At 34.8% G+C, this 144,179-nt stretch overlaps 7 protein-coding genes, 2 long non-coding RNA genes and 1 pseudogene across 12 annotated transcripts in view; 6 read left to right on the forward strand and 4 right to left on the reverse strand.

The window, feature by feature from the left end:
• Positions 1-3,578: 3,578 nt before the first annotated feature.
• On the reverse strand, positions 3,579-14,706 carry LOC142615700 (transcription factor TGA2.2-like). 4 transcript variants are annotated; one of them, XM_075788458.1, is made up of 12 exons: positions 14,526-14,706; positions 13,752-13,933; positions 11,865-11,968; positions 10,870-10,946; positions 10,562-10,759; positions 10,088-10,162; positions 9,943-10,002; positions 8,368-8,445; positions 8,070-8,121; positions 6,658-6,929; positions 4,440-4,688; positions 3,579-4,017 (listed from the first exon to the last, which is right to left on the reverse strand). In XM_075788458.1, exons 2-12 carry the CDS (start codon positions 13,790-13,792, stop codon positions 3,871-3,873), a joined length of 1,353 nt encoding a protein of 450 aa, XP_075644573.1. In that variant the 5' UTR covers positions 13,793-13,933; positions 14,526-14,706; the 3' UTR covers positions 3,579-3,870. The 4 variants fall into 4 exon arrangements, with proteins under 4 accessions (XP_075644573.1, XP_075644574.1, XP_075644576.1 ...); XM_075788459.1 differs by lacking the exon at positions 14,526-14,706 and adding an exon at positions 14,281-14,502; XM_075788461.1 differs by lacking the exon at positions 14,526-14,706 and adding an exon at positions 13,438-13,512 and having other exon boundaries at positions 13,752-13,892.
• Positions 14,707-34,395: 19,689 nt separating this feature from the next.
• LOC142617506 (uncharacterized) lies at positions 34,396-40,230 on the forward strand. Its single transcript, XR_012840983.1, has 3 exons — positions 34,396-34,628; positions 34,749-34,851; positions 36,240-40,230. It is a non-coding gene; the product is annotated as an uncharacterized LOC142617506 (long non-coding RNA).
• A 9,994-nt stretch (positions 40,231-50,224) lies between these two features.
• Positions 50,225-55,121, reverse strand: LOC142614865 (protein SCO1 homolog 1, mitochondrial). The gene is made up of 7 exons (XM_075787509.1): positions 54,907-55,121; positions 54,349-54,522; positions 54,138-54,228; positions 52,223-52,435; positions 51,053-51,139; positions 50,823-50,955; positions 50,225-50,603 (listed from the first exon to the last, which is right to left on the reverse strand). Exons 1-7 carry the CDS (start codon positions 55,027-55,029, stop codon positions 50,492-50,494), a joined length of 933 nt encoding a protein of 310 aa, XP_075643624.1. The 5' UTR covers positions 55,030-55,121; the 3' UTR covers positions 50,225-50,491.
• A 4,192-nt stretch (positions 55,122-59,313) lies between these two features.
• Positions 59,314-60,223, reverse strand: LOC142616808 (F-box protein At2g15640-like; annotated as a pseudogene).
• A 5,392-nt stretch (positions 60,224-65,615) lies between these two features.
• On the forward strand, positions 65,616-84,676 carry LOC142615103 (E3 ubiquitin-protein ligase KEG). Its single transcript, XM_075787798.1, has 16 exons — positions 65,616-66,647; positions 69,454-69,816; positions 69,909-70,139; positions 70,378-70,500; positions 70,598-70,934; positions 71,032-71,189; positions 73,289-73,446; positions 75,242-75,363; positions 75,595-75,729; positions 76,050-76,174; positions 76,388-76,492; positions 76,589-76,822; positions 81,606-81,939; positions 82,054-82,242; positions 82,351-82,656; positions 83,009-84,676. Exons 1-16 carry the CDS (start codon positions 65,881-65,883, stop codon positions 84,245-84,247), a joined length of 4,926 nt encoding a protein of 1,641 aa, XP_075643913.1. The 5' UTR covers positions 65,616-65,880; the 3' UTR covers positions 84,248-84,676.
• A 5,087-nt stretch (positions 84,677-89,763) lies between these two features.
• On the forward strand, positions 89,764-95,762 carry LOC142614559 (nudix hydrolase 16, mitochondrial). The gene is made up of 4 exons (XM_075787095.1): positions 89,764-90,253; positions 92,600-92,714; positions 94,447-94,530; positions 95,070-95,762. Exons 1-4 carry the CDS (start codon positions 90,183-90,185, stop codon positions 95,325-95,327), a joined length of 528 nt encoding a protein of 175 aa, XP_075643210.1. The 5' UTR covers positions 89,764-90,182; the 3' UTR covers positions 95,328-95,762.
• Positions 95,763-110,297: 14,535 nt separating this feature from the next.
• Positions 110,298-113,166, forward strand: LOC142614505 (uncharacterized). The gene is made up of 4 exons (XR_012840465.1): positions 110,298-110,622; positions 111,541-111,850; positions 111,958-112,341; positions 113,037-113,166. It is a non-coding gene; the product is annotated as an uncharacterized LOC142614505 (long non-coding RNA).
• Positions 113,167-117,584: 4,418 nt separating this feature from the next.
• On the reverse strand, positions 117,585-118,793 carry LOC142616810 (F-box protein At5g07610-like). Its single transcript, XM_075789585.1, has one exon. The coding sequence runs from the start codon at positions 118,791-118,793 to the stop codon at positions 117,585-117,587; it is 1,209 nt and encodes a 402-aa protein (XP_075645700.1).
• An 11,636-nt stretch (positions 118,794-130,429) lies between these two features.
• On the forward strand, positions 130,430-134,078 carry LOC142616811 (laccase-14-like). The gene is made up of 5 exons (XM_075789586.1): positions 130,430-130,433; positions 130,811-130,936; positions 131,610-132,201; positions 133,076-133,428; positions 133,759-134,078. The coding sequence occupies exons 1-5, from the start codon at positions 130,430-130,432 to the stop codon at positions 133,998-134,000; spliced, it is 1,317 nt and encodes a 438-aa protein (XP_075645701.1). The 3' UTR covers positions 134,001-134,078.
• An 8,795-nt stretch (positions 134,079-142,873) lies between these two features.
• LOC142618020 (laccase-14-like) overlaps positions 142,874-144,179 on the forward strand; it is a 10,459-nt gene continuing 9,153 nt past the window's right edge. Inside the window, exons 1-2 of the mRNA XM_075790994.1 lie at positions 142,874-143,053; positions 143,594-143,745. Of these exons, the coding sequence (XP_075647109.1) occupies positions 142,952-143,053; positions 143,594-143,745 (254 nt within the window). The 5' untranslated portion in view covers positions 142,874-142,951. The remainder of the gene's footprint in view (positions 143,054-143,593; positions 143,746-144,179) is intronic.

Genomic DNA, 144,179 nt, shown 5'->3' on the forward strand with positions numbered 1-144,179 from the left:
ATCTGACAATACAACTGAAACAAAGGGTGGTGGAACATCCTCCATCCACACGACAAAATTTGAAATACTTAAAGCGTAACGAGCTAAACTATGAGCAACCATATGACCATCCCTCTTAACATGAGAATAGTGTAAATTTGAAAACAAGGTTGCATTGAATCTAACATCATCAATTAGTAAACCAACCGTGAAATTTTAATGTTGTATAATAGACAAACTGATGTGGGTATTTTGTAAAAATAGGTGTGTAAAATAGAAAAAATAGGTTTTAAATGTGCAAAATGGAAAAAAAAATTTCCACAGAGATGTGAATGCTCTTAGTTGACAAACCATGTCTAGTTTAAACAGTTAACCCCATTGGGGAATTTCATCGAACACCAAGCATGCACACACAAATCTGACTTTATTCCACCAGACCTTTCAAACCCACACGAAGATGTAGCTATTTGTGCTACATGGGACCCGCACGTGTCACCATCGTTAAACCTCTGGTTCTCCGGCCAGTTGGATAGCCTGGAAAGCAAATTGCAGGTGGGTTTGGCACGTGTGAGGATAGTGTGTGTGTGTGTGTGTGTGTGTGTGTGTGTGTGTAAGATAGGCTGAGCTAGAGATGAGGAAGCTCGCCATGGTTTCTAAGTTCCAACCTTTCTGGTTGTGACTGAGAGCGAACTATACTGGCTTACGTGCAAACTCATAGCAAAGACAGTCAAAGAGAACAAAGTTAATTGGTCTAATAATTTCAATACAACTTTTATCGCAACTTTTTTAATTTTTATACAACTTTTGTCACTATTTTTTTTTTTTTTTTTGACAGACAAGGATGTTCAGATATTTTCGAGTATCAAACTATTCTTTTGAGTATATACAATGGTCTTGTCCTACACACACCGAGTTATTACATGAAGAAATCCCATGAGGTGACTCCAATATGGAAAATGGTGCTCTCTCCTCTCACATTCAAGGTAAAATCCGCTCATTAAATTCATGATGGGTCCATCATAAATATGAGATAAGAGAGCACCATTTCACTATTTTTCAGGGGTACTTAGAAATTTTCCGTGATAATATTCTTATTCTGAAGGCCTTAATTGATGTTCCTCTACACCAATATATTCATAAAATGGGTCCTTCATTTCAAAACAAGTGGACAGAATCCTCTTAACAAAAACCAAGGGAGCTTAATCAACTTTGAGGCTTGTTTTCTCACATTTGTTTCGCAGGCTTTTCGATATTAACCCTAGATGCTAATGAGCTGCTTTTCTAGCTCTTACCCTCATATCTTTCATCAACAAAACCGGCTCCTTCTATAACTCAACAGAAGCTAAGTATTTAGCTTGTTGATTGCTTTGTTTTGCCGTGCAAATTGACGGGTATAGCCACATGAAAAACAAGGTGGATACTGGATAGGCAATTAGATCAGTGTGGAAGGTTTCATTACCTTACAAGAATAGCTACTGACACACCAAATTTACATGCGACACCAAATTTCCATGCGAATTGAAGTATTTCTGAACGTGTTCTAATTCCAAGAAGCTTGGCTCTAAACAAATGTAATTCAGCTACATCAATCATGTTCTTCCTCGCTTGGAAAAGCAATTTCAGATCTAAGTGTACGTTTAGGTTAGGATTAAAAATTAAAATGATTTCCCTATTTAGTTTATTTTTGATACTATTCATAAACCCACTACCCTTTTTGGCATTATTCATAGACCCCATTGTACTATTTCAACTAATTTTTACCTTTATCTACAGTACTTTCAGTAAATAATTTTTCAGTTTCAACAAAATAAGCGGTGTCCAAACACACCTTTAGTGTCCAAACACACCCTTAAATCAAGCACTTTTGAATTCCAGCAAAGGTGTTTTTTCAAAGTTATGAACATGTCATCCAGTGCGGACCTTTTTGAGTTTTTTTTTTCCATTGAACATCTCCACAACAGTATGTTATAACCGTACACATCATCATATGTTTGACGCATTGTTTCCCATATCATACTCTAGAACTGCATATAAAATACATTGTAATATAACCCATACATCCACACCAAAAAGAGGGCAAAATAAAACCATAGTTTGAAAGGAGATCTTTTATGGGATAAGACTTGGAAAAACGGGAGAGAATGACATATTTCATGCTCAAACAGTAACTAAAAAAGTTGAGGAAAAGAAAAAGGCAACTAAATTAGAGGAATGACAAATAGTTCCTCGTACTGCATAAGGTGCTATTGATTACTAGAAGTCTATAACAATAATTAGTAGCTTCAACAAGAAACTGTGCTAGCCAAGAGACTGCATGTCTGGTGATTTCATCAAGGAGAAGAATGTTGTTTCGCTTAAGTTCATAGTGAACAATTGGAATTTGGCAACTATGATACTACACTAGCAACACCAATGATGATATTCGATCTCTGAAGAGGATTCATGCTATCTATTCTAGGAATTAGATGCAAACAGTCAACCACTCAGCTAGTTCATATCAACCATAAAATCATAGACTAAAGCCTTGAACTCATTACCTTGATAACCATCTCCCAAACTTCTTGCTAGTATTTTTACAAGATTTCAGTGACCAGTGTTTATCAAATTCTCATACTCTGGATTGAAACTCTAGATTTCAGCGTCCAGTGTTTATCAAATTCTCATACTCTGGATTGAAACTCTTGGAAGCCGAAGCTCCACGGCATGGAAGGTTGAGCACCTTGTTGGCCATTTGCAACAATATTTCTTTATTAAGATTTCCTTTACACAAAAACCTAAAGCTACCCACGCCAATTAAATTAGTAAAAGAGAACCCATCAGTGGCTTTTAACATACTTTGATAAGATAAATTCAAGAGCCCATTTCCTAAATCACTTGAAACAGGTTATTTTCCCTTCTTTCTTAACCAACAAAAAAATAGAAATGATAGTACACAAGTTACTACAAGAAGCCAAAAGTTTAAAGGTCTTAAACTTCAAGTTAGAGGTGAACCTCCTTTTCTTGAATTTTCTGTTTCTGCATTTTTGAAGCTGAAACTCAGACATACCCCTGCAGTGCTCATTGTTTTCCATCACCAAAAAAGCACTTGTGATCCTGAAAAGATACTAGTAGTATGACACAACTGCACTACAGGGAGTAATGGTACCTTGCATGAAGATCCCTAGCATGGATTCTGTATGATACAACTGCCAGGACTTGCTTGAATTTCACCAAATATAATAAATCTTGTGGCACAAAAATTTTCATAACTGCTGAGACGACATGTTGTAATTAGTGCATAATAAAGTGGTGTAAGTGATCGATCCATAAAAAAGTGACGTTCTAATCACAACTTACCATCTTAACAAGTTCAGAATATATATATATAAGAAAAATGGCATGTCCCTCACATTGCTCTTTTAGAAATACTTAAGGAAAAAGAGGTAATGTGCAGATAAGTCTAGAACAACTGGCAAGGAAAACAAGAGCAATGAAATGTGGAATTTATAGAAATGAATCTTGACACACTAAATTGAGTTTGATGGGAAAACTCCTTTAATATAACCAGTCAAATGGATCCTGCTCCATATTTCGTACTCATTTTAAAAATTCAAGTCACATGGCATAAATAATGACATTATTATTGATAACAATCAAAATACATGTAGCTCCTTGACAATACTATTTCTAGATCATACAATAATTTAAATATGATGGACATTGCAACACTAACACCAATGATACACAGGAATTTTGTGACTACAACACAAGAAAATTTAGAAAAGAAAAAATTGTAATGATGACCAAGTATCGCTGGTACTGGATTAGAGAGTCAATATTGCAGTGAGATTTCTTTTTCTTTTTTTTCCAGCTAACATAGTTTTACCGATCAGCTTTGGAGCACAAAGGTTTTCACTCTCTGGGGCGAGCTAGCCAAAGGGAACTAAGAGCACGAAGCCTGGAGAAGTAGTCATGTATCGCAAGGAGGGCACGAGCTGACTGTCGTGTTGTCAGTATACGGTGCATTTGTTGCAGCGTTTGTTGCCGGAGATTATCAGCCTGGTTATATTAACCAACACAAAAGAAAAGAAAAAATAATAATAGATAAGGATAATGTAGAAAAGAAATGACATTGGGAAAAATTCCTACAACATTATTTCTTCCTTTTTTTTTCTGTTTTTTGATAATTTGGTACTAGCCTTATAACAATGACAATGAATCCCAAATTTTACCAAATATATTAGAGAAGTCACCAAACTTTCATATGAATAAACCATAAATTATTATTTACAAAACTCAAAAAACTTCTAACTGTTCCAATTTTTAACATTTCCAAATTTGGTGGTGAAGAATTTTACAACAAATTTAATTTTTTTCTGGTCCGTGAAAGCCAAATTGTAATATAAAAGGCATCTTACAAGATTAGATCTCAAGTTATGCAGTAGTTAAGAAGGGGCAGAAGCAAAAAGAAGAGAAAATACCTGGCGTATAAACCCCTCAAGGGTCCCTAGCTTACCCATAGCCATGGCCATTTGACCCATGTAGTTCGCCACATTCCCAGATGAACCTGAGGAACCGAGAGTGCCACTAGACAGTGTCTCAGCCAGGGACTGTTGCAACGCTTCCATCCCTTGAGACAATGCATCTTCCGCTTGTTGGGAGGACTGTTGCAAATTATTAATGCCCACTAGTTGCTGCTCTGTCAAAGGCTCCAATTGATTTACAAGAAGCTGCAACCAAAATCATTCATTTCGCTTGTATTAGGTGGAAGAACTAAGAAATGGTTTGGGATGTCAGACACAACAATAAGCCACATGAATTAAGCTATTGAGAAATACTGTTAAGAATAGACTAACAAAAATACAATCATCCATATACAAGTACAAATATAATTATCAACTTCTTGATGATATGAACTTACTGATAAACTATAGATTGTTGATTGTCAATTTATGGAAAAACGAACCAACGAGTATATGAGAATATAGAAAAGCTTAGAAAAGAATCAGTGAACATAGATGAAGCAACCAAGCACAGCACTAGTAATGAAATGCAATGCATCTTTGCACCCAAATATGTAGGAGTTGGAATCAAACCATTAATTGAAATAATTACTTGATCTCTCTAGAGTTTTGGTTAAAGATTGGTGCTTATGGAAATTCTAATACAAACTTCACATCAGAATCTAAGATCATGCAAAACAAATGAACAGGTAACTATGCAAACTCTAAAAAGTCCACATTGACTCAGAAGAGGATACCCTATTCATGGACTAGTACGTTATATTAGATTAAGAACAACAATATCAAAAAAGACAGGTGAAAAAAAATAAAAAATAAAAGAGACATTTTGGGTTTGAATCTGAAAAATAGCATAACTACCAACAAAAACAATTGAGTTGTTTGGAATAACTCCAGTTAGTGAGGGGGCCCATGAAAAAACACAAAATGTAAAAGCTAATTAGGATTTAGTAAAACATATGTTAAAATCAGCAAAACATCCTGTCATAGTTTCAAAATACAACTGCTTATCAGAACCAAGCATCTGGTTCACAGTTTAGCCATTTAACCAATGAAAGAAAAAATACAGAAAGATCAAAACTACTTACTAATAAAAATAAATATAAAAAAAAACAAACCATAATTTATAAATAGCAGGAATAGTTTATTGATCACTGTACTGCAAATATAATTCATAGCAAAACCTGCATAGAGTGCTAATTGTTGATGCCAATACCTTAAATGACTAATCTGGCCAGGGTTTCACAACCATCATACCTTCTGCTTAGCAAAAAAGAAAGAAAAAGTCTCTTATGGAGAGTACACCAAAGATGAATACAGTCCAGATCTTAAGTTTAAGCTATCAGGACTAGCCAACAGTCCTAATAGCACTGCTTTTATGGGCCTAACAATGCTTAAGAGCTTAAAGTATAGGGTTTAAAAACCTGGCTTAAATAATGGACCATACCAAAAAGACCAAAAAGCTCAAGCCATTACGAGAGTTTTCACGCCTGCAAATGACTCTAGCATCATTTTTTCTTTTATTTAGTAAAAGGCACAACACTAACACTATGTTTGGTTGGGTAAAAAGGGAGAGGAAATGTAATTTTCCATTGTTTGGTTGGAGTGAAAAAGGGAGAGGGAATAAAATGGGGCAGATTGAGCTTTTCACCCTAGCCCACCATTTATTTTCCTTCCAAATTGGGGAGAAAAGAGGAGAGAAAATGGTCATGAGAAGGAAGTAAAAAATTACCCATACTTTACCACCCTTCTACTTTAATAATAAGTACATAATAGTAATTTATTCTTTATCCTCCAACTTTTTGTCCTCTCTACCAAATATACATTGTACAAAACACAAATATATTGTATTTTTCCACTTTTCTATCCTCCCAATTTTCCATTCTCTCAACCAACCAAAGCCTTAATGAGGCAGTAATCTGTCAGCAATCCTATGCCAAACCCCAAGAAATGCATAAGTATAATTACATGTACTGCATAAAACTGGCACAACTTGGTTCTACATCTAATAGAATCACTTGTTGAAGTTAGAGGACTAGAAATGAAAATATTTTAAGGCCATTCATTTTTCAGTGTGACATAACTGTTATGCTTATTTAACGACTTCACCCAATTCCACTAAATCTTCAACAACTACCCCTAACCCATGGAGACCATCAAAACATCAAAATTAACTCACCTTCAAGAGCTCAGATGAGCGGAAACCACCAAGCCACAAGAAACACCTCTCAGCTGGTGTTTTCCACATACCAGACAACAAATGGAAAACATCAGCCTTGGCTGCGACACCCTTCAACCTAAAAAGGTCATCATAATGAGCCAAGATATTATCAACAATAATACGTAGCTCTGCATCACTTGCATGAGAATTGACTGCTGATCTCAGTTCATTAACTTGTCGATTTTGCTCTTCCAGCCACCGTGCATATTCTACATCAAATGCCATGGCCCCTGCAAAAGGACACAGTTAACAAGATAATCTACCTCTTGTGATGAAATTTAATTAAGAGAAAGAGGATCAAATTGGAAGACAGTTAACTACATCATAGTCTCTGCCTGCCCACATGCACAGACATATTTGCATTTACAATGCATTTTTGACACTGCAAAGGTGGCAATAATAAAATTTTCCAAAGAAAGCTTTGCATTAATGATCAGCTAAGAATGAATTTTATTTAACTAATATATTTTACTGAATTCAGTGGGAATTTATGAAAATGTATTAAACACACACACACACACATACATATATATATCTCATGAGTCCAATTCACCTCCCCTCCCCCACCAACTCCCTCCTCCATGCTAATGACCTAAACTATTTCCAATGCCATCAAAATCAACCTTACACTCAATTAAATTGTGGTAACGCAACAAGCACCATCACCACAACTACATTGAACACCACTGCTACCTCTGCATATCCAGCAATTGCCTAAAGTACAAGTACACCTCCACTTCATTGCACATATGCATCAAATGTGGCACACTAAATGCTAACAACTAAAAAAATCCTGCATGTGTGAGAGCTTGGACACATGAGAGAGAGAGAGAGTGTGTGTTCATAAATGAAGCACATTAACACTAAACAGAGTATAATGGACAATGTAGAGATATAAAATAGATACAAACTTCTCTTGATTAAGAAAATGGATAGATTTTACAAACTCCAATGAAAAAAGCTTTGCAATCATCCCACACATTTTGGAATATAGTTCAATTTTATCATTACCATTTGAAGCATTGGTGGATTCACATAATACATGTCTTAAATTACCGATTCACCCAAAAACTTAAGCTATTAAAAAATGGTAAATTTAATCACTTAACCGTAATCCTAAGAACATGATTTAACAACAGTTGTCCAATGTACATATAAGACACAAGTCATTTGCGTATGCCATCCCAAATTTTTTTTTTTTTTTTATACAAGACAGCTACGACCCTGAATATGTTATTCCAATAAACTTGTCATAATAATCCAATACTGATCCCTCAATCATCATGAAGCAGTCTCTTTAGTTCCAGAAAAATAAAATAAAATTGAAACACACTGAAGTAGGAGCAATAATTAACTTGAAGGAAGGATACCATTTCCGCTCATTGAATGGGCTTGGTCTCCTGAGCTTGATATAAAGATTCCCTACAGGAGACAAAATGAAGAAGTAAGTTTTTTTTTTTTTTGTGGGGGGGGGGGGGGAAGGTTGCGGGAAGATGAACTTAAGACCTACCAGAACTCCAACCTACCCTTTCTCAACTAAGCCAAAGGCCAAAGGCTAAAGATTTTTGAAAATAAATATGCAAGCTATGCACACCTAACAAGGACATCAATTACCAAAAATGAAGCAGAACTAGGCAATCTAATTATGAAGAATTAACCAAAACTAACCTGCTGTCTTGCTCGTTGAAGCTCCTGCTCTAATTGGGTCAGCTTCAAACGACTACTCTCCAGCTGTTGGACATATGCCTACACCAGAATCAATTCAAGTAAATAAAGAGAATTATTGAAACTAGGGATGCTTGCAACTATAAATGCTCCATGGCCAAAAGATAACTAAGGAGCGTGCTTTTTTTGGAAACAGGGGTTACAATTATTAAAAACCTGCAAGGATGTGACACATAAGTACTACTTCCAAATTTCATGTAACGGTATATTACTTGGCAAAATCCATCCAAGGTACTTAAAAAGATTGATTACCAATAATATCTATTTTCACAGCATTTCTTTTAAATTAATGGGCCAATTAGTGATGATCTAGCAGCTGAGATTAAAACAAACTAAAAAAAAATGATTGGTGAACAGGGCTGCAGCCAAGACAAACATAGTCCTTAATAAAATCCAGGAAACAGCAACAGCATCTAACCCTGAAGAAGGCCAAGGAAACAGGCAGAAAAAGGCTTAAGCCCCAGATGATAGGAAACTAACTGCAGCAGGCCCCAGGAGCTCAGTCTAGAGAGGGCCATAAATTGAGACCCCAAAAGGCATCTGTGCCAAGTTTGTCACATAAGTATAAAAACCAAGTGGCGTCCCCACCAAAGCAAGGAACATATTCCCTTCAGATAAGGAACCCTTGAGACAAAATGTACCAAAGAAAAGAGATCTTTTCTCATTGGGACAATAGTGGAAAAGGCCTAACAAGAAATAAACAATCTGTGCACCTATAAAGCTAGGGCCACGTTCATTAGAGGGGAGTATTCTGTAAATTGAGTTTTGTTCAGTGTAAATACTTTCTTGGAAAAAAAGAAGGTCTGTCTCATTTCCTGAGGATTTTTGTTACAATTAATAGGAAACCTAGAAACATCAAGTTGAAAGAAGAGTAGGGAACCCATTCTCTCTAGCAACTAGCATATCCCATGCTAGAGTAGGGAAACTTCAAATTGGCTTCCCCATAAGCACCTCACCACTACTATATTTATTGTCTCTTCCCTTTGCAAGTGTGTTTGTGTGTGTGTGTGTGTGTGTGTGTGTGAGAGAGAGAGAGAGAGAGATGTAACATTTTATCATCCATAACAGAAAATATAAACTATAAATAGAGCCTTAACAGCAAAGCTTTCCCCAGAAGACAACGAGCTCGCATTTGGTTGGGCTAGGGTTAGGTCAAGCTTGGTACATTTAGTTCAGATTACACTAAGCTCAGCTTATGAATGCTATCATTCTAGTAGACTAGTACCAAATAAAAGAAAGGAGTTCGAATTCCTATTAAATTTAAATCCCACTAAAAAAATGATGAACAGTTTGATTCTTATATGAAGAAGAAAATTCACAAAGCTGTAAATAAACTTGGTCTTGATAATTCTTAAACTAATGAAATTGCATGCTGGCAATTAAATGCCAAAAAATAAAAACAGTAACTGTGTTTTATAGTTGTTTTCACAACTAACACAAAAAAATAAGAAAAAAAAAAGGAATATTTTGAAAGAACAATAATTGGATAAACCAATGCAGCAAGATATAAGCCCATACTTTTTTCCTCAATCGGCTTTTTCTTGCAGCCTCCCGATTTTGAGCAAGCCTGCGGAGAGTCTGTAAAGTGCAATCAAGCAAAAGATCATGAATTCCCTCTTGAAAGTGCATATATAATTCATGTAAATAGTTTAATACATACAACCTTTTGATCTGATTTATCCTTTGATCTGTCACTGGAATCGGAAGCCACATTAGCAATAGATTGACTTCTATCAAACTGCACAATTGAGAGCCTAAATGTCAGAATGCCAGCTATGATGATTAACATCCTCGAAATTTTCAAATGAGTAGGGGATAAAAAAACTTATATTCAAGAAAAAAGAGCACAAATCTAAATTGGGAACCTTAGACTTGTGCTACATAATTCTAGATATTTGGTATTATCTAATTATGAGTCCAGATATGCAGAATGGAGAAAATAACATGTTAAATATATGCTAATGGATTCGAAGCCCATTGGCATGTCCGGCTCTCTCCATTAGGGGTGAGCCTGGGTGCAAAACAAGGGATTTCATCCCCTACTTAGCAAAAATTTTTATAAAAAAAAAAAATTAAAATTTATATAATTAAAAGGTAGGAAATAATATTTCAAGAGTGGAGGTAAACAAAGCATTACCCTCTGATTCTTATCATCTGTCTCCACATCTGTAGAGATATCAGTCCTTGGACTAGCATCAGCCATGGCAGACTCTTCCCAGTTCTCAATATTACCACTTGATACAGAAACCAGATTTGATGGATGACCCTTTTCTAACGGCAACCTCTGACGCTCCACTCGGAAGGTAGATGGATTTATATCAAGTGAAGTTGGTGACTGTTTTGCCAAAAGAAAAACATATAAATAGAAGAAAATAAAAGATGTAAGGCTAGTATAGTACACCTACAACTTAAAATAAGAAAGTTTAGTACTTTAGAGGAATTCACCTTATCAGAAGTGTAAAGATGAAGGGGATCAGAAGAAACTGCTTGACCACTAACTTTTGTAGAACTAAACACAGTATCTGCATCAAGTCATACAGATTTCCTTCTCAAAAAAAGTGAGGGAGAGAAGAAAAGAGATAGATTTCAATAGATTTATTCTTAACTGCAGTACAAGAAAGTTATGGGTGTTACTGGAATATTATTAAAGGTCATACTCATATTAACCCAACCCTATATTAGGTGCTACCAGTATTATCCTGGAGTCTCTTGTTCTAAACTAAAGGTAATAAATTTAATTGATTGGACTTAGTTCCATCATTCCATCCTGCATATCAAAGCCACTGATTGATGTGGTCTCTTTAGATATGATATCTCCAGTTGCATTTGACCATTTTTTTTATTTAAGTTATTCTCCATAAAGTACATATTTTGCATTGAATCAAGGACTGCTGCAGTTTATGTCGAAATCTTTCTTTCTTGATTTCTATATGTTAAACAGAGTTTGAGTGTCCATGTGACAATAAATGTTTCTTTCTAGTCTTTCATTTAAAATTCCATTCAAGAAAAAGCAACAATCATCATTATACACAGCTTTTCCTATGTTTCTCTTGCATAACAAAAGTTATTAGTACTGTGCATGTACTCTGATGACTTGAATTGCTTAAATAGACAGAATCTCCATGTATTTGATTATTACTCATAAGTCATGATTTTCTTACATCATATATCAATCTGAAAGAGATACACAGTTTTTATTAACCCTTTTTTTTTTTGCAAATTACATGCTATACTTTTACTTTGACATACTTTTCTCCATTATATGTAAAAAGATTGTTCAGAGCCAAAAAGGAAGTTCTGTGATAAGTCAAAAAGTAAAGTTCCACTAAGATCACCAGATGCGGAATAGTTCTTATGCTCCTACAGAATGAAAATACATAACAACTTAAGACTGTTTGCTCTTGAATTAATCAATGTGAGTTCCATTACTGAATACTTACTTTCACTCACGTTAACCGCATCCTCTAAGCGAAATCCAACTGCTTGATCAAACACCCCGAAATCAGAAATGCGAAAAGAATGGGTTGTATTTCCCTCTGTGCAACTGAAAACAGTACTCCCATCAATTTATAGCCACCCAAAATGTTACACCCAAGAACAATAAACTAATGTCATATTGGATGCTTTTTTTTTGGGGGGGGGGGGGGGGGGACTGTTCTCTTAGATGAGTGTAGTCCCCTCATCCCACACACACAAAGGGAGGACTCCCTTGGAGGTTGCTCAAAGATGTAGGCTAGAGGTTTTGAACGTAGGACCTCATGGGTCTCATAAGGCCTTCAGAACCACTAGGCCAACCCCATACTATACTCAACAAAAGAACTATATTGTAACAAATTGGATATATCCTTTTGATTTGAACTTCAAAAAAGAAAATATTGTGGAAGAAAAGCAATGATTTTTTTTTAGTAAAATATATAAGAAAAGCACAAATTGGTCAGTTAAAAGCTTTGATTAAAGCCGTAGAATGTTACACAAATATTTGTTTTTTATATTGCATAGAAGCGATTGCTCACACCAGAAATAACACATGCAAGTTTATTTGACGGGTCATGAAATATAATCATAATCATTGCCATTAGATGAGGTTCCAGTCATGCCATGCTAGGGTCAACCCAAGGGAAGTGTAAGAGTAAACTTCCAGCCCTAGCCACCTAAACCCTTTATACATAGATCACCCTGTCTTATGTAATGAACACCAGGACCAATATATGATCAAATTACCCCCAAAGTGATGGCAAAAACAGATTAAAATCTGGAAGCAGCCTAAAAAACTTATTGTGAACAGGAAATAGAACAAATTGGAATATAAAAGAATGCTCTATTGAAGATCTAAAATGAAGCTTTTTCAAGCAATATGGAAGAATAACAGATTCAGGATAGGGACATAGGAAACTTTCTGCAAAATGTTTAATCAGTATTAGAAATGCATTGAAATTATTTATCAATAGTTTTGCCACTAAAAACATCCTCTATAGATTTTTTTTTTATATCTGATTCAATTACTTATCAAATAAAAAATGTATTAACCAGAAAGAATGAGAATAATAGGAAACACATTTCTCATGAACATTATAAACATTTACTATGGCATTTTTTTTGTGATAAATTTGCTTCTATTCATTTTGTACTAGCTAAAATCTCAGGAACATTTTCAGGTGTTAACTTTTTTCTTTTTTTTTTGATAAGCATCTTCAGGTGTTAACTAATGCCACACATAGAAACCAAGATTGATTTCCAACCGCTGACTAAAACTATTAATATTTTTTTTACTGGAGCTACCTGGATTCTACAAACTAGTAGAAACTAAAATCATATTTACTTATATAAAAAAAAAAAAATCATATTTTTGTAAATATAAACACATTAAAAGAAATCACCAAGGGGTGCATTTGAAAGCCAAGTACACAATAAGTAAACTGAGGAGAAACACTTTGGATAAAGAAAATGGAAAACAATAGAATTTATAAAAACCGCTTGAAAGAAAAGTATTTCATCTATGCTACAAAGCATTACATCTGCCCCTTCATTTTTCAGCTTGGAAATAGATATGTCCGCAACAGCAATTCTGGTTGAATCCTTTTTCATACCCTAACCAACCCTTCAAAAAATGTATATATTCAGCGAACATGTAACACACATCATTGGCCAAAAACCGAACATAAGAGTTTCCAAACAGTATATAACTTCTAATTACATCATTTATATTTAAAGATGTATACATAAGCTTTCTAATTCACAAACACACACATCCAGTTTGACTTCTGAAAGGACTATGAAATGAAGTACTGCGTAAAAAACGAAAAAGAGAAGATACTCATAAGACATACACTGCATTGGAAACAGCTAACTGAGAATCGAAGCTCGGCATCACGCTTGCTCCCGTCTCATCTTCTGCACCAGCCCTAACTGTTCTAATTCTCACACATCACCATCTTCATCAGCTCTTAGTCCACCCCTTTCAGACAAAGAAGAAAACCCCAAAACCCTTACCCTAAAGCAACCTGCAAAACTGAAAATACAAAGAACAACTTTCAAAACCACCAAAATTCAATCCAGGAGTTAAAAACCAACACAAAGAACACAGCAAACCAACAACTACGGAAACACTCTAAGATCACTTGCATAGGTCAGTGATCACCAAACCAACAGCTCAACACAGAAGATACCCATTTGGGGCATCAAGAACACCCAAGTTCAAAGCAAACCCAACAATACCCAGAAACCAAACTTAACAAAATTTAAAACAGAAAAAATCCCAAATTTACAGTAGCAATTGGAAGTCAAATGCACATAATTGAAGTCACAAAAACACAAACTTTGGCACAAACCCAACGGTACCCAGAAGCCCAAACTCACCAAAATCCACGACTAAAAGAAGCTCTTTTCAAGTCAAACTTCCCTATGCTGACTTGTCATAGACTAATCTCACTCCAACCCAACAACCCCAGATGCCCAATTAGCTTAAAAAATAAAACTAAAAAGATACCCTTTAATTCTAAAGCTTGAGAAAATCAAAATTACCAACTCTAAGTTACACAGTAAATTTAGTATGGAAAATGATTTTGTGTCAGTATTACTAGAAAGTTTGAGCTCAAACCCACCTGGGATTTCAATGGATAGAGCTGAATAATGGAGATGATGATGATGATGGTGATGATGGTTATGATGGTAGGACTGTGTATTAACTGTGAGAGAGAGAGAGAGAGAGAGAGAGAGGTACGTTTGGATAATTCCAATCTCTAGACGTCTTCTTCTGTGGAAATCTTCCACTTTCCAATGACCAATGATTTTTTTATGTTCTTTTTTAATAATCTATAGTGCTTTGACATGAATTGTTTTTTTCTGTTTTATATATATATATATATATATATATATATATATATATATATATATATATTTTTTTTTTTTTTTTTTTTTTTTTTTTTTTGGGGGGGGTTTTCTTCGCTGTTAATAGTGTCAGAGATACTGACACAGTAACAATACAGCCAATCTCGCAGCTTACAGCTGACTGTTAGTGTGGAGTTCTGTTCCTCTGGAGTTAGTGTACAAACAGTTGATGATGCTGTTCTCTCAACGTTTGCCACGTCAGCATGTGATCATCAATCACGTGTGGGCCTTGGATGGCTGTCCTCTCCTCCTCATGGAGGATTTCAATGGTCATGGCCCATGGGATGAAATTGAAAAGACTTTACCCTTATTCGGTATGTTTGGATAGAAACATTTAGGATTTAATTATTCTTTAGAGTTCAATATGTTACCTCAAGTTAACTTTTTGTGAATTAATGGGTTTGCTTTTAAAAAGGTTGGGTTCGGTTCGGATTAATAAACATTTTTCCCTATGCATTCCAACTCATCCCACAATATATAATTGACTCAAAAAAAAAAACCCACAATATATAATAATTTGAAAATATGTCTTTCTTAGATTTAGAGGCTTAGTTTTATTAATTTGATTTTTTAAATTCTGGTTTGATGACTTAAAATCTCATACCCAATTTGTATGAATTGTAATCTATTTGTAAATAATGAGTTTTAGATAATGGAATAAAGATCCAATTTTTATTACCTCTAACAAATGATTCCTACCTAATGGCCCAACTAAATGAACTAATAATGACAAGATGTTCTTGTCCCATGTGGGTACATATATGATATTTTATGTGATAGAAGTAGATGGTTACTAGTTAAATGATTAAATTTTTATTATATCACAATAGCTTCAATTTTTGAAGCAATCGATAATTTAGCATTCTGTATATGTCCTAATATCATCTACAAAACATTTCCTCTCTCTCTCTCTCTCTCTCTCTCTCTCTCTCTCATATGCTTACTTTAATTAGTGCTAGCAAAAACTCATTAAGAATGGAAAAATCACTCTACTTACCCTATCTTGACATGCCTTACTCTTGCTCTAAACAGGGGACAAATGTGTCCATAATCTTATCCCACTTCGCCATACCCCCATTGTCAACCTTATACCCAACTCAATTCATGCATGTAGGGTTATTTTGCCTTTTAGGTTGACATGAGTTGAATTTAGTAGGACTAGGGGTTTCTCAACTTGATGAAGTTGAGTTATTATTATTATAATTTTTAATTAGGAAAAAAATAAGCTAAGATTGAAAAATATATCAAACTCAACCAAACTTATGCTTGCCCTAATTACCCAGTTTAATAAACAAAAAGATTTGTGTCAAACTCATATAATTAAAATCAATAATGTCTTTCTATAACTAGTCCAATCATCTTGCATGCTAACCTTTATAAATTCGGGATGGCAATGGAGTGACGCAAGGTAGGGCTAAAGGATGCAGTCTTCACCCATCTCAGCTCCACCCTGCTAAACTTTACTTCATGTTAATCTACCACACCTCGCCTCGCACCTATAACAATTTTTTTTTTTTAAAAACATGTTTTATTAATATAAATATACTTAAAATTACAACTAAATTTATTACATCAAATCAAGTTAATTTTTAATAAGGACTGAATAATATTATTCAAAGTGTTTAATAAGATAACATAACATCGCAATAAAACAAAAACAAAAATCTTAATATTCATACATTTAAATACTTAGTAATAAAAAACAAGTTTCTAATATTAATAGAGCAGGGCAAGGTAGAGCTAAAAAACCTAAACCCATTCCTATGGTGCGGGGAAAAAAATCTTATCTCATCCCCGCTCTGCTGCCTTTACAAAGCGGAGTGGGATGAGACTAGTTAAAGTGGGGCAGGGAAAAATTGTCATCCATATTCTAAATTAATACTTCAATAAAATATATATATATATATATATATATGGTATAAAATAATTACATATTTTATATGGCATGAAAGAAACATAAATGAAAAAAGGTAAATTCTGTATATAAGGTGTAGGGACAAAAGACCCAAGATACGTTTTTTTGGGCCATGGGCTTAGCCGATAACGTTTGATTATCCGAGGACGGTTTAATGGTAATAGCGATATCAAATTTACAGCCTCTAAAGCAAATGTAACAGGTAAGGTGGATGTGAATAATCCAAGGAAGACTACCTTCTCAGCTGAGTACAACAAAGATCAAGTGGTACGTCACGGTAGTTAGAATGATATTTCAAAAGGTCTTGGAGATGAAGATGTGTGGAAAGAAGGGGCACAGAGAGCAAGGGAGGTAGAGAAAAAGATCTTAGAGAAAGCTGCTACCACTGCACCCGCATTGAATGCTCTATGATCTAGGGACTTCCAAAAGTGGCAGATGGGACAAGGAGGAAGGTGGGGCAATCTGGATGGGGAAAAAAGGGACTATAAGAGAGGAAGAGGCCTTGTAAGAAGAGTGAGAGAGGGATATTTGTAAAGAATCTTTAAAGTGAGAAGAAACATGAACATTCGGTTCTCGGCTTGAGTCCGGGAATAGATTTCATCTTATAAACTTGTTCATTTATACGGTTTTGTGGGGTTAGGTCATTGCCATAACCGTTCAAACTTACTAAAATCAAAATTTACAGCCCACACTTTATAAATTTCATTGTATCGGGCTCTTTGGGCCTATGTCCTCCTTTTTGTTGGGCCTGGGCACCAAAACGTGACCTTACATAAGCCGTTTACAGATTTGAAAGACAAATTTTGGAGTTAAAAAACTACTATTTATGCAATAATTTTTCTTTAGATTTAGTAACATAGTTTGATATTATCTTATGTATAATCTCATAAGATGTCGTCAAAGTCGACTAATTTAGAATATTAATTAAGTATTTATTATATTTACTATATTGTTATTAAAATGTGTATTATACTTTCAATAAATACACACACACACACATATATATAGATTTTTTTTTGAGAAAAATATATAAAAATTATTTATCTAACTATATATCATAATTAAAAATACCCTTATTAATGAAAGTTAATTTTATTTAGAAATAGGGTCATAAATGTCAAATAATAAATTTCATTTTGAATTCAAAAAGAAAACTCTTAGAGCATTCGCATTAGTGGATGCAAATTTTTTTTGTAAATTTGCACATCTAAAACCTACTTTTTTTTATTTATTTTATACTCTCGTTTTTACAAAATACTCACATCAGTTTGTTTATCATACACATTTATTCAAATAAAATATTCATCCACGCCCACCATCAACAATCAATCCACACCCACCATCAACCCACCCAGCCACAATCATCAACCCACCATCATCAACCGACCATCATCAAGCACCATTTTCTTTACTCTTTCACTTGCTACCCCACACTAAAATAAAAGAAGACCCAGTTAATTTGCATCCAAAGTCTCATAAAATAAGAAAAGCATCACACAGCTCAAAAGAACAAGATTCAGATTCACCATTTCCCTTAATTTGCTTTTGCTTACCTTTTTTCTAAAAGCTTTCTCATAGCCAAATGTACACTATAGAAAACAGTCATAGAAAAAGTGAGAGAGACAAAGATTATAGTAAAAGACAAAAAGGAAATAAAAAAACTTTAGTCAAGGCAGTGGCGATTTGATCGGCGAGAGATCAAATCGGTGATGATTTACTAGTGAAGATTTGATCAGGCAATCGGCGAGAGATCTGGACGGTGGCAATTTGATCGGCAAGAGATCAGGGCGGTGATGATTTACTGGTGATGGTTTGATGGTCCTTCATGGTTTGATGATTTAATGAAATGAGAAAAAGGAAGAGTGAGGTGAAAGCAACCAGAGACAATGAGAGAGAAAAAATTACTAAAATATTAAATGCAAGTGCTACAGTAACCATGCATATATACATGGTTATTGTAGCACTTGTGCATTTATATACAATTTTACACTCATAGATGTGAGTGTTTTTTTTTTGGTCAAAGTGTGTCAAATGAAGGGATTTTTGTATTTTGCATCCACTAATGTGGATGCTCTTACAATTTAAGATTTTTTTCCCCTTCAAATTCAAAAAAGAAATTACAGTTACTGCTTAATTGCTTATCTCTAAAGTTTATCCTTTTTATTTATTTGAAAAATAAAAATGTATATATTTCTAAATTATAATAGATGCAAATTTTTAGCCTTTACCACAAAAAAAAAAAAAAGAGCCTTTGAGCAGTGCAAAGTGCGTACTTAGAGGCTAATATTGTTAAAATTTGATAATTATAATAAATGAGAAAGGTTTTGAATATTGAGGTGCCAACCAATTGACCTATAATACTATTTGCTACTTTTACATACCTTAGGTATAATCTTATAAGACGTTGTAAAAACTGAATACAAATCTTCTATACCACTTGTTGTGTACCACTTTATATTCTATCAATCATTATGTGCCATGTTTTGATTTTACTTTCCTTATAAAATAATTAAAGTTTAAAATGGAAAGTAATCATATATATGGTAAGTAGTAATTGGCAAAACATAGAGTGATATACAAAAAGTGGCACAGAGGATTTGCATTCGTCAAAGCCAACCTAATTAAGGATATTAATTAAGGAATTTGTTTTGTAATATTTTATCAAATTTGAAAGTAATTTATTAAGTAATTTATCTTGTAAGGATATTAATTAAGTAATTTATTATATTAACAATTTCATTCTTATTTTGTATCATAATTTCAATATAAAGAGTTTACTTGACTATATATTATAATTAAAAATTGTTTAAATTAAGATTTGATATGAGTGTGTGTTACACGTATATTTTTCTTCAACATATAATATATGAATGATGTTAAAAGTTAACAATGATTTAGCAACATACTTTTATATTATCTTAGGGATAATCTTGTAAGAAAATTTAAAAGCCAACTAATCTAGGATATCAATTAAGTTTTTTTTTTTTTTTTGAGAAGAAGTAATTTTGATATTAACTATAGCATTCTTAATAAATCAAATAAATAAATAAAAATATAAATATAACTAAAGATATCAAAATTTTATGTTTAATGTAAATACTAAATAGTAAGTTCATGAAATTTAAAATATTGATTTTGATAATTATATGTCACATTAGGTAGCCATCAGAGTTAGAAATTTGGAGAGAAAGATGGAACTAGTGGCTATGTATTGTTCCTTTCTAGATAGAGAGACACAAAGAAGAAATTACACGAATTTTGTCCTATTTTTTGAATATTGAGGTTTTTATTTTCTACCAATAGAAATAATTAAAACTAAAATCCTACACGTGTGTGTTACATTTTTCAACCCCATGTGTTATAAACTGTAGGCTATATTAAAAAGTGTACAATGGGCTTTGAATAATAGTTGACACAATGGGCTACTGTGAACCTGTCTTCTTGGAGTTGAGACCCATACAGTGTGCCATTCAGCCCAAATGCCATTGAGTTGGTTTGCTTAACCGACTGGTCATTGGACGCGGCATGAATGCATGATAGAGTTAACTTCCTCACTACAAACACAATAATTTTGAATATTTTTTTTCACAATAATTGAGTTGGTAAATTCTTACTAATTCTTATCTTAGCTCACAAGTCACAACTGATATCTTTTTTATTTATTAATAATGACTTGTCACCTCAGTAATTGTCCAATTTTGTTGTGTATATACTTATTCGAAGTTATTCGATTAAGTTATATAAAATTAATCAATATTCCAACTTTTATCTGTCAAATATATAGCTACAAGAAATACTTACAGACAAAATTTAGCTACAAAATTGATTGTAGCAGCTACAATCTTACTTAATATTTTTTTATTGGAGGTAAATTTTAACAAATCCACCATCGAATTACGTTTTCTTCTTATATCTTCCATTGAAAAATTGATAGAAAATTAAAGATCAATAGCTATGTCATTAATAAATTGTTTGAATTGCAAGTTTTTGTAGTTTAAAATTATGTATAAAATATAAATTTATAGATCATATAGTAAATAATATCCAATTGACACAAAATTTGGCATGCATATTAAGAGCATAAAGAATATGCAATTCAACAGTTAGATTTTCAAAATATATAGTAGTGTTTATTTAATTGAATAAAGTTGTAACCTTAAGTTACAACTAATTTTGTAATTAAACTTTTTCTAGTACTTAATTAATTAAGGGGTTCAATCAACTTTTAGCTCGGCTATGTTATGCTTATGCTTCTTCGAGAGGTGGAATCGAATAGTATCTAAATTCAAAGTAAAAAATATACCTTCTTCTTTCCACACAAGATATACCACGTAAAATAATTTACAACGGAGACCAAGGGAAAAAGTGAGTTTCAGGTAGTGGACTTTGGTGTTTTTTTAATATGTAAAGCGGCAGATCTGGTAGTGGACTTGGAGAGCCACGAATAAAAAGAGGGTGAATTCCTAGTCTATCTGTCGGGCAAATGCTAAAATAGGTGTTTGCCATTAAAAAAAAAAAAAAAAAAAAAAGCTATTTAGAGAACACTAGCAAAGTTTATGTTTGCAAAGTTTATTTGTTAATACTAAAAAGCTATTTATCTATCTGGTAATTAAAATTTTTAAGCGCTTTAAACAGTTACATAACTGTCTGGTAACTAAACTAAAAGAGAGAGAGAGAGAGAGAGAGAGAGAGACTCGGCTAAGCATGGAGTAACGAAAGAGTATAATTTAATCGTGCGTTTGGAAAGGCTAGAGGAGAAAAGAAGAGAAAATAAATAAGAAGAAAGATAGTGATTCATCCGTTTGGTTACATGCAAGAAAAGAAAATGGTAAAAACTATTTCTCTTGGGCCCAAAGTTTTGCAACTCGCCCAATTTGGATGTATTTGAAGGGAGACAATGGTTTTTAAATATAAATGGAGCCGACATAAATATCATATTGTGACCTGAAATTACATATTTGCCCATAACTTTTTATTATCTTTCACATTTAAAAAAAAAAAACATTTTTCTTTTCATTTCCTATCCTAGTGCAAACCAAACAAATGAAATAGGAATGCATTCTTCTATTTTCTTTCCCCCTTCTCTCTCTATTTCCAAGCATAAATGAGAGATTTGCATCCTTTTCATCACCAACTATTCATAAATTTTTTTAAAAAAAATGGAAACTCTCTCCCCCTCGTGCAAAAGATACCTGGCCTGCCACAAGTTTTGCTCTTCGTGTGAGTCTTTCTCCTCCTATCGGCAAGCTTTTTATGGCCCTTTTTGTAGCATCTATCTCTAAGGTGGGTCTCATGTTGGCTTTGAGGGTTGTATCTCTCCTCAAGATTGGATTTCAATCAATCATAGACTGATTTAAATCTAAGCCACTTTGCTCCAAAAATAGTTTGGATCTCATGGCCATAGTTTTCAAATCCAGACCGTTTAACGAACCGAAAAAGAGAGAGGTTCAAGATTTTTAAAGTTGGACTGAGATTCAACCAAGGTCTAACCATGATGATGTCATAATTAATTTAATAATAAAAAATACAAATAAATGTATTAAAATGGCAAACATTAACAAAATTTTACTAGAAACTTGTATACAAAAATTAAACAAATTTCAATTGAATTTTCACCATTTTTATAAGATTAATAGAAAATAATAAAGCATAAACAAGTGTAAAAAAAATTGGTCTTTAATAATCTTTGAAAAAAAAGAAAAAAGATCTAAAATAAAATCATTTTCAACATAAATTAATAAATTGTATAGTCACATTTAAAAAGTATAGTTCTTGAACCTCTAATAAAATTATCAAATAATAATAGATTGAGAGGGGATAATAAAATAAATTAAAAAACTATAATCTAAATTGAACATAAATAAAATATTAAATCCAAAGAAGTCACAGCAAAGGCATAGCTTAGTGGTATTAACGTCAGTTAGTTCAATCCCTTGCATCTACTTCTTTGAATATTTTTATGTTTAAAATAGCTTAACATTTATAGAACCATAACTCACTCTTAAATAATCGGATTTCTATTCGATTCAGGGTTGTGTGAGTCAGACCGTTTGATCCGATGCGGGTTTGATAACCTTGCTCATGGCAAATCCGATTTAGGGTTGCCCGAGTTGGACTGTCCAGTCCGATTTGGGTCTGACAACCTTGCTTATGGCCAGAGCTCTAATATCGAATGGTTTCTTCTTTTGGCTTATGAGTACTGGTGTTTTCATGGCAAGGTTGGGTTTTTTTATTCTAAATCTAAAGTTTTCTTTTTGTGGCTTTGATGGTTTCTATGTGAGTTTTTAGAGAGAATTGCATTTAGAGCCAAAAGTTTATCAAAATCTAGTTCAAATTTTGTTATTATAAGTAATGAATTTAGAGCCAAAAGTAAGAGATTCAAAATCTTCAAATTTATAGTGACAATTATAAAATTGGGATTCAAATAATAGCATAATGGTGATAGCATTATTTAGAGCATCCATAGCAATGGAGCTAAAAATTTAGCTATTTGGTACCACAAAAAGTTACTTTATTTATTTTATCTACTCACATGCTGCAACAGTAAATCTATTTTAGTTTTTAACACAATAAAAATAATATAAACATCATAATAAAATAATATATCTACTACAATAAAATAATATATCCATTGCAATAAACAACAATCACAACCACCCGCAAACACTACCGTTGCCACTATTGCCGCCGCCACCACCACCACATGATAGAATAATATATTCTCTACAATAAATAACAATCACAGCCACTGCCACCACCATTGTCACTACCACCACCACAACCGCCACCATCAAAAAAATTATTTTTTTCTCACCAATATTAGATAGTAATAACCTACCACTTAAAATTTATTGCAAAAATATTGTGGTAACAATTCTTAATTTTAATTTCTTATTATTCTTTATTTTATTTTTCCCATTATCTTATTTGGTTTCATCCAAGTACACGTTTCTTTTTTTTCTTTTTCTTTTTTCTTTTATCCTCTTTGTTTTTCTCCTCCACACACATATACTCCTCTTATCTCCTCCACATGCATATACTTTCTTATCTTCACTCTATCTTCACTTGCATTTTTGTTTTTCTACTTCAACTTTGTCTTTCTTTCTCTTTCACTCTATCTTCATCGTTGCCCCCACAACAGCCACATCGGAAAACACTGTAAACAAAATACCCTCAAAAATTTCATCAACAAAGAAAGAAAATGCGAGATAGCAGAGAGATGGTGGAGCTCAGAGGTTCAGCCTTTGAGGTGGAGATCTAGAGAGAGAGAAAACGCAAGATAGAGTGGTCAACGTTGGGCAAGGGCTTGGTCGACGGCAACAGGCAGAAACGAAGAGGGTGAGGACTGAGTAGAGAGGAGCAACAGGCTGAAATGGAAAAGAGGAGAGAAGAAAAAAAAAAGAAAAATATAATATTAAAATATTCTGATCAGTGTGAACGCAACATAAATTTTTTTTTTTTTTAAACTTTTGAGCTACAATGCATAGCTATCTTTAGCGGTGCACTGTAGCTGATAAGCTAAATTTTTTAGCTTTAGCTCCATTGCTGCAACCATCTTTTTTGTGTTTTGGTGTAGCTAAGCTATACTGCTGCAAATGCTCTTATGGTATCTACCAGTGTTCATGGTTCAAACCTTACTTCTTTGATTCCCCCTCTCCTACTATCTATCTAAAAAAATCATTTAATTTATTTGAGCCCTAAATTTGGAATTTCCAAAACTAACCAAGGATTTATCCATTTCAAATCAAAATTGTGGTTATCTCGTCTATAATTCTGTGTCTCATTTACATACTAGAGACTAGATTTTTTTTTTTTTTTTTTTTTTCGAGTGAACTAGAAGCTTGAATTTAAGGAAAACAAACTTGGAAGATCAAAATCCCCAAATTAAGTTCAATATAACCCAAATTTTACAAATTTATTAATCCAATAAAAACAAAATAAATTGAGTGAAAATAACTTCAATTTAATTTATAAAGGATCATGTCCAAGAATTAGCAAGTAAAAATTAGATTAAACAATAAAACTCAAAAATTAGTGGGTTGATAGTTGATACGGCAATTTGGTCAATTCTTGAAATTTTCCAATGGTTTTAGGTGGAGGTAGAGGTTGAAAACAACCTACAAAAGGTTTCCAAATTCAATAGTTGCCTAATAGGGCTTATGATGTTCAAACAATTAAAATCAAAGATTGAGTTAAGGACTTAGGGCACTTGAAGCTTGGAATTTCACCTATTTCGGCTTTTTCTACCCTCGTTGTTGACTTCTTGTACCACCAATATTGATTGTCTTGTCCCTCTTCTTTTTTGGTATTTAGTAAAAATGTTTTTTTTATTCGTTTTTGCTGAATTAGTAAAACTGGTATTGATAATTTGATGTCATGATGACATGATATGTAGGTTAGTTCATAAATATCATTAAATTTGTTTCAGCCCATAAAGGCTTTAAAAGCCACATTTCCACACCAATAATTTTAAAGACCCAAAAATCTCATAACTGCCGAACTGACAAATTATTAATAGTTATTAAAAGATAATATCAGTATTAGGTTAAAAGAAATTAAGAAAACCAGCAAAAACTTGGTTTTTTTATTTTTTTTTAAGAATATCAAATATTTAAACACACGCACAAAAAAAGTGAAAAAGTTCTTAAAAACTAACAGCAGTGTATATTCACAAAATTGTTAATTGTGAAAAATTTTAAAAAAAAATTATGTATTTAGTATTACTCATTCCACATTCGAATTGAAGCTTTTAGAGGAAAGAAAAAAACTTTCACTAATTTTTTTTTTACCAAAAGAACGTGATTTTCATTAAGAATCTAGGCTCATCTTCTATCCATATTTCTTCATAGTTTACATTATTTGCATATCTAGCTAAATTAATGAGTTGTCGACTAAGACTCTAAAAGATCTATGGTTTAATCTTCACCTACATAAAAAATTAATATTGATATATTGATCTAATGATAAAAAAAAAAAAGAAAAAAGAAAAGGGAAATTGATGAGCCACACTATTGCCCTCTGTCCTTAAATGGGAAATCGACACAAACCTAAGTTATCTTATGACTCTTTTTGCATCATTCAACAAAAGACCAAAGCTTGCGTCCTCATATTCATCTCCTTGTACTCCTTACGTAATTATTATGCTGTCTCCTTCCAAAATCTAAAGCCAATTTTACTACTAGGATTCTGGGAAAGCTGCCATTGATTCCACCTCTTTCAACTAGTTTTTGTCAAGCACTACTTAACATTTTACATGGGAAAACTTCTCAAGTTTACAAGATTCTTTTTGAGCTTCCTAACACAACTCTGTGTTGTTTGTCGACTTTTCAATGGGAAAATTTACATTGCATTCAATGTCTATCTTACAGTTGTAATTTTACTTAATGGTTTTGTTTTCCGATTCACACTTCTTCTTTTTTTGGCTTGATTGTATATTCATTTTCCATTGTCCTTATCTCAATACACGTATTAGATTTGATCAAGAGTACATATAACTTCAATTGAACACTAATTCCCTAAATAAAATCCAATTATAATAATCTTTTATAACTTACAGACTTAAAAAAAAAAAAAAAAAAAACTCTAAATTAGCTAAAACTCTTTCTTATACTTAAAATATATATATATATATATATATATATCAACAAACTTATAAGAGTAATTCTAACACCATCACAATTATCACAATTTTTTTTCACAACTATCTTAAGTGGCAGGTTATAACAGATTACTTCACATGAACTTACTATTTTTTCCTCTACCGTTCATAGTTTGTCACATCAAAACTATGACAAAGTTGTATCACTAGATTTTTTTTTAACTTGTAATATTACTTAATTTACTTAAGTTAACTTTTGAATTTTCTCCCCCAAAAAAAAAAAAGTTACCGGTTTTTCGTATTATACTCCTGCTAATGGGCAGCATTATGACATTTATGAATCTATCATTTTAGAAGTTACTAATGTCTTTTGAGTTTACTTTCATGCCATCTTTCCTATCATCACACCATAAACAAACAACAATTTCCTTTATTATTTATTTTTCCTTTTAAACTCCCATCCTTTCTTTCTTTCTAGAACCTATGTTTTGTTATTATTATCTTCGGGTGAATGAACCTTGGTTTTGTTAATCAAATCAACATCTTGAATATGACCTCATGAATCATGAATTCATGACTCCCCTAGGGCTCTAGATTGAGCCCGCCATACCTATATTTATTGAAAGAATCACATCTATATTATCCGTTTGACCAAATTGGTAAATAAAAAATACCCAAATACTTTGAGTACTACGTGTATGATTCTGGTTCTATGTACCCAAGCCAATACAGTCATAGGAGGCTGCGCACGTGTCTCTATCCATTTAGTTTAACTTGTTACAAAAGAACAACCATAGGTGTCACCAAAATTCCATAAGATTACGGGTCTGGTCAGCATCTGCAATGGAATCTTCTAATTGCTTTCACTTTCCTATTGGCTTCCTTTTGCTTAATCAAATACCCATTTCTTCAAATCTCATCTCCTTCCACGAAACCCCCATTTTGACTAAAAAAACCACCTTGCCGTACCATTATATAAACCCCATATACCCAGTAACTTTGATAATAATAATAATAATAAACTCTCAACCAGTTACAATATACAGAATCACACAACACTTTGTAGCTATGGATGTACTTGGTGTCAATCAAGCGAAGAGCAAAAGGCAAGCAAAGAGAAGCAAAAAGGGCATCAAAGTTGTGTACATAGCAAGCCCCATGAAGGTTGAGACTAGTGCCTCAAAGTTCAGGGACCTTGTTCAGGAGCTTACTGGTCAAGACTCAGACACAGCAAGGTATATGGAGGTTAATGGTGGTGATCATCATCAAGATTCATTTAACTTTTCTGACCAACAATTTGGGGTTGATATTAATGGTGGGATATCTAATAAGTTGCCTCTATCAAATTCCCGTGGTGAGTTTATGCCGTACTCAGAGTCTATTTTCAAGTCATTTAATGAACACCTTCAGTTTGATGCGTATGGAAGCTTGAGTCCAATGTAAAAATGTTGTATAAGCTTTATTTTTAGTTTTAAGGTTTGAGTTTACACTTGTGTTTGTATAAATCATATTACTTTCAATGCTAAAATTTAAGATTTAGCTCAGCCTGGTGTTTGGTGATTTGCTCTTCTCTTTGGTAGTAGATTAATTGAGATTGTGTTTTGAAAATTTGAAGCAGTTCATATAACTGGCCAAGCTTGATCAATTAATTGAAAGAGATCAATATTTCGGAAAAAAAAAATCCAAACAAAAAAGAAACAAAAAAAAAAAAAAATCTACCAAGGAAGTTTTTTCTTTGTTTGTTTTTTGGTTTTGGGAGAAGAGATGGGGTTGTTCTTAAGTGGTTTCAAAACGAGGCATAACAGTTCAACAAATGATTTTCACTTTATTATAAGTGGTCTCGAAAAAGAGGTATTTAACTATTTATAATATTCAAGAATTTTCTGGTATATATTGAATGTTACAAACTTCCAATTAATAATCAATTACTAGAATCTTTTTTTCTTTTTTTTTTTGATAGTCAACATGTGCGATATTTCATTAATTAGGTCAAACTGCCCAAACATCTTACATCGATTGCAATTTGAGATTCAATAACTGATGGGGTATCCTCCACCTAGATTACACAATCAGTTACAAGTTTAGCATTCCCTGCCATCAGATGTGCTGCTTGGTTACAAGGCCTTCTAACATGCTTCGATCTCCACGCAAAGAAGACTGGCCTACATCTTTTAGCTCATTCAATTATCATCTGAATTGAACTTGGGGGAGAGTTGTGATCTGAGAGGGCCATCATCACTGTCTGAGCGTCTCCCTCTATGATAATGTGCTTAAGTCCGAGGTCTTTTGCCAGCATGATTCCTTCTTCCACCGCCTTCGCTTCCACTTCCAGCCGCAGGGCGCCCAAAGGCAGTTCCATCTTTTTGCTCATTGCCCCCATCAATTGGCCCTTGTTTTTCCTAATCATAACACCGACACCACAGCTACTGAGTTCCTTGAATGCTGCTTCGTCCACATTAACCTTGTACCATCCCTAAGATAACATACACACACAAATCCTATTCCATCATAGTGTGTGTAGACAGTGTAGGGTACACTACCAATTTTAATATTTTTTTGATGCAAAGCTTTGAATTGTATTCAAACAACCGAAATTGAAGTACAACAAAGATGACAACATGATAAAACTATCAATTACAATCATCCCGAATCAACCCAGCAAAACAGAAAGAAAAACTCCCAGCCACACCTGGGAATCTTTCCTCACTCTAGCAAGTTGAGCAAGCTCATGGACAGCTCTGTTGTACTCCCTTTTCCCTAGTTTGATCTTCCAGCTTGACCAATTTAAATATTTAATGCATGAAAAAGTTTATTGAAAATATTTACATAAGATATATATTAGTACATTATTAATGAAGAAGTCAATTTGGAAAATATATATTAAAAAAAAAATCAAACTTTTAAATTAGAATTTGTTTAAGAATGCCAAACTTTTAAAAAATCAAACTTTTAAATTATCGGAATTTTTTTAAAATTTTATATTACAACAGAGATGACAACTTGATAAAACTATCAATTACAATTATCCCGAATCAACCCAGCAAAACAGAAGGAAAAACTCTCACCCACACCTAGGAATCTTTCCTCACTCTAGCAAGTTGAGCAAGCTTGTGGGCAGCTCTATTGTACTCCCTTTTCACGAGTTTGATCTTCTAGCTTGACCAATTTAAATATTTAATGTATGGAAAAGTTTATTGAAAATATTTACATAAGATATATATTAGTACATTATTAATGAAGAAGTCAATTTGGAAAATATATTATAAAAAAAAAACCAAACTTTTAAATTAGAATTTGTTTAAGAATGCCAAACATACTATTATCGGAATTTTTTTTAATGTTATATTACCTAATTGAAATAGAATAGTGAGTTTTAGTCGGTGTAAATTAAGATACTAATTTTATCTTCAAGTGAGTTCTAATTAGTAACGAATAAGGGATTTAGATGCAAATCTCACCAACACTAGAACCTCCAACTAAAGGGTGGATCTATGCCCAATATGTTAACCACTAGGCTGTGTGCTTGAAGTTGGGAATGAATGGAGAACTATCTATTATACGTATTATAAATGTTGGGTCTTCAAACTGAATAATGCACGTCAGCACAAACACATGTCCATTTCTCCAAATATACTGTAATGACACATTACTCTTTTCTTAAAACTAAAAAACTCATAAAGAGTTAAAAATTACTATTCATTTACTTCTAAATTCTTTCTTTTCTTTTCTTAAAAATATCATTTCATTTTCTTCTAAATCCCTTATAAAAATCAAAATTTAACCCCTTTAATTCTCTGTTAACATATAATACATGTACTATGAAATCAAAATTTTACATATAATTCTAATATAATGAATTTTAAAAATTGATGCAATTTCTCTCAGTATACTACAATGACAAATGTCATCTAATTAAATAGTAATTAGCACATGTGATACACGAAAAACGTTATTGTAAATTTTAAAATTATACATTTAATATCACATAAAATTATATTCAATATTACATACGAAGTCACATGGATTGTATTGGTATCACATATTTCCAAAGGTAAATGAAAGAATTACATTGTCTAAAAATACCAAATTAATATTTAGATAGCAACTTTACAGACAAATGATGCTGAAATAGTTTTCTATCTCTTCATTTGGTTCAAGCTCCTAAAACGACATATGATGAGATATAAAACTAACATGCCAAATAAAACTAAAAAGCATTATAAAATACTTGCAATCTGTAGCAACTGTACAGAATCTCACTACATTATAAGTGGCTACTAAATTTAAGTTTGTAAACTTTTGTATAGCTCCTAATATTTAAGTGTTAAAACCCTTAAAACCCTTTTGTAGGAACTTCCAATCATACTATGTATTTCTTTGAAGTGATTAAAACCCTCCATGGCCTTTGTACAATTGTACCACCATATTTATATGGCTAATTTGTATAAATAAATAAAAACCCAATTGTTATGGAATTTTCTAATATGAAGTTCCAAATATACACTTGAAAAATCCCATCTATAAAATTATAAGACAATGCCTATCAATTAAGAAAGTACTATGCTATATGGCCTGTTTGGCAAGAGATTTCTAGTAATATTGTTTAAGTTTTGTGAAAATACGTGTAGGTAAAAAAATTTGTGAAAATACGTGTTATGGTTTTTAAACAACAGTTTTCCCAAGTAAAACTAAAAACCAAGTATTTAGTCAAACAAGTAGGGGACAAGGCCACTTCAACTTTCCCAAGTAAATAAGTGGAGCATGCTCTAATATTCCAAGATTATCAGGCCAAAGAAAAAAAGCTTAGACTATATAATATATAGTGATATGCAAAAGCTAAGTTGAATATGAAAATAACTATACACCACAAGACTCTTCATATAGAATCCTCTTCATAATTTTTTAAGAAAACAAATGAATCGATCATTCAAAAAAAGAAAACTATGCATCAAATAATTCAAGTATAAAATTCAAAGAAAAAGGCATAGGAACTACAAGATTTTGGTTCCAGAATAAACAAATAAACCAAACAATTGAAAAATAAAATTGAAAAGAAAAAACTTCTTAATAGATATTTGGAACAAATTTTACCTGGATTTGTAAATGCATGATTAGTATGAATTTCGGAATAATTTCGAAGGCAAACTTATAGCTGCAAAATTGCCAAGTTGGAAACATTCATCTGAAAGATCAATATTCACATTAATTAGGCAAACACAATATAATTATTATGCTTAACATTAAGGGGGGAAAAAGGACTAGAGTCAACAATCTTGGTGTCTTTGCATGCATTGATGGGAGAAATTGCCCATGAACTTGAAGAGGAAGTGTATCCATCAACAAAGATGGGGAGGATGTGTAGTTGATAAATTAAAAAACTAACATTCATTTGGTAGAGTAGTTGGGAGGGAGGATTTGTATTCTTGCATATAGGGATAATGATTTATTTAAGTCTTTAATACTATAACTTAAGAAGAGAATCAAAAGGCTAGAGTAATCTCAAACGTCAACCATTTAAGTTGTTCCTTTCTTTTTCTTCTTATTTTTAGATATATATATATATATATATATATATATATATATATATATATATATCCATTAAAGTTATGGGTTATTTTTCTAGATCCAATAAAATTTAGAATTTTCATGATACATATATATATATATATATATATATATATATATTTTAAATAAAATGAATAAGAAATTCTATTTGCGTTTGTATTTCATGCAATACTTTAGTAGGTTATTTAGTGATTGATTGTCAAGAATTCATTTAATTGTTTGTATTTAATAAAATTTAAATTCTACAATGATTAAATTTTGCCTAAGATACTTTGGACAAACTTTATCATTATGATCTAAGATAGGAAATTTTATTCTAGCATAATTTAAATGGCCAAAAGGTGAGGAACACCTCTAAAAGTTGCTCAAAGATTTCATGATGATCTGAGACTCACCCTCAACGACTGCATTGGCGACACAAACCTCCAAGTAGAATGTAAGGGCTCTTCTAGCAGCTAGAGCTTCAAACTCTTCCACAAAATGGGGTAGAGGAAAAGTTTGAGACATAGTTGCCGTGACTAATCCATGATTATTCCTTCATGTAGTGTGTTTTGTCCGGTTCTATATCTTGTTGAGGTTTTAGCCATAAATTAAAAGAATTTTATGATTTTGATAGTTATACCTCATTTTTGTTAATTTCCATCAATAGTTACGAGGATAAATAAATATAATTAAACTTAAATTAAAATCTAACAGTGTGATTAGATTAATTTTGGAGCTATGTTTTTTTTTTTTTTTAGAATACTAAATATTTTTAATACACACAAAGGGAGAGGGGAGAAGATTTTAAAGAAACCTACAGTAGTATATATCCAAAAAGACCTTTTTTGGAGCTATGTTTAAGATCATGAAATTCTCTTTAATTCGACCAACGGAAAAAATCAAGCTTGAAATTGAATGAAATATCACTTAATTAAGGAAAAATACCAAATTTGCATTTAATTGTGAAAAAACAGTACATAATTTTCTATAGAATGTATGTTAAATTTTAGCATCATTTTCAAGAAAAATTGGTACTATTTTTTTTTTTTATAAATAGAAAAATTGGTACTAAATATAGCATTTGATTCTCTTTTATTAAGAATGTCATTATGGTTTGAATATCAAATTGATTAAAGAATTTAACTGCTTTTCGTAAATTGGGTACCTGTTTTTATTTAGGTCCACTTATACCTGGTCATATTTGGCCCTACATGTAGTTTATGTAGAGATCAAGCTTCCTTACCTGCACTTAGTCATATTTGACCCTACATGTAGTTTATGTAGAGATCAAGCTTCCTTACCTGCACTTAGTCATATTTGACCCTACATGTAGTTATTAGAGATCAAGGGCCCAATTAATTTTGTTTATGTGCAGGTTCTAATTTGTTAGACAGGTGAACTAAATCCTGTCCCAATTACTAAATAAACTTGATCTCTAAGTCCCATAGCAATTAAAGCATGTCCCAACTGCTAGAAAAATCCCATATCCTCATACATGTGGTGTGATCTCTAATTGTTGTGTGGATCCCCCACAACAATTAGCACCCCCTTGGGAGGCACAAACCCAAAGGATTCTTCCGGTGTCCCACGGCTGCGTCGGCTGGTCTCAACTCTCAACCTTTACCGAAAAACCGCAGCCAAACCAACACAGAACATCCTCCTCTCCCTAGATTCTACCCGAAACCCATTACAGCAGTTATAACCAGCCCCAACAAAGTTACAAAAACAGTGCAAAGAACACAAAAAGCTCCCACATTTCCTTCATAAATCAGAAGCCACAACCATATCACCCCTCAAAAGCACCAAAACATCAACCATTCTACCCTCCCAAAACAGAACCAAAACCATCTATATCATCCTTCTTCTTCTTCTTCTTCTTTTTTTATTTTATTTTATTTTTACAAGAACAAGACAACCCTCAAAACAAAGCCAAAAATCCCAGAAAATCCTACTGTTTAGCTTCATAATCAAAACCAAAAACCACATAAAAATCCCTCCTTTCTCCATTTACCCAAGACTCCAACACACAACAGCAGTCACAACATAAGCATCAAACAAGACAAAGAAAGGAGAAGCTAGAGAGAAGCAGAGCAGAGACAATACCAGCAGAAAACAAAGAAGATTCGTAACAAGCCTCTTCCTTTTTAATTAGGCGGAAATCATATTTTAATCCCTATATTTTTAGGTTATTCTCGTTTTAGTCCCTATATTTTATTTTTATTGTTTTTAGTTTCTATCTTGAAAAATGCTTCCCGTTTTGGTCATTGCCGTTATATCGAAAACGGAGAAACCTGATATGGCAAACGGCAGGAATAAATAATACTAAATTAATGTCCACGTGACTTAAATAATAATAAAAAATGTTTTTGGGCAATTAAAAATGTCACGTCAGTATTTAAATTAAAAAATTAATTTATTAATTTTAACTAAATAAAAAATATTAAAAATTAAAAATCATATAAATTAACATTTAAGTGTGTTCTGAAGAAGAACACAAACCAAAAAAAAAAAAAAAAAACCCAAACTCAAAATTCTGATTTCTGAACAAATCAAATTTCAGTCCAAGCACAGCCTAGTTAACTATAAAAGCTAGTTCACGCCCATAACATATAATAGTATAATTTTATATTATATTATATTTAAGGCAAAGCCCTTCCTCGAGTTTTCTGATTCTCATTCTTGCTTTGCCTCCCTGGTTTTTCTGGTCTACAATGGCTGCGTCTCAAGCAAGCCTGCTCCTCCAAAAGCAGCTCAGAGGTCCTTCTCTCTGACCCTTTTTTCAATCACTTGGTGTTTTCTCTAATGTGGGTTTTGTTTAGATTGATGTTTTTTTTTGACAGATTGATTAAAGTTTTTATTTTTATTTTTTATTTATAGATCTCTGTAAAAACCTGGTTGACGACTTCTCAGCTGGTCTGGTTGACGAGGACAACGTGTTCGAGTGGAGCGTATCGATTATTGGCCCCCCTGATACTCTCTAGTCAGTGATCCAGTTCTTCTTCTCTAAAGTTTGAAAATTTATAATTTTTTTAGCCTTTTCTTTTAACGATGTTTGTTATCAGAGCTTTGACTGAAATTAGAGAATTTAAGTTTGTTTTGTTCAGAATTTTGAGTTTGGGTTTTTTTTTTCTTTTTTTTTTTTTTAAATTTCTGAGTTTGTGTTCTTGTTCAAGACACTTAGATCTATGATTTTTAGTTTTTAATTCTGTTTTTAATATTTTTTATTTAGTTAAAATTAATAAATTAATTTTTTTTAATTTAGATGCTGCCGTAGTATTTTTAAATGCCAAATTTTTTTTTTTAAATTATTTAGGCCACGTGGACATTAATTTAGTATTATTTATTCATGCCGTTTGCCACGTCATTTTTCTTCGTTTTTTATGTAACGGCAGGGACTAAAACGGGAAGCTTTTTTCAAGGTAATAACTAAAGCGGTAAAAATAAAATGTAGGAACTAAAATAGGAATAGCCTAAAAATATAGGGACTAAAATATGATTTCCGCCTTTTAATTATTATGCATTTCTTTTGCCCTTTTGGATTTTGAAGACTTAGGGTGCGTTTGTTTCGACAGTAAAGCAATTCCGGAAAATGTTTTCAGCATTTGCGGGTGTTTGGCAACACCGAAAATTTTGGTCAAACGGAAAAGAGGAACCATTGACCGTAAAATACACCCTCCCCACCCGGAAAATATTTTCCATGTCTATTTTACCTTCAAATTGAGTTTTCCGTTGGAAAACAGAGAAAGAGAAGGAGAGGGAGAGAGCAACAACCCACACCAGAAAAGAGAGAGAGAGAGAGAGCTAGAGGGAGATCGCCAGTGAAGCCAAGATCACGCCGTCCTCAACCCAAAGGCCCGCCGTCGAGCTCTCGCAGGGCGAGATCGAGGCGCGATCTCGCGCCGTCAAGCTCGCACCGGGCGAGATCGACGCGCGATCTCGCACCGTCGAGCTCGCGCAGGGCGAAATCGAGGCGCGATCAACGCGCATGATCGCGCCGGCGAGATCGATGACCCACCAATCTCACTCTTCCTCCTCCCTGTCTCACCTCCCTCTCTCAGTTTAATTTGATTTGGCCATGGTGTTTTATTTGATTTTTGTTTGTTTAGAAGTTGATGGATTGTAATGTTCTATTATAAAATTTGTTTGGAATGTGAGAAAATGGTTGAGAAAATGGTTGAGAAAATGTGAGAAATCAATAAAAAATTTACATTTTCAGAATGTTACCAAACACTTGAAAATATTTTCCAAAGTATTTTTTAAAATGCCACCAAACATCTAAAAATATTTTCCTTTCCTGAAAACATTTTTCGGAATTGCTTTATTGTCGAAACAAACGCACCCTTAACTCTACTCTGTGTCTATTACCAGGACAAAAGAGAATGGAAAAGGAGAACAATCAAAGGGAAAGCAGAGACTGAAAAACGGGTAGCATCTGTCACCTCTTTCATTTTCTGTTATGCTAAATAAATCTGTTTTTTTATTTGTAGAATTACATGCTCACACGTTATATTAGCTCAAGCATTCTCATGTAAACACACCCGGCCATACACGTTCATCTTCACAAACACACCACGCAGTCATAGCAATACTCAATCCGAAATTACAAGAAGCCCAATGTACTCACACCCTTAAACAAAGATCCTTTCAGCCCACATTCAAACAATATAAACTTCAAATCCAAGAACAAATGAACTTCGGCCCACTTCCTATTCCTATTCCACCACAAAGGCCCAACCTGCAACTTCCCAAATTACATTTTCGACCCCCCAATTTCTCAAAATTACAATTTAACCCACAAATTTTCCAAAATGCCTTTCCAATCCCTAATCTTTTCAAAATTACATTTTGATTCCCAAATCTTTCCCAAATTGCACTTTGACCCCTAAACTTCCACCAAATGACGTTTTTAAACCATATCTTTCAAAAATTACATTTTGATCCCCAAAGATTTCATAATATTACAAAGTAGCCCTAAACTGCCTAGAATTGCGTGTTGATCCTTAAACGCAATTTCAATCCTTGTTTTGCCAAAATAAAATATTTTTCTTAAAAATAATAAAATTGTCAAATGAAATTGTTTTCATATTTTATAGAATTTTCTTGTTATTTTTCGTACCTTTGCATGAGATAAAAAATGTTGGTAAAAGAAATTGCATTTGGTATGTTATGCTATAGAGTGAAGTAAGTTTTACATCATTTCCCTAGGCATTTTGCTTTCTTAGTAAATGCCATGCAATCACATCTTTAGCTATGTTTGTTCTATTTTGCTTTCTAAAATAGATTGTTTGCATGCTATGCAACTACATTTTTCTTTTTAAAATAAATTGTTTTATTTTAGTTATGTGGGTTTATATTTTATGTTAGAAATCTATTTGTACTTACTTTTTTATTATAATTTTTTAAAATAACAATTTAAACATAATTACATATATTGTTTAAGTGGGTGTCTAGAATGATTGTCCTAGTTGAGTTGGACTCAGTTTTTGCTTTCTGAGACCCCTGACATTAGGAGTGTGCAAAAAACCGATAAATCGAAAAAATCAGCCGAAACTGACCGAATTGAGTCCAATTTTTCAGTTCGGTTTCGGTTTGAATTTCTAGAAATCGAAATATTTCAGTTTCGGTTTTGGTGCTAAATTTTTTCACCTAGAAACCAACCGAACAGACTGATGTATATATATATATGTGTGTGTGTGTGTGTGTGTAAGTTTAAAACATAATAGAGTGAAAAGCTTAGTGGAATGACACGCATGTTTTGACCTTTTAATCACAAGTTCAAGCCTTCATGCTACAAGTTCGAGCCTTCACGCTACCCTCAATAATATAAAAACCCTGATTCTAGCTGCTCTCCTCCAATTTTCTTTTCCTCTCACAAACACATCACATACCTTGCAGCTTTTTCTTTTTTTGATATACACATGCCCTGATCTTATTTTTCTCATTTCTTCCAGCACTGATTCTCTCTCTTGGTTTCTTGCTATGGGTTTGTCTTTTCAATTTTGTTTCTTCCAGCATCAATTCTCTCTCTTGGTTGCTTACTATGGGTATGTCTTCTTGATTTTGTTTTAAAGAAACTTTGTAGCTGCTATCTTTTTTTGTAGATGGTGGCTTAATCTTAGTTTGGGTTTTGTTGAAACTTCTGCTAAGAGAGAAGAAGGGGCAGTCAGGAAGAGAGAAGGCTTGAAATTGAACCATCAAGGGAGCCAAACTTGTTCCTTCCACTCAATGACAGAAAAACAACCTTTGACCAACTGAGATAGTTTTCAGGACCAATCAGTGGTTGAGAAATAAGGACAACATCTGTAGGTGGAATGAAGTAAGGGCTTGATGGATTGGTATTTGCATCCTCCATTGGAGGTGCTTGACTGGAAGGTCTCTAATTCGCAATACTAGAAGAATTGGTGGGAATTGGATCTGATTCTGAGGTTGTGTTGGTAGTGGAAGCCGTGGATGAGCTATTTAAGTTCTGAGACCCCTGACATTAGGAGTGTGCAAAAAATCGATAAATCGAAAAAATCAGCCGAAACTGACCGAATTGAGTCCAATTTTTCAGTTCGGTTTCGGTTTGAAAATCTAGAAATCGAAATATTTCAGTTTCGGTTTTGGTGCTAAATTTTTTCACCTAGAAACCAACCGAACCGACTGATGTATATATATATATATGTGTGTGTGTGTGTGTGTGTGTAAGTTTAAAACATAATAGAGTGAAAAGCTTAGTGGAATGACACGCATGTTTTGGCCTTTTAATCACAAGTTCAAGCCTTCATGCTACAAGTTCGAGCCTTCACGCTACCCTCAATAATATAAAAACCCTGATTCTAGCTGCTCTCCTCCAATTTTCTTTCCCTCTCACAAACACATCACATACCTTGCAGCTTTTTCTTTTTCTGATATACACATGCCCTGATCTTATTTTTCTCATTTCTTCCAGCACTGATTCTCTCTCTTGGTTTCTTGCTATGGGTTTGTCTTTTCAATTTTGTTTCTTCCAGCATCAATTCTCTCTCTTGGTTGCTTACTATGGGTATGTCTTCTTGATTTTGTTTTAAAGAAACTTTGTAGCTGCTATCTTTTTTTGTAGATGGTGGCTTAATCTTAGTTTGGGTTTTGTTGAAACTTCTGCTAAGAGAGAAGAAGGGGCAGTCAGGAAGAGAGAAGGCTTGAAATTGAACCATCAAGGGAGCCAAACTTGTTCCTTCCACTCAATGACAGAAAAACAACCTTTGACCAACTGAGATAGTTTTCAGGACCAATCAGTGGTTGAGAAATAAGGACAACATCTGTAGGTGGAATGAAGTAAGGGCTTGATGGATTGGTATTTGCATCCTCCATTGGAGGTGCTTGACTGGAAGGTCTCTAATTCGCAATACTAGAAGAATTGGTGGGAATTGGATCTGATTCTGAGGTTGTGTTGGTAGTGGAAGCCCTGGATGAGCTATTGAAGCTCTGATACCATGTTAAGAAAGTGTTCTAAAGAATACTGGAAGGAAATCAGTTTCACTGAATTGTAAATTGAAAAATGAGAAGCAAATATTAATTTACATTGTGATTTGGTCTTATATACACGAAGCAATGAAAAAGAGGGAAAGAAAATATCTAAACTAACTAACAAACTTTAACCGTCTAATGATCCAGATAATAACAGCTGTACACCACTTAGATTAGTTCATACGTGCTAACACTTGCATGCTACGACATCGTTTTAGCTTTCAGTTTCACTTTCTTCCTTTTAGTCGCAACTGTGTCGTTTTGCCCTATTTTAGCCTCAGTGCATTCCTTCAAGCCTTCTCTCTTCCTGACTGCCCCTTCTTCTCTCTTAGCAGAACTTTCAACACTCCCTCTCAAGTCAGGAACCATAAGTTCAGTGACTTGATTATCGGCAGTCTGAAGCTTTGGTGAATAAATATCTAATAACCCTAAGCAAGCAATTAACCTGCTAAAAGCTGGAAGTCCCGATGCCTTTGTAAAGATATCTGCTATTTGAAAATAATTTGAAACATAGAATGTTTTGATCACCCCTTTTGTTATCTTGTCCCTCATCAAATGGCAATCAACCTTTATATGTTTCGTCCTTTCGTGGAAGACTGGGTTTGCTGCAATATGCAGTGCAGCTTGATTATCACAAAACAATTGAGCACTAATTGGATAATCAACTCTCAAGTCTCTTAACAACTGAGGAACCCAAACAATTTCACATGTTATGGTGGCCATTGCCCTGTATTCTACCTCTGCTGATGACCTAAAGACTGTGCTTTGCTTCTTAGACCTCCAAGAGATTAGAGAATCACCTAAAAACACACTATAGCCTGTGATTGATCTTCTGGTATCTGGGTAGCCTGCCCAATCCGCATCACAAAAGGCTTTTACTTGCATATTTGAGCTACTAGAAAAAAACAAACCTCTGCATAGTGTCCTCTTCAAGTACTGAAGTATCCTATTGACTGCCAACAGGTGAGGCTCTCTTGGTTCAGCTAGAAACTGACTCAATCTATGCACTGCATAGGTAATGTTAGGTCTAGTCAGGGTGAGATATAACAATCAGTCAATTAGTATCCTGTACTGACTAGCATCTGAAAGGAGTTTACCAATATCCTTTGATAAATGCAAGCTATGTACCATTGGCGTTCTGACTAATTTAGACCCCAAAAATCCTGTATCTTTCAAAATCTCCAAGCAGTACTTCCTCTGATTCAAACTGATCCCCTTTTCACTTCTAGCAACTTCAAGACCTAGAAAATATTTCAGAGAACCCAAATCTTTCAAACCAAACTTAGTATCAATTAGGAGCTTCAAAGAACTAATGCAATTAGGATCATTACTAGTGAGCAAAATGTCATCTACATAGACTAGCAAAATTGTGAAAGAAGATCCTATAGTGTAGGTAAAAAGAGAATAGTCAGCCTTGGATTGGACAAAACCAAAATTTAACAATGTATAAGAAAACTTGGCAAACCATTGCCATGAAGCGTACTTTAAACCATAATGGCTCTTGTTAAGCTTACAAACGAAAGGAACAGAATGAGGAGAAGTCGAATGAGAATTAGAGTGAGAAACACACTCCCCCTTGTTGTGAAAACCAGGCAGAAGACTCATATAAACCTCCTTATCCAAATCACCATGGAGAAAGGCATTATTAATATCCATTTGATGAAGAAACCACCATTTCACAGCAGCCATAGACATGATCATTCTGATAGAAAATGACTTAGCTACAGGAGAGAAAGTGTCAGTGTAATCAAGGCCCTCTCTCTGAGTATAACGCTTAGCTACTAAACGAGCCTTGTGTCTTTCAATGGTACCATCAAACCTATATTTGGTTCTATAAACTTGCTTACATCCAATAGGAACTTTATCTGGAGGAAGAGTGGTTAAAGTCCATGTGTTTGTGAGTTTAAGGGCAGCAATCTCCTTATCCATAGCAACTCTCCAATCAGGAGATTGGACTGCTTCAAAAAAGGTTGTAGGGTCTGGTGAAGAAGAATCAACAGCTAGGACAAATTGTTCCTGATTACTCTTTTTCAGATACTTCTTTTTAACAAAATCTTGTTTTTCCTTGCAGACACTGTTTTTGTAGATCAGATTCCTATTTCCTCACCTCAATCTGATTTGCCACTTCTTACTCCTGATCATGCTTCCGAGACTGACATTGTTTCTATATCGGTTCCTAAGCCTACCTCTCCCTTACACCTCAGAAAATCCTCTAAACCACATAAGCCTCCTTCTTGCCTACAAGATTATTCTTGTAAGTATGTCACATCAAAACCTTTGTCTGGTTAGCCTTATGATATCTTTGCTTGTCTTACTTACTCTAATCTTAGTAAGAATTATAAGCAATTTGTCTTAGCTGTTGATTCTTCTTCACCAGACCCTACAACCTTTTCTGAAGTAGTCCAATCTACTGATTGGAGAACTTCTATGGATAAAGAGATTGCTGCCCTTGAACTCACAAACACATGGACTTTAACCACTCTTCCTCCAGGTAAAGTTCCTATTGGATGTAAGTGGGTTTATGAAACCAACTATAGGTCTAATGGTTCCATTGAAAGACACAAGGCTCGTTTAGTAGCTTAGGATTATACTCAGAGAGAGACCTTGATTACACTGACACTTTCTCTCCTGTAGCTAAGTCAGTTTCTATCAGAATGGTCTTGTCTATGGCTGCTGTGAAAGGGTGGTTTCTTCAAATGGATGTTAATAATGCCTTTCTCCATGATGATTTGGATGAGGAGGTTTATATGAGTCTTCTGCTTGGTTTTCACAACAAAGGGAGTGTATTTCTCACTCTAATTCTCATTCTCCTCATTCTGCTCCTTTGGTTTGTAAGCTCAACAGAGCCTTATGGTTTAAAGCAAGCTTCAAGGCAATGGTTTGCCAAGTTTTCTTATACATTGTTAAATTTTGGTTTTGTCCAATCTAAGGCTGACTATTCACTTTTTACCTACACTAAAGGATCTTCTTTCATAGTTCTACTAGTCTATGCAGATGACATTTTGCTTACTGGTAATGATCCTAATTGCATTAGTGTTTTGACGTTCCTACTTGATACTAAATTTGGTTTGAAAGATTTCGGTTCTTTGAAATATTTTCTAGGTCTTGAGGTTGCTAGAAGTGAAAAGGGGATTAGTTTGAATCAAAGGAAGTACTGCTTGGAGATTTTGCAAGATACAAGATTTTTGGGTCTAAACCAGTCTGAACACCAATGGAACAGAACTTGCATTTATCAAAGGATGTTGGTAAACTCCTTTCAGATGCTAGTCAGTATAAGAAACTAATTGGTAGATTGTTATATCTCACTCTGACTAGACCTGACATTACCTATGCAGTGCATAGATTGAGTCAGTCTCTAGCTGAACCAAGAGAGCCTCACCTGTTGGCAGTTAATAGGATACTTCAGTACTTGAAGGGACGCTAGGCAGAGGTTTTTTTTTTTTTTTTTTTTTTTCTAGTAGCTCAAATATGCAAGTAAAAGCCTTTTGTGATGCGGATTAGGCAAGCTGCCCATATACTAGAAGATCAATCACAGGCTATAGTGTGTTTTTGGGTGATTCTCTAATCTCTTAGAGGTCTAAGAAGCGAAGCACAGTCTCTAGGTCTTCAGCAGAGGCTAAATACAGGGCAATGGCCACCACAACATGTGAAATTGTTTGAGTTCTTCAGTTGTTAAGAGACTTGAGAGTTGATCATCCAAGTATTGCTCAATTGTTTTGTGATAATCAAGCTGCACTACATATTGCAGCAAACCTAGTCTTCCACGAAAGGGCAAAACATATAAAGGTTGATTGCAATTTGGTGAGGGACAAGATAACAGAATGGGTGATCAAAACATTCTATGTTTCAAGCCATTTTCAAACAATAGATATATTTACAAAGGCATTAGGACTTTCAGCTTTTAGCAGGTTAATTGCTTGCTTGGGGTTAATAGATATTTACTCACCAAAGCTTCAGACTGCCGATAATCAAGTCACTGAACTTATGGTTTTTGACTTGAGGGGGAGTGTTGAAACTTTTGCTAAGAGAGAAGAAGGGGCAGTCAGGAAGAGAGAAGGCTTGAAGGAATGCATTGAAGCTAAAACAGGGAAAACATGGCAAAATGACACAACTGCGACTAAAAGGAAGAAAGTGAAGTTGAAAGCTAAAACGATGTCGTAGTATTTAAGTGGTAGCACGTGTAAATTAATAATTGCTTCTCATTTTTCAATTTACAATTCAGTGAACGCGATGGCTTGAACTTGTGATTAAAAGGCCGAATCACGCGTGTCATTCCACTAAGCTACTCGCTCTATTATGTTTTAAACTTACATAAATATATATATATATATATATATATATATATATATATATATATATCGGTCGGTTTCGGGGTGAAAAAATCCAGCACCAAAACCAAAATATTTCGGTTTTTAGAAATTCAAATTGAAATCGAACCGTACTGAAACCGAACCAAAAAATTGGACTCAGTTCGGCTGGTTTTTTAGGTTTACTGGTTTTTTGGGTTTATTGGTTTTTTGCACACCCCTATTGAAAACAGGGTCTTTGTTGGTTTTGCTTTTCTTGTTAGTTGTACTACAATTGTGTTTCTATTTGATGAAAAAAATTTCTGCTTTTTTTTTAATTGCTTTTGTTTCTCACATCCTAAACACTAAAACTTGACCGAGCAGAACCGAAACCAAATGTAATCGGTCAGTTTGGCGTCCCTTCCTTACAAATCAGTTTCGGTGCTCAAAAATTAAAACCGAAATTTTCAGTTCAGTGCAGAAATTGCATTCAACACTGACCGAACCGATTACACCCTTACCTGACATGATGCAACTTTTGGATATAGCATGGGCTTTGTTTGTTATTTGTTTGCTAAATAACATTGCATGCCTTGCTATATTATTTAGTAAACAAAATTCCATGGCTTGTCCACAAGGGTTTTGGTTGCTAAACAATACAGCGTGCCTTATTAATCAATGCCAGCAATTGCTAATAATGGCATCAATTACTATATTATTTATCAAACAAAATCCCATCATGGCTCGTTCACAAGTTGCATCATGCACTTGTGGACATGGCATAGGTTTTGTATGCTAAATAATATAGCATGCCTTATTAATCAATGTCAACAATTGTTAAATAATGGCAACAATTGTTATATTGTTATATTATTTAGTAAACAAAATCTCATGGCTTGTTCACTTCTTGCATGATGCTCAAGAGATCTCACAATTGCAAAAGTTGAGTCTAATTCATCTAAGGCAATTTTTGTACATATCTATATAGACCATACATGTAATTACTAATTAGCCTTGAATTATTATTTCAAAAAGTAAGCACAAATAGAATTTTCACATAAAACATAAATCCATATAATTAAATACTAGAAACATTCAACTATTTTTATATACATAAATATTCAAATATACAATTATAAATGAATATATAAATAATATTTGAGAATACATAACTATTTGTTTATAAACCTGTAACTATCTGTTTATAAATTTTTAGAAGGAAAATCATAGATGAATTCATAAATTTTAGTGCTCCTCAATATTGAATAGAAAAAAAAAAAAACACTCAAAATCGTTAATTACTACAAAAATATTGTCGAGATATCAAAAAATTTTAAATTAAAAAAAAAAAATCAAACAATCTTGCAAATATAATTACCATAATACAGTTACTTTAAGATCTTTGCAGACTTGCAGTCAAGTAAAGATGTTGAAAGGGAGAAATTGACTCGGAGGAGTAGGGAGTATCTGTATTAGTGTCACTTGCGCATAGGGAGTAAATAGGATATTTTTGGAAAGTTTTAGTTGTACCTAGTATTAACCCAAACTTCAAGCGTGTCTTTGTATTTTATCTTATGTTTTATTTGTCAAGGGGGACAATTAAACTTACATAAATATCCTATAAATATCCCATTTCTACACTACCAATATTCTAAGTTTCCTTCTTTCATGGGAGAGGTAATGGCAGCTATGTCCGCAAAAGGGCCACTAGATGAGGATAGTGAAGAGGCAGAAACTTTAGCATGTAAAAGGGCTGTGGAATTTGCCATTGATGCAGGATTTTCAGACTTGGTCATCGAAGGGGGATAACGCAGCGGTTATGAATTCACTTTCGAATCCTGGGACTAACATGTCTCGGCTTGGTTACATAGTTCAAGACATCCAGTGGCTTGCGATAGGACTTAGATGGGTATATTTTAGTCATGTGAATCGAGGTGCTAACGCTGTGGCACATTTACTAGCTAGACAAGCGAAAAATGTAACTGAGGATATGATTTGGATGGAGGATACCCCCCACCAGTTGTAGAAGCTATGTACTTTGATTCCATGCACTTACCTGAATGAATGATAAGGTCGTTTTCAAATTTTTTAAAAAAAAAGTTTCCTCCTTTCATCAATAAAATTTTCATATTACTCTTTAAAAAAATGATAATAAAAAGTTTTTTCCAATACAACTGTTCTTTTTTGAACCGTTGAACCTAATTACATGAATAATCTTCCCTCTAGTCTTGTTTTATATTTAATCTTGACAAGCAGTCCCCTTCAAAAAAAAAAAAATGGAACTTAATTGTGAAATACTGCAAGTTTGATAACTTGGAGTATGGCTTGGACCTATCCTCAAGTTGAATCTGTAATTGGGCTATGGCTCCCAAACCTAAGAAAATCCTCCTATCCAATTTTTATTTGACGTTAAATTACAAAATACACTATGTTCTTGTCTAGGATTAAATTTAGTCAAAGTAGAGTTGAAAGAAAGAATAAATAAATAAATAAAATAACCACTTTTCAAGAGAGAATGTGAAAGAGAATATTAAGAAATTTATAGAAAATAATATAAGAAAAAAAGTAAAAATAAAAAATAGAGCAATAAACGTCAAATTATCCAAGTCATATTATGTAATAAAATAATATTATATTCTTATATACAATCTTTATAATGCAATATGATAAAATAAATGTAATAGAAAAGAATAAAAAAGATAACAACTTAAAAACACAAAACTTAATCACATTAACCCAAAATAGAGTTTCAAATAATACAAAAATTCATCAACATGAAGTAGAGATACAAGAAAAATATAAAATAAAAAAAAATCCCCCAAAAATGAAAAAAAAAAATGAGAGAGAGAGAGAAATAATCTTTTGTGTGTTATGAATAGAATGGAAAAGAGAATTGTAAATTCATAGTAAGAGGAGGGGAATAACAAAAGAAAAAAATCAAGGAAGATAAAGGGATAGAGGAGATGTGATATTAAGGTAGATAGTAGTGGGAAGATGAAAATATAAAATGGATGGAAAAAATTAGAGAGAGCATAATAATAAGTTGGGAAATTAATAAGAAAAAATAAAAATAAGAGAGAGAATGTTGAAAATGGGTGGATGATGTGGCATAATAAGAGCGTAACAACAATAAATGTTATGCTTCGCCTTTCATACATATTGCATGGGCTCGAGCATGCCCATCAACACTTTGTGGGTGCCCTATCCATATGCACCCTAGGGTGAGTTAGGTGCTGTTATGGTAACACCTAGGCAGTGTAGCCACGCGAGTCCCCCTCCCCCCCCCCCCCCCACCCCCACCCCCACCCCCACCCAACTCTTTTTTTTTTCTTACTAAAAAAAGAAAAGAAAATGGGTTGATAATGTGGTTGTTGATGTGACTCAACAAGAACATAATAACAATAAATGTTATATATATATATATATATATATATATATATATATTTATCATTTCTTGCAAGCTATATTTTTCCTTATTAAATTCAACATTTTTTATTTGTAAAAGAAAAGTGTTACATCCATAACATTTTCACAACAAATCATAGATGGTAAATTGTTATTGATTCTAATTTGAATTGACCACTTAAATTACTTTTTTACTTACTAATAACAGTCAATAACAACCTACTATAGCATTTCTCTTTGTCAAATATGTAAAATGATCGATTTGGATACTCGCAAGTCCTAAGAGTATGTGAAATGATTGATTTTGATCTCATGGCTCATTAGTGGCCAACAACAGAAATAACCAATAATAAAACTATTAAAAAAATTAAGCTCAATTAACCAATTATACTCAAAACAAATAACCTGGTCCTTTAAAAAAAACTGCTTAGGAGTATCAGTTATTGTCATTGAGGATTCTCAATTGTTCTTTCTCTTCTTTAATTTTATAGGGAAACAAACAAAGATGGGGAGGGTATTTTTCATCTTTAACTGTAAGTGGTATAGTCTAGCTCAACAAGTGAATTCAAAAGTGAATGTGGTGCACACAAAAGCAAATTTGTTCATACTTAGAGCATTCGCATTGGGCAAGGTAAATGGTATATGTTGAGGAATTTTAGCATCGAAGCAAAAAAAAAAAGCCAACATCCGGTCTTGTATTTGTCTTGTATCCTAAAAAAATTTAGAATTGTGCTATAGTACCATCACAAATTTGTGATGGTACTATAGCACAATTGTAAGAGGAAATAATATTTTTTTATTCATTCCTCTCTCCTCCCACTCTGTTTCGCGTCTCAATCTTTGTCTCTCTCTCTCTCCGTGTCTCATTTCTGGCTTTTATTTATGTTTTGAAATATATTATTTTATTGTGTAGATATATTATTTTAATGTGTTGTATTGTGTCGGGAACGTTTTGCGACAAGGGCCGAAAATGCGAGAATGACTCAAATCTCCCATTGGGTTCTTTAGAAGTATTTATTGTGGAGAATCAAGCCCAAAATTTCAAATGTATAATGAACCAAAGGCTAATAGTGCTTTGACAAGAGAGAATCAAAAGTGCAAAAAAGCATAAAAACATAACGGACTTGAAACTTCAACCCACAGTCAGCAAGAAGGGGAAATTGAGAGAGGTTGTGAGGAAGAGATGGAAAGTTCCCCTATATCCATGTTTCCACCCCTAAGGTTCATAATTGTGAGAATGTTTCCTGGCCCATTGGGTTTTTTCTCTCAAGTTTCAGCTCTATGGGGAAAACATGGTTCAATAGGTCTGAAACTTTGACCCACAGTCAGTGAAAAGAGAAAATTGAGAGAGGTTGTGAGGAAAAAAGGGAAGGTTCCCTTGAACCCATATTTCCACCCCCAAACTTCAAAAATGTGAGATTTTTGACTGGCTGAATGAGCTTGCCCACTTGGTAGCACGTATGTGTTGGGCTCATGTAAAAGGTCTGAAAGGAACCGACCTCAATTTCTCCCATAAGTCGCATGGGCTTGGGTCATACTTAAAAGAATGAAATAAAATATAATACATAAATTAAGCCCACAAGGAAGTCAGGCTTTGTTGAAAATGTGTCGCGAAAATAGGTATCAACATATTGTAAAATAAAAATTGGGATGTTGGGTGTATTGTAAAATTGTATAGTATAATTTATAAAGTAACTTTTTGAGATGGTAAAATAGAAGAAGATAGAATTTCTGGATGGGAATGCTCTTATCACCAAAACATATGGTAGAGGGTTTTTATGGGAGTCAATCTTGGGTTTCAATAGTTTAAGGTAATAAATGTAATTAGGCTGAAAGATTAAGGAACAAAAACGTAATTTGTCCAAATTTTATTAACAATGAGACTGATTCTGGGGCTTCGTACGTGACCCATATGGCATATCCTAATTGAATCATAAGTTTTAGATGGCTCCAGCTTGAAATTTGAATCTAAATCTTAATTTGGCCCATCTTGTGCTCCTTTTACTAGTTTTGAATTGATGCCTCATTACCTTGTAAGGTTTATGTCTTGCTGTGCTTTGGGCTTTACCAAGTAGAATGTTTAGCCCAATTTTTCTTTAGTTACCCTTATCCAGGCTTGGTCGGGTTGTTGGACTTGGCTTTATTGTTTATATATGTTTCAACCCTTCTCATCATATTGGGCTGCCTGGCCTGCTGTTTTTCAGCTGAGCTGCATAGCTAGCCCATCAGTGTTGTTTCTTCGATACGTTGGGCTTCGTTACCTCATGGACTTCTTCGACACTCCTTCCAAGCTAAGTAGCTAACCTACTCCTCACTAGTTAAAGAGTCGGATACCTTGAATTCTTGATAATGGAGCTGACAAAATTTTAGGGTCAAACTTTTTCATAAATGATTGAGTTTATGAGTTGTAATTAGTGGAAATAAAAATGGTGGTTGTGGTTGACTTATGTGAAGATTCTGTAAGTGAATAAGTTATGAAGATAAGTTGTGATTTCATAGAATAAGTTATGAAAATAAGTTACAAATCACAACTTTTTTTTATAGATGTGAGTTTTAATCTATGGATAAATCAAATGGTGAATGAATAGGATAAAGCTCTACATTTTGCAATAGAGATAACAAGAGAGGACTTATGGTAGAAGTCAACATAAGTATATACTACTTGTGGCGTGGACATTACACGTTAATCTTGGAAAATATATAAAGTGCAAATAATTATAGTTTAGTGTGAAAATTGTGAGTGAATATATACATAAAATGGAGAAAGAAGTGTTATATGAGTTAAGATTTGGTAGTTCAAATGCTCTCATATAATAGCTGGATATAATGGATGCCCTTAGGGCAATTGTTAATAAGCCATAATAAAGAAGTTTTGACACCACTTTTATGAAAAATATAAAAAAACTATCAATAACATTTATTATTTTGTTATTCCCTCAATAAAATGTTTCTAAAAATAGTTCATAAAATTGGTTAACATTTCCCTTAAAAAAAATTGACCATCAATTAACAAATTGTGCTGAATTTGTACAGAAATTGATTTTTTTTAGAACAATTTGTATGGAAATTCAAAAGTTAGGGCATTTATTGTGTCACTACTTTGCAAAACTGACAATAAAGAATATCTCAGCCAGCCACTCTGCTGTTTCCATCATCACATACAACTGATTGAAGTTTTGATTCAGTCATGAAAAATAATTCAGCTTTAAATTTATCTACCAAGAGAACACCTTGGCTCATAACAATGAACTTGGCAATCATGTAACAACAATCTAAACTTTCCAATCACAAGTAGGACAATTACCTTCTGGGACCAAAATTCATTATCGAACCTGCAATACTCCAGGAATTCAAAAAATGAAAAAGGTAGTGTCTGAAAGAAGATAGGCTTAAAAATTAACCATACAAAAGTGCTTTTAGGGGGGAACATATATGATAATGCTACTGCTTCTTGTACTGCTTGACCTCTTTCACTATGCCATCTGCAAGTGCATCAACATCATTGTTTTTCCCAAAGAATTTTACAAATTGCATGTTTGGGCTCATCAAGTACCTGCACAAGATTTCCAAAGATATCATCATATTTGATTCAATGAGGATTGTTCAACAGGAAAATTTATTAACAGACATTAAGTACATTAACAGTAGTATAAGCCAATATTATAGATTAATTAATATGCTGATAATGATGAAGTTGACAACAGATAAACCACTCAATTAGGTTTTTAAAAAAAGGGTATGGCATAAGAGAGCACAAAAAGATTATACATACATGACTATAGAGTGATCGACAAGATAATCAGAATCTTCCTCTGCTGTCTTCATATAATAAACTCGATATGCACGAGCAACACTCCGTATCTCATCCGAGGTACCAGTTAACCCAATTAACTTCGGATGGAACTCTGGATAGGTAAATTGCAGAATTAAACTTCATAGTAAAAAAAAAGCAACTAGATTTACATAGTGCATTTAAGCAGTATACTACATCTTAAGAATCACCTTTGACATATTCGCGTACTTGCTCAACGGTATCTCTCTCTGGATCAACAGAGATCAAAACAGGTACAATTTCAATCCCTTTTTCCTCTGCAAGCATTAAAGCAAGAAACTTAGAGTACAATGATCATCAATCCACCACCATGCAACCACAGCTTTTGCCATAATTATTAATCCTAGACCATTGACATGGTCAAGATTCCAGGTGATCGAATCACTGTTCTTGACCAGTAGGAAGACTAAATTATACATAATATCTAGTACAATATAATACTAAACAATAACAAAAACAAAAACCAAAGGTTAGTCCTAAATTTTTTGAGTTTGGCTATGGATCCTCAACAAATTCGTTAGAGTCGGCCAAATGTATTGATTGTATTCATTTCTGCCATAAGAATTAATATTGCACATAGCTCAACCAAAAAGGCATGTAATGCACGATTGGAATCTTCCAATGAAATATATTCAGCTCGAGTTCAACTCCCCCCATTTACAAGAATTCAATTTATAAGCATAATGGCAAATACTAGTATAGTCCATTGCATGCACTGGATCAGCCTAGGCCAGGCATCAATTCAACAATCTGACTGGCCTGGCCTGGCCAGGCATGGTGTGGTTACCATCATTGAGACAATGCATAGTCCGCAAATGGAATCAAGATAAATTTCTGAGTACCGCTTTTGTTCCATTCAAAATGAATCCTATAATAACCTCATACCAAAAACATGAGAGACAAAAATTATGGAAAGAGTATTTGTTGTTGTTGTTGGTTTGTGTGTGTGTGTGTGTGTGTTATAAAATCACATATCAAACAAGCCCTTCACTTCACCCCCATTCTAAACCTGATTGCCATCTCAAAGTCATGGTGTTACAAATGTCCACTAGCATTATGCTATAAAGTAAGGACTTCTACGAGGTTATGACACCAGACAACATCGTAGAACAAGTCCATACGCAGAGAAAAAATGCTGCCAATCACCAAGAAAATGAACTTCAGATATATCATAATATATTCAAATGCAGGGATTGTTCTTATTGTGTTATATCAGAATCAGAGCAACTAAGAGAATGTCAACATGACACATGTTGTGGGATCACATGGTATATAGAAAAATTTTCACTAGCAAACTATAGATCCACCTGGTGTCCATCGAATGAACACCAGCAACTTACTTATTTTATCCACTGCAGTAGCTAACTTCTGTAGCTCGTCTGGACAGATATCAGGGCAGTGAGTGAAACCAAAATATATCAACGTCCATTTCCCCAAAAAGTCTCTATCAGTTACATTCTTCCCATCATGGTTGATAAGATTGAATGGACCTCCAATCGCTGCTTTTCCAGCAGAAGGTCCCTGTTTCACAGCCTTTGAAGCATTGTTAATTTCTGCAGCAATATGAATTCAACAACTTCATTAAAAAAAAAAAAAAAAAAAGTTAGCACGTTATACATAAGAGGACAAGCATTTACAGTGCTGTAAATCAAGAACCAGACCACCAAACAGGCTGTTCATGAATCCAAATAACTCTGTACAATCAGCTAATGTAATTAAAATTACAATTAACATTAGGTGTTTTACATTCTTTCTTCTCCCTCTACTAAGAGTGAACATATTATTGAAAAAGGAACAAGAGATAAAAGTCATATAAACATTAAAAAATGTATATAGATATATAAAATATTCAATAAGTTGAGCAAAACTGCATCACAATTCAAATGCCCCAACCATATAAATTGGCTAGAACATGAGGTCCAAAGGGCTTGGCATGACTGGGTGAAGTTTTCGGGCCTTTATTTTTGTTTTGGCTGTTTTCAGGATTTCAATGGGCATACATGTACATAGTACCTAAGATATTAAATGGCATATAAGTTTGATCACCAGCAATTGACCTGGCCATCTAAAATTTCAGCCAAAAGCCACTAGGTCATGCTCCAAAATTAATTTCTGAGTGGTGTATACTTCATCCTATGTATTACTTTACATTTAGAATCCAAACTGTATCATTTTCCATGCATCAAGAGATACACCAAAGAAACACGCCGCAAAAACCCTATACGCCAAATATATTATGGCATATAAATATAGTTTCACCAGCATTGTATATGTGCATAAGTGTCAGTTTTTGATTGTAAACACTTTAATGTACAAAAAAAATGCAAAGAATATTGACAAAAATTAGTCTTTTATATCTTGAACCCTGAACTCAGGTCCTTACTTTTGCATCAATGTAGTGGACCCCATCCAGCAATCATCCCTGCCCCTCTCAAATGTGTCAAACACTAAAACTTGAGCATACCAAGCACAACCAGAAAATTGGTTGCCCTTGAGTGCATCTTGGTTAAATTAACAAACTCTAGTAATCCATCTTAAAGACAAAATTATACCCAAGTCTATGCTCCAAGTGATAGAAATCATAAAAAGCATACAAAACACACAATGGTCCAAGAGTGAATGTTAATTATACAACACTTTCTTTTCATTGGTGATTTACAAACATTCCTAGTAAGTATTGAGCTTATAGCCCTGCTCTTCACCCCATACTTATAAGGGAGGAAGTGCTATATGTGCTAGAGCTCACTGGCTCAATTTGCCTCAAAAATTGATGACTATGCAATTAATAAAAACTCACAGCTTCAAAATCAATTCCTAGAATACTTTGTATTCCCCCAATTAACACCATCCTCCATTAAATGCTAGTCAAAAAATACTTATGATTGTGCTACATTATGTATGATGGATCACGTAACATATTTGCATGAAAGAGGGAGACAAATAATTAGCCTCATAAACCATTTTGACACACATCCTGATGACTATCGTGAGTTACCATGTAAGCCTTTCAAGTCACAGTGGAACGTGTTACCTGTTCACTTAGACACCCCCTCAAACTCCTTGTCACATTAAGTAAAGATATTTACAAGAGACTCATCAAAATCATGCATAGGATCTCAAACAAAGAATCAAGAACAGTCACAAACAAGATGCCAACTCACGAGATCAATTCCGAAGGAAAAACTAACAACCATATATCCCCACTCACGAGATAACTCACAACAAACATATACCCAACTCACCATAGTAATCTACCTTCAATATGTTGTTTCTTCTCCCTGTCGTAGTAGAAAAGCACTCCTGCTCCCGTAGCAACGACCAAAAGAAAACTCAACCACGAAATAGGCTGTAGAAGGAGATTTGATCATCAATCATCTCAAACTAAAATAGATTTTACTAATATTAACATCAATTCGAAAAAAAAAAAACAAAATGGCATTATATGGAGCAATGAATAACATAATACCCCTCCACGAACGGCTCTTCCACCATCACTGCTCTTATTTGATTCCCCAGACTTTTCCCCCTCGCCCGAATTAGCATCTCCTTGATTTTCAGGATTAACAGTAGCAGTAGAAGTACTAAACAGACATCTCTGATACATTGCAAATGACTGAATTCCAATTCCTAGAGGCAAAGCCTGAAATACAAAGTTACATATAATATCTTAAAAATCTGACTATTGGATTATACATCTTCATTGCTCTTAACAGGAGCCTCAGAATTTTGTATTAATCTGATGTTATTTACTATACGATCCACAAACTCATGTGTTTATTCAAACAAAAATGAAAAATGTAACTATTTGATAATGAGATAGTAAATAATCTCCAATCATCCTGACATTTGAAGAACATAATGCAATCTAACTGTTAGATTCATCAAAATACTAATGAAATAATGTGGAAGATGTGTAAAATCTCATGCTCTGTGTTTGGATGCTGAGAAACTACAGGAAAAGCGTGTTTCGATGTTTTCGCAGAAGCGAAGCGGAGAATCAAAAGAAATTGAGAAGAAAGCGAACCGATTGAAGAAGAGGAAGAGTTCGGTCGGGGATAGGTGGCGAAGTCATCGGCGATCGGCATTGAGCGAGACGGCTATTGAGGAAGCGGAGTTTATTGACGTTTCTGGAGATGATGGTCGCCATGGATGATAGCTTGAAGAACTTCCAAACAGTCAAAAACCCACAAAAACCCTTCCTTTGTTTTTCTTTGTTAGGGGTTTTCGCTTGGTGATTTGGTCGATGATGAGACCCGATATGATCTGGATCTCCGATTCTAGGCCCTAGGCTATGGGCCTGAATTTGGGCTCACTGTGGCTTCGGACTCGGCCACTCCCTTTGCCTACATAGGTCTGTTTAGAACCGTTTATTTAGCTAAAATTTAAATTTTTTTGCTGAAAGTGTAGAAAAAAATGTAAAAGGTTAGCTAAATAGTATAATAGAATCTATGAATTATATTAAAAAGTACAATGAGATTCATGAATAGCATCAAAAAGAAGTTAAAAACTCAAATAAGCTAAAACAAATAAGCAATTCCAAAACATACTCTAGAAACCTTTAAAACAGATCCAAAAAAAAAAGATGACAAATTCCATAAACTCAAGAGCAGCTAACGACTAACTAGGTCTAAGATATTCAAAACTGACTAATTTGATCTCTAAACCAACTTGGTCCCTAAAACAAGAAAAAGATGACTAACAAGTTTAAAAGTGTTTAGGATTTAAATTGGTTTTAAAACCAAATTTGTCAGTTTTGAAATATATTAGACTTGATAGGCATTAGCCCAAATTTAATAGAATTTACTAACTAAATAAATATTTTTTTTAAAAATGTTATCTTGATTAATATTTGACAATATCCTCATTATCATTTCATTTTTATGTTGTTAGAGGGGGATATAATGCAAGCCCAAGATGAGGCACCCTAGCCCAATGAACCGAGCCCAAGACTATGAAATCAATTGATCATCAAGCATTATGTCGAGCTAAATGCGGCTCACCTAATCAGGGGCACAAATATAGCTCATTGGTTATGTTGAGCTTATACCATTAATGACCGAATCCCTGATTTACAACAATCTACACCAAACCAATAGATAGATCAACAGTGGGTTCTAGTTAGCTCAACTGGTAAAATCTCTGATGGTTGTATAAGAGATTTGAGTTTCAATCCCTACTTACACCAAAAACTGATTGGTGTATTGGTTTAATGATAAAGAGTTATCATCAGGAGTGGACATCATAGGTTGAAAATCTCTATAAAAAAAAAAGTTGCGCTTAGATTAAAGAGAGATATATAGAAGCCTACTTAGATGTAGAGTTAATGCTAATTATGAAAATTATAAAAGGGAACCAAACAAGTTGGTTCAGAGGATAGATTCTATTAAGGCTTATGATGTGTTATATAGCAACTTTTGGGGATGGAGGGCGAAAGAAAGAATGTTTACATTTTTGCCAAGATAGGTGAAATGAAAACAAGAGATTTGAAAAGTGTTACGACTGTCAAGTGAATTAAAGATGAAGATCAAAGAGTGTTGTTAGTAAAGGAAAAGGAGATTAAAAAGAGATGGAAGAGGTTTTTTGACAATTTTTTTAATGAAAGCCATACTTGGAGCAAACTGAATAATTCAATTGATGATAGATGTCAAATGAAGTTGTTTAAAGATTGGGATGGTTCCTATTGATTAAAAGATGTAAGAGAATCACTTTAGATGGTTTGGTTATGTGTAAATAAGAACAATGAATGCATTGGTGAGGAAAAGTGATCTAAGTCAAATTGAGGCCTTGAGGAATTGAAAAGAGGAAGAGAAAGACTTAAAATAACATTAATAAAAGTAGGAAAAAAGAACATGTTAATTAAAAAGTAACATGTTAATTGAGAAAGTAACAGACGGCATGATTTTGGATAGTAGCATAGAAGAACACATATGGTCAACCTTGATTAGCTTATTAAGGATCCATAGTGGACCCCATGGTTTTGGGACTAAAACTTTGTTATTGTTTTTTGCTATCTTTTATCATTGTCGTATTTTCTTTCTTGTATGTTAAATGATCAAAATACACCTTAAACTTGAAAAATGATAGAAATACCCCGAAACATAAATAATGACCAAAGTACCTCCCAAAACTTAAGAAAATGACTAAAATGACCTCGAAACTTATAAAAAATGATAAAAATGCCTATGGAAACTAAGGAAATGATTGAAATACCCTTATAACCTGAAAAATGACGTAAATACCTCAAAACCTAGAAAAAGACTGAAATAGCCTTGAAACTTTAAATAATTATGTAAATGCCCCCAAAACTTAAAAATTTATTAAAATACATCTGAAACCTAAAAAATGACAAAAATGCCCTCTATAACCTAAAAAATGTATGAAATGCCCTCGAATTAAAAAAAAAAAAATGTCAAAATGCTACTAAAACCTAAAAATTGCCAAAATACCTATGAAATTTGAAATGACATAAATGCCTCTAAAATCTAAAAAATGACATCTGATATTATAGTGTATTTCGTTTTATCTATCCCAACAACCCGCATTTAAAAAACAAATAATGCACGATGATCGCAAATATGTTACTGTTAAGTATTGCTAAAGATCATAGAAGAGAGAGAAGATTTTCTCACAATTTCAATTTTTAAGAATAAATTACAACCTGGAGGCAAAAATTAGCTCATTATGACACTAAGAGTTAGATTACAAGGATATCATTTTAAAACCAACAATTCAAACAAAATATCAAACTCCAACTACATCCTAATCCCTATTAAGCCATAACTTACTTTCACCAGGAGAAATCAGAAACACCCATCTTCAATTTGGTCACCAAACTAACTTTTCAAACTTGAAATTGCATTACAGGATCCCATGACGATATTTCTTGACTCTGAACTTTTTTGCCCTCGAAATTCACTACTCTGTTCAATTCAAAGAGGAAAATGAAAACATAAGTGAAAGATAAAAATTGAGCAAAGAGGAGAAGAGCAATATTTCACAAAAGTTAAAACAAAAAGAGAAAAACAATACAGGATAAATATAGTAAAGAGAGCTCAACATGTTCAATGATGACAAAAGAACTTATTTCTAATATTCAAATCTATTGAAAACTCATGCAATGCTAATCACTCACAAAAATGATCAACATTTTTCTTTTACTATATTATCAAATGACTGAGATTAAAAAACAAACTTTTTCAGTTTTGATCTGTACTATTAACAAGTACAAATATGACTAGGTTTGAGCAATAAGTTTAGGGTGTGTTTGATTGGGGTGAAAACGAAGAGGATGGAAAATAGGGTGGAAAATGTTATTTTCCACTGTTTGATTGAGAAAAGAAAATGGGAGAGCCAGAAAATAGGGGAGAAAGTTTTCTCTCCCAAACCCACTTTTTTTTATCCTCCCAAATTGTGAGGAAAATGAGAAGGGAAAAGTGCTGAGAAATGTATTTTACAAAAATACCCTTTCACCTACCCCTCACTTTATTCATGACCTAATGACTTTTGCCTTTTCTCATCCTTATCACTCCACCTTCACAGCAACGTCCAGGTTCTCTTCTCTCTCTCTCTCTCTCTCTTTTGCCTTATTTAATCAGCACAGCAACGTGAAAGTAGTAAATTTGCTGACCACGTTTTTGTTGGTTACAAAATCTTTTGCCCAATTAAATTTATATGTACTCTATTGTAATTTTTACATTATAATAATAAAAATAAAATATAATTATATATGTATGAAGTGGTAAATTTTATATTATTTAATGAGTACAAATAAATCTATTTTTTATATATTATGTAACAAGGGTATAATAGTTAATTTATATAAATTATATTTTCCATCCTTCATTTTTTCTCTCCAACCAAACAAAAGAGTTTTCCACCCTCCCACTTTTCCACCCCTTCAACCAAACACACAAGAAGGAAAACCAAATATTTTCTATCCTCCCACAATTTTTCATCCTCCCACTTTTCCACTCCTCCAATCAAACGGACCTTTAAAGTTTGTGTGTGGCACTCTTTTCAGATTTTACCAAACCAAAAAGTTCAAAACTAAAAGGGCAATATAAAAGAGCAACAAGACAAGTTATTGAACCAAGAAATAAAGCCAATGTATATAAAATAGATTTAAAAAAGAAGAAGCAATAGAGCCACTTACAATTGATTTGATCTACAATTTCTCATGCCCAGTACTGGCTTTAATGGGATGAGGCAACGATAGTACACCCGAAGTGGAGTACAATTCCCAGGTATTGCCGTGTTAATATCCTCTGCTTTATAAAGTATTCTAAACCTATTGGTTTTGATATGCCAGCTTATAATGCTCCGTGGAGTTCCTAGAAAGATGACATCAGATTTTGGATGAATTGCATAGGGTACAAGCCATATTAGTTCTGAAGCTATTGCAAACCAGAAACTCAAAATCCTCGTCAATACGTCAAAGGATTTGATGTTGAACTTTAAAATCCATGGAGATTTTCATGGAATAACAAAGATGACCCTTTGATACTCCAATAATTGCTGGAAATAAATAATTATTTGTGTCCTCCGAATTGTTAATAATATGTGCACTAGCTAGATTCAGGTCAATACTAAGAGCTTTAGATGAAGTCAACAACCGGTACAACATGCCATCCATGTAAACAAAGTGCTTATATCAACTGCGCCCTTCAATCTGAAGGTGGTCAAAATCATATTGCATGGTACATCTGACTCACTTCCCAGTTTCTGAAGAAAACGTGTCAAGCCAGAAATCTTTTACATCAGTAAACTCAAGTGTAGGAAAGTAAATAATTTTGAAATGTAGGGATTTGCAAGGGTCAAAAGCTAATGCAGATTCGACACGTACATTCGTTGCGATGATCATAGTAGGGAATGTCCACAGATTCTTTGGTGGTAGGATTGCACACATAATAATGGCGTGTAGAGGGCTTCTTAAAATAAAAGGAGGCCATTGCAGCTGTCAAGGAAGTTCTTAGTGAGTTGGTCAAGTATGTCACTATCATGATTTTCGTATTCTAAAGAAATGTAGTCCATGACATGTTCATCTAAAGACATTATTAATTCATCCAAATAGCGGCCTTTCACATCCATAGGTGAGAGTATGCTAACACAAGACATGTCATCAGAAATTACCGTGTGGTAATTTGAAAGTGAAGTTCAGAAAGAGTAGTATTTGCAGAGACAATTGGAACACAAGTCTACGCAATAATATAGTACCAATCTTTGGAAACACATTTGTATCGAATTAGATTTTTCTAAGACAGCCTACATAGTATTTCAACCAACACGTCTTCACATAACGTAGGAACAAAGCACACATCTTTCTGAATTGAATTCGAACCCATAATTATATAAGACAGATACTCTAAACCTGAAGGAAACTAAGTAGACGATTCTTTGTGCGGAATTCGTGTTTTTCCAAACCCTAAATCAAGATTACGAATCATGTACAAGTTGGGCACGGTCGATTATTGACTTATTGAGACGGTCATGGGCCTACTAGAGCCCAAATTCTTATGAATTAGCCCTCAATGTGAAATTTTACTTGAAGCCCATTTTTTGGCCTGCATTGGGTTAGGTTTAACCATAGTTGAAATAATTTTTACCTATAATGCTAACGCAAAACCATCTAGTACTATAGTTTATGTTTTTTTTTTTTTTTTTTTTTTTAAGAATTTTATTCTCTCTCTCTAATAATTAATTAAGGTGCGGTCTTAAGCCTCGGTCATTCTATAGAAGGCTCACTATTTACTGGATGAGTTCCAAACAGTGAACTTCAAATTAAACCAGCCTACTTATGATGACATTGTGCAGTGGCAACCATCGATGGATCCTTGGTTCAAAGTTGATGTGGATGGGGCGACTTTTGTCCAATCTTAGATAGTGGGAGTAGGTGTTCTTATTCGTGATTTTGCAGGTTGTGTGGAGGCGGCACTAAGTAAAAGACTTTCTGTTTCTTTGGGTCCACTTGAAACTAAAGCTAAGCCATGGAGGAAGGCATTGTGTTTGCATGTGACGTGGGCGTTCGTGATGTGGTTGTGGAGAGTGATTCTTAGATTGTCATTTCTGTATTGTTGGGGTCTAGTGAACCACCAATCGGTATTGCCACCATCATTGAGGGTATTCACCAAAAACTACAAGAGTTTAAAAAAGTACAATTCTCTTATGTAAAGCGACAGGGCAGTCGTCCGGCTCATATACAAACTCAGTATGCCAAAAATATTGTTTCATATATAAAAATAAGGCTTTTATGATTCTTGTCCAATTGAGAAATTTCCAACCCAACCCAACCCATCACCATGTAAAAAATCAACTTAACCCCAACCCATGTGAGTTGGGTTGGATTGTAAACAATATATATATATATATATATATATATATATATATATATATATATATATATATATCATTAATTAACTGCTATTTAAGCACAATTTTCATATAAAAAGATTTAGCCAAAAGGTGAAAAAAAACCCCTCAAAATTGCACAAGCAAGTAAAGTAACATTAACTTTTTATTATTATTTTATTTTGTCTAAATGTAAAGTAACATTAACTTGAAATTTTTTTCTACAGTATTAGACATTTGGTCTATATAAGCAAATAAAAATAACACAGGATCACATCATATTCGATTTAAATAAACAATTTCCATTAACTATTGCTAAAGCTTGTTTTTCCATGCCCATTTCAGGTAGCACAACATAAATTATAAAACCCAATAGTGTCGGGCCCGTTTAAGCCCACATAGAAAATCCATTAGAAATATATTATAGGAGTGTGATATGGAAGACAAAAGATGGATTTGGATTCTAGGCCCTAGGTTATGGGCCTGAAGTTGGTCTCACTCTGGCTTTGGACTCAACCACGCCCTATGCCTACTCAAAGACCTTTTCAAAAAAAAAAAAAAAATCTAATTTTTATAACTAGGTCTGGCAACTCTTTGGGTTTGATTACAAAAGAGTTTTTTTTTTTTTTTTTTGTCTTGATTAATATTTGACAATATCCTTATCATTATTTCATTCTACGTTTTTAGAGCATTAATAATAGGGCGGAAAACCTCAAATTGCTATTTTAAACCATCAAACCACCATACAAGCATTAGAAGATTTTTTTTTTTTTTCCAATTAACCTTAAATATAAAAGAATTTCGTTAGTTGTCACGTTTCAAAACTATCTCGGAAACTAGCATCTCAAGTATTTAAAACTCGAGATCAATGCAAAACTCGAGCTTTTAATCCTCGAGTTCAGGATTTTTTCATACACTTACGTGGACAATTTTCCACGTGGAACCACATAGAACTTGAGTTTTAGACACTCGATTTTCCTTTCTTCATTCCCTCATCCGTTCTCCCTGATCTTCCTTTTCTAAATACCTCACCCATAGATTCATCAAATCTCGGATCCGGAGCAACATCCCAAACCTATGGATTCATAATATCTTGGCACCGGAGCAAAAACCCAAACCCAAAAATAACGATCTCGGCACCGGAGCGGCTTGGGTTTGTTGATCTCAGCACCGAAGTGCGCTTGGGTTTGATGTTCTTGTTTGGTATTGTTGCTTGGTTTTGTTTTGTTTTGTTTTTGTTTTTGTTTTTTGTTTTTTGTTTTTTTTTTTGTTTTTTGGGTTTGTTGTCTTCGGAAGTGGGTTTGGGGTTTTGAGAGTTAGAGAAATCATTGGGGTGTGGGCGAAGGAGAAAACAAAGAAGGAAAAAACAGATTGAAGAGAAAACGAAACTTGAGTGTCTAAATCTCAAGTTCCACATGGATTTCAGCCTCCACCTCAGCTGTGCCAGCCCATTGAAATCAAGTCTTTTAGGCTCGAGTAGCTACAGTAAACTTGAGTCTAAAAGACTCGAAATGCTATTTTACTGAATTGTTTCAATCGCGTGCTAACTAATGATATTCTCTCCCAAATGGTTGCTAGTTGGAAATTTACCTCAGCATTACAAAGATTGTTATTTCTAATAAAAATTTGCAACCCAATTATAGTAAGTTGTTACTTTTATAAAATATTGGCCATAGTTTGTAAACTTAAATTTCTTTATTTTATTAACTTCTCACTCACTCTCTCTCTTCTTTTATATTGTTCATGGTTTGTAGATTTATACTATTTAATTGAGTAGTTTATATTATTTTAATATGTTGTATGTTAAGATAAAAAATAAGATGTTGGGTGAGTTATTAAATTGCATGGTCAAATAGATAAAATAATTTTTTTGAATTTAAAATAATAAATTTTTTAAGAACTCAGATGCTAGTATGCTAATGCTTAGTCAGCGGGAGGGAAATCATACAAGTCTAAGATGGGGCACCCTAGCCTAATGAGCCAAGCCCAAGTCTATGACTATCAATTGGTCATTTAGCATTGTGTCGAGTTCAATGATGCTTGCCCAATTGGGGGCCCAAACATAGCTCATTGGTTAAAGCAATCAAACATTGTTAAGCTAATGGGTTCCAGTTAGCTTAACTGGTAAAATTTTTGATAGTTGAATAAGAGATCTAGGGTTAAATCTCCGTCTACACCAAAAATTGATTGGTGTCTTGGTCTAATGACAAAGGACACTCATCAGAAGCGGACGCCATAGGTTGAAACTCTCAAAAAAAAAAAAAAAAAACATTGTCAAGCTATACCACTAAACGACCAAACCCCTAAGTTTTTTGACAATCTACACCAAAAAAAGAGGAAAAACTACGTAAAGATTGACAACCAAACTCCACCTAGAAAAGGGCTCTACAAGAGGCCACTCACCTTCACAGCCCGCATTACTTATAGCAAACCTACCACGATTAGTATTTAAGTGTCACACTGCAAGGACTTTCCTCATAATTATAGAGTAGTTGCCCTTAGGCAAGACCCCTTTAAAAAAATCAAATGGGATAATATGTTGTTAGGCTAATAGGCAGTAAAGTAACATAACTCTTTTTTTTTTCTTTTTTAAATGTAGAAAGTAACATTAACTAGACACTATTTTCTATAGTATTATAGTCATTTGGTCTATATAAACAAATAAAAATAAAACAGGATCACATATCACAGGCCACTTTCTCAAAAAAAAAAAAAAAATATATATATATATATATATATTACAGGCCCGTTTTTCCGGGCCCAGTACAGGCAGCACAACGGAAACCAAATAGTGTCAAGCCCGTTATTCGTTCTCTTTTTCTTCAGGTGGGATGTAGCTAAAGCCCACATAGAAAGTCCATTTGAAACATTTAGAAGAGTATGATATGGAACTATGGAAGACAATTGATGGTCTCTAACTTCAACAATGGTCCAAGAGAAAAGTTGCAACGTGGGCTTAAAGCACTTGCAACACCTTTGGGCTTGGAGCACTTGTGTTTGGTAGATGAGTATATAGCGTTCTCTCTCCCACTTTCATAACATTGCTTCGAAGTTCGAACACATCCATTTTGTTGTGAGTTGTAGATTAAGATGTGGTTATTGATGAGTTTTGCGTAAATTCCTTATTGGCGGGCTTATTGTCTTTGTGTAAACTTCTACTACGACTTCTAGCAATGACTACCGATTAGTGTTGATGCGAGAAGTGAACTCAGTTTATCATCTCAAACTCAAGTTCAAAACTAAATTTTTCTAAATATCTCGCGCGACAAGGTAAAAAAAAAACCCTAATAATTATTATTATTAAAAACAATTTCAATGGATGACTTTTTATTATTATTATATTTGTTATAAGAAGAGGATACAAGTGTATCAAAATGAATAAAAACATTGACAAATTAATGACTTTTTAATTATTATTATATTTTTATAAGATGATATAAGTGCATCAAAATGATTAAAAACATCTACAAATTAATAAATCAAACAACAGAATGTATTCATTAGGCAAAAAATTTGTTTTAACAATTAGAAACTACATTTTTTTTTTACAAAGTACATCTTTCTAAATTATTTTTTCTACTTATATTTTTTTAAACAACTCAATCGCGAAGCTAAAATTCAAACTATACCAAACATGCATTGAATCCAATTAAAAAAAAAGGTTTGGATGAGTAAAAAACAACATTAGAGAATACTCTTTCCTCTTTGATTGTCTAGGATGACCTTAAACTAATAATAAAACATTCAATTCAATAGAATAATAATAATTTTGTTAAATTTGAATGAGATTGCCAAAAGTCTTATAAAAGTTTAGTAATATGTATGGTCTAATTTATACTCTTTGATTGTTTAGGATGACCTTACAACAACAATGAAACATTCAATTAAAGAAGTTTCCAAGGCAACAACATTGTCTAATCTCCTTTTACAATATTACAAAAAAGTTAGATAATCATCCAATCAAGAAGTTACTTGTAATTCATGTCAAAAAGAAACATTACTTTAGAATCTTTTCACACAACACCCCCATTCAAGTTAGTCCATATGGACGGCTTAGATTGAAAAAACAAAAGGCCCTCTTTCCTCTTGCCAAATATAGCCCATGCACAACACCTAATCCTTTTAACACTTCCAAAACCAAAAACCCATTACAAAACACAAACTAAAAAGTGTTTTTTTTTTTTTTTTGGTTAAAAAAGAAAAAAGAAAAAGCACTTGAGCCTTAAGAAACGGGTTTGTGAGTTGTAAAACAATGTGGACTCATGTATAAACACTTCCAAGTTTCGGCAAAGCCGAACTTAACTATAAGCCCACTTTTTAGAAACCGAAAGAAAAGGCAAAGAAACCCAAAACAGCAAAAGTAGAAAAAACAAAAACAAATCACCTCACAATCTCTCCACTGATCTTTCTCTACTCTTTACTTCTTTCTTCTATTCTACCCTCATTTCTCTCTCTCTCTCTCTAAAACCCTCTTCACTTTCTCTCTCTAGATTTATTTCTTTATCAGCTCAACTGATCCAACTCCCCTTTCATTTCTCTCCTTATTTCATTTATGGATCTACCATTTCCTCCTCTCTCTTAAGATCTTCTAAGCTCAAATAATTTACAAACTCTCTCTCTCTCTGTCTCTCTGTCTCTCTGTGATTATTAAGGAATGAAGGTACCGTGCTGCTCGGTGTGCCAAACGCGGTACAACGAGGAGGAGAGAGTCCCGCTATTGCTCCAATGCGGACACGGCTTCTGCAAGGAGTGTCTGTCCAAGATGTTCCTGGCGTGTCCGGACACGACGCTCCCGTGTCCGCGGTGTCGCCACGTGTCCGTCGTTGGGAACTCCGTTCAGGCCCTGAAGAAGAACTACGCCGTCTTGGCTCTCCTCGGCTCCTCCGGTCCGATTCCGTCTTCGGCTGCGAATTTGGACTGCGACTACACCGACGACGAGGACGAGGACGGCGACGGCGACGACGACGGAGACGAAGTGGAGTACCACCGGCGGTGTAGTCGCGGGTCGCTTGCGTCGAGCTCGTCGGCGGCTGCGGCGGGTGGTGGTGGCGGCGGCGGCGGGTGTGGTCCGGTGATTGAGGTTGGGGTGCACCAGGACTTGAGATTGGTGCGGCGGATAGGGGAGAGTAGGCGGGCCGGGGTGGAAATGTGGGCGGCGGTGATTGGCAGCGGGGGAGGGCGGTGTCGGCATCGCGTGGCAGCGAAGAAGGTGGGGGTGCCGGAGGAGACGGATGTGGATTGGGTGCTGGGGCAGCTGGAGAACCTGCGGCGGGCCTCCATGTGGTGTAGAAATGTGTGCACTTTTCATGGGGCAATGAGGATGGAAAGGAGCTTGTGTCTTGTGATGGACAAGTGTTGCGGTTCTGTTCAGTCCGAGATGCAGCGCAACGAGGGAAGGCTTACATTGGAGCAAATCCTAAGGTTTTGTGTTTTTTTTTTTTTTTTTGGTTGGTTGGTTGTCTTAAATTTTTGTTAGAGAAAAAAAAGGTTTTTGTATAATTTGCTTAGTGGGTTTTTATGAAAAATTTGGCTCAAAATGGTGAATTGGCGGATGGAATTCTTGTGGGTTAGTGAACAATTTGGATTTAGGGACTAAAAGATTGAATTTTGATGTTGGATTAGACTTGCTTTGGATTAGTCAGGCAAGTTTTATAAGTGATTGCACATTGGGAATTTCAGTGGACGGAAAAGTGTGTAGTTTTATTGCAATTAGTGTAATGTGTATACACGAGGTAATCCAGATGGGTGTGGTTGTGTTTGCAAAAGTGAGTATGAACACCAAAAAAAAGTTTTAGGAATTTTTCGTATTTAACCTTAAAAGGAGAAAAGGATTTCTGTGTTTGCTGACAACATGATTCAGTATGTGTTTGTTTGACTGTGTAAAACACTTATCTAGTGTTTGATTGGGATCTGTGACAAGTGTGGGTTACAAAGTTTTCTTATAGATATTGCTAAATTATACTGTGTATGTTGGAGTATTTTATGAATATGTGCAATGTAAAGATACTGAGTCAAATGATGTATGCATCAATGTACAAGTGTGAATTGTGATGTATCAAATAGAGAATTTGACCTCAACACTACAACAAATTCTCTCTATTAGTCTTAGTTGCTGCTCAATGCAAATGCTGTGACCAATTAGGAAACAAGGCCCCAACCCACCAAATTTAGAAGACACCATTTTTGAAAAATAAAAAAAAGGCTCCCCTCTTTAAAATCCTTTAAGAAATTTTAACATGTCACTTCACATATCATCTATTTCAGTCTTCCCATTATGTCTTGCTTCTTCCTCCGCCACCCCCCCAGCGTGGTCTCCTACTTTTACCCTAAAATGTGGGGATGGAAGTGTTCTAAGAATGTTGGTATTGTCACTAAGGCTTATTGTAGAATGTGAGGGTACTAAATTACTTTTCTAGTTTGGATGAGCATTGTTGGACAAATAAAAATGTTAGGAGACATTCAATAGGGCATGTCAGTGATATTAATTTTTTTTCTAGTGTAACAAAAATCAACCTTTTTTTTGATAAGTAAGAATTATGTATATACGAACGGCTACTCTATGCTTGAAAAACACAGAGCAACCCAGAAAATACAAGAAGAAAAAACAAAGAGAAGGATAGCTGCTTGAGATTGTAAACTTTCAAGATTCAAATTCTCTTTAAACTCTTTAAGGTTCATAGGATGGCTGCTTGAGAAGAGTTGTAAGGCAGAAGCTTTTTTCTTTTCATTCCCTTTTTGGCGTAGAGTGAGGCTTGCCTTAATCTCATATTTGAGAGGGAAAGGAAAATGGAGGTTGTGGAGACAGAGCAATGTTGTTAATATATGTCCCTGAATTCATTTTGCAAGTCCCAAATTTAATTGGCTGAAGCATTGGAAAAGTACATATTTTCATTAAAAAAGTGGAGGTGTAGAGATAGAGAGCGATGTTGTGAATGTATGTCCCTGAATTCATTTTGCAAGTCCCAACCTTATTGACTGCAGCATTGGAAAAGTTCATATTTTTACTGAGAAAAGTAAAAAGATCTTTTGGGAACCTTAGATTTCATTGGGTGCCTAAACAGTTTAGAAGCACTTTTCTAAGAAAACATACTTCAAATTTCTCCATTAGCAAGACTGATAGAGTTTATGGTCTGGCATAGCTGTCAAGAGATATACTACTTTTCTTCCTTGCATGCTAAATTTCTGATTGTGTTAATTTATAAAAAAAAAAAAAATTTTAATGGAATGCTTAAGATCTGTTCAAGTTCCATGTGTTTCACAAGGTGATGCTCATCATGTTCAAGTTTGTATTACCCTTTTTTATTTTTTATTTTTATAGCTATCAGCTTGCTATAATACTTGATTATTGCCACCAGAGATAAAATTTGAATGTGGTTGTAAATAAAGCATATCAGACACCTGAATTTGATTATTTCTATGAATTAAAAAAATTTAAATTTCAGTTTTTCTCCCTTCTTTGCGAACATCAATCCAATACCATTTAAGACCAACTTTATGGTGTTAAGTAGGCTTTGGTTTGCAGTAGTACCTGTTATATGAATTTAAATTGGTGAAATTTGCAGATATTTTTACTGCCTAAATTAGCAAACAAGCAGCCAGAAATCAAACGGTTAGAATGTGTTAATGATTTTGAGGAGTGTTAGTTTGTTCTGGAAAGATCTCCAAATCCCGCAAATCACTAGATATTAATAGAAAAACTTCCAGTTAATATGGGTTTCTTTGGTTAAAGATATTCATGGGACAGCTTCTAGTATAAAGGAGTTCTTTTTATGCAAAGTGGCAGCTTACTTCAATCCCATATTTGGGAGGGAAGTATGTCATTTTTCAGAACTCATTGTGCAAATGCTGATGTCAATCGCTAAATTTTAGACTACTAGAAATGGTATAGAAGACTTGAATATATATACTTTCATTGGCAATTGCAAGATATCTACTGGGTTTGTCACTAGCTGCCAAAAATAGTTTTTCAATGTATTTGGCATTTTTGCTATTTCCACAAAATTTTAATTTATGAATTGATTATACTTAATCCAGATGTTTATCCATTCTATTTTTGCAAGTTGATATTTGATTGGGGTAACTATTTAAATAGTGTTCATGATATTATTAAAGACTTAATTGTGTTCCAGCTGTTGTGCCAGAACATTTTGATTCTTTAAGTTAAGATTGGTAATTATTATCTGTCTACATCTCTTGTCGTGACATGGTGAGTGGTTGCCAACTGTAGATATGGGGCTGACATTGCACGAGGGGTGGCTGAACTACACGCGGCAGGTGTTGTTTGTATGAATCTAAAACCATCCAATCTTCTTTTGGATGCAAGTGGTCGTGCAGTGGTTTCTGACTATGGACTTGCTGGCATTCTGAAGAAACCTTCCTGTCGGAAAGCTCGATCAGAGGGTGATTCCTTAAAAATTCATTCATGTATGGAGTGCACAATGCTCAGCCCAAATTATGCAGCTCCAGAGGCATGGGAACCGGTAAAAAAGTCATTGAATCTGTTCTGGGATGATGCAATAGGTATATCTGCAGAGTCAGATGCGTGGAGTTTTGGTTGCACATTGGTAGAAATGTGCACTGGTTCCATCCCGTATGTGAAACAATATATTCTTTACTTTAAATTTCTTCTTTTCTTCTCCTATGCATGATGTTTTTGCTTACAAGTTGCTATTCTTTCTGCAGGTGGGCTGGTTTAAGTGCAGAGGAAATCTATCGGGCTGTGGTCAAGGCTCGAAAACTGCCCCCACAGTATGCAAGTGTAGTAGGTGTTGGTATACCAGGAGAATTGTGGAAAATGATTGGTGAATGCCTGCAGTTCAAGGCATCAAAAAGACCAACTTTTAATGCAATGTTAGCGACTTTCCTCCGTCATTTGAAAGAGATACCACGCAGCCCCCCTGCAAGCCCTGATAAGTAAGGAATTTGAAATATTGATTGTGGCATTTTCTTATCTCATGTCTGTTTAATTGTTAGTGGATAATTGAACTTGCTTGGGCCATTGGATAAGAACTGAGATAAAAGTTAATGCTTGGATATTGGTTTCCTGCCATGTGCATTTGGGCATGTGTTTGAGAGAGATTGATATGATTAGCCTGAATTTTATTTTGTGTTAATTGTCTTATGTAAATTTACATTTTGTAACTGAGTGCAGCGACTTTGCTAAAATCTCTGGACTTCCGACAGAACCATCTCCTGTATCAGATCCAGAAGGTTTTCAAGATTACTCCAACCATTTGCATCAACTTATGTCCGCAGGTGATGTGAGTGGTGTTAGGTTAGTTCACTTTGATACTGATCTGCTTGAGCTAGCTCCTCTAGAATAACCTTAGCCTTTGTATGTTATTCTCTTTATGCCCTTTTTTCCTATGCAGAGACTTACTTATAAAGGCTGCGTCAGGAAAAATCAGCAGCTCAATCTTTTCACTATTAGAAGCTCAAAATGCTGAGGGTCAAACTGCTCTCCACGTGGCTTGTAGACGTGGTAGTGCAGAACTTGTTGAGGCTATTTTAGAGTGCAGAGAGGCGAATGTGGATGTTTTGGATAAAGATGGGGATCCTCCACTTGTTTTTGCGTTAGCAGCTGGATCACCAGAATGTGTTCGTGCTCTCATTAGAAGAGGTGCTAATGTGAGATCTAGGTTGAGGGAAGGCTTTGGTCCATCTGTTGCTCATGTTTGTGCCTACCATGGTCAACCCGACTGCATGCGTGTAGGCCTTCAATTTATGGGATACATATTATTGTTATTCATTTTTGCTTCTTCCTGATCTTTAAGTTTCTACTGTTTCACATGTCAATTAATTACAGGAGTTACTTTTGGCTGGAGCCGATCCTAATGCAGTGGATGATGAAGGTGAATCTGTGCTACACAGAGCTGTTGCCAAGAAATATTCCGACTGTGCTCTGGTCATATTGGAAAATGGAGGCTGTAGATCAATGGCTGTTTTGAATTCAAAAAATTTGACGTAAGTACAAATTATTAGCTTTTCTTTTACTTCGAATGGTTGAAAAGGAAGATTAAAAAGTCAGCTTTCCTTTTCTTTTATATGTAGGGGAAAAAGGGATGGTATTGGAATGAAAACACAAATTATTTAAATTTTTTTTGGAAATGGCAAATGAGCTGATATTTGATTTACTTTCAAAATCATGACCTACTTGTTCTGTATAATGAAATTATTGGATTTGCATATATATATATATATATATATTTATTTATATGGACAAATATGAACTCATCATGATATTAATTCTCGTATAAAAGAGAATAAATAGCATCTTGTCATGCCTAAAGAGATCAGATTAAAAGCCTTCCTCTAAACGGGTTTCAGATCTATTCTGTTTAATTAATATTTTCCATAGGTTTGCTTATATGTGCGTGTGTGTGCGTGCGCGTGTGCTATAATCTCATTTATTGGTTTTGATGTTTTTGTGACTATTTTGTGCACTATGATCTATGAATAACCACACATTATTTTTTCTATTATGCTTTATTCTTTTTGCCATGGGTGGTCATATTTGATTCTAGGGGATTGTAGTTGCTAAGGTTATTTTGGTGCATGTTGCTGTTCTTTTCCCTGGTAATGACTCTGGCTTTATGATACATTTACTGAGACTTTGGGAAGATTTCCTGCTTTGTTTTATGTTGGAGGTTGCTTGTTACTTTGCTCAGACTGAATACACAGACAAAAAGATCAGGATGAAAATTGTTTGTCCATGCACATAACACTTAGCTGCATACATTTTCACATGCAGTTGACTGCTAATTTCCTTATTTCCTCTATTTCAAAGAAAGAATATTTAAGTCCTGTAGACATTAAATCTGTACAAAATTATGTGGAAGCTTTACAGAATCACTGTGAAGCTGATAGAAAGCCCCATGGTGGGGAGCTGCCATGTTAGGTTAGGAGAGAAAAGGGATTGGTTTTATAATAGGGGGAGCAGACGCAAAACCTTCAATAGCTGGCCTCAAGGGGGACAATTGGGTTATTTTAAACCTGGAGAATTTATAGGGAGAAGTAGAACTGCTATCTTTGAGAATATCCATTCTACTCATTATGGTTGCCATGGACTTTATGTCACCTGGGAGAATGATACCTTGACATGGAGGAAGTCATCCAGTTCCTTAGCTAACTTTTAAGTTTCATCATTCTATATTTTGGACGCATGGGCCATTGGAAGATAAACCCCACAATAGTGAAGTTAGATTTTAGCTAATCCACATCTTACTAATGGGCAACTTCACTTTTACCTCTAGTTTTCTTGATCCTGTTGGTTAACTTTTGGATATTTAGCAGATATACTCCATTTGTCCTGTACACTTTGTAAAAATTCTATTCCTCCCAATTTTTTTGGTAATTAGATGCACATGTTGGGTCTTGAACCCACAACCTCACCCTCCACCATGCTCTTACAAAGGGAAAGATGTGCCATTTGAGCTAGAGTTCAGTAGCTTAAATTTTGGATTGGAATCACAAGCAAAATAATTTGTAGCCTTCTTGCTCTGTTTGCAGATAGCTGACTGCTGCAGCTGTTTTGGAAATCACATTCTCTGTCTCTTTTGTAATTGAATCACTGAAATTAGATGGATTTACTATTTCAGTGCTCATTAGGAGGCTCTTACCCAAGTAAGCCAGTGCTGGTTTTTACTTGGTTTTAATAACCGGAGTTGTATAAAATTCATTTGTTCCCACTTTCTTTTAAACTGGAAGCTTCTGCTTGGGGAATCATTGATTAGTTTATCTTGCCTCTTATGAATCAAACCAAGGCCGTATTTCCGTAGGTTGGATGTCAGATTATGCGCTTAGTAGCATTTGCTTTCAGTTTTAGCAATAATGTGGAATTCTTAACAGTAATTCTAGGAGGGTTTATTTAATTTAATTTAATTAAAATTTAATTCATTTTTATTCTCTATTTTTAATTAAATTTCAGCTTGGTTTTTGTGTGGCCTTTTGCCTTTTGATATATTTAATGCTGTTATGTTAATGCTGAGTATTTTTTTATGAGATTTATGCATATTTTTTCCTAAAAGTTATGATTGTGCATTAATATGCTCCGAATGCTACAGACCATTGCATTTGTGTGTCGCAACATGGAATGTGACAGTCGTCAAAAGGTGGGTGGAAGTTGCAACCGTGGAAGAGATTGCTGATGCAATTGATATACCAAGCCCAGTTGGCACTGCACTTTGTATGGCAGCTGCTGTAAAGAAAGATCATGAATTTGGTAATGCTAGAACTTAGAAATGTCTGTTTGATATAGATATGAAAGTACTTTTTAAGTGATGAAATAGCTTGAAAAAGAAAATACTAAGTTCTTGAAAGTAAAATGTGGGTATAAATGTAGTTTGTTTTATTTCTAAGAAATTTTATGTTTTATTTCTAAGAACTTTTATCAACCAGGATTAAAAAATGGCTTAGGGATGATTTGGAGCACAATTTGTGGCATTTAAATATGTGATTTTTTCCCCCTGAAGAACATTTGAATGTTAATTATGTTGAAATGCAGCCTGCAACTTTTGTTGAGTGCTGATTTGACTACTGTATTTTTGTAAATGTCAGATATAATGTATGTCCTAATTGTGTAAACATTATAGATTGTAAATTATTTATGGCACAAGAGAATTGGACTTTAGAAATGGATGGGCCAGGACCAAAAGTAGGAAGAGTAGAATGGGTCTTGTTTGAGCCCCCCCCACTCAACCAAAAAAACCTTCTCTCTCTTTCTCCCCAAAAAACAAAAGTACTACTACTATAATAGGTAGAAGAGAAGAGGGGCAAACAAAACAGGATTTTTTTGGAACGACATGTTGGCCTGTAGCAATAATTAATGACAATAAATGAAGAAGTATGGAATAAACTTCGATGATTGCTTTGATTGAACTTGGAACTAGCACTTCTCTGTATCTCCATGCCCACACTTCTATTTTTATGATGGAACTCTGAACCAACACTTCTCAGTATCTCCAGCCTAGTTACTACTAATTACTTTATGTCTCTCCAACCTAGGACAATCAGGGGGGTGGCTGGTGGGAGGGGGGATGGTTTATTATATGTTGGGGGAACCAAGCAAAGTCACTATTGCAACGGAGACGCAACCCCTCACCTTACCTCTGATCATCAGTGCTGGGAAACTGAGAAAATCCAAGGGGACCTCATTTTATATTGGGTCTGGCAAAGCCCCCATGGCAACTGAGAAAATCCATGGGGGACTCGTCTTATGTTGGGGGCAAAGTCATCATGGCAACAGAGACAATCTGATCATCTGAGCAACCAATAAAATCCAAAGGTGGAAGTGGCCATGTTATTCGTGTTGCAGTGAAATCCACCCAAAAGAATTATTGTGACTATTTTGGACTTAATCATGGTTATGAAGTCATTTTTCAACTCTATCATAGCTGTGGCCTGTGTGAGATAATACTCTTACAAAGGAGAGAACTAACCCATGGATAGTTTTATGTTAATTAATTTTACGAGGGATAGGAATAATTAAAAGTTTAAAAGGTGTAAGTATAAATTGATGATTAAAAAAAATCTAGCTATCATGAAGCTTATATCTCCCTCTCCTAGTGGATCTTATGCTCATTATTAGAAGAGATTCTCAAGAAGTCATGCTATTTACCATTGATGCAAACCAGATTTAAAAAAAAAAGGGTTTAGCTTTGCCTATTGCTTAGCCATGTAAACTTTCCAATCAAAAAAAATTTAAGCACTTCGAAGCCAATCATAGTCTTATCAAATTAAGCTTAGATGGCTTGCATATATTAATACGAATTTTTCCTGTGAATTTCTTGATATATCAGCATTTCTCAATGGGATCATATTAGAGAACAATGACCAAAAAATTTGTTTATCTGCTTGCATGTTTGCTCTCCTCTCCTCCCCCCGCCCTTTTTTCCCGGAGTATTAATTGGAAATTGATTTCACCGAACTATTTCTTTTCCTTGTTATCGATTTCTTAAACTTTAAGTATTTGACTTCTTATTATGGTTTCTTCTAATTGCTCATTTTGCTGCTTTTAGAGGGAAGAGAACTGGTGCAAACATTGCTTGCTGCTGGAGCAGATCCAACAGCCCAAGATGCTCAACATGGACGGACAGCTTTGCATACAGCTGCAATGGCTAATGATGTTGAGTTGGTCAAGGTAAGCAAAGTAGCTTCCCTAATACTTTATACAGGTAGCTAACCATTTTTATTTATTTTTACATTGTTGGTAAGTCATATAGCCAACCCCAAGGTTTTGGGACTAAGACTTTGTTGTTATTGTTGGTAAGTCATATGGTTTTTGTGCAATTGTGCACATGAACCTTGGAAGTTCTTGTTTGTTTTTTCTAACGTTCAATTAACCTACTTTTGTTTTTGAAATGTTGAATAGATCATTCTTGAGGCTGGAGTTGATGTGAACATCCGAAATGTGCACAATACAATTCCTCTTCATGTAGCATTGGCCAGAGGGGCAAAGTCATGTGTTGGATTGCTGTTATCTGCAGGGGCAAACTGTAATTTGCAGGTCTTTCTTCAAACTTATGAATTTTTATTGGTACATTGTGGATGTCTAACTCAAAATCATATCTGAGTCAATATTTTTCTTCAAGAGAATTGGTATCTATCAGACTATCACTGCAACATACTAGACTAATTTTTTATATTGTTTTGCTTGCACCAATCCTTCCATCCAGCGCTGATTTCATTGGGACATATTTATTCTTACTCACTGTAGGTTACTATGAAATGCATGATGATTTCATCCCATCCTATTGCTGGTGCTTCCAAGCGAAATTTTCTTTTGTGGTCCACTAATTTATAGTTTCTTTGCTCATCATTTATCAGGATGATGAAGGTGACAATGCATTCCACATAGCAGCAGATGCAGCAAAAATGATACGTGAAAATCTTGAATGGCTCATTGATATGCTCAGAAATCCAAATGCTGCTGTTGAAGTTAGAAACCACAGGCAAGTAGCTGTTTACTTCACGTGGATTTGCTTCTTCACGGGGATTTACTTACATTCTCAAAGCTTTCTTATCTTTCAAATTTATGTACTTATTTAGCCTTAAAACTTATGGTTCTATGGTTTTTTAATGCTGATTGGGAGCTTTACAATGTAATAGTACACAGATTTGAACTCTACAACATTACTGAGATTTATGTTTATGTTTGGTGACAGTGGTAAAACACTAAGAGACTTTTTGGATGCTCTTCCCCGTGAATGGATTTCTGAAGATCTGATGGAGGCACTCATAAATAGGGGACTTCATCTGTCTCGTACAATGTCAGAAGAAATTCAACCATATAGTTCTGTTTTGAAATTGTTGCAACTCAAACTGGTTTCTGCTACTAAAATAAATTTATTTTCTATTGTCTTTAGATTTGAAGTGGGAGACTGGGTTAAATTTAGAAGAAGCATCACAACTCCAACATATGGGTGGCAAGGTGCAAAGCACAAAAGTGTGGGCTTTGTGCAAAATGTCCCAGACAAAGACCATCTCATTGTTTCCTTTTGTTCTGGAGAGGCTCGTGTTTTAGCAAATGAAGTTATAAAAGTGATTCCATTAGACAGGGGACAACATGTCATGCTGAAACCAGATGTCAAAGAACCCAGGTTTGATCTTGCACAATTGCTAATTTATAGCTTTTGAGTTAACTTAGTAAATGGTTTAGGTTGATATTGTATTTTCCTCATGCTTGGGCTGGAAATTATTTGTTTAGTATCAATATATAATTCCTTAGATTAGGCTATTGTATCATCAGAATGTCAAATCATTTTGGTTCCTTAACAGTTTGAATTTACCATGTGCGCAACATGTAATCAGAAAGGAAAAATGATACTTGTAGGGTCAAAATTCAAGAGCTTATCATCAGATGATATTCATCTGTGGAGCCTAGATTAATATTTTTCTTTTTAAGTCTAATGCACCATTAATTGCAAGCTAAACTTTTCACTTATCAAATATAAATTTCAAGTTGCTATGCTGCAATTTGGAAGATTGTGTCACATTACTTAATGTGGTGCATTTGGAGGGAGAGGAATGTTGAGCTTAAATCCTTTTTCTTTTTTTGTTTGCTGGAATGGGGTTGGAGCTGTTTCAGCTTTCTCTTGTTATTCTTTCTTTGATTTGTCAGAGCTTTGCTCTTGGAAATGTTGATGTTGGTTTTTCTTTGTATACCCCCGTATGCTTGGAAGTTTTTGCTGTTTTGATAAAGATTGATACTTATAAAAAAAAAAATTTGCAAGTTATACTTTTACTGGTTGAAGTCAGCATTTATGGTTTGTTTTGTATGTTAAATGATTGATTTAGACACTTTTTTTGATAAATAAGAATGACATATGTACGAAAGGCTACTATGCATAATGCACCAGTCCACAAAATCCAAGCCCCTCAATCTCAGGTTATCACTCGTTAGGATCTTATTCCAAGCTACACACCAAACAAAGAAAGAAACATGTCTAGGGACCTTAACTCTCCATATACCTTTCCAAGGGAAGACACCTGAGGGAGCATCCCGCAACTTGCTATAATATGACTGGATGTCAAAATTCCCATTAGGCTTTAACTTCCATCTCTACTGGTCTCCAACATACATTGAAGGAGTATTGACTCCCAAGATACGAAGAAAATGCAGCCTTTCATCCATCTCCCAATCATTAAATTCCCGAATAAAACAAACATCCCAGATTCTTCTATCCTCCACCCCTTGCCTTGACAAAGAAGCTTCTATAGAGGCGTCCTTGTCAATAGCAATACCATACAGCCTTGAGAAAGCCACTTGAAAATGTTGATCCCCATACCACCCATCTTGCCAAAATCTCACTCTATTCTCTAACCCAACGACAAACTGAGCATTTTTGCTAAAATTCTCCTTCTCCCAGCTCATACCTCTCCATAAACCACACCCATAAATTCCCCTAACTTAGAAGGCCCCCCCCCCCCCCCCCCCCCCAACTCTTCCCTAATTTTGAAGCTACCACCCTCCTCTAGAGCTGATTCTCCTCCTTCCCAAACTGCCACAACCATTTCTCCAATAATGCTTTATTGAAAGTAGTAAGGGTATGTTTGGAAACTGTTTTTTCCCCTTATTTTCTGTTTCCAATTTTTTTTCCCTATTTTTGAGACTAAAAAACTTATTTGGCAACCCAAAATGGATAGAAAACAAAAATTGTTCTCAAAACTCAATTTGTGAAGGAAATTGAAAACATGTAAAAGACTGTTTTCAGTTTCTAATTTTCAAAAGTTAATGAAAACACGCATTTAAATGAATCTATTTTATTTAATGAGTTAGCATTAGAGTTCAAATCCTAATAATAACATATTTTAGTATTTTTTTTTTTCAAAACACTATCTTTTTAATTTCAATTAACAAATATGTTTTTTATTTCAAAAATACAATATAATTGTTTTTTTCTTTATATTCCAAAAAACAAGTTTTTGAAAATAGATTACAAAAATTGTTACCAAACATAACCTGAGTTTCCTTATACCTAAACCACTATTGGCTATGAGCGCACAAACTTTATCCCATCCTACCAAATGAGTCTTGCTATCACTCCATAGAAAATTCCTATGCAATTTTTCAATTCTATTAGCCACATAAGTAGGAATGGTGAATAGCAATAAAAAATAGGCAGGAAGACTAGACAATGCACTCTTAAGTAATGTCAATCTACCCCCTTGGACAAAAATAACTTCTTCCACCCGGCCAACTTCCGCTCAATTTTTTCCAAGATAGGATTCCAAATTGAAAGAGAGTTATGCAAAGCCCCCAATGGCATGCCAAGATAAGACATGGGTAAAGTTCCAACTCTGCAACCCAAAATTTCAGCCAAGGCATGCACATCATTTACCTCCCCTATTGGAACCATTTCACTCTTCTGCACACTGACCTTCAAACTTGTCACAACCTAAAAACAAAGTAACAACAATCGAATATGAAGAATTTGCTCCACATTTGCATAAAAAAAAAGAATAGTATCATCTGCAAACAATAGATGTGAAACACATTCCCCACCACCCCTCCTACCCTCAGCTTTAAAACCATGTATTAAGCCAACTTCCTCTACTCTTCTCAACATGCTACTCTAAACCTCCTTCATAATCAAAAACAGCATAAGAGATAGCGGATCCCTTTGTCTTAAGCCCCTTGAACTACCAAAAAAATTAACTGGAGACCCATTAATCAAGACAGAGAACTGAACTGTGGATATACAAGTACGAATCCACTTACACCACTTCACCCCAAAGCCCATCCTATTCAACAAATCCAGAAGAGCCTCCCAATTCACATGATTGTTGGCTTTCTCAACATCAAGTTTACATATGATCCTAGGAACCTGACACTTGTAACTCATAAACCAAAAAAGAAGAAGAAGAAGAACTGTTTTAAGTTTTAACTTGGTTTTTTTTGTGCTTTACATAGAAGTATAAAGTTAAGATCATTATTGAAGAAACCATAATCTTAGAAATCCTGTAAAACCTCTAATTGGAAGTTTAAATTCATTACCATTTTTTTATTACTTCATGGTAATGAACTATAAATTTGCTGAAAGCATTCACAGTTTGTTTTTATGGTGTTTATGCATACTAATTTCATATACCAGTCATTTAATGCGTTGGAAGTTATCGAAGATGTCCGGGTTCTCTCAGCAGAGGAAAGTAGGGATAAGGATCGTATTCGTGGAGAGCTAGAAAAAACAACTTAGTTGGAAGAAATTTGCTGGAGGCAGAAATCTAGGGCTTTGTGAGCTTTGTATTACCCCCCAAGGGATCCCCAACACACACACACACAAACTCTCTCTCTCTCTCTCTCTCTCTCTCTCTCTCTATATGTATATATATAAAACTGACTACCAATGAAAAGAACACTGCTGGCTCTAAAATAAAAATAGAAACAATTTCCTTCTGAGTTAGCTATCCAAATTTGATGACTAAGACTTGAATATGTGTGTTATTTATCAGCTACCTTTGTGGAGGTTCCTTGGTAAGTTGAAAGCAATTGTTTTCAGATAATGAGCTCCAGTGTCTTGAGAAGTTCACTTTGGCTGTGAATTCTTTGTGTTTCAGTTATTTGACAAGTTGATTGCTTGAAGATAAACAAAATTCATTACATTTACTGATTGAATTAACAACATATAATAAAGCAAAAGGTGCTGGCTCAAATGGAACTTTCTCCTCTTACAGATACTGAAGCAAGGTGAGGATGTGGGTTCAAATTCATTTGGTGCATGTGTTTAACTTAACAATAAAAAATATGACAGCATGTTATAGACGCTTTTAATTTCCTAAAACTAATAGACCAAAGCTTGTAATAGGATTGAGAGAGAGATGACTGAAAAAGAAAATAATCAAGGATTTAAGAACCCTGTGAGGGATTAGGCAGACTAGAAAAGAAGAGATGGTTAGTTTAAAGAAGCAAAATTTGAGATGCACTGAGAAGAAACTAAGATGACTAATCTATATGATTCAACTTTCCTTTAATATCCCCCTCCAAAAAAAAAAGGAAAAAGAAAGGATGCGAACACACACACATACACACACTCTCTCTCTCTATCTCTCTCTCTCTCTCTCTATAACTCACTACCAATGAAATATTAAAAATAGAAACAATCTCCTTCTGAGTTTGCTCTCTGAATTTGATAACTAAGACTCAAAGATATTATAGTGATATGATAGTATAATAAAAAATATTAATTTCTTGGCATCTAGCTCGCCTACTGTGTCTCTGCCCTTGTAACAATTGCCTTTTTCTCCCTCTAGAAAATAACTATCAACAGGTATTACACCCTTTTTTGCTCTCTCTTTCTCCCTTCATATGTAACTAATGTTAATTATTAATGAAGTTTGTTACTTTTTGATTTTATATAGACATTGTATTTGCACCACAGGCTAGTGTCTCTTTGTTGTGTTGAGTGTGTGTATGTACATATATACATAAATAGATATGTGCTCCTTAATACAACTTTTGTGTCTTGAATTTTAGGATCATTTACTTATCAAAAAAAAAAAAAATTAGGATCATGCTTCCACAACAAAGATACCCACTTCTACTTCCTGTGTACGTGCATTGTGCCCCTTTATTCCCTTTAAAAATTATTTACTCAAAAAAAAAAAAAAAATTTCTAATGTTACCGAAACCTTTTGTTTATTGTTTCAAAAGTGTCATCACTGAATTTCAGTATCAATCTTAATAAAATGATATAAATCATGGAGATTTTTCTTAGGGCTTTGTCTCATCAAGTTCAAGTCACTATCCATTATAATCCTTTGTGTTATGCATCCTTTGAAGCATAATCATTTAATATGATTGATGTTCCTCTATCATTCTCTGTATGTTTGGATTTTTAATTAACAACACATAATAATAACTGATGCTGATTTTGTCATTATCAGGTTTGGTTGGCGTGGGCAGTCACGTGACAGTATTGGAACTGTACTATGTGTAGATGATGATGGGATCCTGCGTGTTGGGTTTCCTGGAGCATCAAGAGGATGGAAAGCTGATCCTGCAGAAATGGAAAGAGTTGAAGAATTCAAGGTTGGGGATTGGGTTCGCATCCGCCCCACTCTTACAACAGCAAAGCATGGTTTAGGATCTGTAACACCAGGGAGCATTGGTATTGTGTATTGTATCAGACCAGATAGTAGTTTGTTGTTGGAATTGTGCTATCTTCCAAATCCATGGCATTGTGAACCAGAGGAGGTTGAGCCTGTCTCCCCTTTCAGGGTTAGTGAGATAGATTGGTTTTTCTGTTGCATAGAAACAGTCTGTACTTCTTTTCCCCATAATGACATTTATTTTTTTTATATTTTCAACACTTACTTCATTATAATTTTACAGATTGGTGACCGGGTATGTGTCAAGCGATCTGTTGCAGAACCTAGATATGCTTGGGGGGGTGAGACACATCACAGTGTTGGAAGAATAAGTGAGATAGAGAATGATGGTCTCTTAATAATTGAAATACCAGATCGACCAATACCATGGCAGGCTGATCCTTCTGACATGGAAAAGGTGGAAGCTTTTAAGGTAATATCTGACTACTCATTCTTATTATATGTATGATCTTAAATATCCATGGTAGATGTTAGTTGATTTCCTACCCAACATAAGTCTTAATATTGATTCCAAGAGCAGGTTGGGGATTGGGTTAGAGTAAAAGCTTCAGTACCATCTCCAAAATATGGGTGGGAGGACATTACAAGGAACAGCATTGGGATAATTCATAGCTTGGAGGAGGATGGTGATATGGGAGTTGCCTTCTGCTTCAGAAGCAAGCCTTTTTCTTGCTCTGTGACAGATGTGGAGAAGGTGCCTCCTTTTGAAGTAGGACAAGAGATTCACATGATGCCATCTGTTACTCAGCCACGACTTGGATGGTCAAATGAAACCGCTGCTACAGTTGGGAAAATTGCGAGAATTGACATGGATGGGGCTTTGAATGTAAGCATGCTTATTTCATACCTTTGCACTTGATGTCTTGACTGAGTGATTCATATCCAATACCGTTCTCTGCTCATAACTCCTTGCTGATCATCCACACCAATCAATTTTCAGTATGCTGGCAATATCCTGAAAAAATAAGCAATGCATGATGGTGTTTTTCATTATCATAAGCTTTATTTCTTATAGGCTGTAGTGGAACCATTCATCACTTTCACCTAATGCACAGTGATTGGTGACTTAATGTAGAAGCACATCTTGTTTGTATGCATGCAATAATTATGTTAATAAGGAATTCTTTCTTCAAATAAATTGCTATGGATCATAAATAGTTTTGGTAATTTTTATGTAGGTGAGAGTGACTGGCCGACAAAGCTTGTGGAGAGTTTCTCCTGGAGATGCAGAACGACTTTCTGGATTTGAAGTTGGTGATTGGGTACGTTCAAAACCAAGCCTGGGAACTAGACCAAGTTATGACTGGAACAGTATTGGAAAAGAAAGTGTAGCTATTGTGCATAGTGTACAAGAGACTGGTTATCTAGAGTTGGCTTGCTGCTTCCGTAAAGGGAAGTGGATTACTCATTACACTGATGTTGAGAAGGTTCCGTGCTTTAAAGTTGGGCAGTATGTTCGGTTCCGGTCTGGATTGGTTGAGCCAAGGTGGGGCTGGAGAGGGGCTCAGCCTAATTCTCGAGGAATTATAACTAGTGTCCATGCTGATGGTGAAGTGAGGGTCGCTCTCTTTGGTTTGTCAGGGTTGTGGAAAGGAGATCCTGCGGATCTTGAGATAGAGCAAATGTTTGAAGTGGGAGAATGGGTGAGATTGATAGATAATGCAAGTAATTGGAAATCCATTGGGCCAGGTAGCGTTGGTGTAGTGCAAGGTATTGGGTATGAAGGAGATGAATGGAATGGAACCACTTATGTTGGGTTTTGTGGGGAGCAAGAAAGGTGGGTTGGGCCTACTTCCCATCTTCAAAGAGTGGAAAGGCTCATGGTTGGCCAAAAGGTACGCGTTAAACTCTCTGTGAAGCAGCCGAGATTTGGGTGGTCAGGCCACAGCCATGCAAGTGTTGGAACTATATCTGCAATTGATGCTGATGGAAAGCTGAGAATATATACTCCAGCTGGGTCAAAAGCTTGGATGCTGGACCCATCAGAAGTAGACCTAGTAGAAGAAGAGGAGCTTCGCATTGGAGACTGGGTTAGGGTTAAGGCGTCAGTTTCAACCCCAATCCACCAATGGGGAGAGGTGAGACATTCAAGCCTTGGGGTGGTGCACCGTATGGAAGATGGAGAGCTATGGGTAGCATTTTGCTTCCTGGACAGGCTGTGGCTTTGCAAGGCTTCGGAGATGGAACGGGTTAGGCCATTCAAAGTAGGGGACAAGGTGAGGATTAGAGAAGGGCTGGTGACCCCACGTTGGGGATGGGGAATGGAGACACATGCGAGTAAGGGACAAGTGGTGGGGGTAGACGCAAATGGGAAGTTAAGGATCAAGTTCCGATGGAGAGAAGGGAGGCCATGGAATGGAGATCCTGCTGATATTGCTCTTGATGAGAGCTCGGTTGGCATAATGGGCAATTCATGACAACCCTCCAACCTATGTTCCTTCCAGTTGTGTCCTAAGCCCTAGTGGTTTTTGGCCTCTTAACTCATTTAGAGAAGTGGAAGGCTGGAAGCCATTGCTATTCCGCTGTGCAACCAGAGACCTACATTGGATCCATACCTTTGTTGCAATGGGCGCTATGACGGCCGGATTTACATATTGTTAATAAACAAAAGAGTACAAGGGATGGACAGTGGACAAAAGAAGGGGGAGAAATTGGGTTGCCTTACTGTTAATTATAGGGAATACCCGCAGCCAAGAGAAAAGGTGCATTAGGCTATTTGTATTTCATAGATGTTTGTAGTTGACAAGCTTTGAGGTATATATATGATTATTTATATCATTGTACAAATTGAACCCTTTGATCTTGTGAGTTATTACATTTTTGTCTCTCCGCAACCTTCCGCTTTCTTTCTTTGGGCCTTACAGATCAGATGTTCTTTATTTTCCTTAAGCAAAACCGACCAAGTCATATTGAGACACATGTTGACTTAAAAGCCATTAGGGAAACATGGTATTCAATATTCAGTGCGTTCAAAGACGACCCACCAAATGCAAGTGCCTTGTATTTCAACAAGCCCGAGACAAAGCCCACTTTAATGGATTCTTGAATTAATTCATGGAAGCCCTTTAATCGGGGAGGATTGTCTTCCACTTCCATAGGACCATTATGAAAAAGGTTATGGTTGATGTGACACTATATGTAGTATAGCACCAGATTGTGTTTGGCTGCTTCTATATTTGTGTTTTGAAAAACAGAAGAGAAGTAATTATCTTCATTTCATTCTTATTATTGAAAGTTAGGAATATATTTGATAGTTAAAAATATGATCTTGATAGAGGTGGTGGTGAAAACATGATGCTATTACCGGTGATTGGAGTAACATGGTTGTCTTAGAAGATTGGCTGTATAAAAACATCGGCAATCAGAGATGATAGTAGGGCGGGGTGTGGAATACAATTATTTTGATCAAGGCGGAGTAGGCGAAAATAACAGTGGTGCTGGAGATGGATGGAGATGATGGTAACAATAATGTTAGTACTTGTTACTGCTTGTATTGGAAATATATGATAATGGGAATTTAGTGTTAATGAAGGTGATGATACTTGAAATGATAACAGTATCAAAATATAGATGATAAGGAATGGGCAAAGGCAATGGTGATGGTGACACAACTATGATAGTGTTGCTAATTGTTAAGGTTGCAGACTCTGCTGATAATTACATGAAGATAACGTTGTTATACGATGTCATTAGTTATGGTATCAAGGTTGTTGTGGTGGTATGAACTATGAAGTGATTGTAATTGTATTGTGGTGGTGATGGTGATAGATGGTGAAGATAATAATAGTGGCAGTATGACTAACAAAAGTAAACGTAATGCTTTTTGTCCACGAAAAAGAAGGAAAAAGTAAACTTAATGCTCGGAAATGGTATGTTGGTTGTGATGGTAATCAATATGATAATGAAAATGGTGGGGAATGGTGACATGGTGATTGTAATGGCAATAAGAAAATAAGTGATTTGACTGCAAAAACATTATGGTAACGTGGTGGCAAAATAGTCGTTGTAGTAGCAACTAGCGAAGTGACAATTTGATGGTAGTAGACTAGGTAGTGCCGAGGTGGTGTCAGTATGGTTGAGGTCGAGATTATTGTGGTAGATACACTTAGAATAGCTAGGTTTCACTTTTCTAGGTGGAACATTATGGTAACGTGGTGGCAATATAGTCGGTGTAGTAGCAACTAGCAAAGTGACAATTTGATGGTAGTAGACTAGGTAGTGCCGAGGTGGTGTTAGTATGGTTGAGGTCGATATTATTGTGGTAGATACACTTATAATAGGTTTCACTTTTTTAGGTGGGCTGAGATGTATCTTTGATGTGTTGTACATAGGTGATAGCTGAGTGGCAAATTTAGAATTTTTTTCTCAAGGAAAGTCAATGAGTGAAACTTAAAATATGCTTTTCATTTTTAAGAAAAAAAAAAATCTATGGAGAAATAAGAGTTTGTTTAGATGTTGCTTATTTTGCTAAAAATTGAAAACTTATTACTGAAAACACTATAGTAAAATAATTTTTAAATATAAATAGTGCCATGTGGGACCCAGGAGTGCATGGTTATGCGCGCTTTTCACGTTTTTGGTTGGGTCGTAAATAGTGCAGTGGAATCTAGCAAAAAATGTAAACGCAAAATAATTTGCAAGCAAACGCACGTTGAGTGTTTTTTTAAAACCTAGGTGGCCCTCCACGCTCCACCAATGGGTCCAATGGCATCCTATCTATTGAAATCAAATCCTGTGAAATAGGAGAACTAGGAATTGAGCTCTGAATTGCATTGCATGCAATTGCTCTCAACAGCTAAGATTAAAAATTAAAAAAATGAGCTTTTAATTCCAATCCTTAAATAAAAAAATGAAAAAAGTTTTTGTGAGAGGAATGAGAGTAACTGCACCTCGTGCAATACCCAGAGTGTTGCACAAGATCCTAATCCGGGAACCAATTGGGTCATATACCCTCTTACAAAAAAGGCACCGGTGAACTTTGACCTTAATGGTTAGACAGTTACAACAACACGTTTAATTCACACATGTTGAGAAGCAAATAAGTGTCCTCATACACTTCCACAATTTTTTTTTTTTTGTGCACTTATTAGTTTTTTATTTTATTTTTTTTATTTTATTATAAGCTTGGCACTTATTAGTTGTTAGACTTGCTTGGGGTAGACTAATTTGAGAACTTTGGGTATATATAACTTTTGTCTATAAATTTGTAGTCATGTATGTTTACACTTCTTTTATGGACAAAAACAAATCTCAAAACATTTTTATAATAAGTTGAAGTGTTAACTCACTATAGGTTAAAATAGATTGAAATAAAATTATATTGGGATCCATCATAACTCAAAATTAATGTTGTGAGAATTTGTTATATCCTTAGACTTTCTTATATGTTTATCATTGGTAGGCCAAAAAAAAAAAAAAAAAAAACACTTTGATCAAAGGTAAAAGAGAAATCGTCATTTTTTTTCTTCTATGCTCACTAATTAATTGATTTTGTTTTTGTTAAGTAATATTTTAATGTGTTAACATATGATAAAATTTTGTAATTTTTTTTTTGCCGTTTAATTAATTTTTTTTTATACTTATTTTAAAATATTGTTACAAGTAGAAGGCATGAATTTTTTTTGTTTTATAAACAGCAATGTAATTTTTCTTTCTATTACTAATTTTTACCTATTATAATATATATTCTATAGTCTATAATAATATAAAACTGAAAACATTTTTTTGGTTAACCTCATGATTTTTTGTCACATAAGTTTTGAAACCTCACAATTTTACACACACACACACACACACACACACACACACATAATTAAGTTTAAATTATATTCTATATTTAGAAACTCAATTAGAATAACATATCTTATTTTCTTTAAATAATAGATTAGATAGCTCATCTCTAAAAAAAAAAAAAATTAAATAGTTCCATATACAAACATAACCATAATAAATACTTATTTAATAATCACCTTGATTACCTATATACACTTAATTGAGTTTAAATTATATTCGATATTTAAACACCCAATTATAATGACATATCATATTTTCTTTAAATAATAGAATAACCATTGCACACCAATGACGTGATAGTTATTCCATACGTATAAAATTCTTGTGGGGTGGGGAGGGGGCAAGGGGCAAGGGGCAAGGGGCAGAGTTTAAGTCTCTAGGAATGAGTTTTATACACATATATACTTAGATTGGGTTAGAATAAAATTTTTATCTTGCAGAAAAAAAAATTCATATACAAAAACAACCATAATAAATACATATCAATAATGACCATAATTATATATTTAATAGTTCCACTTGAAAAAAGATCATTATAATATCCATTAATAACTATCATAATGATCAACTTTCATATTTAATGATATTTAATATACAAATACAATTATATAATATGACTATTAATAACTATCACATTATCAAATTTTATATTTAAATATAAAATAAAAGAGAGAAATAAACCATTTTTAAAGAAAAAATTTATATTTTATTAAAAATTTTCATGCAATGCACAAGTTGTTGACTAGTATTTATATATGAGAAATGTTACGTCCACAACATTTTTACAACGTTTTCACAACAAATCACAGGTGGTTAGTTGTTATTGGTTCAAATTTGAATCTAACACGAAGATTACTTTCTTACCCCAACAATAACAACCAATAACAACCTGCCACTTAGGATTTGTTGTAAAAATGTTGTGAAAATATTGTGGACATATCATTTCTCTTTTTAAATGCTTTATATGGAGTGGATTCCAGTTAACTCAACTAGCAAATCTCTTGTTGTTGAATAAGAGATCCTGGGTTCAATTCGTGTCTATATAAAAAACCAATTGGTATCTTGATCTAATGATGATCAAAGAGCAATTATCAAAAGCAAACGTCATAGGCTGAAACCATCTAAAAAAATTATATGCACAAAGATAATCAAAATCATACATACATATATATATATATATATATATATATATATATATATATATTGTTTACGGTTTATTGGAGGTCTAATTTATTTATTTATTCTTTATTAAAGGGTCTTATTTATACTTTGTTGTGATTTTTTGAAAGGAAAAGAGAAGGAAAAAAAAAAATCTAAGTTTATCTGCTTCTCTATTTGTTTCAATGGAACCTCGTGTATAGATAGTTTTTCATATTCTCTAGTGTTTGATAACATCAGAAAATAAGCTAAAAGAAAACCATATTGGGTAAGTAATGCTTATTTTTGGATATTGTTTTCCACTAATTTTTTATTTTATAAAAATAACTCTATCTTACTACAAGCTAAATAAGAGATGTTGTAAAATTATTTTTCAACTCATTTAAAGTTACTATCAAATATAGAAAATTGAGATAATTTTATAGAAAATATTTTTTTAGAAAATGACTAATTTTCTAAAAAACATTGGAGGCGTTTGGTAATGTTGTTCTAGTAACGTTGTTTGTATTTTTTGAAAATACATGTGAATGAAAAATGTGTGAAAATAAATGTAATTTTGTTTAAAAACTGAAAATTGTTACTCAAAATCACGTAACAAACTGCCCATATTTATCAAGTCATTATGTACCATCACTACCAACTACTAACAAACTTTTTTTTTTTTTTTTGAGAGAGAACTACTAACAAACCTAAATATTAATTTCATATAAAAAATGTTTGTTAAATAAAATCATTTTTGTAAAATTATTTTTTGGGGTGAGATAAAACATAAAACAAAGTAAAATAGAAGTACTAAAAAAAATAAAAATAAAGAGTGCAAATCAGATCGAAGGGACAAGAGTGGCCCCACTAAATCTTCACCGTTAAATCCCCACCGTCCCGTTCAAACCGCAAATCCAAACACAGCATGCCTGTTTTTAAAGTTTTTATAAAACCCACCACGAGTTGACTTCGTCTCCCCACTATCCCAATCACCTACAACCGACACCACAAGCCTCCAAGTGTACCCTCCAATCAAATCCTTCACATCCAAAAACAAAACTCCACACGTCCTTCTCCGATTCAATTCCTCACCGTTACACACTGCTCCGCGCACCACCAAAACTCGTCCCCCTCAATATATCAAAATAATATCACGTGGTATTATTTGATATATATTTTTTTTGGAGAGTTTTTTTGTGACAAAGCCCGCACCGTCGGATCCGAGATTTGTGATGCGACGTCGCATTGAGAAATCGCCATCGCCGCTGTGGACGGTGGTAGAAGTGGAGTAATTGGTAAATGTTGTTGTTGTTGTTGTTAGTACAGAGAGAATAAGGAAAAGATTGATTTTCATTGACAAAGAAATCTAGAGAGAGAGAGAGAGAGAGAGAGAGAGAGAGAGAGAGAGAGTGTAGAGTAATGTGTGATTTAGTGGCCCGCACGGGTCGGCATCAGCAGCGCTACGATGCTGGTTGTCGCCTTGTAGCCGGGTATACGCATTTTGTTTTGTTTTTTGTTTTTCCTTTTACCTTCTCTCTCATTCAATGTATGTATATAATGTGTATATATATGCATGCATGTATGGTGTTTGTATGAATGCTCAACTATTTTATATATGTATGTGTTAATGTTGATTGATGTGATGTGGCTTTTGGTTTTGTTGTTGTTGTTGTTTTTTTTTAGATATTGGAGTCGTTTTCAGCTGGGACAATGTGTTGACAATTGATTTTATTTTATTATTTGGAGTCTGGAGGGCTATTTAAAAAAAAAAAAAAAATTTAAAGAAAAAAAAAAAGGTAGAAAAGAGATCTGTGGTGATGTTTTAGAAGTGGGTTTTGGAAGAATATGTGATTTGGGTGTAAATGAGATTGTTTGCAGTTTCTTAGAAATGATGTTTTAGAGTTGGGATTTTGGTGTTGTTTGGAATAGCGTTTTCAAAATTTTGATTTGGTATTTAGTTTTATGAGTTGTGTTAGGGTGGTGGTAGAAGTTGGATTAGGGAATTTATATATTGGTTTTGTGGGGATGCTTGCCGAAAGGGATAGGAGGAGGATGAGGATGAGGAATTTGGTGGTCTGTGGGATGGGTTATGTTTGAGAAGGACCATGCAAGTGTAAGGATAGGATAGCCTTGTGAAGTCATTTTCTCAATAATGTGAGGTCGTGGTGTGATAGAATAGGTTTTGTTAGGAGGGGTTGTGTGAAGTGAATTTTAGAATGCGATTGAAGAGCTGATAATGGTGGGTGAATGACTTCTTAACAAAAAAAAAAAAAGAAGAAGAGGGCTAGAGAACACATTTAGGCAATTATTTAGCAATGAATTGTTTCATTGTTCGTGTTTGCGTATCAGCTGTTCTGCCTTTTGTTGTCTGTGTTATTGGAATCTTTGGCACCATGAGAAGTCGCAATGACTTGGTTGATAGCATTTTATTAAATAAAACTATTGAATTGGAAGTAGTAGGTTACCCTAATGGTTATTCAACTTCATAAACAAGGTGCATTTGGTAAAGGTAAAGATTCTCACCACTGTTAAGCATGATATAACCTTTGAGCAGCTTTGTAGTGAATTTGGCCGACATTATAGTGTAGATGAGATTCTTAGTAGATTATTTGATTGAGGAATGAATACAATGTGTTATGTCCTAGGCAACACACTTGCAAAAAAATTTCTGAATTTTTTTTATGAATTTTTTATAATTAACAAATTATTTTCTGAATTAAAACACTCTACACTTCTCATTGATATTTATAGGCAAATACAATGCATGATATTCATACAATAATGGTTGGACTACTTCCAACATAATAGGCAACTTCCTACTTCCTAGGTAGATAACCTCCTATAAACACAAACTAGGCCCTAACATTTGCCAACAAGACTCCATAAATAATTTTGACCAAATTTAGTGACAAATAAAAGTCACTTGGACAGATGTAGAAAATGACGTGTCACCCACATGGCTGCCACATAATTTGTCTCTATGCTCCTGCATCACAAGGGCAACTTAATCACGTGTCCGCACAATGCCTGCTTGACCCTTTGATATCACTTGCCAATGGTCTACCACTGTAATTAGCACTTATTGATGAAGGCTAGGGCCAGAAGGAATATAATTGAGGAAAAGAGAATCGATCTGTGAAGATTCTTCAAAAGCTTCTTTCGAGAGGGAGGTTGAGGTCTTGATAATTAGCTTAATTTCTTTAGTTGATAATCCTTGATATCTGCTCAAACAAGTGCCTAGTGTGTCCTTGATATCTGCAGTAGTTTCTGTGAAGTAGCTCCAATGAACATGGAATAGATAGACATTGGAATGCACCAAACATGGTTGATGTGAGATGCCTGTGTGTGCCATCTTTTCTGGGGTTGAGCTTGGTTGCACTTGCATGCATCTGTTTGTAGGCCATTCATGATCAAACTTATGCCTTATGTGGACCATATGGAAACAGGTTCAATCACATATTCATTGATGTGGAGTCATCTATTTTGTGAGTTTTTTGTTTTTGGCAATCATTGTATCAGTGGGTTGCAGGTTTTGGCAGTGTTTATTTCACTTCCTTTTGTAGATTTTGTTGAGTATTTAAACTTTAAAGTGTAACTTATTTTAGGAATTCAATGCATACTGGTTGTAAGTATTGATTTCCTCTTTCTAATAAAATAGTTATCTTCTTCTTAAAAAATAAAATTTGTAACAATATAAAAAAGAAGAAGAAAGTTTTATCATAATATATATATTTTTTCAGTTGGGACTTATATTATTGGTTGTAACATTAGGGGTATTGGCAAAAGATTCCTATTATGTTTGGTGCACTGAAGCTAACTGAGCAGATTTATTACAGGTGTATTCCATTTAGGTATAGAGATTCAGATGTGAGTGGCAATTCGAATTCTGAGAAGATTGTTGAGGTGCTTATGATTAACTCAACTAGTGGGCCAGGTCTCCTGTTTCCAAAGGTAATAAGTATTTTTTTTTTCTCTGAAAATTTACTTTGATGAGAATTGTTATCTATTTTTGGTTCACTTCTCTGCTAGCTTGCTCATTAAAATGTTATGGTCTCTCTCTCTCTCTCTCTCTTCACACACACACTCACACACACTGGAGATTAATATTTAGGCCAAGTGCAGTACAAGTTGAATTTTTCAGTAGGAAATGAACATGCTTTTGAATCAATTTACAGTCTCCAAATTCTTTGCAGAAGTTGTCATGCCAACTTCTTGCTTTCCATTTTCCTTATGTTTTTTTTTTTAGCTGCTTGGTTAGTCCAGTTCTTGATTATATGTCCCCTGTCAAGACTTTATTCTGTATGGATTATGGCAGTTCTATTTGCTGGTAAAATTACATGGATAATATTATGTGTTTCTTGGGAAGTGTGAGTGGAGTCCCTGCATATTTAGCTTTTATGCATTATTAGATTACACTTGCAGTCCCCATAATAAGCTGAAGCTTTAATATTATAGAAGGTTGTTCCATTTGCAGGAAGACATCAATTTCATTTGTTCCATCCATAGCTTATTGGTGACACCTAAATTTTACTATTCACTCCCAAAATCATGTGTCAAGTTGAATTTTGTGATGCTTTGAAGTTATTTTAGGACCAAAAGTTAATAGGGATGGTTGATAGTGCAATATTTACTTGGAGGTTGATAAGATTGTTTGTTTGGCACTATATCAATTTTTAAGAGTACAATTACCCCTTAGTCATCACTAACCTCTTGGGAGCAATCTTATGACCTTAGAATTTTAGGGTATAGAGGTAAACTAGAACTGAAAAAGGTATATCCTATTGGGTACTTGTACATTTCAGTTTAGCAAATATTCTGGTTTGTTCTGACTGGGTGAATTGCCTACGAAAAATTTCAAGGAATTTTCCAGTCAGTTTTGTAGGAGGCAAAGGACCTTACCAGGATTAGGTCACGGTCCATTGCCTTCATGAAGATGGTATACTGGAAGTGAGCAATGTCAGTTAAACAGGAGAAGGATGTGGAGATTTATGATCAGCCATGCATGGATTCTATTATGCTTGGCAAATATGCAAGTTCTATTTAATAATAAATAAACCATTATTAGAAGGCATTCAGGCGATGACACCCAAGTACATGAGTAGAGGAATGGAAATTGTGGTAGTTTTGTAGATGGTTCACAGTTGCCAGGCCAACTTAACTATTGGAGAAATGCATGGAGGCCTGTGGCAGTTGATATGTCAACATATGTCAACACTCTAGCTTCTGTCATATTGTGCTGTAGAACTATATTTTGGAAGGTATTGGGCAGGAAGCTTTTATTCTAAGTAAACTAACTGATCTTGAACCAAATCTCAATATGTAGCAATGCAATTTAAATTAAACCAATATCAAGATTTATGCTGGTGCATATCTGATTGATCATTGATGGTCCCTAACTGATGACATATGTGTTTTTGACAAGTAATAAGAATTTGGGAATTCCTTCATTGAATTCAAGAGTTTAAATTCTTTTTTGGGAAGCAACATGAGATATTTATTTGCAGTTTTTATTGGTAAGTCTTTTTCAAATGTAGTGCAAATTAGCTAGTTTATGATTACTTGGGAAATTCTATTTGGTGTGGTTTTTATAAATTTCTGTTATTTGCTTTCCCTACCATCATTTAGATAGTGGGAGGTGATAATTATACAATTGTTTTTATGAATTGTTCTTTTCCTTTTATAGGGTGGTTGGGAGAATGATGAAACTGTTCAGGAGGCAGCAGTAAGGGAAGCTATTGAAGAGGCTGGAGTTCGAGGGGAACTAATGGTGATTTTGATTTTCATAAATTTGATGTTGTTCTTGTTTTTTTCTTCTTCTTTTTCCATTGAACTTGTGTGATATTGTTATAAACCCTTTTGATTATTTTACAGTCACTTAATCTTTTGAAGGTCTTGAAGTTGATCTGATTTTTATGTTTCAATTGTTGCATTATTAGTTTGCTTAATTCTCCCATGTTTATCTTGGACTGCTTTTGGAGAAGCAATGATATTCTGTTTTTTGTTTGTATATATCTGCCTTGTTAGTTGTGATTGTCGCTTTAGATGCCTACATTTCAATGCAGATAAAACTTTGATTGCTGTTGCAATTATTGTTTGTTTGTTTACTGAATTTTTGAAAATACAATATTTGGCATCCTAGTCCTAGATTTAGCAAAATGCTGGACAGTTTCCACTCATGTTGTTGATGACATTTGTTACAGTTTAGCAGAAAGGTTTTAAGAAAATACCGAAAGATATTGCTGCACTTGTTTTGATTATGGCATATTCAAGTTATACATTAAGTTTGTTTCTATTTCTTGGTTTCAGGATTTCTTGGGTTATTATCCCTTTAAGAGTAAAACCCACCAAGATGAGTTCTGCCCGGAAGGTTCATGTAAAGCTGCAATGTTTGCTTTGATAGTCAAGGAGGAGCTTGAGTCATGGCCAGAGCAGAGCACCCGAAACCGAACTTGGTTGACTGTACCAGAGGCACTGGATAGGTGCCGGCATCCATGGATGAGGGATGCCCTGGAGAATGGCTTCTCTAAATGGCATGCAGGGAAGGACATCTCTGAACACCATTGACTTGCTGGGTGCACATGAAGTAAATGCAAAAGTTAAGGATTACATTGTAATTGTCTTCTCAAGTTTATTTTTCTATTCTTATGAGTGCCTCTCTGACATTTTAATTCAGAGAGTATTCATGTGACTTTAGCTCAAGTTTTAAGTCCCCTCCAAGATGTTCACTAATGTATAACTTGAAAAGTTTAGCTATTAATGTGCCTCATTCTCCATGACCACATAATTAGAAAGTTAAGAAAGAGAGAACTACTAGGCTCTTTTTCCTACTGATCGACTTGTCGAGCATCTAAAGTCATGAATGTCTTAGCTTGTCCTCAATTTGTGCTTTTGTTGAGTTGGGAAAGTTCTAATTTTGTGTATTATTTATTTATTTATTAATATCTTGTTAACATTGAAGGGATACTAGTTTTATTTTTCATAGTATTATTTAGTCTTCAATTTTAGCATATTTTTAGTTATTGAATTCTAAACTTCTATGTTTCATACGTTCCCCCCAAGCTAAATCTCTGGTTCTCTTAGAATTTTGTGATTAAGATTTGATGAAACCAGCAATACACGAGGAATTCATTTTGGGTGGATAGACCACTGGACATGATTGCCGTAGTCTACCCAAAGTACTAAATAATTTTTCAAGTAGTTCAAAATTACAATCCTCCATTTGATATGGTCCAAGTACAAAATAAGAAAATCAATTAAAATCTAATAGAGCTGTTGAAATGAGCTAGAAGATTACATGGCATATATAACCTGTTGGGATGGCATATATAACCTGTTGGGATGGTGACACGTGTTCACTTTTGATCACATGTTATTATTCCACCAAGTCTTGCACATAACACAAGCCAATATATATAATAAAGAAATATTGTTAAGCACCAACATTAAAATTTTTGACAGTTTTATTGATTCTTATTTGAACCTACCCACTGAAATCAATATTTTAATTAAAAAAAAAAATCAAGTAGTGTCACTTTTTATAGCTGACGGTTATTTTACCTTTTTACTTTTATTTTTATTTTTCCACTCTATTTAAATGTTCGGGAGATAAACACCTTGAGGTAACTCTTTGAGTAATTAATATAATATATTACAAATGCACTTAACCAAAAAGGCATAAACTCAAATGCATGTGCTCAAATATGTTATATTAAATACTCATTCATTTTAAATGAAGTTACCTTTAATTAATAATGGTATTTGTGGGGGAGATAAGTCCAGGAATACGTATTTATATACATATTGGGCTGAAGGCCCAATTCGAGGATGTTAAAGCAGTCTGAGGATGAATAAATATCTTACTAAAGATTTGTGTTGGTGCATAGGGAGGTAAAATTTGATTATAATCATCTGAGAAGGTGGTCCAAGGAGGAATACTTCCTTGGCTCGGCTCAACTAAGCGGAGGTCGGAATGAATTGTCTGCCGCCTAGAGGCAACATCTCCTAGGACTCTGTTGATAAGGGTATGCACCACCAGGGTATAGGACAAAAGGAAACTATGAAATATCTAACGGGAAAACTGCTATCACCGCATTAAATGCCATACAGCTAACTCTCTGGCCGCATTAATGAGGAAGTGATGTTTGAGTAGTATGGCTCAGCCTTATAGCTGTTTCCAAAGGCTTTAGGAAGGAATTGATGAGACAAGTATCCAAGAAAAAGAAACTATCCGTACGTGGAGGTTAAGGAGAAGAGGGAGAAAGATATAAAAGGCAGAGGAAACCTCCAGAAGAAGGGGATCAGAGAAAAAAAGGAAGAAAAAACACTACAGACTTCATAAGAATATCTATAATTCTGACCTTAAGAAGAAGAAAATATAAGAATCGACCTCCTTGACTTGAGTCCGAGGACAGTTTGCACTGTACAAACTATTCCATCTTCATCATACTGTCATCTTGGCTCATTGTCATTGATATCTACACTCATTAGAACCTAGATTTCTAACTCACTCTTTACAAATTCATTGTATTGGGCATTTTGGGCTTATTCCCTTCCTATTTTGGGCTTAGGTGTAAAACGTGTCCTTACAATTGGTGCCGTCTGTGAGAAATCTTGGTGTTTTATTGAGTGTAACGTTCAGTGATGGTAGATTCAGGCCCCCACCAGGCAGAGTCTTTGGGGTCCCAACATCAAGGTCATCCCCTTAATCTTGAGCAAAGAGGGGATCGGGAAGGGAGTGTGCACACCACCCATATTGACATGAGTCAATCTCGAGGTGGAAGCCACATTTCTCACGCGGATAGTGCTAGGGCCATGCAACTGAAGATCAATCATTTGAAGAGGAAGTTACGTCATGAACGACGGAAACGGACTGCTTCCATTTCTGAACCTTCTTTTGATGATGGTGGGAATAGCAGTTACAGACTCAGATCAAGGGCTTCCCCTAGTGAGTCTCTCTCCTATGAAGAGGACAACCCTCATGGCCGTAAGAATAGGAACTCATCATGCAAAGGCTTGGGGATCGACGCTATAAGCAGAGCATTGAACCAAATTTCTAAATCACCCTTCACGCATGAATTGACGCAGGGAAACTTCCTTGGTGCTTCACTCAGCCAACATTCACCATGTACAATGGTTGAACAAACCCTATGGAGCATGTGAGCCATTTCAATTAGATGATGGCTGTGCATTCCAAGAATGAGGCTCTGATGTGCAAAAATTTTCCCTCCAATTTGGAACCTGTGGCGATGAGGTGGTTTAATGGTTTGGGAGCAGGTTCTATTAATTCGTTTAAGGAACTTACCCGGGTATTTGGATCTTGCTTCATTACGTATAGTAGGGTCCCTCGGCCTTTAGATTGCTTACTGTCCATGACTATGCGAGAAGGAGAGACCTTGAAGACGTACTCAGACAGGTACTGGGAGATGTTCAATGAGATTGATGGAGACTTTGATGATGTGGCCATAAGAACTTTCAAGGTCAGCCTACTTGCCGAGCATGGTTTAAGGAAGTCATTAACTGGGAAACCAGTTAGTAATGTGCGCTAGCTTATAGACTGTATTGACAAGTATAAGCGGGTCGAGGAGGATCAAAAACTAAGTAAAGGCAAAGCGAAGGTGGTCCCTCAGGATAGGAGGGACTTCAGGTCGTACAAATTCAATAATAATCATCCTCGGCAGGATTTTTCTGGCAGCCTGGGATTGTTGCTGTACCACAGGCGGTTAATGCGTTGTTTCGAGAGCCAGTGCATCAAATCTTAAAAAAAATCAAGAATGAACCTTTCTTTCAATGGCCTAATAAAATGGGAGGAGACCCTACAAGGCGCAATCAAAACCTTCATTGTCAATACCACCAGGAGCAAGGACATATAACCGAGGATTGTCGAACTCTGTGGAGCCATCTGTAGTAGCTTGTCCGAAGTGGCAAGTTAAAGCAATTCCTGTATCATCCCAATGGGTAGGGACTCCCGACAGGATCGGGATTTCAGAGGGATGCTTCTTCAAAACTGCCTTTAGGAACCATCAATGTTATTCTTGCTGCTGTAGGGGGATTTGGTTCTCATTACTCTAGGGTGTTATCCATAGCCTAACCACCTATAGGGACATCCTTCCCAGAGCCGAAGAGGAGCAGGATGGGGGTTCGTCCAGCACTGAGTTTTTCTGATGATGATAAGGTTGGTACTTTACAGCCACATGAAGATGCATTGGTGATTACTCCCAGGATAGGAGGGTATGATGTAAAGCTAGTAATGGTTGATCAAGGGAGTGGGGCAGAGATTATGTATCCTGACTTGTATAGGGGGCTGGGACTGAAGTCTGGAGATTTAACCAGTTACGATTCACCCTTGTTAGGCTTTAATGGGAAGGTAGTCATACCAATGAGGCAGATCAAATTGCCAGTGGAAGTTGGATCGGAGGTGGTAGAAGTAAATTTCATCGTGGTAGATGCGTTTTCTCCTTACACAGCCATCCTGACAAGACCTTGGCTTCATGCCTTGGGGGGTCTCCTCTACCTTGCATTTGAAGGTGAAATATCCATCTGGTGGCCAAGTTAAGGAGTTGATAGGAAGTCAGTCTATGGCTAGGAAATGTTTGGTAGCCGCGATTAGACATCAGGCTAAAGGAGAGTCCTCGGCGTCAAATGAGCACAGCTTATAGCAATCAAAGGAGCTAGTGTTATCTAGGAATTCAATGGAGATGGTAGAGTGTGAAGGGTTAGAAAAGGTTATTATAGGTAACGATATGGAGAAGTACTTTCAGGTTGGAGCTTAACTGCCTCCTTAGGAGAATGACAAGTTGATAATGTATCTTAGGGAAAACATTGATGTGTTTGCTTGGAGTGCTTACGAGGCTCTGGGAGTGGATTTGAGCTTCATTTGTCATCATTTCAACGTCAACCCAACTGTTATACCGAGGAAGCAACCACTTCGGTAATCATCAAAAGAGCATTTCAAGACTGTTAAGGAGGAGGTAATTAAACTCAAACAAGCAGGGGCTATCAAGGAGGTATTTTATCCTAAGTGGTTGGCTAATACAGTGGTAGTGAAAAAGAAGAATGGGAAATGGCAAGTATGTGTAGACTTTATAGATTTGAACAAAGCTTGCCCCAAGGATCCCTTTCCAATGCCTCGTACAGATCAATTGGTGGATGCCATTGTTGGACATCCTAGGATGAGTTTTTTGGACGTTTTTTAAGGATATCATCAGATACCCTTGGCACTGGATGATAAGGAGAAAATTGCCTTCGTCACTCCTATAGGAAATTATCACTACAAAGTGATACCCTTTGGCTTAAAAAATGTAGGGGCTACCTATCAAAAGATGATGACCAAGATGTTTGAGCCACAGCTAGGAAAGAACATTAAGGTTTATATAGACGATATGGTGGTCAAGAGTAAAGTATAGTCCGAGCATGTTGGTGATCTAGGGAATATCTTTGGGATATTAAGGAAGCACAATCTTCGCCTTAACACTTCTAAGTGCTCTTTTGGCGTCGGTTCAGGAAAATTCTTAGGATATATAGTTACTCACCGAGGAATTGAAGTCAATCCTGACCAGATTAAAGCAATCAACAATTTGAGGCCACCTCGGAATCCCAAAGAGGTTCAGAAGTTGACAGGGATGACTGTTGCCCTAAATTGATTCATTTCTCGGTCAGCCGACAGATGCAAACCTTTCTTCAAATTGCTGAACAAATGGAAGGGATTTGAGTGGACTGAGGAGTGTGTCTTGGCCTTCTAGTAACTGAAAGAATACCTTTCTCGGCCACCTATTATGTCCAGACCTGAGTTGGATGAAGTTTTGTTTGCATATATTGTTGTTGCTTTTCATGCTGTGAGCTTAGTGCTGGTGTGGGTTGACAATGGTGTGTAGAGGCCAGTCTATTATGTGAGTAAATCACTGCATGAAGCCGAGGTTCGTTACTTACCACTGAAAAAAGCCATTTTGGCAATGGTGCACGCTACACGTAAGCTCCTCCACTACTTCTAATCTCATACAGTTGTTGTCCTAACTCAACTTCCACTTAAATCGTTACTTCGGAGTGCTGACTATACTAGAAGAATTGCTAAATGGGGCACAATCTTAGGGGTTTTTGATATCAAGTACATGCCTCGTACCTCTATTAAGGGTCAAGTTCTCGCAGACCTGGTGGCCGAGTTTGTTGAGCCTTCTGTAGAAGAAAAAGAAGACAAGCAGAACATGGATGGAAAATCAGTTGGCGTGGTTGCCCTTCAAGAGCCTTTGTCTTGGAATGTGTATGTGGATGGTGCGACAAATCAAAGAGGATCAGGAGTGTGATTAGTTATAGCTTCTCCTAAGATGATCATTATTGAAAAATCCTTAAGGTTGGGTTTCTCAGCCACAAATAATGCAGCTGAATATGAGTTCCTGTTGGTTGGGATGACCATAGTCCAGAAGTTGGGAGGAAAGGCAGTAAAGATGTTTTTTGACTCAAGATTGGTTGTTGGCCAAGTAGAAGGGGAATTGGAGGCCAAAGATCCGAGAATGTAACAGTATTTGAATCAGGTAAGACATTTGCAGTCGAAGTTTGAATCTTTCACTTTATTGGAAGTCCCTAGGAGCAAGAATACTTACACTGATTCCCTGGCCACCCTCGCAACATCCTCGACTTAGGGCTTGCCTCGGGTTATCCTCGTTGAAGACCTGTACAAGCCTACTAAGGCTAAAGGTGGTATGACCTGAATTCATCAAATCAAGGCAGGACCTAGTTGGGTGGATCCCATAGTGCTATTCTTGAAGGAAGACATCTTGCCTGAAGAGAAGTCCGAGGCGGATTAAGTACGTAGAAAAGCACCTCGATTCTGGCTATCCGATGACCAAAAGCTGTAAAATTGCTCTTTTTTTAGACCATACTTGTTGTGTATACACCTTGAAGCAATAGAGCTACTTCTAGAAGAGTTACATGAAGGGATTTGTGGAAGTCACATGGGAGGCAGATCCTTGTCTCATAAGGCTCTTACCCAAGGGTACTGGTGGCCAAACATGCAGAGGGAAGCACAAAAGTATGAGAAGAAGTGTGACCAGTGTCAGAGGTTTGCTCCCAACATTCATCAACTAGGGGGCGTCTTCAATCCTCTATCCAGCCCTTGGCCTTTTGCTCAATGAGGCTTGGATATTGTAGGACCTTTCCCTAAGGCAGTAGGGAATAAAAGGTGGCTGCTTGTCGGCACAAATTATTTCACTAAATGGGTTGAAGCTGAGCCATTATCAAATATCAAGGACTTGGATGCAAAAAGATTTGTTTGGAAGAACATTGTCACCAGGTTTGGAATTCTGCATACCCTTATTTCAGATAATGGCCTTTAGTTTGATAGTAAGGCCTTCAGAAGATATTGTTGTGTCTGGGCATTACGAACAGATATTCCACCTTAGTTTATCCCTTGGGGAATGGACATGCCGAGGTTGTCAATAAAGTAATAGTGAATGGGCTTAAGAAGAAGTTGGACGATGCTAAAGGAAAATGGGTAGAAGAACTGCCACACGTTCTTTGGACTTATCAGACTACACCTCGTAGGTCCACAGGGGAGACTCCCTTTTCAATGACTTATGGGGCTGAGGCTATAATTCCTCTTGAAACCGGTTTCCCAACGTTAGAGACGAGTTCTTTTACTCCAAGCAGCAATAGTGGGTTGTTAGAGAGTAGCTTAGATTTGATTCAAGAATGAAGAGAAAACGCCATGGTTTAGCTGGCGTACTATCAATATAAGCTCAAACAAGGCTATGATTCCCACGTGAAGTTAAGGCCATTAATGCTAGAGGATTTGGTATTAAGGAAGGTGTTGGATACTGCAAAGAACCCAGCCTGGGGCAAGTTAGGGCCCAATTGGGAAGGGCCGTATCGTATTACTTCTGTAGCTGGAATAGAGGCTTATTATATGAAAGATCTAGATAAAAATGTTGTACCACGCCTCCGAAATGTAAATAACTTGCGATGAGTATTATTATTAATGAAGGTCTTTTCTGTTATATATCGCTTATTACTTTATGCGTTACATTTCTCATTATAGCTAGGTATCAAACAGAACCTTGGTTATGCATGGTTCCTCAGACCACATACCTTAGATAAATTGATATTTTTCAACATTTTTCTAAGTGTTAAACAGTATCTTAGTTATGTCTGGTTCCTCGGACTATCTACTTTGGGTAAATTAACACTTTAAATTATTTTTCTAAGTATCAAACAGAACCTTGGCTATGCCTGGTTCCTTGGACCACATACCTTGGATAAATTGATATTTTTCAATATTTTTCTAAGTGTTAAACAGAAACTTAGTTATGTCTGGTTCTTTGGACCATCTACTTTGGGTAAATTAACACTTCAAGATATTTTTTTAAGTATCAAACAGAACCTTGGCTATGCTTGGTTCCTCAAACCACATACTTTGGGTAAATTGATATTTTTCAACATTTTTCTAAGTGTTAAACAGAACTTTAGTTATGTCTAGTTCCTCGGACCATCTACTTTGGGTAAATTAACACTTCAAATTATTTTTCTAAGTATCAAACAGAACCTTGGCTATGCCTGGCTCTTCGGACCACGTACCTTGGGTAAATTGATATTTTTCAACATTTTTCTAAGTGTTAAACAGAACCTTAGTTATGTCTAATTTCTCGGACCATCTACTTTGGGTAAATTAACACTTTAAGTTATTTTTCTAAGTATCAAATAGAAACTCGGCTATGCGGCTCCTCAGACCACATATCTTGGGTAAATGGATATTTTTCACATTTTTCTAAGTATCAAATAGAAACTCGGCTATGCAGCTCCTCGGACCACATACCTTGGGTAAATTGATATTTTTTCAACATTTTTCTAAGTATTAAGCAGAACCTTAGTTATGTTTGGTTCCTCTTCAATTAAAACTTGAGGTTAATCTTGATTGTGTTTAGCTCATCTGATTGCATATCTTGGAGACTCCCAAAACAGTGATATGAACAGGTTGGAGTTCACGAGCATCACTTAAAGCATTTGTAAGTATATCAAACCTATTTGTTGTCTGGTCATTACCTGATTACTTCCTCAAGATCATTAGGTTTATAGGGAATGATGTGAATAATTGCTCTGTTGTGATGTATGGATTTTGAAATTACAAGGCTATTTTACTAATATTGTTGACTTAGTAATTTTTGATTTTGTTGATTGCTAATTAAATACTAAGGAAAACGAAAGCTATACAAAGAAAAGATACAAACATCACAATCATGAATAAATGAATTGTAAATTTCATTAATTTAAGCCTCGGGAAGAGGAAAATTGCTTACAAAAGGTCAAATTACATTACAGTTAAAAAAAAATTCTAAGAGAAAGAATAAAGGCTGGTCAGGGTTTCATCCTTATCACCAGTTTGTCCTTGAAAGTCTTTGGAGGCTGGTTAGGAGCTGTGTTAGTAGAAGCGGGCCCCTTCCCCTTGGAGTCTTCCTTAGTGGGGATAGGGAGGGTCGTCAGGACAATCTCCATCGGTTGGGTAGATTCCTTCTCCTTGACAGGCTCCTTGGGGGCAATGGGGACTTGGCAGCATCATGAGCAACATCTTGGGTTGTTTTTGTTGGTTTCCCAGTAGCCTCAGACTGTTTAGTCTCCTTGGACGGATGACCAGAGGAAGGAAGGGCTTTGACTTGACTGGACTATCCTTTCCAGCATCTGCTCCCCGAGAGGTAGCATCAACCTTGGGGAAGGATGGACTAGAGGCCCGGATGGCTGGAGGATAGTAGAGGCATCAACCCCAGCCTGGGTAAGTGCCTCATTCCACACCTGGAGGCAGTAGTGTCTACATACCTTCGAGACCTCCAACCTAAGGTTTTCCTTGGTCTTAATCACCCCAGCATCATATCCATCTTGCTCAGCTTGATCCTTTGCTTTCTCGGCTTCCTCCTTAGCTTTTTCAGCCTCTTCTCTGGCTTTATTGGCTTCCTCCTTAGCCTTTTCAGACTCTTTCAAACTCTTGTTGAGGGCCTTTATTTGCTTTTTCGCCGCCGCGTAGTCTTCATCGGCCTGGCGAAGTTGCAAGTGTTGAGTCTCGGCCTACCTTTTAGCCACATTAAGAGCTGCCTTGGCGCTCTTTTTATCGCTTTCTGCCAAGTTTAGCTTGGCAGTGACCTCCTGCAGCTTCTTCTCTACCACCTTAAAGGTCTTCTGGGTAGCAACGCGCCTAACCTCCTCGTCCTTCATTGTTCTATGCGTGCTGATGATTATTTCTTCAACCTTATGAGCAGCTTGGACAGCCTTTCCCAGAAATAAAAAAGGAATGAAGAAACATACTCAAGTTAGAAAAGTTGAGTGTGTGTGTATATATATAATAATAATAATAATAAAAAAAATAAAAAATAATAAAAGAAATGAATGAATGAAAATTGAAGGAGAGGTGAATGGTAATCTTACCAGGGCGAGCTCCTTTTTCAATGTCAGGAAGACCTTATGCTTCCTCATCTGCCTCAGTTTGTTCATGTCCTTGGGCAGCAAAATAGCTTGCTATAGCACGTCGGCCAAACAAGCAGCTGTCCTTGGGTCAGAATTTCTGATGGAAGCATCGGCAGTGACAGCGTGGTCGTCTAAGATTATGGCCGAGGCCCAGACCGGGGCAGATACTGGGGCTTGAACCTTAGCCCTCTTCTCCAAGGTCGTCTATGTTGTCCGAGCCAGCTTGGCTCCCTTTTGGGGCTCGACTTCCTTGGGAGCGTGGCCCTTTCCCCCTTCCACCACCTTCTTACCCTTGGCCTGATCCCTTTTTCTTTTGTGATTAGCCTGGTCGGTATGTTGGGGTTGGGCAGGTGGAAGGGAGGGAGGTTTGGGCTAGAGGGCCTTCCCTAGCTCTTGACCTTAAGGGGAGGGAAGTTTGGCTTGGGCAGTCTTCCCTGACTCTTGACCACTTACCTGAGACTCTATCAGGTCTTGAAGGCTTTGTCGGGTCTTGCGTTCAATCGGCATTATGTCCGAGGTGGTGGTTTCTTCTTGTGAGAAGCTTGTTTGTTCTAAAGATGTAATGCTGAGGTCATTGGCTGGACTCCCTGGGGAAGAAGGTTGGCTGACGACATTAAATTCATCCTCGGAGTCTGAGATGTCAACGATTTCTTCCTCTTCCTTGATGATGGGTTGGGAGGAGGTAGCTTCACCGGTTGTATGTTGGGGGTGGAAAGGTTACTATAGGAATGCCTTCTAAGATAGGTTGTGTGGTGAGGGTGCCTTTTGGGATGGGGACGCCCTCGGGAAGGAGGAAACTCGGAGCGACGAAGTTTATCCGGTGCAAGGGGGGTCGCTGTCCCTTATGACGCATTTCGGTGCTTGAAAGCTTTTGGATATGGGATTATATTCAAGAGTAAGGTGTGCTGCTCTGAGCTGACCATCATTGTGAATGAACACCTCGGCCTTCAAGATCTTGTCCAAACTCGTTTGGTTGACTAAACCGAAGTTTGGAATAACGACGTGTTTGTTTGCAAAATCATCAACAAAAATCAGCGTTAGTCAAAGGAAGGTTATCTATACAGACATAAAGAAGGAAGAAAGAATGAGGGGGGGGGGTGATTATGGAATAATTGACTTAAACTTAGGGCCCCACCTGGTTTCCTCTCTCTCGTCAGACAGAGGAGGCCATCGTGTCACTCTCCAGATACGATCAAAAAATCTTTGTTTAGGCCTTTATTAGAGTCGGGGAGGCATTGGATAAGCCTAACCTTAGGAAACCTAGACTTTAGGTAATACCCCTGCTCCGTTAGGTGATGAAGGTTGTAGATCCAATTAACGTCATGATAGGTAAGTTCCAAACCCATCCTCTCGTTAAGTGCATCTACACAACCTAATATTCTAAACATGTTTGGGGCACACTGGGTGGGAGCTAATCAGTGAGCCCTAAGGTAAGCCCTAGTGATTGTTCCCATAAGGATTCTCATCCCCCCCTCTATAAAGGCGATCATTGGGATTACTACTTCCCCCTCCCGCCTTTTCTCATATCATTCTCCTAACTTACAGTATCTAATGGACACTCCGGTCGGGATCTTATATAGAGCTTTAAATTCCTCTATTTTCTCCTTGGAATCTATTAGAGAAGAGAATCTACCCATTTTTAAGAGAAGGTTGAAGGTATTGAAAGACAAAGAGATGAAAGAAGGGCCGAGGAGTAAAAGACATAGAAGAGAAAGAGAAGTAGATGATAAGAAAATAAGCTAAAGAATTTTTAAAGACTTACACGAGAAAGAAAACTATCCTCAGACTAGCTCTCGGTAATTGTGAAGGCACGAGTGGAGTAGGTAAACTTGCAGGTTCAGTGTATGAGTGCAAAAGTGAGATAAAGAGTTAATTTGGATGGTATTTATATCAAATACGAATTACAAACGGGATAATTCCCGCCCAGGTTTTAGCAAAATCCGTAGCCATTGGATCTGCATCACGCCGTAGAACTTGGGGGACATAAAGCTGTAGGAATTTATGAATGAGCATATCGTAAGCCGAAGGAGGGTAGTTAAAAAGGCACTTGGATGGTCAGAAATGATGTATAATGGGCGCAGAGTGATTATGATAACATCGAAATCCTCCTTTCTTACCGAGTAGCCAGAAAGGAGAATCTCGAGGGGCTATTGTGGGGGAGATAGGTCCAAGAGTACGTATTTATATACATATTGGGCCGAAAACCCAATCCGAGGATGTTAAAGCAATTCGAGGATGTTAAAGCAGTCTGAGGATGAATAAATATCTTACTAAAGATTCTTGTTGGTACATAGGGAGGTAAAGTTTGATCATAATCATCTGAGAAGGTACATTCTCGGCTCAGCTAAGCAAAGATCAGAATGCATTATCTGCCGCCTAGAGGCAACATCCCCTAGGACTCTGTTGATAAGGATATGCACCACCAGGGTATAAGACAAAAGGAAACTATGAAAAATCTAAAGGAAAAGCTGCTACCATCGCATTAAATGCCTACAGCTAACTCTCTGACCGCATTAATGAGGAAGTGATATTTGAGTAGCGTGGCTCAGCCTTACAATTGTTTCCAAAGGCTTCGGAAAGGGGTTGATGAGACAAGTATCCAAGAAAAAGAAGCTGATCCATACTTGGAGGTTAAGGAGAAGAGGGAGAAAGATATAAAAGGCAGAGGAAACCCTCAGAAGAAGGGGATCAGAGAAAAAGAAGAAGAAAAAACATTGTAGACTTCATAAGAATATTTGTAATTTTGACCTTAAGAAGAAGAATATATAAGAATCGACCTCCTCGGCTTGAGTCCGAGGACAGTTTACACTATACAAACTATTCCATCTTCATCGTACTGTCATCTTGGCTCATTGTCATTGATATCTACACTCATTAGAACTTAAATTTCTAACCCACTCTTTACAAATTCATTGTATTGGGCTCTTTGGGCCTATTCCCTTCCTATTTTGGGCTTAGGTGTAAAACGTGTCCTTATAGTATTTCTGAATCACATAAAAGTTCAGTTGAAATAGGAGAATCCTCTAATATATACTAGTATATAGTATAGATATTGAAAATTTAATTTTTAATCCTTGGTATAGATAATTGTTTTACCTATTTCTCACAAACCCTAGCCTATCTCATCGACACTTTCCCAATAAATTAACTTTAAGCCAATAGAAAAATAAGACCCATGACATAGCCCATACCTGATCCAAATTCTTTTTCTTTCTTTTTGAATAACCTTAATTTTAATTTTGTTTTCCACTATTTATAACTAGCTTGTAACCCCATGCATATACATAGATACATTTAAAGATATACAATAAGATGCATAATATAATTCCTATATATATAATTTAAATACTACTGATAGTAGTCATTTTTATATTTTGTTAATTCTTTAAAAAAATTTGTAAGGATATTATTAGGTATAAAATGTAAAATTTTCATATTTTTTATTATTATTATCGTAAATCACTTTTTTTTTTTTAAGATTTATTTATTCTAAACTCTTTGGTTTTTGTACTTAATAACTCACTTGGATGAATATTTATGATGTGGTTTCACATTTGATTCTAAAATTAAGAAATAAAACTCTTTAAAAATAAATAATTTAAGACACATGACATAAAATTGAATCTCTACTTTGGAATTCTAATTTGAGTTTTTCTCAACTTCACCTATTATATATATATATATAAATGACTCATATATTTGAATTTTTTTTAGTTATATGATTATAATTTTTATGGTTTATTATATTGGACTCTTCGTTTTCTACAGTAAATTAACTAATTTGACACAAAAATTTAGATTAAATGGAACACGTGGTGCAAAATTAAACTTTAATTGAAATTCAATTTTTACACTAAATTAACTCACTTCGCACAAAATTCTAAAATTTAGATTAAATGAGATACATGACACAAAATTAGATTTTAATTAAATTACAATTTATAATTTAATTAAATTTTCTCTTTACTTTCCCTATTATTTTATATATATATACATGCACACACAATACATTTCCGCTCAAAGCCATTCCTACACACACATAATACATTTCCGCTCAAAGCCATTTCTCTGAGTTTCTCTCTTCTCTCCCTTTTGCTCGTCTCTCTCTACTCTCTCTCACCCTATATTGCTATCTCATTTTTTTCCTCTCCGATCACACCGATCAGGTGAGCTCTTTTGCTCTCTCTCGCTACTCTTTCTCACTCTATTTTGCTCTCTCAGGTCTTCTCCGATTGCACTGATTTCTCTGATGGCATCTGGTGAGTTTCTCCCTATGAAGCACGGGTCGTTTCGGGATTCGGGTGAGGGTGTGGGAGCGGGTGCGGGACTCAGCAATTTTTGAAAAAGTAGGGTGCGAGTGTGGGGTTTAAAAAATTATTAAAAATATTTTTATTTATATTTTTAATATATTGCTAAACATACTTTTTTCACATTATATAAATATATACCAAATTTAAGAGTAATAGTAAATAATAACTAGAATACAGAGAATGGGAGAGAGCCTAGCTGAAGAGTGAAGGCAGAGAGTGGGAGAGAGGCGGAAGAAAAATGAAGAGGGAGAGGGTTGGGTCTTGGTTTTTTTCCAAACGGTGCGTTTGCACACCTTTTTTTTTTTTCGGCCAAGTTAAACGGTTATGCACCTTTAGTTTTTTTTTTTTTTTGAATTTCGGCTGGTATCGGCCGATTCCATCGGTATCGGTTTGCGCCCGATACGGACAGATTCGGGCCGAATCGGCGCGAATCGGCTCGATTTTGTGCGCGTCGGCTCGAATCGGTGCCATATCGGCGCGAATCGCGCCGAAAAAATTATTTTTTTAATGCCCGACGCGGCATGAACGCATAGGCAGCGGCGTCGCCTGCGCGTCCCCGTGTCGGGCCGCGTTGGACGCGGGTGCGGCGGCCCAAACGCTGCACCTGTGCTTCCCAGGTTTCTCCGCTCTCTGTTTTGCTCTTTCTCACTTTGTTTTCTCCCGCATTGATTATAATTTGTGTAAATTCGTTTTTAGAAATTATTGCTTAAAATTTATTTTTTATTTTTTTCTCTTTTTATGGAAGATCATGGCAATTTCTTCTCTGCGGGTATGAGATATTGAGAGGGATAGGTAATGCAAATTTTATAGTGTTGTACATATAGATGCTATTAATAGTTTATTTTGTAACAATGTATTAAATGTTTGCAGCTGAAGCTAGTTCTAACCAAGTGTTTTTATACCATAATATATTAGATCAACATGATGAAAAAATCCTTGAGTAAGTTTATTAAAACATAAGTTTGTATCACATAAACTCTATTGTTTGATGTTTTGTTAGTTTTAATTTTTAATGCTTTTTTAGTGATGAATTTGTATTCTACAATGTGTTTGTCAGGGAGGCTAGGATTATGGCTAGCTTGGATCACCCACATGTCGTCCGCTACTATCAGGTATTGAAAAATATAACCATGTGATAACATAGATTCTGCATAAGATACTACAAAGGAAAAAAAATTACAGGCAAATAGGAAGATATAAATGATAAATCTATTAGTTTATTACAAGCAAAAGGAGAATTGGAATCTCCTTCCGTGATCTTTATTGTATTACTCATTTGTTTAAAAGTTCTGATTTAGCTTTACAGCCAAAACAATTGCTAATGTGCCTAACTGATTTTTGAAGACTTTGCTGGAGTGGATGAAAGCTTCGGGGATTTTTTCCGTTTCAAACTTCTTTGAGCTTATTGATCTTTGTAATTTTAGAACTATAATTTAACTTTCAGCTAGTATATTCCCTGTGTAGTTGATGAATTTGCTAATAAGATTTTAATACTTATCAAAAAATAAAAATAAATTTGCCTAACTGATTTTGTTGTTTTTAATGCCCTAAATTGTGTAATTAGTTTTCTCATGGTGTTTCTGTCTGAAGAGTGTAATGTGTGGCAAATATCTTTATTGGGGGATTTGTCTTGTTAATTTGTTTTGGCTATGTTAGGTGTTTATAATATTTGCCTCATGTGTTTTGAGGCTTGGTAAATGTTTAAGATGAGTACTGGCTATGGCTTAAATTTAAAGAGAAGATAGCTTTTTTGAACTACTTTCAGGTTAGAGGAATTAGTTTGGTAAACTTCTTCCTTTGTTTGGAATCTAGCTCTTTTTTGCCAATTGTGGACCCTATGGAGGGAATGGAATCATTGTACATTTGACAGTGTGGAAGTCTCCGTTGTTTAGCTGAAATCAGTTTTTATAATGTAATTGTTTGAATGGTCTCATTTTCTAGGCTCTGTTGAGATACATGGGACATTTCTTCTACTTTAATAGAGATTTAGTACTTTTAAAAAATTACTAACACATGCTTTGCTTGTACAGGTTTGGCGAGGTGATAACAGTTACAATTTTGAGAAATTTGCTGGGGAATTTGATAGTTCGAGTGATGACTCAAGTGGGAAGAGAGATCCTTTCAGGTCTTGCATTTATATTTTGATGGAATACTGTCCAAAGACACTGGAAACAGTATTCAGAGAGGGAATTAGTGAGGAGATTGCTTGGAGATATTTTTGACAAATTGTCGAAGGATTGGACTATATTCATAGTCAAGGTTTAATCCATTGAGACATATGCTCTCAGAATTTGTTTTTAGATTCTGAGAAGCAAATCAAGATTGGAGATTTCGGACTAGGTGTGGATTATTATTATAATTTATTTTCTAAGAATAAATCTTTTATATATCACCAATTTTTTTATTTCATGGTTCTAACTTTGATTAAACTTGTTTGTATTATGCAGCAAAATATATGGAGGTCAAAGATGATGGAGAATTTGGAGTACATAGTTCCAATGATTACGGACATCACTTTTATAAAAGTTCAGAAGTGATGAAAAATTCCAGGATTACTCAAAAGTTGGATATCTACAACCTTGGAGTTTTGCTGTTTGGACTATTGTATCCCAGTGAAATGGAAGCGAGAAGGATAGAAAAGCTGAATGAGTTGCACAAAAGTCTTACCTTTCTTGATGATTGGAAATATCCTGATCTTATTGGATAATTTATTTTAGGGGAAAAAAAGAAAAATACTAAAAATTATTTATTTTTCATCTTCTTCCAGGTTGACAGGTATATATGGATGTGAGAGAGACATGCTTTCCCAAAAGCCCTACTCTTTTTGAATGGTAAAATCGTACTCTTTTTATTTTTTATTTATTTGTCTTGCCCACACTGTTGGCTCTACTTCTGTTGCATTTGGTATTTGCTTTTTAATTTTTCATGCTTTCTTTGTGGCAGTTGTATAGAGTTTTTTGGGTTGCATGGCTCTTGCTTTTCATAGTTTTCTTGGGAGGAAACAGCATTAACGACCTCTAAGGTTCAATTGTAACTCACTTTTCTTTAGTTGTGTTAGCAAGCTTATATGGTTGTCTTAGTGAATCCTTAGAAGTTGGTGATGTAGTTACGTTTGCTGGAAGCTTTGTCTGAGATACTGTTACTGTAGCTTCATGGTGCTAGTTTAGGTTGGTTGTTAGTTGCTGGTTGAGTCTCTGATGCTGGTTCAGCAATTTTTTATATATTTGTGCTCAATGTAGATTAGTTTTATCAAATTTGTGTGGCTTGTTCTATTGGTGATTTTCTTTACCTATTATTTCTGTATGGAACATGTGTTGCATATCTGTTGTTTGCTTACTGCTCTGTATTTGGGATAAGCATCTCTGGTAGTGTCAGTTGTTTTTTGCTAATAGAATTTCTGAATTATCAAAAAATTGAGTTGGTCTCTGAGGAAGTTGCTATGTTTATGTTTTGCATCATGAATTATGATCTTTACTTGCTGGCCAGGACTGAAAAGTTTATTTGTTAGCCTGATAAATCGTACAAGGTAAATGTTCGATGATGGTGCTGCTTTCAAGATCATATCTGGTGTAATCAACATTATCAAGTCAGAGCTTTGAAGAATTATGCCCTAGGGTTGTTTCTTGTGCTGATATTCTGGATTTGGCAGCCAAAGATATTGTTTTTGATAGGTCATAATACTTGTTCAGCCAATGACTGTTGAATGCACAATATTTTCATATGCTGCAATTGTACTCTCTAATGTCTGGATTGGTTTGAAATATTTGGATATTACTTTTTAGCAGCAGAATCTTTCATTCCTATACACATGATTTGGCAGCCAGAGAGAGTGATACTATGTGTAGTCATAGTACTTGGTTAGCCAATGATTGTTGTATGCGCTATATGGATTCTCTATTCATCTGCTACAGGTGTACTCTTTAAGTCTGGAGTGGTTTGAAATGTTTGGACATTACATTTTTAGCAGTAGAATCTTTCATTTCTATACACTAATGATGCTCATATGAATGAGATAACTTTAGCTCAGGAAAATAGCCATTAGATGAGACTTGAGAAATGTCTTAAAATTTTCAATGTTGCAACGTTAAAATCCTCCCACCAACATCATACACAGATACACTAGTGGAAAAATAAAATTTGTATGTTTTGAATAGATCTGGCAGGTGATTCCACCACTTTGCAAAACCAAGGGCATAAATAAACATGTCTACAGGATATAATACATGGTTATAGAATGTTTATGAGTGGGACTACTTGTTAAAGGTTAGGTGCACTTGCAGCTTCAAAATTAGCATTTCACCATGCACCCTGCACAAGCACAAAAAAAGGGGGTGAATATCACGGTAATACATGGTTAGGTGCACTTGCAGACACAGACACATGTATATCATTACATTGCATAACGAAAAGCATAATAGTAATATTTCTATTTCTCCTCCTCTGCCTTTGACTTGCCCTCTAAAGGATTGGTTCTGTTATAATGACCAGTCCTTAGACACATAATATCCAGTATTAACAACCTCATTCCTACAGGTATTTATTTCATCAAACACCAAATCCCACACCAACTAACTCATCCCCATCACTGATCACTAGAATCATGCCCTTTATCCCATTTATTCTCATCATCATTGTTAGGACCACCCTCATTAGTATTTCTCTCAGTTGCCTCATGCGTCAGTGGTCCTAGTGGAGACGGTATAACTCCGACAATATAAATTGAAATATAAAGTCTTCCCTTAATGACGCCTAATCACCTCCATAACATCAGCATCGCTACTTATTAAGCATATTATCTCGACTACCTCCCAGTTTAGAAAAAATCACTTTTTTCATGCATACTCCTCTAATATACACTATTTTATAAGATGATAGACAATCGCCATCTACAGTAATAGGATAATGCTATCTGCTCTGTCCCTGTTCTGTTTTTGTTTGAGCTTAACTCCTTGATTGAATGGCCGTTGAATGGCATAGGAGCGGGGTTAAATCAAGATCGGGAAGACGAGCTTACCTCAATGGCAAAGAACTGACTCCCCTGGGCGAGACTTCCTAAAATGCTGGATTCGATGAAAATTCAGTTTCAAAAAAAGAAAAAAGAAATAGGACAATGCAAAGCAGTTCGATTGCCAATAACTTATATGAGCCACATATGCATGAAACAAGAACAGGTATATAAACTCAAAGTACAAATGATGATAATAATAATCTATATAATACAAAAATAACAAAGTACAAATAATGATAATAATATATAATATCTAAAAACTTAAGTACACATTTATTGTTGCTACATTCCTGTCGAGCCTCATTAGCCTGTATCATTTTGGTCAATTTTTGGTCCTCTCGGTCCATTCAATCCATTTGGTCCATTCAGTCCATTCGATCCATATAGTTCACTTCAGTCCATTTTAGTGTACTTATTTATGGATTTATATAAAATATAAATCTCAAATTGTAATAATATTAATAATAATTATAATAACAACAAGCACAAAGTTCGAAATAGAATGTAAGTATAAAGCAAACAACAAGGTTTGTGCATTCAAAGACTACAATAGGCACCACAAAGATTAATAAGGAGTAGCTTAGTATACAAAATAACTTCGAGTTAAAGTATACTATAAAATGGGTCCACTAAGTGAGTTCCAGTTAACTTAATTAGTAAATTTTTTATGGTTGAATAAGAAATATGAGATTCAGTTTCCACCTATACTAAAAACCAATTATTGTCTTGGTTTGATGATAAAGAACACAATTATCAAAAGTGAACATTATAGGTTGAGACTCTATATATATAAAATATAAATAAATAAATAAATAAATAAATAAAAAGGTGCACTAATGGACAATAACACAAAGCATATAGCTAGAGAGATTGAAGTATCGAGAGAGAGAGAGAGAGAGAGAGAGAGAGAGAGAGAGAGAGAGAGAGAGAGAGAGAGAGAGAGAGAGAGAGAGAGAGAGAGAGATTACCAAAGCAACACTATCTTGATGATACAACCATAAATGATTAATTTTTTTATAGAATTACTTCGTAAATTTACCAATTCAAGAATTACTTTATGGGTCTATTAGTAAATTCCAAATTGAAGAAAAAGCTAAATAGTTTTAATGTTGTAAAGGTTTAGGAATGAGTTATTTTTTTTTATCTAGTTAAAAATAGTTTTTTTTTTTATTTGAAAATTAAAAGGGTGTTTTAGTAGTTTAATTGAGTCTAGTTTTTTCTAGTAGTTTATTTGTTAGCTTTCAAGTGTTAATTTGTTAGATTTCAAGACTTAAGGTAACAATAAGCCTTGTGAAGATGGTCTATCTCCAACAATATAAATTGATATATAAGTTTGCATTTGGCATTGGCTTAAAAAGTCAGTTTGTTTTATTATTCAGCTTAATTTTGCTACTATTCATGGGTCTCATTGTACTTTTTACTTTTTAGTACTATTCATAGGCCTCATTGTATAATTTCAACTACCTTTTAGCTTTATTTACAGTACTTTCCGCAAAAAAGTTTTAGTTTCAGCTAAATAAGTTGTTTCCAAACAGACACTAAGTCTTCGCTTAATGACGCTTAATCATCTCCACTACATCAAAACCTTGAAGCAAATGTATCCCAAAAAGGCTCTGGAACCCAATAGTATGCCCCTTTTGTTTTATCAACATTATTGGTCTTTAGTTGGTATCGTGTTATTAGCATTGTTTTCAATTTTCTTAATCATGGTATTATTCCTTCAAAATTTAATGAAACACATGTAATGCTCATCTTGAAAATTAAAAATCCCACAAAGATCACCCAGTTCCGGCCCATTAGTCTTAGTAATGTTATCTCTTGAATTGCATCCCAGGTTCTAGCCAATAGATTAAAGCTTTTATTTCCAAAAATCATTAGTGAGAATCATAGTGCGTTTATGTCTGAGCGCCTTATTATTGATAATGTGTTGGTTACTTTTGAAACAATGCATCATATTAACCAAAAAGAATGGGGAAGGTGGGCAAGATGACTGTCAAGCTTGATATGAGTAAGGCTTATGATCGGATGGAATGGGGTTGTTTGGAGAAAATTATGCTCAAGATGGGTTTTTCATGTTAAATGGGTCGATATTATGATGAGGTGTGTGTGCTCTGTCTCTTATTCTATCAAAATTAAGGGAAGGCCTCGAGGGCACATTACTCCTACCCGAGTTTTGCACCAAGGAGACCCTCTCTTGCCCTATTTATTTTTGATCTTTGCAGAATGTGTCTTGGCAATGTTAAAGAAAGCTATGGCAAATGGCTAAATGAAAGGAGTAGTAGCTTGTTCAAGGGGACCGAAAATTTCACATTTGTTCTTTACTGATGATAGCCTTATTTTTTGCTAGGCCACAAGCGAGAATTGCTCTAGTCTTGAGAAAACTTTGGAAACATATGAGATTGCATTAGGCCAACAATTGAACCGAGAGAAGACAACTTTATTCTTCAGTAGTAACACTCCACATGATATTGAAGACAATATCAAGCACAAGTTTGGAGCAGAGGTGATCCATCAACATGAGACTTACTTAGGTTTAGCATCCTTAGTAGGTAAGTCCAAGTGTAACACCTTTTGGCAATTAAAAGAGAGGTTAAGCAAAATGTTGTCACAGGCTGAAAAAGAGATTCTTATTAAAGCAGTAGCTCAAGCAATTCTTACATATATTATGAGTGTTTTTAAACTTCCAAATACCCTATGCGATTAGATGACTAGTATGGTGTTATGTCTCAAGATCATGTGGAACCAAATGGGAATCACGTGCAGTCAAGTGGTGAAATTGCAGAAAGTGGCTAGAGATAAGAATTATAAGAAGATAAGGATATTGCCTCAAGATTAGTTGTTATTTGCAGTAGATTAGTATCGTTTGAATTATTGAATTAGGATTGTTATTTGAATTATGAATTAGGATAAGAAGCAATCTTGCGAAAGGACTCTATAGCCTTTAGTTCATCATCATGAGAATTGTTTACTACTTCTTCTGTTTCCTTCTTCCTGAGAGGGGGGAAGGGTGCGATAAAGCAGAATAATGCACAATGTATATAAACAGAAGAAAAACAATAAAGCTACCTACAATTGATTTGATCTGAAATTTCTCATGCCCAATGACTTTAGTGGGACAATGCAACGAGAGTACGTCAAAACTGGAGTAAAACTCCCAGGTACAACCATTCCTTCCCTTGTTTTAGAGACCAATTTAAACTGAATGCTTTTGATATGCCAGCTTATGATGCTCCGAGCTGTTCCTAAAAAGATAACATAAGACTTTGGATGAATTGCATAGGGTTGAAAGCAGAAAATTTCATCAAGTAATCGAAATTGAGCCACCATCAGACAATCCAACAAGTAATCCAAGCGGATGCTGTATTTTAAAATCCATCCATCAGCTTGGTTGTTGTCTTCAAGCAACCAAATTGAGATGTTTGAGCGTTCACGTTGAGCAAAACAAAGATGTCCCATTGATACCCCAATACTTGATGATAAACTTGCTCTTTCAATCTTCGGTAGGTCAATGGCATGGGCGCTAACTAGATTGAGGTCGATGCAAAAAAGGTTATTTGAAGCTAACACCCAGTACAACATGCCATCCAAATAAACAAACTCCTTAATTATATTGGACCCATCAATATGAACGGGATCAAAATGCAGAGTGTGTCGAACCCACTTTTCAGTTTCTGAAGAAAACATGTCCAACCATTTTGGTGCATCAAGATGAAAATTAGGAATGCAAATAACTTTGAAATGAATGGATTTGCAAGGGTCAAAAGTCAGTGCAACATCACAATATGAATCACAGGAGTAGGGAATTGTCACAGACTCTTTAGTGGTAGGATTGAAGATATCGTACTGGCGTGTGGAGGGCTTCCTAAATAAAAGAAGGCCATTGCAGCAATCAAGGAGGTTCTTAGCATGCTTATCAATCTCAACTACACCAATATCATCACTGCCCGATTCTAAGGAGACATATTCTAAGACTTGTCTATCACCAGATTTTGACAATTCAGCAAAAAAGAAATTTTTCGCATCGAAAGATGAGTTACTCTGAATACGAGACATGTCGTCGGAGAGAACCAAAGTATGGAAATAAAGTCCACAAAGAGAAGTATTTGCAGAGACAATTGGAACACAAGTCTCCGAAATAAGAAAGTACCAATCTTTGGATACACATTTGTGTTGAATTAGATCTTTCTCAGGCAGTCTACATAGTATCTGAACTAACACATCTGGGCATATCTTAGGAACAAAGCACACATCTTTCTGAATTGAAATCGAACCCATAATTATTTAAGACAAAATACTCCACAACTCTTACTAAGAGAAATATATAAAAAGACACAATACTTATATATATATATAAAGGTTATAACTTATATAAAAATATGATGAAGAAAACAAAGGATAGCCAGAAAAATTAGAAGCCGAAAACACCTGTTATTCTTCAGCAATATGCAGATGGGGCCTTAAAGTTGCGATCTTGGTGTACCCTCGATCTAGACTCTTTGTGCTCTAATTTCTTAGTTGGGCCGGCGTGGACAATTATTGGGGTGGAGCTGGGCCTTCAAGAGCCCACATTCTATTTGATCGGTGGGTGCGGGAGAATTTGAATTTGAGACTGGGAATATTTGAATGGTAGATTTTTTTTTTCTTTTTTCATTTGTTTTTGTTTTGTTTTGTTTTTTGTTTTTATTTTTTTTTTCTATTTTTGGTGTGAATGGTAGGTATGGTTTTCTTGATACGAATGGATTGGAGTATTTGATTTTTGCTCTTTTTGGTTTTTATGTAATTATACACAATTTTCTTGAAATTTGGGATGTGGGTGAATGCCACTTCCATCTGTTGACACCCCATTTTGCAATTCGTATTTAACCTCACATGGAGGGTAAACGAGTAATTTCGCCTAAGAAATATGCATCTTGATTCTGGTCAGTAGATCCTTAATCTCATTTTACCAAAATGATCTTAATGTTGTAACGATCAAATCCATTGGTCATAAGCCCTAATCGGACATTTAGATTGAAGTTATCATCAAATCAAGTTTTAATGGCCGAGATGTATTATCACAAATTGAGTTTGACAATATGTGATTATGAACAATTGATTCCAATTGGTTATAATTATAATCCATTTGAAATTAATGATGTGTCATAATTTGATTGGTTATAACTACATTTTATGGTAAGGTTGCACGCACCTAATTAATTAGATAGTTAAACATTAATTATTCAATGAGTAATTTGTGCAATTATCTTTTAATTAGGATAAATTTGGAACTAATTAAGTCTGAAATGGGAGTGATTGGAGTCTATTAATGTTGATTGGAAACTAATTTTGGACCTATTAATGTTAATTGTGCTGAAATTGTTTTCTAACAAATGACCTTTGCTTACAATTTCGTTGATATCTCTAAGAATATTTTGAATCTGTGAATGAGGTTAATTTTTCCAGAAACTAGGCATTCTGGGCTTCAATTTTAGCACAAAAATGAGACAATTACGGTCCGAATTGAGTAAGATATGATTTTTTGAATTTGGTTCTACAAGCTGTTACAGTAGCTACGGGAAACTGAATTTTGCTTGCTGCTCACTTTTACCAATCTCTACATTTAATACACTCGATTTTTCCAAATGCTAAAATAAGGTACAGGTTCATGATTCTTTCTCAACTCTCATTAAATGACATTCCATTCATATTTTCTCCATCACTACTATATAAATCCCCTCTCTTCTTCTCTCTTGAGTTCTAGTGAAGTAGAATAGTTTTGTCATATCTTGGTCTTCTTGAGACTCAAGGTATTGAGTGAGACTCACTCTCCCCCTCTTAATTCTTCTTTTCCTCCACCCTTAGGACCTCTACTAAGAGTCTTCTCTTCCATTGTATAGATCTTGCATGAAGGTATAATCCATTTCCCTAACTTGTTTTTGTGTTGCCATGATGAGAATTTAAGATTAAAGTATGATAGTAATTATTTAAATTCCCTTGAATATGTTTGAATGTTTTTAAATTTTCTTATGTGTTCTTCACATGTTCTTAGTTGTTCATCATATGTTCATGCATAATACTAGTTTTGATCTTAAATCCACATCAAAAGCATGAAAAAGATGTTTGTTTAATAATTCTTTCAAATCATTGAATCTAGAATATCACCATCCACATACATTCACTAGAATTTATTTTTCAATCCAAATGAAATGCTTAATAAATTGAATTAGGGTTTATCGTATGCACACACTTTAAATTCAACATGCAAATTGATTGATAACATATTGGATGATATGATATGAATGTTGGCTATCAAAATCTAGAAGACTGGTTTCATCGAGCAAGGTGGGTGCCTAACACCTTCCCACCTTGTAACATAGCCTCCGAGCTTAAATCAAGGGTTAGTAGATCAAATTCTTATCCATGTAATTTTCAATTTCTAGACTGTAACTAGGAAACAAAGCCATGTACTTTATCTTAGATTGTATCTAGGACCAAAGCTATATAATTTCTTATGATCAATGTAAATTCAATTGCAAATCAAGAAAATGAGGAATTTTTCACTTTTGGTTTTCTTATTTATTCTAATAAATAAATAAGTGACGACTCCATTGTAAAATCCTTAATTTAAAGGAAAAATATAATCAGTCGAACGTCCATTTTGAGAGGCAATAACACGACTCTACCTATTCATGTGGGTTTGGCCCAACATTAAAAAAAAAGGGGCCAGGGGCATGGTCTCTCACACATCTCAAGTTTGAAAGATTCTTTTTAAATTTTTTTTAGTTGACATCTAATTTGACCAAAATAAGTTAAACTAACTTGTTTGCTTTTTGGTTAAGGATAGATTTTTGAAATTACTCTTCCAATTACAGTTACAATTTCTAATATTAATATAATGCAAAGCGTCATTAAATTAGTATCTTGTAATAGAATGAAGTGAAATATAATAAGGGTGTTTATTTCTGTCTTCATTTACTCGCTATGATATGAGAATCGTGTCAAATGTACCATTAATGAATTTTCAATAGTTGATAGATTTGAATCCTTACCTTGTTGAAATGGCTACCATTATTACTATTAAACCAGTAATGACTTATACAATATTTACAAAATTAGGTATGCGGAATGATAATTGAGAATCTATTATCTTTTTTTTTTTTTCAAAAAAAAAAAAAAATCTTGTAGATTGTATAATACTTTCTCATAAACTAAATTCTTTTTGTTTAGTATCCCTATCAGTTAAAATTGAAGGTTCTTCGAAAAGAACCAATCAAAGAATTTCATTATATTCCCTCTAAATTTGTTTTCTATTTCGTCTGGTAGGCCTCACTTTATCTACATTAGAATTGTTCCTAGAAGTACCCTAAATTAAGAAGAAGAAAAAGAAAAAGAAAAAGAAAAATTCCAACATATTTGCCCTTTAGTGAGGTTCAACTAAAAAAATCAAGACTCATCATTGTTTTTTTCCTTTTAAATTGTAATTCATGTATGTGTTTTGGAGAGGAAGGATTGTTAAGATATATATATATATATATATATATATATATATATATATATATATATATATATATATAGTTTGAATTTGGCAAGGATGTGGTGTAAAACCCTTGTTTTATTATACACTCAATCCCAGTGTGTCAGATTAGCATTGTACAAATTAATGAATAAAAGGTGCTACACAATCAATCCCCATCAAACGCTACCTCTTCCATTGTAGTTTGCTATCTTTCCCTCTTAGATCTAGTCGGCACAATGCTTCGCCCATCATTGGTTGCCATTGTCGTCCCTAGCAATGGCAACCATACTCACCTCCTCTCTTTCTCTCTCTTATTTTTCACTCCTCAACCCTTTGATCTAAACCTCAATGGTTGACCATGAAAGCTACCACTCACTGCCACCATCATGGTGGTCCCTAGGCATAAACTATTAATGTTTTGGGAAGCATTTTACCAAAGTGGTCGTGTCTTTTGCATTCCGCTCAAAACCAAGTTTCAATATTTTGGCTCAAAACTATGTATAGCACCCCCATTATATTCTCTCACGATTTGAGCTTGGGGACCAATGGGATGGTGGTAGTGGACAGTAACTTTCGTGGTCAGCCATGAAAGTTTAGATCAGAGAGAGAGAGAGAGAGAGAGAGAGAGAGAGAGAGAGAGAGAGAGAGAGAGAGAGAGAGAGAGAGAGAGAGAGCAAATCTGTGATGGATGAAGCTTGATGGCTTGATGAGGTTTAATTAGATGTGTTACACTCTATTTATTAGTGTGTAATTTTGACATGACATGCTGGGATTGTTGATGTGGTATGTTAAGATTAAAGGAGTAAAACAAGAGTTTTACACTACATCTGTAAGGGCGAGTTTTGAATCCTAGGCCCAAAAAGCAATAGGACTAGGCCCAAAGAGCCCCACACAATGAATTTGTAGAGAGTGGACTTGTAGGTTGGGCTTCAGCAGAAGGATTAACGTGCACAATAGATTAAGGATATTAAGGACATAAAGAAAATCAAGTTGTATGTGAAGAAAATCACTCCTCGGCAAAGTCTGAGGAGATTAGTTCTTAAATATATTCCTTAAGACTTGATTACAGTTTCTGTTCTAAGTTGCTACAATACTTTCTCCTACCATCCTCCTGTCCCTTTGCCTCTGGAGGGTCTCTCCCATTATATAGCTCCCTTTAGATAATCTTGGCCCTCCAGTTGTTGGTCGCCCAAGCTACGACTTGAGTGCCTGTCCCATTAGACACCTTTCCAAACACCTTGTGAATGTTTTATTGTATTTTCCACACATGCGTTTATGAATTGTTTTCAGTGTTTCAGGAACTTACAGGTTAAATCTTTCAACAACTATTGTCTATAATAGCAACTAATAGTTAGTAGTTGTGTAAGATATGTATTTGGACAATAACTTGTATTTGAGTTGGTTTTTGTTTAAGCACTACATATTGTGTGTGTGTTTTGTCGCAGATTACCAAAGGGGGAGATTGTTAGGTTCTAAAGATTTATATTAAATGCTTAGAATCATGATTGTATTGTGTTGGCAAACCAAGAGCAAAACATGTCTAGTCTAAGTGTTTAGGCAATGCTTATATAAGTGTGTTTTAAGATTTGAAATCCAACTGATTGCAGAAAAGAGAAGTCAAGTTCTGCCTTCCTTGACTGATCGAGAATTAGACCTGATCAATCGAAAATCGCACACTTTTTTCTGCAGAAGTTTATTTCAGTCCAATCTCTACTAAAATGTTTAGGGTTTCACTTAAACTGCTCCACATATAATTAAAAGGGAAACCCTAGCCATGTTTTGAAGACTTTTTTAGAAGACTTGTGTGTTACTCTTTGTGAGATTTGAGTGGTTTTGTACCTTCTAACTGCCCAAGATTCTACTGGAGCTTAAACTACAATCAAGAATTGGTAGAACAAATTGCTGCATCAAGATCAACAAGAAAAAGTGATTTGAAACTTTTGAGTGGAGTCTTAAAGTCACAAGCAAGGGTGTGCTTGTGTTGCTATAAATCCAAGAAGAAAAAGAGTTCGTGAATTCGGAGCTTGCACGTGATTGTGTTAGTAAGTTACTACATGAGGTAGCATTAGATTTAGGGTTAAATATTTTGTAAAAACTTCAATTCTCTTATAATGGATTTGGTTTATCTTGAGGATAGCTAGGTTAAATTCTCCCCAAGTAATCATATCGTGGTGTTATTTACTTTTTCGCAACTTAGCATAATATGATTTATTTGTGTTTAACCTAGATCTGGAAATTAATCTAAGTAATCACTTGGCTAATTAATTAGGTTAAACAATCTGTTTAAGGGGTCTAAACGAACTCTCATATATATATATATATATATATATATATATATATATATATATATATATAATAAAAAAAATATGTTGAATCCGCTATTTAAACAAACCATATATTCACAAATCACAAATACACTATATCTTTTCATTAGGTAAAAATGGCCAAATATCGTCTTTGGCTGAAATAATTTGTGTTCAGTCACTATGTAAGAAATAATTAGTAGTCTATCATTTTTTGAAACTCGAGTTCATGAAAGTTGAGTTCCAAAAAAAAAAAAAGAAAGACACAATGGCACAAGCAGACCTAGAATTAAAAAAAATAAAAATAAAAATAAAATGCCGCTGGAATTCTCTTTCTTTAAAATTGAGTTCCACTCATACACTTTCATCAAACCCTCACCGACTCACTGACACACACTTCTCTCTAGAACCATCACTCTAGCTCTTTTTATCTCTTATAGAGGCCAACGCAAGCTATGCTTTCAATGTATGGAAAGATCATGCTGGCCACAGTGATCACTTTCTTCGTTGTTGTAGAAGTATAGTTGAAGGAATTTTTGGCTGATAGAGAAAGGGAATATGTACTAAAGGTGAGAAAGACATGGCTTGTGGTATAGGGTACTTGGAAAGAGGTTTGAAAGTTAATCGTGTTAGACTCTTGTGTGGCACGCTGAAGTCTGCTGCCATCTAGAAATATGGACCTCAGTTTTATGGTACTCGTGTTTTATCAAATTTTTTAATTAAAATAATTCAGGTCAGTGGGTGCCACCGTGGCAGTTTTTATGGAAATTGAGTTTTTGAAATTCATGTTTTTTTATGTCAAACTTGAGTTTTACAAACTCGAGTTTTAAAAAAGCAATAAATCCCTAATTATTTCTCAAATAGTGGTAGAATACAAATTATTTCGGCCAAAAATGGTATTTGACCATTTTTTCCCTTTTCATTATCCAATCCCTCAAAAAACAATGCATTATTGAGAGCTCATTTTAAAGAATCTGAAGTACTAGAATTTTTTGAAAATGTGACTCTAGAGTTTGGGCGACTAAAATGATGCCGTGTTTGTTTTTTAGACCCTTGTAAACTAGATTGTTTAACCTAGTTATTTAGCCAAGTGATTACTTAGATAAATTATTCAGTCTTAGGTTAACACAATAAACTCATATCATGTAAATAAATGCGAAAATATGAAAAACACAACAATATGATAACCTAGGAAAACCAAACCGGTAAAAAACCTAGAGAGGATTTAACCTAGCTATCTTCAAGGTAAAACAGATCCATTATGAAAGAATTGAAGTTTGGATAATAAGACTTAGACCACTAACATCCTATTGCTGCCTCAAGTAGAAAACTTACAACCACGACCACCTGACAGCTTCGAGTCCACGAACTACTTCTTTCTTCGATTCACTGCAACCACAATTTCTCCGACTTGTGACTTTGAGCCTCCATTCAAAGGTTTTGGATCTTCTTAAAAATTCTTTATGCAGCAACTGAAACCACTATCAAGTTCTTGATGCAAATCTTGATCTTGATAGCTCTATGTGTATGTATAAAGGTAAACACCTCTCAGATCTCATAAAAAATTCAATATACAACTCAACAAAGACCTTAAAGAGGTTTTGGGTACAAAACCCTAGATCTAAAAAAGAGGCACAAGATGCACTCTAATATCTCTCTTAAAAGCCTTATAAAAATGTGCTTAGGGTTTCCTTTATATACTAGGAGAATTATATCTGAAATCCTAATCCTTAATGGGCTTGAACTGCTGTTTGGGCTTAATTTAAATTCTACAAATATGATTCTCGATCGAACGAGCTTTACTTTCGATTGATCGAGCTTTGCAATTTTGCACAGTAAGTTTCTACATTCATCTCGATTCAAATTGTAACAATAAACTTTGAGCAAACCTAAACCTAGACTCATTGTTTTGATCATGGTTTGCTTACATATACAGAGTGAAGTTCTAATACATTTAGTTCCTAAAGTATTAGAACCTAACAATCTCCCCCTTTGGAAATCCTTGACAAAACACATTACAAGAGATAAAATGCTCAAAGTTAAAAACAACCTAATCAATTAAAAAACCCTAATTACAATTCAACCTAACCACTATCTATCAGTTGTAAAAGTAGACAACAGCCATGACTAAATTAACCTGTAAATTCCTCAAATTCTAAACAAACACATATACGCATGTATGGAAAATACAAGTAAAAAAAAACTAAAGCAAATAACAAATATGCAAACTAACTCTCCCCCTAAGTTAGATACATCAAAATTTTTTGTTTTCTCCCCCTTTCAAAAACAATTTTATCTCCCCCTAAACAAAACATTTTAAAAACCTTTTTAAACAGGATTCCCACATTTCATCTATTTCTCCCCCTTTTTGTCACGTATTGACAAAGACAACTTAAACAAAGATTAAACAGATGCAACAAAGGATAAGAAAAAATAGAGAACCAAGGAAACATAAAACAATTTAGCTCTATAGAAAATAAAGGCAACTCTCCCTATGAAGAACAACAACTCCCTCTAAGAACAACAAAGGTTAAAAACAAGTTTCTCCCCCTATAAATATAGGGGGAAAAAAAACCCAAGTGTTAGGAAAAACAGTTTTGGGGAAAATTTAGAGGTGGGGAAAATAATGACACACAAACCCAACTTAAAAACTAAGTTGAGGATACACATGAAAAAAATATTATCTCTTTCAATAAATGCAAACTTGACACTATGTGACCCATAAACAGTTGCATGAGTAGAGAAAATATTTGCGCATTGATTAAAATGTACAAAAGACTTAAAAATTAATCAATCAATTTTTAAATCAAGTTGAGTATCCAATTTAGCAAAGTGTATGCATGTTATGTGTGAAAATAATGAGAGATATGATTGCAAAAATGCAAGATGGATACAGAAAACAATGCAATGCATCTGAATCCTAAACACAAATGATGCATGAAAAAAATTTGGTCAAAAACTTAGAAATTGAAAATTTTTCAGTTTCGATCGATCGAGCATCGATCGAATACTAATCAAGTTAGGCAGAGAGCAATAATTAAAAATCAAGGGATTTTCGACCGGTTGAAAAACACATTCGATCGATCGAAATTTTGGAAATTTGAATTTTTGAAAAACTGTAGAAGATTATGCAGAAAACAACTCAACCCAAATAATTTCATGAATGAAATGCATAAAAACGAGTTTAAATGTTTTTCAAAAACATGAGTTTTCAACCCAGAACTTCAAAACAAGGTTTTTAATCATCAAAAACACAATTTTTACCAATCCTTAAACATATTTTGCATCAAACACCATAGAAAACATAATCTTGGATGACCAAAACAATACACACATAATATCATGTACTAAGTTTAGCAAAGAATAACCTGTGTAGTGTGTGCAACTAGTAATGGCATGAGATACATGTGAGGTGATAAATGGATAGTAATCAATCACAATTTCTACATTATTCATCACACTAGTTTGAAACAGACTATCGCCTAAAGAGTTACATCATATAAATCTCACATCTCCAAGAAAACAAGCTTGTAATCATGTAAAAAAATATTCTTTATTTTGCCTCATAATGTACACAACATTTTTATTTCATTGTGAAATTAATATTTTAGCCAAATAATGTACACACCAATTTTATTCATTTGTTTCATCTTTATTATATCCCAATAATGTACACACCAATTTTATTATTAATCTGAGGCTACACCTTATGTTCTTTTTGTGCATGTGCTACACTTTCTCCAGTACAAAATCTTATGATATGCACTAAGGTGTTCATGATTGGCTAGTAAACAGTGGTGAGATGGTTATTTATGCCTTTCTCTTAGGATGTTTTAGTCCTTACAATCAAAAGTATGTGACTTCAAAATCAAGATCATGTGATAAAAAACTATAAACAACTCCCACACAACATGCACTACATAGCTAAAACTAGCAAAGTGCAGAAAAAATAAACTCATTCAAGCTAAACAAGGACCTTCCAAGCCTAATCTACCCAATGCACTTAAGCCCTCCAAGCTTCTTGCTCCAACAAGGTTAAGCCTAACCGTGTCTTCTTTAGCTGTCGGAATCCCGCAATAAGCCCATTGCATTAACCAAATGAATTGGTCATTTCTGAACTACTTCCCAAGCACCAAATAACCTTCTCACAGATATGAGTATGATGAGATAAGGATTTGGCTAATGAACCTCTCAAGAGTATGTCAATGAAGAGGGTGAGAGTAGAGGAATTTGAGAATCAAAGATATAAGATTGTGGATGAGTCAATCTTGTTGCTCTCTAGGGTTTCTGTCTCAAAATTCTCTCTACAAACTCTCAACATTTCATGGGTATAAGGGTATCTATAGTAGGGTACGTGAGGAATGTGAAAAATCATTTTTTTGCAAAACAGGGTGTTCTGGTGACTCACTTGCGACTGGGATGAGTTGCAAGTTTGATTCACGAAATAACTGACTAGCCAAACTATCCCTTTGTCTTGTAGTACTCCAGCTGTTGTGACCCTTCAGCTTCCTACATGCTGCACACGTGTGGCATTTTGGCAAGTTAACAGTCGCGAGTCATTCGCGAGAATCCTCATGAATGCACACACACTTGAATTCTTCACTCTCTCACACATAACCCTTACATGATTGCCTCCTGAATACAAGGTATCTAATTGCTGAAATACAAGGAAACTTGGCATAGAATAAAGTCAACTAATAGTTGAATAAATTCAACTTTACACTTTAAACTTTCAATTTTTGGAGAGATGGTCTATTTTTCAAGTGAACATTAACCTCTATTTATACCCATAGGGTTATGACCCTTCAAAAGGTATGTATGGAGAGTTACAATACCTTATAAAACCGTTTACAAGATTTAAAACATTTTCCAATGTTCAGAACAGTTACCACAAATTCTGCAAAAACAATTTTTATGTGGCTTGATTGATCGAGAGAAATCGAGTATTAATCAAAGGCTCTTTTCAATTGATAGAACAGGAATCGAGTATCAATCGAGCCAGGAAGAAGCTTCAGATCAATCTTCTTGATCAATTCGATCGATCGAGCAAAAGCTTCAACCGATCAAGAAGCCTTTTTCACTGCTTCGATCGATTGATTTGAAGTCTTGACCGATCGAACATCCTGAAACTTGAATTTTCACAAAGAAAATTCTAGATCTCGAAATTCCATTTTATTCATTTTATAAATGAATACTCTCCAACCTTATATCATTATTATAACTTATCCTTGTATATACCTATATATACAACATTTTGTTGGTTGGTGGTGGTGGTGGTGGTGGGGATTGTTTCTTTTTTTGTGTGGTTCATGGTGGATTTGTGGTGGTTCTTGGAGAGAGAAAGAGGGAGAGAGAGAGGGTAAATAAAGAATAAAGAAATATTAAATAAATAATATTTAAATAAAGTGGTGAAAAAATAAAAATTGAGATGTCAGATGTATTGCAAAGTGGTATGGTATAATAGTAAATTAACATTTTAGACGATAAAATAGACATTTTTATGCAACCGTGAATGCCCAGCGGATAAAAAAAAAGATGAGATAGTTTTTTTTTTTTTCCCCTCTTTCTGGTCTCAACAGGTTGTCCTAATTAATGCTTTTTTTTTTTTTTCCCTCTTTCTGGTCTCAACAGGTTGTCCTAATTAATGCGAGATGGTGAACTATTACTGTGGCTGTTGGGGTTGATAACCAGAGAATGATGTATGGGAGAAGACAAAACTTAGAACTAAACCCGTGTGCCACAACTCTGAGAAACAGTACCAACAAGCTAATTTTGCTCCAAAACATGTGGAAAGAAGTTGCTCCACATATATAACATATTGATATTTTGTTTCCTAATTCTCACTGATTGGTGGTCAGAATACTATAGTAGGCTCCAAGCTGTGAATTGAGTATGGATTTTAGAAAAAGCAATGTTACATGTATAATAATTTTTACAATGAATTTTATAATTTTCAAGTTGTTATAAATTTTAACTCTCACCTTATTGGTTATGAAAAAAAATTTCCAAAAAATTATCACCAAGATTATTGATTTTTAGAAACCAACAATAACAATGAATCTACTTGGAATTCATACTTAAAATTCAAATGAGATAAATATTTTGTTTCCAATATGGGTAAATTGCTAGAAAAAGTAAAAGAAATTTTTTATTGTGATAATATGATAAAAAAAAATTAAACTACAAAAAAGACTTAAAGTTATGAGCAGCCCAATCTTCTTTGTAATAATAAAAAAAAAAAAGTGAACTAATAAATAAATTTCAATTTTTGGAAAAAAAAAAATTAATTCCTAAATGTTATTTTGATTTTTGGCATACGTGGTGTAATAATTAAACCTATATAAGAATCTGTTATTTATTTACTAAAATACAATTACTTTTTATCGTTCAAAAACATTTTGGTCTCAATATATAACTGCTATACTTACTAGTTACTAGGTAAATCAATAATAAAATGTAAGCATATTTATGATTCAATTTTATTGAGCATGCAGGTTCGTTGTACAGTGGAAATTTAAAATCTTCGTTGGATGAGGCTCTACACTCTGGTATTGACTTGCCACATTCTGTTGCTTACAATATAAATGGCGAACCAGGAGATTTGTGCCCATGCTCTAAAGGTATGATCGTAGATTTTGAATTTTGGACTTCAGGCATACCGCGTGCATACCCTGTTGGATCAATTTTTTTTTTTTTTGGGTTTACACGTTTTATTCATGATAGTTTTATTTCATTTTTTTTTTAAAATTTTAAGAAGAAATTGTATTAATACTTGACTACTAAAGTGAGAGAAAAATGTGGAGGTGGGAAGAAAACAATTTAGCGATAAAAAAAACATTGGTACGTTTGTGAAAAATTAAGCAGTTTTATTATTTTTTTTGAGAGGTGCTACGTCCACAACATTTTTACAACAAATCATAGGTGGTTAGTTGTTATTGGTTCAAATTTGAACCTAACACTAAGATTACTTTTTTGCCCCAACAATAACAACCAGTAACATCCTGCCACTTAGGATTTGTTGTAAAAATGTTGTAAAAATGTTGTGGAGTTTTTAAATTACTAATTTTACGTGTTTAACCATATGATTTAAGCCTTAGAAATGGATGAATTTGAGGGTATTTTGGGCATCTAAATTAAGAATTCCAAACAAGAGAAGCACCTTAAATAGTAGTATAGATGTAATAAGGATTTGAGTTAACAGGTATAATAATATTTTGCAATAAAAAATTATAAGCATAATTATTTATTTATATTAAAAAAAACTAACATTGAGTTATAATCTTAATGTTGTAGAAACAACATACCGTTGGATGGTTGAATACGGCAAGACCTATCTTGTTCGACTTGTCAACCCAGCTGTGTCTGCAGATCTATTCTTCGCAGTTGCTCAACACAACCTCACAGTTGTTGGAACAGATGCACATTATACCAAACCCATAAACACTAGTTACATCTTGATAAGCCCAGGACAAACAATGGATATCCTACTCACAACAAATCAGAGTCTTGGCCATTATTATATTGCTGCTCGACAATTTTGGAGCCAAGATGTCAGGGTTGCAAAATTTGACCTGGTCAATGCCACCATGATCCTCCAATATAAAGGCAATTATACTATCCCATCGTCCCCCACCTTTCCAAGTAATCTTCCCTTTTACAAAGACTTACGATTCGCCATAACATTCAGAAATCTTTTTAAGAGCTTAGCAAACCAAGATTATCCAGTAAATGTCCCCCAAAACATAACTACCAGAATGTTTATAACAATTTCCATGGGCAGCATTATTTTTCATAACCTTACATCAACACTTGAAGCACTTGCCTCAAGCGCCAATAACATAAGTTGGTCCAACCCAACTACAGATGTATTCCTTGATTACTACATGTTTTTCTATCTTTCTCTCATTTAATTATTTAAAATATACAACCGCCGCATACCCTTGGTGCGATGGTCACTCCACAAGTATAAGTGCTTGTGGGGAGCCGGGGTTCAAGTCTCCAGAATGGAGCTTCACACACACATACACTTAAATTAGGTTAGAGTAAAATCTTATCTTGTATCAAAAAAATAAAAGATATATATATCATTGCTTTTCTTTGAGAATAAGGTAGTCAGTTTTAATGTCTTTCCATACTCCTTTATGATTTCATGTCTTGCCATAGTAGAAACAAATTGTGAGTTTTACTCAAAGACCATGTAGAAAATAATAGATAGTAATACATGGTTATCTTTCATTTGTTGAATCGAATATCAGTGAAGTATGAAAGAAGGCTTGGACTTTCTCTTTCAACAATAACAAGATCATATCCATTTCAAATTCGGTCCATTTTGTCTTGTATGCCTAAGATTGATTGGATATTGGTTGAGTCTGCCTTGTGGGGTGTGCATTGAGTTTTACATAAGGTATATGCTAAGGTAAACTAAAAGAAGCCTCAATTTTGAACTAATTATTTTAGGGTATAGCATAGACGTGGTTAGTACTTTTACTAGTATAGCGCAGATGTGGTTAGCATTTTTCCTTAAATAGCATAGATGTACCAACAGAACCATGAAATCAAGAGGATCCTTTTCGGTGATGTTATGATTTAGCTTATAGATTCTTTTTATAAAAAAGAAATTAAAAATACACTATTTTGGAAATGGACTTACAAAAGATTGTATTCATTAATAACTAGTTACCAACATTCTAACATGAGTATTGTACCATCATGGATGCCTATATGTTTGGAAAATGGATTAAATTAAGACTTTCGTGCAGGAACATTAGTGGGGTTTACACTACAGATTTCCCAGACCAGCCCCCATCTTATTTTAACTTCACAGGAGACGATTTTCCATATACCTTAACAGAACTTGGGACTAAAGTGAAGGTGTTGAATTATAATGAAGCAGTTGAGATGGTTTTTCAAAGTACCAATTTGGTGCAAGGCGCAGGGCTTCATCCAATGCATTTGCATGGGCATAACTTCTATGTGGTTGGATCAGGTCCTGGGATCTATGACAATGCAACCGACCCAAAAAGTTTTAATCTGGTTGATCCGGTTGAAGTGAATACCATCGCAGTTCCTAAGGAAGGATGGCTTGCCATTAGATTTGTAGCAAATAATCCAGGTATGCAATGTCTCTATAACGTAAATATTAATTAGTTTTAGTTATTCTAAAAGGAAATGCATGTGGGCTTAAAATACATACTTTGGTTCAAGATCTTGCAACCAACAACCTGATTGGCAAATAATAATAATTTTAAGGGAGAAGTTGGGATCAATCGATTCATACCTTTTGTGAAGCATACTCCATACGTAGCATTTGTATGCATGTAAGAACAGTAAGGTCAACCCGTTTTTGAAACTGATTGGACACGTTAAAAGTGTAACTATAATCATGTGGCTCTAGTTGGTTGGCATATATATTTTGGATGCTAACATCAATCATATTTGGCAGGTGTGTGGTTTTGGCATTGTCATTTGGATAGACATATGACGTGGGGTATGTCTTCTGTTTTTATTGTAAAGAATGGGGACACGATTGAGACAAGTATTCGCAAACCCCCTCCTCAATTGCCTCTATGCGAAGCTTCATTTAGATTGCGGCTCAAAAACATTGATGGATTGGATCAAGGAAAAGAAATGAACCAATTTTTAGCTAAATGCATTCATCTAAATGTTAGGATATGTGCCCTTTAAATCCTATTGTATGATATTATGTATGACATTATGTTAATGGTAACATGTTGTGATTAATAAAGTTGTTTTATTATTATATAAAATAATGGCAACATGAATATTTGGAAATTATCATATAGTTCATGAAATGTATAGTATGTGATTTATATGATTTAGTCACAGAAGATATAAATCACAAGTTCTTTGTAAACTCAAAATTTAGTTCGTAGTCGATGATGAAATTGGGCATTTCATCTGCAAAGACTATAACAGATCAACTAAGATGATTTTTCTTAATCATGGAAGTGGAAACTTCTAGTTGATATATTGATATGTTTTAAGTGTTAAGACATATTGAACTGAACTGTTGTGAGATTTATTATTCTACTAATGACAGTCAAATGAATAATAAATCTCACGACTTCTATTTGCGTAAACTCTCAATCTTGAGGTAATAATGAACCTAATCATGAAGTGTAGGTTGCTTTGATATATCAAGAGTGAGATCTAAAGTCACGCTCAAAACTTCAGTATGTTGGGCAGCTACATTTAATGTTGAAGGAACATATATTCTCAAGATGGAATTCATAATCTCTTAATAGAGATATAAAATATTCCCTTGAGATAAGTTTAATGGATTTTGTTATTCGGAGTGTTAGTCTTAACCACTTTAGTAAGAAGTTACTAAAGTATATATTTTTGAAATTTGATTTCATAAATATATTATGAATAATTTTTAGCTAAATGCATTCATGTAAATGCATTTCATCTACTTATGTACTATTTGTTTGTTATTTAGATTCCTTTAAACTTAGATTGATTAACCTAATTTAATACCAAGTTTTTAATTAGTTCAATTAAACAAATCTAGATTAAACACATATCAATCATATCACATAAAGTGGAAAAGTAAAGATATCACTTAAAACGGAAAAGTAAAGAAGACAAGTGATGATGACTCTTGAAAACCAATGAAACCGTCATGTTTCAAAAAAAAAAAAAAAAAAAAAAACTGAGGAGGATTTAACCTATACAATTCACAAGGCAACAAATTCACTAAATAGCATGGAAGTGTTTACAATAGATTTTTCCCTAAATGTAATGGTATCTCTTGTAGTACTTACTCACATGACTACACGGATTCTAAATCCGCAGACTCTTCTACAAAGAGCCAATTAAATGTGCATTCTCCCCAGTTGACATCTGTCTAGCCTAAGTTTCATGTTTGGAAGAGCTGTATTAGTTGGATAATCAAAGCTTTGCCATAGTATCAAACTTCTTGTTGTTTCATTATGGATCAAGATTAGATTTCCTGAATCCAAGGGCAGATCAAGAGTGTTAGGACATATGTGAAACTTGTTAGAACATATGCTATTGTAAATTGGATAATTCTTTGATAAAACGCACTTTACTTATAATTTGGTAGATCTAGGATTTGCTTAATACTTCAAGGAGCAAGAGTTCAAGTCTAATATTGAACCCATGCAAATATGTCCAAGAAACAAGTGAAGAAGTGTTGTTTATTAAATCTCGACAGATAAATCTATCAAGGTTTAATAGTTAATTCTCGACAGCTCTCGACAGAAGCTATATCTATCGAGAATCACAAAATACAATTTCAAGAGTGCACCTACTGTGGTGGAGAGGATTGTGAGATTTGACACTTTGGGATCCACCTTTATCCTTAAGATATTTATTGGGAAAGCCTGTTTGATAACTTAAGGATCCCATTGAAGAATTGGTTAAAGAATTCTACTCAAACACTTGGTTCACCAGAGCTGAACTGAAGTGCCGGGTTTGAGGAAAAGATTTTGTCATCACTCCGGATTACCTAGCGAAAATTCTTCACATCAATCGTTCGGAGAATGTAGACACTTCCTCGTATGATGACAGATTAGCCCTAGTGTCAGAGATTCTTAACATCTTAGGAGCTGATCATGAAGTCTCTTCCACAACAACTTCCATTGGGACTCCGAAATTTGGACCGGAGATGAAGATTATCACATTAATCATGTTCTTCAACATGTACCCTCTGTCCAATGCAAGGTTCATCAATCTCAGAAGGGCACAATTCCTATGTGATCTAATCAAAGGAGCTCAAATTGACATTTGTGCTCACATATTTCAGACCGTGGGAAAAACAGCGGGGAGATTAGCTGCACGAATGTGTCTTCTTTTTTGTAGCCTTGCCATGAAGATCATGGTTCTTAAGGGTGTTCGTCCACTAAAGAAGGAACTATCTTGTTTCGTCAACGACCAATTTCATTGATCTCTTTTCAAATGAGCAAGAGTCTTTAGCTATTCGTGCCAAAAAGGGGGAGAGCACTTAATGTGAATATTTTTGATTATAGCATATAGTAAGGGAGAGCATCGCATGGAAAGGAGGTGTGCATATTGAAAGGGGGAGATCATTGAGCTCAAAAGGAGGATGCTAACCTACAATCACACACACTTTTGGATAGTCTAACCATTGTTTGGCTAGTCTAGTATTATTTTATGCTTTTATAGCTTTTGGATATATACAATGCTTTTATTTAAAGCTTTCAAATACTTTTAGTTTAAAACATGGTTTTCTTAAGTACTAATTTTGTATCTTGGTTTTTGTAGCCGTGTCCTGATGCTTATTGTTTTCTATTGCTTATTGCTTTAGTTTCTTTAATGCATCATGTGTTTTGTTGGACATGAAATTGACTTTAGCATTGCTCTTAATTGCATTGCATGTCCGGATGATCATTTACTTGATAAATGTTTATTGTAGTCATTTCTTAATAACTGTTTATGTTTTATCAAGTTATGCTTTTTGTCATATATCTCTTTTGGTATCTTGATTGCATTTTACTTGTTCCTTATACGTGCCTTGTGTTCTACTTGTCTTGAGCTTAATGAAGTTTTGTTGTTGTGTGCAAGTGTTTCAAGATACAGGTGTATATAGTGCAAGTGCTTCACAGCTTTCACAGTTAGGTGTGAGTGAGTTTTGCTTATGTTTCCAAAATCACATTTAAGTCTAGAGTATGTTTGGGGATATTGTCTGTTTAGGGATTTTGTCACGGAATAGCCAAAGGGGGAGATTGTAAAGTTGTGATTTCCAATTATATTGTATTGGCTTTAATTCTATGCCAAATTTAATTGTAATTTCTTCAATCATTTTCCCTGTATGTATGTGAGTTTAATTGTAAGAGATGAGTGTGAGAGATCGGTGAAGAATCAAGCTTCAAAAGTTGAACAAGTGGATTTCGAGATTGGCTTGCGAGTAGCTCGCGAGAAGCAACCCGCGAAAAGGCCACGTGTAGAGCACATAACTAGAAGATGAAGAGTCGTGACAGACTGTCAATTTCGCGACTATCTCGCGGGAAGGGCTAGCCTGCGAATTAAGGACCCGCGACAGTTTTTGTTTGGTAAAAAGTTGTGTTTTGCTTTACCAAGTCTTTACCCACACTATATATATTCTCATTAGCCGCAAAGTTTAAGGAGTGTTTTTCAGAGGGAAAACCCTAGAAAATACACTTGAGAGTCAGAGATTGTTATTCCCACAATAATCTACACATTACCTTGTGGTTTTCCTCAACTCCTACCTCTCCATCTTTAGATCTCGGAGGGGTTTGCTAGCCCAAACACTTACCACACCCATTCTGGACACCTACCCCTTGTAAGCCAATTTTCAAGGATGAGTTCTATTCATAGGATTGTATCACTTTTTCTTCCTCGGCAGAATCAAGAATGCAGTAGGAATGCAATAGGATGATCAGTTAGAACCAAACACCTTAATGTCATATTAAAGTAATGTGCATCATATCAAAGGCATATCACAGCGAATCAACTACCTCCTGAGGATGCTTTAAAGTTTAAACATATTTTACCTGGAATAAGATATAGCAAAAGTTAATAAAAAAAATGCGGCCTTTAAACTAATAGTGATTAATTTGACTACTTATAAAATATCGGTCAGACCATGTCAAGAGATTCTTTGGCCAGACTTCTCTCAATTGTTGTAACTGTTAAATAAAAATTCAAATCTTTTTCATGTCATATACTCGAAAAAAAAAAAAAAATTTGTCGTTGCAACTGCTGGACCACTCAAAGTCGTGTGTATAGATTGTATATGTTTGCTCAATAAAAAGAAAAAAAAGTCGTATATGGCATGAAATTGCCCACGTTTGCATCACTCAAAACTCGTGTATATGGCATGAAATTGCCCACGTTTGAAAATCACTCAGCTGCTTCTTTAAACTCTCACAGGGTTTGATTTGCTTGCCTGGGCTGGGCAGGCCAAACTTTCCCACAGGCAAACTGAGTTGAAGGTTGGGTAGAAGTCGTAAGTGCGAGCACTGTTAGGACAATATAAGACCTTTAGGTTGAAACTAAAATGGGTCAAAAACGTTGTTGTTCCTAATTCCCATGCATAAGCTTGGGACAGCCTTGGGTGTTCGGTCAAAAATTTCTGCAGCAAAACTCGAAAATCAGATAATGCGTATAATGTGTCCAGTTTCAGTGGTTCAGAGAGTTTGGAAACTCTTCAAACTTTCTATCTCTCTTTTTTTTAGTGTGAATTGTGAAAATTTAACTATTGAATTTCATATTCTTTATGTTCTTAATATGCATATCAAATTTCGTTCAAATCGGATATTATTTACTATTCAAAAAATTAACTTATTTTTATACACAATTTTAGATAAAAAAAACTTAAAATTTTAACATTTATTTGATGACATAGCAATTGATCTTTGATCTTCTTAGAATTTTGTAAACGTGAAGAATGTAATAAGAACATGCAAAGATAATATGACCAACCTTAATTACATATCCATGATATGTAACAAAAAATAAATAAAAATCTTTTTGGTTTCAAAAAAAAGTTTTATGGCCAAAACTAAAAGCACACATTATGCTAAATGATTAAAAATGCAAATACAATGCATGACAGTGCTTATTTAAGCTATAGAGGGTACACAAACAAAAAATATCAATTTCTTAATTAACCCTTGAGTACATGAACAAACTAGTACATATACAAAATTAGAAATAGCTTAGCACTTATATAACACATTCTTTTATGTTTCCACAATATCAAGCATGTTCTAAATCAAGAGAGAGATATCATAATTCATGTAATCCTCAAGAAAAATAATCTATTTGAAATTTTTCAATGTTTTTGGATTTTTGAATAATCAAAACAACCTAAGAAAATAAAAAAATTAAAAACTAAAAGTAAACATGTCCACAAATAATTGAAAGAATTAAATCAGGGACAAATCAGCAACACTCACCTTAAAGAATCTTTTCTCACCCATATAGCACGAGTCTTCAGCTTTGTAGGTGAAAATCCATGAGAAGCAGAGTGTATTTGAGAGATTACACCAATCTTCTGAGAAAAACTGAAATCCTGCAAATTCCTTTCACAAACCAACAAGCTTAAATTTTTCAAAAGAATATGAAACAATTTTTATGGACTTATGGCAGGATAAATATCATCACATATCCTAGATTGAAATACATAATTTTTAAATTTCAATTTATGACAATAAGGACGAATATGACTGAGACACCACAAAAGTGACAAACAGGAACAAATTTAGAAACATCAGTATTCCTAACAACAAATCTAGTCTTAGGTTTTGGTTTTTGCCTCAACAAAGAACAATTTGGTCTAATATAAACAACAACACCACAAAGGTGGCAAGTAGGCACAAAAAAAGATTTATTATGCTCTCTAACTGTAGGTTTAGACATAGGTCTAGAAATTTCAGCGTTTTAGCGTCTACATCAGAACTTTTACCTTTGTCTAACCTAGCAAAATAAGCCATTTCTTTATTATTCATCTTGAAAGGAGGGATATAAAATTTCTCAATTTTAGGCTTAAGAGAAACAAAAACACTTCTGTTATCAACAACAGGCTTGGTACTAGTCAAAATTTCAATTTTAGCTTTAGATTCAGATAACTCTTGTTCCAAGCTTTTCATCTTCTCATCTTCTCATCTTGAGAGGAAATTTGACTTCTCAAAAATTCATTCTTTTTATTAGATTCATCTAATCTAACAACCAATTCCTCTTTTTCAAGATTAGCCAATTTTAACTCTTCCTTGAATTTCTTAGCAATTTTCAACGATTTAGATAATTTCTTACAAAGAGTTTCACAAGCATCAATAAGATCAACAGAAGCAATAGCATCTTCTTTATTCAAACTATCACAAACATGAGCAGAAAAATACTTCAAATTATTTATGATAGCAGGAATCAAGGATCAACTCTTAGATCAAAAGATCTAACACAAGAGCTAACTTGCTCTGACACCGCTTGTTCGTTTTTTAGACCACCTAGTTATTTAGCCAAGTGATTACTTAGATAAATTATTCAATCCTAGGTTAACACAATAAACTCATACCATGTAAATAAATACAGAAATATAAAGAACATAACGATATGATAATCCAGGAAAACCAAACCAGTAAAAAATCTGAGGAGGATTTAACCTAGCTACCCTCAAGGTAAAAAGATCCACTATGAAAGAATTGAAGTTTGTACAATAAGACTAAGACCACTAACATCCTATTGCTACCTTGATCAGAAAACTAACTACCATAACCACATGACAGCTTTGAGTCCACGGACTACTTCTTTTTTCGATTCACTGCAACCACAAGTTCTCCTACTTGTGACTTTTAGCCTTCACCCAAAGGTTTTGGATCTTCTTGAAAGTTCTTTATGCAGCATTTGAAAAAACCATCAAGTTCTTGATGCAAATCTTGATCGTGATAGCTCTATGTGTGTGTATGAAGGGAAACACCTCTTAGATCTCACAAAAGATTCAACACACAACTCAATAAAAACCTTAGAGAGCTTTTGGATACAAAACCCTAGATCTACAAAAAAGGCACAAGATGCACGCTAATCTCTCTCTTAAAAGCCTTATAAAAACGTGTTTAGGGTTTCCTTTATATACTAGGAGAAGTAGATCTAAAACCCTAATCATTAATGGGCTTGAACTGCTATTTGGGCTTAATTTAAATTCTGCTGATACGATTCTTGATCGATCGAGCCTTACTTTTGATCAATCGAGCTTTGCAATTTTTTATAGTAAGTTTTTGCATTCAGCTCAATTCAAACTATAATAAATAAACTTTGAGCAAGCCTAAACCTAAACTCATTGTTTTGATCATGGTTTGCCAACATATACAAAGTGAAGTTCTAATACATTTAGTTCCTAAGGTCTTAGAACCTAACATGTCGCATAGTTGGTTTTTTTTGGTTTTGGTGTTGAAACGCTCAATGGTGTCGCTTAGTTGATTTTTTCCTGTTTTGGTTTTTTATGGTTTTAGTGTTAAACTGAATAATGTCACAGGTTAAAATAACTCACTTCTCTTTTTTCTTTTTCTGATAAACCACCAAAATTGGGGTGCCCTAAAAAAGGAGATATTTGGATGCTTTTAAGGGCACCTCTCTTTTCGGGTAAGTGGTGTGGAGTCGCCACTTTTTTTTATACAAAAAAATAAGAAAAAACTGAAAAAAAAAAATACATGAACAATATACTTCATTGTCATTGATTGAATAATGGTAAATACAATCTTGGTAAATTAAACCTTACAATGCTTTTAGTCCTAGTTACAATCTATGTCAAGGAATTCAAAGCTTTTGTTCCTAGTTACAATCTACCAAAATAAAAAATAAGACACTAATCTACCTATCTAAAAGAATAAGTTCAGAGGCTAAGTTACAGAATGGGAAGGTGTTAGACACCCATTCCGCCCAGACCGAGTCCCACATTTGTGCCAATCGACACTCCAAGAGTGTTGAATGGGCCTCTTGGGTGCTAGACCCGCATTTGAGTTTTGGTCTAATTTGGACTCCTTTTTTGAGGTCTTTTGAGTTGGAACTTGCACTTAGATGCGTTTTTAATCCATATTCTAAAAATTAAACTCACTTTCTGATAATTCAGGTTTTTTCAGCAATGATTATCTTGTAGATAAATACTTCAAAAAATCTTGATTCTCCACAATTTTGTTATTATCTGATTACCCTCTTTATTTTTTTGCATGCAAGCCTATTTTTTGACACTAACTAACAACCAATCACAAAATTATTTAATTAATTTTAATTATATAACTAATCAAAATTAATTTAAATTAATCATGCATGGTTGGTTCCACCCAAACAAAATTCATGTAGACCGTGCAAACTTGATTATGCGATGTCTTTCAATCCGACAGTCCGATTTGAAAATCTGGCATACCATAAAGTTGCGACTGTTAGACTCTTAAGATCATTTTTATAATATGCAATGAATGAATTAATACATGTAATGCAATCATGAATTTTGTGTATATGAATGGTTAGTCTAGTCATCTTCCTTAATTAAATTATGAGTGCAAAATTGATCAAGTGTTTACACTTTTCTTTCTTTTTTCATCTTTTTCTGTTATTTTGGCATCAACCGAATGTTCTGCTTCTAGTGCTCCTAGTAACCACTTTTTGAACAATTTTACCAACCTTCAACTCAGTTTGCCTGTAGGAATGTTTGGCAATTATATGATACCTTGTGAGAGTTTCGGAAGCGGTTGAGTGCCAACCTAATTTTCGCTTTTCCTAGGAGCATAATATTTCACATTTATGTGGCTTGTGTACGGTAGAAGTTTCCACTGAACACAAGTCCTTCTCTAAAACGTGGGTGATTTGAATGCCACATACGCTTATGAGATCATGAGTGAGTGATCAGATGGTATTGACTTTTGACAGTTGAAACTAAATATTAATCTTGTTTATTCTTGGAATGTTAGGTTGAATCACGTGCCTTGGTATATATTGTTTAGGCAAAACATAGAATCACGTTTTACATTTGACTTTTAATTTTAAAATAGTTTGACTTGTTTTATATATGTATATAAACTCTCCAAGCACTTCGTGAATATCACAAAAGAAACTGGTTTTCGATTCTCAAAAGAGAAGAAAAAAGAAACTAGTTTCGTGTTGAAGAGGGTGTCATGAATCCAAAAAAGAAAGAATCGCTGTTTCTGGGCTCTCTGTTTCTTGCTGTACAGTGTCTTTGCATGGTCAAGGGCGATGTTCATTTTTATGACTTTGTTGTAAGTACGGGCTATCTTATAGTTTCCTTCTGTAGTTTTATTTTGAAAATCACAGTTACAGATGAACTACCTCTGCTAGCATTAGTTTTCCCTAGCGCTTTGTTTATGTCCAGCAATGGCATGGATTTGATTTTTTTTTTTTTGTTTTTTTGTTTTTGTTTTCTCACTACTGTGGGATGTAGTTCCCACAGTGGTGGTTGTGGCGGGTGGAGTGGTGGTGGAGGTGATTGTCGCTTGTTGTTAAAGTTTTTGTAGGGGATTTTTTACTGTTGTTTTAATTGAAGTGTTGCTAAAATAAAACTAATAATGTTGGATGAATTGTAAGGTGAGATGTTAAAATAAATAAAGTAGTTTTTTCAGTTGTTAAAAGCTAAAAAATATAGCTCCACCAATGTGGATGCTCTAAAGGTGATTTTCTAATACCGTGGGTTTGAATACACAAGCATAAACTTGCCACCAGAGTTGGAGAGTACAAGCTTGATGTTTTTGTCCATTACATCAATTTATCAGCATATGCTTCTTATTCTTCTACTTTTACAGCTTACGGAGGAAAACTTCACAAGGTTGTGTAGCACTGAGACCATGTTAGCTGTAAATGGCAGTATTCCTGGGCCAGTATTACGGGTTCACAAAGGGGACACGATGTATGTCAATGTTCATAATCAAGGATATTATGGGGTGACCATTCACTGGTAATCTCTTCCTCTTTCCCAAAATAAACATGCACGCATCCATATTCAGTAAAATTATCTTTCATTTAGTGATTGTTTGGATAGAACTTATTGCATCCACGTTTAAGTCGAACGTGTTTCAGCTTTTTTTTTTTTTTTTCCCTGCGTACGCGTTTTAGCTGGGGGACAAGAGTTACTGTTCACACTCTGCGGTTACTGTTTACACACTATTTCGCACTGTTCACGTACTGTTCACACACTTTTCAACCACTTTTTCATTAAAAATAGGTCCCACGGCACTATTCACACATTTAAAAATTATTTTGTTACAGTATTTTCAATTTTTAGCTGTATCCAAACGGACCCTTGACGTAGTTATCCTCTCTTTGGGTTGAGGCACTGAATGACACAGTCACATAGACTTAAGGCATATTTGCACATGGTATTTAGTTTGA

The sequence above is a fragment of the Castanea sativa genome, chromosome 11 (genome assembly GCF_040712315.1).
Source record: "Castanea sativa cultivar Marrone di Chiusa Pesio chromosome 11, ASM4071231v1".
NCBI lineage: Eukaryota > Viridiplantae > Streptophyta > Magnoliopsida > Fagales > Fagaceae > Castanea > Castanea sativa.

What these genes read in the sequence shown, in the direction of transcription:
- LOC142615700 (XM_075788458.1), bottom strand. Translation starts at nt 13,792, where the DNA reads ATGCCGAGCTTCGATTCTCAGTTAGCTGTTTCCAATGCAGT. An exon ending in AGGATAAATCAGATCAAAAG is followed by an intron (nt 10,003 to 10,087) that starts GTTGTATGTATT and finishes TGCACTTTACAG; the next exon opens with ACTCTCCGCAGGCTTGCTCA. An exon ending in TTGAGGGGTTTATACGCCAG is followed by an intron (nt 4,018 to 4,439) that starts GTATTTTCTCTT and finishes TAATATAACCAG; the next exon opens with GCTGATAATCTCCGGCAACA.
- LOC142614865 (XM_075787509.1), bottom strand. Translation starts at nt 55,029, where the DNA reads ATGGCGACCATCATCTCCAGAAACGTCAATAAACTCCGCTTCCTCAAT. An exon ending in GAAGAGCCGTTCGTGGAGGG is followed by an intron (nt 54,229 to 54,348) that starts GTATTATGTTAT and finishes CTCCTTCTACAG; the next exon opens with CCTATTTCGTGGTTGAGTTT. An exon ending in GAAGAAACAACATATTGAAG is followed by an intron (nt 52,436 to 54,137) that starts GTAGATTACTAT and finishes ATATTGCTGCAG; the next exon opens with AAATTAACAATGCTTCAAAG.
- LOC142614559 (XM_075787095.1), top strand. Translation starts at nt 90,183, where the DNA reads ATGTGTGATTTAGTGGCCCGCACGGGTCGGCATCAGCAGCGCTACGAT. An exon ending in GGTTGTCGCCTTGTAGCCGG is followed by an intron (nt 90,254 to 92,599) that starts GTATACGCATTT and finishes GATTTATTACAG; the next exon opens with GTGTATTCCATTTAGGTATA. An exon ending in GAGTTCGAGGGGAACTAATG is followed by an intron (nt 94,531 to 95,069) that starts GTGATTTTGATT and finishes TCTTGGTTTCAG; the next exon opens with GATTTCTTGGGTTATTATCC.
- LOC142615103 (XM_075787798.1), top strand. Translation starts at nt 65,881, where the DNA reads ATGAAGGTACCGTGCTGCTCGGTGTGCCAAACGCGGTACAACGAGGAG. An exon ending in GTCAACCCGACTGCATGCGT is followed by an intron (nt 70,935 to 71,031) that starts GTAGGCCTTCAA and finishes AATTAATTACAG; the next exon opens with GAGTTACTTTTGGCTGGAGC. An exon ending in AGCCTGTCTCCCCTTTCAGG is followed by an intron (nt 81,940 to 82,053) that starts GTTAGTGAGATA and finishes ATAATTTTACAG; the next exon opens with ATTGGTGACCGGGTATGTGT.
- LOC142616811 (XM_075789586.1), top strand. An exon ending in GTATTCCTTGATTACTACAT is followed by an intron (nt 132,202 to 133,075) that starts GTTTTTCTATCT and finishes ACTTTCGTGCAG; the next exon opens with GAACATTAGTGGGGTTTACA. An exon ending in ATTTGTAGCAAATAATCCAG is followed by an intron (nt 133,429 to 133,758) that starts GTATGCAATGTC and finishes CATATTTGGCAG; the next exon opens with GTGTGTGGTTTTGGCATTGT.
- LOC142616810 (XM_075789585.1), bottom strand. Translation starts at nt 118,793, where the DNA reads ATGGGTTCGATTTCAATTCAGAAAGATGTGTGCTTTGTTCCTAAGATA.